The sequence below is a fragment of the Pan troglodytes genome, chromosome 15 (genome assembly GCF_028858775.2).
Source record: "Pan troglodytes isolate AG18354 chromosome 15, NHGRI_mPanTro3-v2.0_pri, whole genome shotgun sequence".
Taxonomy (NCBI): domain Eukaryota; kingdom Metazoa; phylum Chordata; class Mammalia; order Primates; family Hominidae; genus Pan; species Pan troglodytes.
In genome coordinates this window covers 19411732-19526597 of record NC_072413.2, presented here as the reverse complement: position 1 = coordinate 19526597, position 114866 = coordinate 19411732, and the positions used below count along the sequence as shown (strand labels likewise).

At 46.9% G+C, this 114866-nt stretch overlaps 7 protein-coding genes, 1 non-coding gene and 1 pseudogene across 22 annotated transcripts; 4 read left to right on the top strand and 5 right to left on the bottom strand.

Moving 5' to 3' along the window:
* The first annotated feature begins 20261 nt into the window (after positions 1–20261).
* Positions 20262–37528, top strand: LOC104001964 (cytoskeleton-associated protein 2-like; annotated as a pseudogene).
* On the top strand, positions 27685–27791 carry LOC112205536 (U6 spliceosomal RNA). Its single transcript, XR_002939474.1, has one exon. It is a non-coding gene; the product is annotated as a U6 spliceosomal RNA (small nuclear RNA).
* Positions 36720–51413, top strand: ZNF219 (zinc finger protein 219). 9 transcript variants are annotated; one of them, XM_063792784.1, is made up of 6 exons: positions 36745–36931; positions 38032–38339; positions 47815–47903; positions 48199–49618; positions 49948–50079; positions 50350–51413. In XM_063792784.1, the coding sequence occupies exons 3-6, from the start codon at positions 47898–47900 to the stop codon at positions 50952–50954; spliced, it is 2163 nt and encodes a 720-aa protein (XP_063648854.1). In that variant the 5' UTR covers positions 36745–36931; positions 38032–38339; positions 47815–47897; the 3' UTR covers positions 50955–51413. The 9 variants fall into 9 exon arrangements, with proteins under 9 accessions (XP_063648855.1, XP_063648854.1, XP_009425698.2 ...); XM_063792785.1 differs by lacking the exon at positions 38032–38339 and having other exon boundaries at positions 36720–36931; XM_009427423.5 differs by lacking the exon at positions 36745–36931 and having other exon boundaries at positions 37591–38339.
* On the bottom strand, positions 37718–42642 carry TMEM253 (transmembrane protein 253). Its single transcript, NM_001246441.1, is given in 8 exon segments — positions 37718–38303; positions 38663–38809; positions 38927–39037; positions 39321–39377; positions 39466–39576; positions 39986–40129; positions 40253–40360; positions 42281–42642. Coding segments are annotated over 6 exon segments (654 nt in total). The 5' UTR covers positions 40094–40129; positions 40253–40360; positions 42281–42642; the 3' UTR covers positions 37718–38183.
* A 531-nt stretch (positions 51414–51944) lies between the features above and the next one.
* Positions 51945–71243, bottom strand: ARHGEF40 (Rho guanine nucleotide exchange factor 40). Of its 5 annotated transcripts, none has more exons than XM_016925834.4 (24): positions 71070–71243; positions 68227–68424; positions 66291–67539; positions 65972–66139; positions 65706–65826; positions 65015–65111; positions 64828–64908; positions 64581–64697; positions 63191–63286; positions 62975–63090; positions 62453–62579; positions 60699–60821; positions 60465–60608; positions 59363–59973; positions 59004–59238; positions 58565–58651; positions 57436–57651; positions 56563–56733; positions 55620–55797; positions 54383–54487; positions 54025–54168; positions 53390–53532; positions 52615–52661; positions 51945–52477 (listed from the first exon to the last, which is right to left on the bottom strand). In XM_016925834.4, the coding sequence occupies exons 1-23, from the start codon at positions 71070–71072 to the stop codon at positions 52620–52622; spliced, it is 4572 nt and encodes a 1523-aa protein (XP_016781323.4). In that variant the 5' UTR covers positions 71073–71243; the 3' UTR covers positions 51945–52477; positions 52615–52619. The 5 variants fall into 5 exon arrangements, with proteins under 5 accessions (XP_016781323.4, XP_016781324.4, XP_016781325.4 ...); XM_016925835.4 differs by having other exon boundaries at positions 53390–53520; XM_016925836.4 differs by lacking the exon at positions 54025–54168.
* Positions 71244–82821: 11578 nt separating this feature from the next.
* RNASE8 (ribonuclease A family member 8) lies at positions 82822–83295 on the bottom strand. The gene is given in 1 exon segment (NM_001009156.1): positions 82822–83295. A coding segment is annotated over 1 exon segment (474 nt).
* Positions 83296–96243: 12948 nt separating this feature from the next.
* RNASE7 (ribonuclease A family member 7) lies at positions 96244–99967 on the bottom strand. Its single transcript, XM_016925833.3, has one exon. It carries the CDS (start codon positions 98103–98105, stop codon positions 97635–97637), a length of 471 nt encoding a protein of 156 aa, XP_016781322.1. The 5' UTR covers positions 98106–99967; the 3' UTR covers positions 96244–97634.
* A 4858-nt stretch (positions 99968–104825) lies between these two features.
* Positions 104826–107353, top strand: RNASE13 (ribonuclease A family member 13 (inactive)). The gene has a single exon (XM_016925832.3). The coding sequence runs from the start codon at positions 106740–106742 to the stop codon at positions 107274–107276; it is 537 nt and encodes a 178-aa protein (XP_016781321.1). The 5' UTR covers positions 104826–106739; the 3' UTR covers positions 107277–107353.
* A 925-nt stretch (positions 107354–108278) lies between these two features.
* TPPP2 (tubulin polymerization promoting protein family member 2) lies at positions 108279–110921 on the bottom strand. 3 transcript variants are annotated; one of them, XR_008538968.2, is made up of 5 exons: positions 110785–110896; positions 110340–110581; positions 109929–110082; positions 108714–109202; positions 108279–108489 (listed from the first exon to the last, which is right to left on the bottom strand). XR_008538968.2 is itself a non-coding variant. In XM_528697.7 (4 exons), exons 2-4 carry the CDS (start codon positions 110510–110512, stop codon positions 109017–109019), a joined length of 513 nt encoding a protein of 170 aa, XP_528697.2. In that variant the 5' UTR covers positions 110513–110581; positions 110785–110921; the 3' UTR covers positions 108279–109016. The 3 variants fall into 3 exon arrangements, 2 of the variants coding, with proteins under 2 accessions (XP_528697.2, XP_054521873.1); XM_528697.7 differs by having other exon boundaries at positions 108279–109202; positions 110785–110921; XM_054665898.2 differs by having other exon boundaries at positions 108279–109202; positions 110744–110803.
* Positions 110922–114866: the final 3945 nt, after the last annotated feature.

Here is a 114866-nt window from a genome sequence, read left to right as displayed (position 1 = left end):
AATGGGCCAATTGAAAACATACAGAGTTTTTTTTGTCGTATTTTACTTTATTTTTTTGAGACAGGGTGTGGTTCTGTTGCCCAGGCTGGAGTGCAGTGGCACAACCTTAGCTCACTACAATCTCTGCCTCCCAGGCTCAAGCAATCCTCCCACCTTAGCCTCTCGTGTAGCTGGGACTACAGGCTGGGGCTACAGGCTAATTTTTTTTTAAAATTTTTTGTAGAGACAGGGTCTTGCTATGTTGCCCAGGCTGGTCTCAAATTCCTGGCTCAAGTGATCCACATTCCTCGGTCTCCCAAAGTGCTGGTATTATAGCCATGAGCCATTGTGCCTGGCTTAGATTTAGACTAAATAAATTTAAGAGTTAAGCAGGGTTTCTGGACCCATGGTCAATATGCAAAAATCAGTTGTACCTCTATATAGCAGCAATAAACAGTTACAAAATATCTAAAAAAGATATTACAATAGAATACATGTATCAAATACTGATAAATTATAAAATAGGGGTGAGACCTCTTATTTTTAAAATATAAAATATTATTGAGAGAAAGTAAAGAAGATCTTTTTTTTTTTTTTTTTTTTTTTTGAGACGGAGTCTAGCTCCGTCGCCCGGGCTGCGGTGCAGTGGCGCGATTTCGGCTCACTGCAAGCTCTGCCTCCCGGGTTCACACCATTCTCCCGCCTCAGCCTCCCGAGTAGCTGGGACCACAGGCGCCCGCAACCGCCCCCTGCTAATTTTTTGTGTTTTTAATAGAGAGGGGATTTCACCGTGTTAGCCAGAATGGTCTCGATCTCCTGACCTCGTGATCCCCCCGCCTCAGCCTCCCAGAGTGCTGGGATTACAGGCGTGAGCCACCGCGCCTGGCAAGAAGATATAGAGAAATATACAATGTTCAAGAATTGGAAAAATAAATTCTTATAAAAAGATATCAATTCTTTCTAAACTGATAAAGTATATACAGATTTAGTGCAATCCCAATTAAAATCACAATCGTTTTTTGTGGAACCTTACAATCTGAGTTTACAATTCATATAGAAATGCAAATGGCAAACAATAACCTAAATGCTTTGAAAAATAAGGTGGGAGAACATAGCCTACTAGCTTGGATTTATGATAAAGCTGCAGTAATTAAAACAATGTGGTTTTGGTGCAAGGATGGATAAGGAGACCAATAAAACCGGAAATTCACACAACACACCCAACACAAAAATCTCGTCAAAACGTATACAAAATTTAAATATAGGTTCACAGTAGATCTCAGTGACAAAGGCAAACAATACAACTATCAGAAAATAATCTACAAAAATAACTTCATGTCTCTGAGACAGGAAAACATTTCTAAAACAGTTCATAAATATTACAAATCATAAGGCAGAGACTAAATTTGACTGTATCAACATTTAAATCTCAGTTTATTAAAAGACATTTTAAAAGCAAAGAAAGACAAGCCAAAGGGTGGAAGAGAACATTTGCACACATATAACCAACAAATGATAAGCATCCAGAGTATATGAACCAAACAGAAAAAGATAAATAAATAATCTAGTAAAAAAATAGACTAGAGGAACAGGCACTTCACAGAAGAATTCAAATTGTCATTAAATCCAAAAAAAGATGTCTCATTTATTAGTAATCAAGAAAACACTCATAACTCACACACCAACCAATAGGATCCAACTATATATTCAGACTCAGACTGAATCATACTACCCACTCACCAATAGGATCCATCTATATATTCAACCGAGTAGCAATAGCAAGGATTTGAATCAACTGGAAGTTTCAAACCTGTATCATGTAAGTTTGTATAAGCACTTTGGAGCAGCTTGGCATTAGCTGTTTTAGTTGAAAATAGGCATATATTGGCCAGGCGCGGTGGCTCACGCCTGTAATCCCAGCACTTCGGGAGGCCGAGGCAGGCAGATCACAAGGTTAGGAGATCGAGACCATCCTGGCTAACACAGTGAAACCCCATCTCTACTAAAAATACAAAAAAATTAGCCGGGCATGGTGGCGGGCGCCTGTAGTCCCAGCTACTCGGGAGGCTGAGGCAGGTGAATGGCGTGAACCCGTGAGGCAGAGCTTGCAGTGAGCCAAGATAGTGCCACTGCACTCCAGCCTGGGCGACACAGCGAGACTCTGTCTCAAAAAAAAAAAAAAAAAAAAAAAAGAAGGAAAATAGGCATATATTATGATCTAACAGCTTTGCTTGTGATATTCACCCAACAGCTATATGTGACCATGTACATAAGGGGACATGTAGAAGAATGTTCAGATAAGCCATTTTATTTTATTTCATTTTATTTTTTATTTTTTGAGACAGAGTTTTGCTCTTGTTGCCCAGGCTGGAGTGCAGTGGCACGATCTCAGCTCACTGCAACCTCTGCCTCCCAGATTCAAGTGGTTCTCCTGCCTCAGCCTCCCGAGTAGCTGGGACTACAGGCACGTGCCACCATGCCCAGCTAAGTTTTGTATTTTTTTTTACTAGAGACGGGGGTTTCACCATGTTGGCCAAGATGGTCTCGATCTCTTGACCTCGAGATCCGCCCGCCTCGGCCTCCCAAAGTCCTGGGATTACAGGTGTGAGCCACCGCGCCCAGCCAAGCCTATTTATTATAACCAAACAATGGAAACAGACTAAATGTCTATTTACAACAGGATGGATAATTAATTATGATACATTCGTACATTAGAATACCACACAGCAATGAAAGTGAACAAACTATAGCTAACCACAACTTTGTGTCTTATGTGAACAAAGCCAGATGCTAAAAGATATATATATTTCCATTTATACAAAGTTCTCAGATTAGGTGGAAAAAGGATTCAAATAGTAAAGAATTGATTACCATAAAACTCAAGAAAATGACTACTTTTGGGGAGAGGCAGGTGACTCCAACTGGTAAAGGGCACAAGGGGAGCTACTGGGTTGCTGAGAATGTTCCATTTCTGGAACTGGGTACTCATTGCATGCAAGGGTGTTCACTAAGGTAAACATTTATGTTTTATGCATTTTTTTTCTAAATGGGTGCTTTATTTGGCAATGAAAAAATTTAAAAATACTTCTTGCAAACTTTATGAACTGAGATTCCTGTGAAATGCTAAGTATCTGATAAAGCATAAATTCTGGGTCTATTTCTTACTAATATCTAGAACTCTTTGAGAGAAAAAACATACAAATGTTACCTAGAGTAAGAAATGAATGTGGCTCTCTATATGTCACTGAGCTGTATAAAGACACTCTTGTGTATTAGAGTTCTCCAGAGAAACAGAACCAGTATACACATACATATATAACCATTTATATCTATATATCAATATATATACACACACACACACATATATATACACATATATAGTCACGCATTGCTTAACAACAGAGATACATTCTAATAAAAACATCATTGGGTGATATCTTTCTTTCTTTTTTTTTTTTTTTGAGATGGAGTCTCATTCTGTCTCCCAGGCTCCCAGGCTGGAGTGGCGTGATCTCTGCTTACTGCAATCTCTGCTTCCTGGGTTCAAGCGATTCTCCTGCCTCAGCCTCCTGAGTAGCTGGGATTACAGGCATGCACCACCATGCCTGGCTAATTTTTGTATTTTTAGTAGAGACAGGGTTTTGCCATGTTGTTCAGGCTGGTCTCGAACTCCTGACCTCAGGTGATCTGCCTACTTCAGCCTCCCAAAGTGCTATTACAGGCGTAAGCCACCGTGCCTGGCCCTGTTAGGTGATGTCATCCTTGTGTGAACACCACACAGTGTACTTACACAAACCTACATGATATAGCCTGCTACATACCTAGGCTATACGGTATAGCCTGTTGCTCCTAGGCTACAAACCTGTACAGCATGTCACTGTGCCAAATACTGTAGACAACTGTAACACAATGATAAATATTTGTGTATCTAAACACGTCTAAACATAGAAAAGGAAACGGGTTGTGCTATGATGTTATGATGGCTATGACTTCGCTAGGCGATAGAATTTTTCAGCTTCATTATAATTTTATGGATCAAGCATCGTATATGAGGTCTGTCATTGAGCAAAACACCATTGTTTGGGTTATGACTATATATATACAGAGAGAGAGCGGGGAACTGAGTGGGGGCAGAAGAGAGAGAGAGATTTATTATTAGGAATTGAATCACGATTATGAAATCTCACAATCTGCTATCTGGAAGCTAGAGACTCAGTAAAGCTGGCAGTATAATTCAGTCTGAATCTGAAGGCTTGAAAACCAGGAAGGCTAGATGTGTAAATCCCAGTCAGAGAGCAGAAGATGAGATGAGATGTCCCAACTAACTCAGGCAAACAGGCAGCAAAAGGGGTGAATTCCTCCTTCCTTTGCCTTTTGTTCTATTTAGGCCCTCAACAAATTGGATGGTGCCCACTCACATTGAGGAGAGCAATCTACTTTACTGGTTGCTGATTCAAAGGATAATCTTGAAACACTCTCACAGACACACCCACAAATAATGTTTAATCTGGGCACCCCCAGGCCCAGTCAAGTTGACACATATAATTAATCATTATACCCTAGTAATAGGTACAAACAATATTAGCCCTTCCACAGATATGAAAGGAATGTGTTTTAGCATTTATTTATTTATTTCTTGAGATGGAGTCTCACTCTGTTGCCCAGGCTGGAGTGCAGTGGTGCGATCTCGGCTCACTGCAAGCTCCGCCTCCTGGGTTCACGCCATTCTCCTGCCTCAGTCTCCCGAGTAGCTGGGACTACAGGCGCCCGCCACCATGCCCGGCTAATTTTTCTGCATTTTTAGTAGAGATGGGGTTTCACCGTGTTAGCCAGGATGGTCTCCATCTCCTGACCTCGTGGTCCACCCGCCTTGGCCTCCCAAAGTGCTGGGATCACAGGGAGCTTTTATTTTTAATTGTGGCTTACCCTTATTATTAATTTTTAAAATTAAAATTAATCTGTTCTTAAAATTTTCTCTAAAGTTGATAACATTGACTTATACGATAAAGCCTAAATTCCTTAGGGCTGCCTTCTCATTCATCTCATCTCTTGGTACCTTTCTCAGAGTTTATGCTCCAGAAACACTCATCTATTTGTTTTTCCCAAAATACACTGCATTTCCTCAAGCCTTTTTCCTTTGGATCATATTGTACTCTTTGCCTGTAACATTTTCCTTTGAAAATTTCTACACATTCTTCAAGTTTTCTGCTGAAACGCTACCTTCCTGTGAAGACATCCTTTTGCTAAGCATCCATACTCCTAATAACTTTGTGCATACTTCTATTAAAGGAATTATCTAAGTTTCCAATATTATAAGTATAAGATAATTCCTCTCCTTCTCCACTAGAGGGCAGAGACAGCTTTTCCCCCATTTTTATTTCTAGCGGCATGGGGGACTTACAATAACTAGCCAAGTTACTGTATTTGTTGAGTTAATTAAGATGACTCTTAATCCATGATGCATTCTAGATCCCTTCCCAGGGTTGTAATTATTGCACTGGTGGCAGTAAATCAGCTTTCTATAAGTTGTGCAATTTGGGGTTTAAAAATATCTCTAGGCCGACCCCTCCTTTCAGTAACAACGTATCCTCCAATAACTGCAGGAACTTGTGAAGAATCAGAACACACCTGCGACTGCTAAGATGGCAAGTGAACTCAGGTTGCTGGCTGCTTCTTCTGAAATCAGTCCTGCAGAAAATACAAAGTAAGAGGTAAGCACAGACTGCAGGAATTAACCATCATTACCACTACCTCTGTAAGAAACCCCAGGGAAAACTAGAGACTGTCTTGCACTGAAGTGTGTGAGAAGGAGTGGGAGAAGATGGGAGTGGGAAGAGCAGGGGAAGGTAGGGGAGACTGTGGTCTGGGCAGAGGGTAGCAGTGAGAGTGAAGAAAGGCTTCTTAAAATTCTGCTTCCCCCTTTCTGCAGGTTTGCTTTGGAACAGTTGTTGCCTTTGGCTTCACAGTAAAACTCGTGGCAACATCCTAGACCGCTGTGGATGGTATCTACGGAGGCTGTGTTAAGGAGCTCCAATCTGTTGCTTCTAACAACTGCATAATAATTATTTTATCTGCTGCATCCTACTATATACTTTACCAAAGCTGTACACAGTTTGTCTCCAAATTCCTTGGCAGTATTCCTCCAAACTTTTTCTTTTCTGTTTTTTTTTTTTTTTTTTTTTTTTTTTTGTGACAGGGTCTCGCTCTGTTGCCCAGGCTGGAGTGCAGTGGTACGATTATGACTCACCTGTAGCTTCACCCCCCTGGGCTCAAAAGATCCTCCCACCTCAGCCTTCCAAGTAGCTGGGACTACAGGCACACATCACCATGCCTAAGTTTTTAAAAATTTTTTGTAGAGATGGGGGTCTCACTATATTGCCTAGGCTGGTCTTGAACTACTCCTAGACTCAAGTGATCCTCCTGTGTTGGCCTCCCTAAGTGTTGGGATTACAGGTGTGAGCCACCACACCCAGCCTTATTTCTTTTTCTGCTTAAATTAGTCAGTTAATGTCTGTTTTTTGTAACTATTAACCCTGACCTTTAGTGGAAACAAAACTGGAAGAAAGAAAAATATTAGGAGGTTATTAAAATAAACCAGACAAGACACAGTGATGATGCGGGCAAGAACATTTGAGGTATAAGAGTTGTTGGGCTAGGGATATATTTTGGACATAAAGAGGACAGGAAAGGAAGGAAAATAAAGTAACCAAGCATGAGTCCTAGGTTTTGGCCACAGCAACTGTAATGAATGGCGGTGTCATTTATTGAGATGGGAAATAATAAAGTAGAATTTTTATTTTTATTTTATTTATTTATTTATTTTAGGATGGGAATGTAAATTTCTGTTTTGGAGGCGGGTGTGGTGGCTCATGCTTGTAATCCTAGCACTTTGGGAGGTCAAGGTGGGTGGATCACCTGAGGTCAGGAGATCGAGACCAGCCTGGCCAACATGGTGAAACCCCATCTCTGCTAAAAATACAAAAATTAGCTGGGTGTGGTGGTGCACGCCTGTAATGCCAGCTACTTGGGAAGCTGAGGCCGGAGAATCACTTGAATTCGGGAGGCAGAGGTTGCAGTGAGCCGAGATCACACCACTGCATTCCAGCCTGGGCGACAGAGTGAGACTCCGTCTCAAAAAAAAAAAAAAAAGTTCTCTTTTGGTCATGCTATGTTTCTGGAGACCCCTATAAGACACCCAAGTGGAGATGACATATGTGTCTGGGGTTCAGTACAGAAGTCTGGACCTGCAAACTTATAAAATCAGCAGCATAAGGGAGTATTTAACATCATGGGCCTGGATGAGATCATTAGGGAAATAGTGTATGTAAAAAAGAGGACCAAGAAATGAAGCCAGAGGCAATTGATATTTAAATTGGGAAGACAAGGAGTATCCAACAAAGAAGACTAAGAAGCAGCAGCCAATGAAGTAAGAAGAAACCAGAAGAATGTGGAGTCTCTGATAACAGATGAAAGCATTCTTTCAAAAAGTATGGTGAGGTCAAGTATATCACATGTCACTGAAAGTTCTATCAGATGAGAACAGAAAATTTAATAGGAAATATAGGGAAATGGAGGTAATTAATAAAAATATTTTTAGGACAGTGGTGTGGAAAAAAGCCAGGGATTTATTTCCTTTGTCACTCCCTGCCCCCAACTTTCTCCTTTTTCCTGCCTGGAACTAAGATAAAATGAAGACTGAAGTTAGAATTGCCATACTGGGTCATGAGGTGACCTTGAGGATGGAAGTTTTGCACTAAAGATGACACAGCAGGAAGACAGAAGGAGCCTGGGTCCCTAGTGACTATATGGAACTATAATATCTACTTCTGGACTTCTTTCATATAGAGGAAAACAAACCCTATCTTATATATGCTACTTTAATTTGGGTTTTCTGTTATATGTGACTAGACCTAATTCCCACTGACATAGATGGAGAGCAAAGAAAAGAGGCAGTGTCGTGATAGAAAAAGAAAAGCTTCTTTTTTTAAAATGACAGATAACATTGTATATATACAACATGATGTTTTAAAACCTATATATATAGTGGAATGGCTAAATCAAGCTAATTAAGATGGAATTCCTCACAGTTGTCATTTTGTGGTGAGAACACTTGAAATCAGCTCTCTTAGAATGTTTCAAAGATACAATGTATTGTTATTAACTATAGTCACCATGTTGTACAACAGATATCTTTAACTTATTCCTCCTGTCTAACTGAAATTTTGTATCCTTTGACCAACATCTCCCCAACTCCCTCCCTACCACAACAGTAGCCCTTGGTATCCCACATTCTACTTTCTACTTCTACGAGTTTAACGTTTTTAGATTCCACACATGAGTGAGATCATGTGGGATTTGTCTTTCTGTGCCTGGCTTATTTCACTTAACATCATATCCTCCTGGTTCATCCATGTTTTCTCAAATGACAGGATTTCCTTCTTTTTAATGGCTCAGTAGTATTCAATTGCATATATATGCCACATTTTGTTTATCCATTAATCCATGGATAGCACGTGGTTTGCTTCCATGTGAGTGGTACTACTATGAACACAGGTGCACACAAATATCTCTTTGATATCCTGAATTCAATTCTTTTGGATTTATACCGAGAAGTGGAATTGTTGGATCATACAGTAATTATATATTTTTTTTGAGGGACCTTGATATGGTTTGGGTCTGTGTCCCCACCTAAATCTCATATGGAATTGTAGACCCCAGTGTTGGAGGAGGGGCCTGGTGGGAAGTGATTGATCATGGGGGTGGATTTCCCCCTAGAAGTTCTTGTGATAGTTAGTGAGTTATCATGAGATCTGGTTGTTTAAAAGTGTGTAGCACCTCCTCCTTCACTCTTCCTTCTTCTCCAGCGTGCCTGCTTCCCCTTCGCCTTCCACCATGATTGTAAGTTTCCTGAGGCCTCCCCAGCCATGCTTCCTGTATAGCCTGCAGAACTGTGAGTCAACTAAACCTGTTTTCTTTATAAATTACCCAGTCTCAGGTAGTTCTTTATAGCAGCGCGAGAAAGGACTAATACAGACTTCCATACTGTTCTCCATAATGGCTGTACTAATTTACATTTCTACCAACAGTGTGCAATGGTTCTCTTCTCTCCACATTCTCACCAACACTTATCTTTTGTCTTTTTGATAACAGCCACTTTAACAGTTGTGAGGTGATAGCTATCTGTAGTTTTAATTTGCATTTCCCCACTGATTAATGATGTTGAGCATTTTTTCATATACCTGCTGACCATTTGTATGTCTTCTTTTGAGAAATGTCAGGTCCTCTGCCTATATTTTTCCTGTTGCCCAGGCTGGAGTGCAATGGTGCAATCTCAGCTCACTGCAACTTCTGCCTCCTGGGTTCAAACGATTCTCTTGCCTCAGCCTCCTGAGTAGCTGGGACCATAGGCGTGTGCTATCACGCCTGGCTAATTTTTGCATTTTTAGTAGATACGGAGTTTTGTCGCGTTGGCCAGGCTGGTCTTGAACTCCTGACCTCAAGTGATCCACCCACCTCGGCCTCCCAAAATGTTGGGATTACTGGCGTGAGCCATTGCACCTGGCCCTATTTTTAAATTGGGTCATTTGTTTTCTTGCTGTTGATTTGAGTTCCCTAAATATTTTAAATATTAATCCCTTATCAGATACGTGATTTGCAAATACTTTCTCCCATTCTGTAGGTTGTCTCTTCACTCTGTTTACTGTTTTCTTTGCTATGCAGAAGCTTTTTAGTTTGATGTAATCCCATTTATCTATTTTTGCTTTTGTTGCCTGTGCTTTTTGGGTCATATTGAAAAAATCATTGCCCAGAGCAATGTCATAGAGCTTTTCCTGTATGTTTTCTTCCAGTAGTTTCACAGTTTTAGGTCTTATATTTAAGGTGTTTTGTTTTGTTTTGTTTTGACAGAGTCTCACTCTGTCACGCAGGCTGGAGTGCAGTGGCGCGATCTCGGCTCACTGCAAGCTCTGCCTCCTGGATTCACGCCATTCTCCTGCCTCAGCCTCCTGAGTAGCTGGGACTACAGGCGCCCGCCACCATGCCTGGCTAATTTTGTTTTTGTATTTTTAGTAGAGACAGGGTTTTGCCGTGTTAGCCAGGATTGTCTTGATCTCCTGACCTCGTCATCTGCCCGCCTCGGCCTTCCAAAGTGCTGGGATTACAGGCATGAGCCACCACACCCAGCCTGTCTTTATTTTGAGTTGATTTTTGTATATAGTGTGAGGTAAGGGTCTACTTTTATTTTTCTCCATGTGGACATCTAGTTATCCCATTACTGTTTATTGAAGAGAGTGTCCTCCTCCCATGTGTGTTCTTGACATCTTTTGTGAAAATTGGTTGGCTGTAAATATGTGGATTTATTTCTGGGCTGTCTATTCTATTCCATTGGTCAATGTATCTGTTTTTATGCCACTATCATGCTGTTTTGATTACTATAACTTTGTAGTATATTTTGAAGTCAGGCAGTGTGATGCCACCAGCTTTGTTCTTTTGGCTCAAGATTGCTTTGGCTATTAGGGATTTTTCTGTGGCTCCCTATAAATTTCAAGATTTTTTTTCTGCTTCTGTGAAGAATGTTATTGGTATTTGGTAGAGATTTCATTGAGTCTGTAGCTCTCTTTGGGTAGTATGGACATTTTGACAGTATTAATTCTTCTACTCCATGAACATGAATATCTTCCCATTTATTTGTCTTCTTCAATTTCTTTCTTTCTTTCTTTCTTCTTTCTTTCTTTCTTTCTCTTTCCTTCCTTCCTTCCTTCCTTCCTTTTCCTTCCTTCTCTTTCTTTCTTTCTCTTTCTTTCTTCCTTCCTTCCTTCCCTTCTCTCTCTCTCTCTCTTTCTCTCTTTCTTTCTTTCCTTTTTTTGAGATGGAGTTTCACTCTTGTTGCCCAGGCTGGACTGCAATGGTGAGATCTCAGCTCACTGCAACCTCCGCCTTCTGGGTTCAAGCGGTTCTCCTGCCTCAGCCTCCCAAGCAGTTGGGATTACAGGCATCCACCACCATGCCTGGCTAATTTTTTGTATTTTTGGTAGAGACAGGGTTTCTCCATGTTGGCCAGGCTGGTCTTGAACTCCTGACCTCAGGTGATCCACTTGCCTCGACCTCCCAAAGTGCTGGGATTACAGGTGTGAACCACCTCAAGGTTTTATAGCTTTCAACATCTATATCTTTCACCTCCTTTGTTAAATTTATTCCTAAGTATTTTATTGTATTGTATTTATTTTTGACACAGAGCTTTGCTCTTGTCACCCAGGCTGGAGCGCAATGGCACGATCTCAGCTCACTGCAACCTCTGCCTCCCAGGTTTAAGCGATTCTCCTGCCTCAACCTCCTGAGTAGCTGGGACTGCAGGTGTGCACTACCACACCTGGCTAATTTTTGTATTTTTAGTAGAGATGGGGTTTCACCATGTTGGCCAGGCTGGTCTCGAACTTCTGACCTTGCCCGCCTCAGCCTCCCAAAGTGCTGGGATTACAGGTGAGAGCCACTGTGCCCAGCATGTTTTATTTTATTTTATGAGACAGGGTCTCCTCTGTCACCCAGGCTGGAATGCAGTAGAATGAACATGGCTCACTGCAGCTGCAGCCTCCTGGATTGAAGCAATCCTCTTGCCTCAGCCTCCTGAGCAGCTGGAACCACAGCCGTGTGCCACTATGCCCAGCTAATGTTTTGATTTTTTTTTTTGTAGAGGCGGGGTTTCGCCATATTACCCAGGCTGATTTTGAACTCCTGGGCTCAAGTGATCCTCCTTCTTTAGCCTCCCAAAGTGCTGTAATTACACACATGAGCCACTGCACCTGGCCTATTTTTTTGTAGCTATTGCAGATGGGATTGTTTTCTTGATTTCTTTTTCAGATAGTTCACTGTTAGTGTATAGAAACACTATTGATTTTTGTAATTGATTTTGTATACTTCAACTTTACTGAATTAATCCATTAGTGCCAGCAGTTTTTCTGTGAAATCTTTAGAATTTTCTGTATATAAGATCATGCTATCTGCAAACAGAGACAATTTGACCTCTTTCTTTCCAATCTGGATGCATTTTATTGTTTTTTTCCTCTTGGCTTATTGCTCTAGCTAGGACATCTAGTACTATGTTGAATAGAACTGGCCAGAGGGGGACTCCTTGTCTTGTTCCTGATCTTAGAAGAAAAACTTTCAACTTCTCCTTATTGAGTATGATGTTATTGAGTATGATGTTAGTCGTGGGTTAGTTGTATATGGTCTTTATTGTGTTGAGGTACGTTCCTTGTATACCTAATTTGTTGAGTTTTTATTATGAAAGGATGTTGATTTTGTAAAATACTTTTTCTGGATCTATTGCAATAATTATATGGTTTTTCTCCTTCAGTCTGTTAATGCGTTGTATCACATTTATTAATTTGCGTATTTTGAACCTTTCTTGCATCTCAGGGATAAGTCCCACTAGATCATGGTGAATCATCTTTTCTTCTGGGCTGTTGAATTTTGTTTGCTAGTATTTTGTGGAGGGTTTTTTTAATTTAAATTTTTTGTGGGTACATAGTAGGTATATATATTTATGGGTTACAGGAGATATTTTGATATAGGCATGTAATGCATAATAACCACATCAAGGTAAATAGGGTATCCATCACCTCAAGCATTTATCCTTTGTGTTTCAAACAATCCAATTACATTCTTTTAGTTATTTTTAAATGTACAATTAGATTATCTTTTACTCTGTTTTTACCTAGCAAATACTAGGTCTTATTTACCTAGCAAATACTAGGTCTTATTTATTCTTTCTAACTATTTTTTGTACCCATTAACCATCCCCCTCCCCTCACCCTGACTACCCTTCTCAGCCTCTGGTAACCATTCTTCTACTCTCTATCTCCATGTCCATGAGTTCAATTGTTTTAATTCTTAGCTTCCACAGATAAGTGAGTACCTTTACTGAGGATTTTTGCACCTATGTTTATCAGGAATATCAGCCTGTAGTTTTCTTTTTTTGTAATGTCCTTATCTGACTTTGGTATCAGGGTAATGCTGGCCTCATAAAATGAGTTTGAAAGTATTCCTTCCTCTTCAATTTTTTTGAAAGAGTTTGAGGAAGATTGGTATTAGTTCTTTAGATTATTGGTAGAATTCAGCAGTGAACCATCAGGTCCTGGGCTTTTCGATGGAAGATTTATTATTATTATTATTATTAATCTCCTTACTTGTTATTTGTCTCTTCAGATTTTCTGTTTCTTCAAGCTTCAATCTTGGTAGACTATATGTGTCTATGAATTATCCATTTCTTCTAGGTTATCCAATTGTTTTACATATAATTGCTTATAATAGTCTCCTATGATCCTTTTTATTTCTACTGTATCAGTTGTAATATCTCCTTTTTCATTTCTGATTTTATTTATTTATTTGAGACAGGGTCTCACTCCATCACCCTGGCTGGAGTGCAATGGTGTGATCATAGTTCACTGCAGCCTTGAACTCCTGGGCTCAAGGAATTCTCCTGCCTCAGCTTTCCAAGTAGCTGGGACTACAGGCACAAGCCACCATGCCCAGCTAAGTTTTATTTATTTTCTGTAGAAACAGGGTCTTGCTTTGTTCCCCAGGCTGGTCTTGAACTCCTGGCCTCAAGTGATCCTCCCACCTCAGCTTCCCAAAGTGATGGGATTACAGATGTGAACCACTGTGACAGGCCTGATTTTATTTATTTGAATCTTCTCTTTTTTTCTTAATCTAGCTGAAGGTTTATTGATTTTGAAATCTTTTTAAAAAACAAACTCTTCATTTTGTGATATGGTTTGGCTGTGGCCCCACCCAAATCTCATCTTGAATTCCTACCTGTTGTAGGAGGGACCTGGTGGGAAGTAATTGAATCATGGGGGCAGGTCTTTCCTGTGCTGTTCTTGTAATAAGTGAATAAGCCTCACAAGATCTGATGGCTCTATAAGGCAGAGTTTCCCTGCACAAGCTCTCTGTTTGCCTGCTTTCATCTATGTAAGACGTGACTTGCTCCTCCTTGCCTTCCACCGTGATTGTGAGACTTCCCCAGCCATGTGGAACTGTAAGTCCATTAAACCTCTTTCTTTTGTAAATTGCCCATTTTTGGGTATCTTATCAGCAGTGTGAAAATGGACTAATATATTTTGTTAATATTTTTTGTTTGTATAGTCTCTGTTTCATTTATTTCCACTCATATTTTTATTATTTTCTTTCTTCTACTAAATTTGAGCTTAGTTTGTTCTTGTTCTTCTAGTCTCTTGAAATGCAATGAGATATTAGATTGTTTATTTGAGATCTTTCTTCTTTTTAGCCATTTATTGCTATTGACCTCTGCTGCTCATCTTGTAAATTTTTGTTTTTGTTTTTTAGAGAGACAGGATCGCACTCTTTCACCTAGGATGGAGTCCAGTGGTGTGAGCATAGCTCACTGCAGGCTCCAACTCCTGGGTTCAAGTTATCCTCCTGTCTCAGCCTCCTGTGTAGCTGAGACTACAGGTGTGCACCACCACAAACAGCTAATGCATCTCATAAATTTTGATATGTTATGTTTCCATTTTCATTTGTCTCAAGATGTTTTTAATCCACCCCGCCCCTGGCTTTTTAGAGATTGGGGTCTTGCTGTGTTGCCCAAGCTGGTCTCAAACTCTTATGCTCAAGCAATCCTCCTGCCTTGGCTTTCCAAGGTGCTGGGATTACCAGTGTGAGCCACTGTGCCTGGCCTCTGAAATTCCCTTTTAATTTCCTCATTGACCCATTAGTTTTCTAGGAACATAATATTTAATTTCCATGTATTTATGAATTTTCTGAAGTTTCTCTTGTTACTGATTTCTAGTTTTATACCATTGTAGGCAGAAAAGACACTTGAGATAATTTCAATCTTCATAAATTTGTTAAGACTTAGTGTTTGTGGTTTAACATTTGATTTATCCTAAAGAATGTTCTACGTGCACTTGAGAAGAATGTGTATTCTGCCATTGTTGAATGTATGTCAAATCTGTATATATCTGTTAAGTTTATTTGGTCCAGAGTGTAGTTTAAGTCCAATGTTTCCTTATTGATTTTCTGTCTGAATGATCTCTCCATTGCTTCAAGTGGGATATTGAAGTCTTCTATTACTATTGTATCATAGTCTGTTTTTCCCTTCAGATCTATCCATGTTTGCTTTATATATTTAGGAGCAGCAGTCTCAACCTTCTTGGCACCAGGGACTGATTTCGTGGAGGACAATTTTTCCATGGGTGGGTAGCGGGAGGACAGATGGTTTTGGGATAAAAGTGTTCCATCTCAGATCATCATCAGGCATTCGACTCTCATAAGGAGTGCGCAACCTAGATGCCTCACGTGCACGGTTCACAATAGGGTTCGCACTCCTATGAGAACCTAATGCCACTGCTGATCTGACAGGGGGTGGAGCTCAGGCAGTAATGCTTGCTTACCTGCTGCTTATCTCCTGTTGTGTGGCCCAGTTCCTAACAGGCCACTGACTGGTACTGGTCTGTGGCCCAGGGGTTGAGGACCCCTGTTTAGGAGCTTTGATATTGGGTGAATATACATTTACAATTGTTGTACCCTCTTACTGAATATTGAATTGACTTGTTTCACTACAGAATGACCTTCTTTGTCTCTTTTTATAGTTTTTTTTTTTTTTTTTTTTAGATGGAGTTTCCCTCTTGCCACCCAGGCTGGAGTGCAGTGGCATGATCTCAGCTCACTGCACGCTCCACCTCCTGAGTTCAAATGATTCTTATGCCTCAGCCTCCTGAGTAGCTGGGATTACAGGTGCCCATCACTATGCCCAGCTAATTTTTGTATTTTTAGTAGGGATGGGGTTTCACCGTGTTGTCCAGGCTGGTCTTGAATCCCTGACCTCAGGTGATCCACCTGGCTTGGTCTCCCAAAATGCTGGTATTACAGGGGTTGCCACTGTGCCTGGTCTTCTTTTTATAGTTTTGATTTAAAGTCTGTTTTATCTGATATAATCACAGCTACTCCTGCTCTCTTTTTTTTCCACTTGCATAAAATGTCTTTTTCCATCCCTTCACTTTCAGTTTATATGTCTTCTTACAGGTGAAATGAGTCTCTTGTAGGCAGCATATAATTGGGTCTTTTTTTAAAAAAAAATCCATTCAGCCACTGTCTGTCTTTTGATTGGATAATTTACTAAATTTACATTCAGGGTAATAATTGATAGACTAGGACTTAACTGCCATTTTGCTAATTGTTTTCTGGTTGTTTGTAGATTGTTTGTTCCTTTCTTCCACTTTTGCTATTTTCCTTTGTGTTTAAGAGATTTCTGTAGTGGTATGTTTTGATTTTTTACTCTTTATTTTTTGTGTGTATCTACTATAGGTTTTTGCCTTGTGGTTACCATGAGGCTTATAAAAATATCTAATAGTTATAACAGGCTATTTTAAGCTGATAATAACTTAACTTTGATTACAAAAACACCTCTACACTTTTACTCCACTTTCTCATTTTGAATTTTTGATGACACAATTTACATCTTTTTTTCTTTTTTTTTTTTTTGAGACGGAGTCTCCCTCTGTCACCCAGGCTGGAGTGCAGTGGCACGATCTCTGCTCACTGCAAGCTCTGCCTCCTGGGTTCACACCATTCTCCTGCCTCAGCTTCCCAAGTAGCTGGGACCACAGGCGCCTGCCACCATACCTGGCTAATTTTTTGTATTTTTAGTAGAGACGGGGTTTCACCATGTTAGCCAGGATGGTCTCGATCTCCTGACCTCGTGATCCACCCTCCTTGGCCTCCCAAAGTGCTGGGATTACAGGCGTGAGCCACCACGCCCGGCCACAATTTACATCTTTTTATATTGAATATCCCTTAATGAATTAATCAGCTATTATTGTTTTAATAGTTTTGTCTTTTAGCCTTCATACTAAAGATATAAGTGACTTATATACCAAAATTACAGTATTAGAGTATTATGAATTTGACTCTGTACTTACTTTTATCAGTGAGTTTTATACTTTAATATGATTTTGTGTTACTAATTTGCATCCTTTTCTTTCCGCTTAAATAACTCTTTTTAGCATTTGTTGTAAGACACATCTGGTGGTGATGAAATCCTTCAGCTAAAACAACCTTTTTATAAAGATGGGAGATACTATAACATATTTTCAGAATAATAGGAATAATCTTACAGAGGGAGAGCTTGATGATGCAGAACAGAGAGGGTATAATCAGAGGAGCAAAATCTGTGAGTAAAGAAGAGAGATTGGAGTTTAGTATACAAATGGGGGGATTGGTCTTTGATAGTAGTGAGAAAAATTTATCTACTGTAATAGGTGAGAAGGTAGGCAGGCTACAGATCCAAGTAGTTTGATAGCTTTGGTAAGGGAAGACGAATCAGTTTTCAGTTGGATTCTTCTATTTTCCCAGTGAAATATAAAGTCACTTATAAAATTAATCATAGTCATTCCTAAAATGGAGATAATAGTGTTTGCTTCCAAGGGTTAACGTTCATGCGTGTAGAACTCCTAAAGTATGCAGGCCATGGCTAAATTTGCTGTACTGAAACCTTGACTAGGCCGAATAGCTCAGCAAGAAACAAAACTGAGAACTAGCCAAGTTATATAAGATGCTTCGTATGTGTTTCATAACTACGTTGAATTTCTATGGCACAGAAACAATATATGAACCTAGAATGCAGGTGTTGTTAGTTGTAGTGACTAAATCTGATAAACACTCTCTCCCGAGGTCCCCAAAAGAAGAAAGATCTGCTGTTCTCTGCCCTTACTAATGAAGTCACTGAACTTTAGGTGCCATTCCATGAGTAACATGGGAAAGTCTGGGAAGCCGTTCCGCTTTTTTCTCATTTTCAAAGTCCTCATTCTCTCACCCTTAAAGTCCTTGAACTTTGGCCAGCTCTTATGGCCTGTTCTAGCCTATGTGTTCACTTTAGAATTTGTGTTATCATTTGATTTGACACAGTTTGTTGGGGAAAATGAATGGTTAAAACAGTGCATTAAATCAGTTACATCTTTTGTGTAATAGGAAAAAGACAAATTGTTTTTTCCTACTATGCTGTCAACATAACACTTGTGGAACAAGACATGTGAGCTTCTCTCTCATACCAACCAATTTTTTGACATCAACTGGGTGTCTTACAATTTAATTCCGTCCTGACACTATCTACCTGGGGTTAGGGTCAGATCTCACAAATTAAGGGCTCAGTCCCACAGACTACAGATGCCAGTGGCAAGTCTGGATCTTTGGAATTTCTGATCAACTAGCTATAAATTGGAGGTTCCCTTGACCCCATCTCCGGTTTGATAATTTGTTAGAGCAGCTCCCAGAATCGGGGAAACACTTACTTAATGTTTACTGATTTATTGGCAAGAGTATTACAAAGTATACAGATGAACAGCCAGATGAAGAAGTACATAGGGCAAGGTATGGGGAAAGAGGCATGGAAGCTCCTTGTCCCCTGGGGGCACCCCACCCTTCGGTGTTCAGCAACTGTGAAGCACTCCAAACACCATTCTTTTGGGATTTTATGAAGGCTTTATTATATAGGCATGATTGATTCATTGGCCATTGGTGATCAACACAAACTTCAGCTCTTCTCTCCTCATGGTAGTGGCAGAAGCACTGGCTGAAAGTTCCAACCCTCTAATTACATGGTTTGTTCCCCGGTATCCAGCCCCTATCCTAAGGCTGTCCAGCCCCCAGCCATCAGTTATCTCCTTAGAACACAAAAGACACTTATCACTTTGGAGATTCTGAGGGTTTATTTCTTAAGTCACAGTATTCATCAATCCCTCTTGATTCTTATTATAATTCCCTTATGCTTAGAGGTCATATGGAAAAATGTCACTTCCAATGTGGGAATCCTTATGACAATGTCTTTGGGATGGCTCTCTAGTGGACTCAAAATTTGCAGTTGGTTGGGAGCCCGCTGCCTCAGCTGAGTGACCATTCCTAATATTGGATAGAAACCTGTCTTCAGGTTAGGTTCTACCTATTGGTAGCTATTCTGCTCTCTGGAGTCACATAGGTCTTTATATATGGTGATCATTTTCATTTCACCAGGTTTTCTCTTCAGGCTAAACAACCACTAGAACAATGTTTTTCAGTGTAGGTTCTTTTGCTTCAGGATCAACTAAAGTTCTCAACATCTCTGGGCTGGAGCTCCAGAATTTGCATTTCTAATTAACTTACCAAGTGATTCCTCTGCACTCTAATGTTTTAGGACCATTGCACTAAACTATATAAGTCTAGGGACCATACCACTCTTTCTCACCACTGTAATCCGCACACTTAGCACAGTGCCTAGAATGTAGTGCTTGATAGTTATATATTGACTGACTGACTGAATGAATGGATGAATTCTGGCAATTGGTATAGATTATCTCTTGAGAAACCATATTGCCTTTACCTTAGGGCAACGGTTCTCAAACTTTGTGGTTTCAGGACCCCAAAGAGTTTACCATAGAAACTTCTAGAAAATACAAGACTATACAAGCACATTTTCTGTTAGCCATTAGAGTGATGATGTTATCACATGTCTTGTAGCCTCTGGAAAACTCTGCATACTCAGAATGAAAGTAAAATAGGCAAAACAAAATGAAACAAAACAAACAAAAAAATGTGGTATTAGGTAGGGCACCATGGCTCACACTTGTAATCCCAGCACTTCGGGAGACCGAGGCAGGCAGATCACTTGAGGCCAGGAGCTCGAGACCAACCTGGCCAACATGGCAAAATCCCATCTTTACCAAAAAAATACAAAAATTAGCTGGGCGTGGTGGTGCATGCCTGTAGTCCCAGCTGCTCAGGAGGCTGAGCCATGAGAATCGCTTGAATCCAGGAGGTGGAGATGGCACTGAGCCGAGATCGCACCACTGCACTCCAGCCTGAGCAACAGAGCGAGATTGTGTCAAAAAAAAAAAAAAAAAAAAAAAAGAAAGAAAGAAAAAAGAAAAAAAGAAAAAAAAAATCTTGGCATTATTATGAAAATAGTTTTGACCTCCTAGACTTCTTGAAAGGACTATACTACACTTTGTGAACTACTGCCTGAGGGGATATTTTGGCTGCAGAGGCAGTATAAAATATAGTAGTTAAGAGCATGAATTCCAGAGTAAAATCACCTGGTTACAAATTGGCTCTGTCGCTTACTAGTTATGTGACATTAGTAATCTGAGACATTACTCAGCCTTCCTGTGCTTCATTTTTCTTATGTGTAAAACAGAGATCATAACAGTGCTTGCTTCTTAGGGGTACTGTGAGGACTAAATGAATTAAAACACTAAAATGCTTAGGACAGTGCCAAATATATGTTAATACTAAGCATGACAAAGGTCTATGTAAGTATTGTTATTAACAATATGAGTATCTTTATTATTATCATTATAGATACTGCATGATTGTGCATAACTATTATTACCCCAGGCCCTTTCCGAAGGCGTTTTCGTGAACACAAACCACACTTGCAGCCCATTAGTCCTGCAACCCAGTGGCCAGCCAGAATCAGAGGCCACAAATTTGGACAACAGTTCTCTTACTCCTTTTCTGAGTTATTTTTAAACTCCCTGGCTCTGTGTGTTGCAAAAGCAACTTTATTGCAAAAGCAACTTTTAGTCTGTATCTTCTAATATAATTTTGTGGTGTCCTCATTCTCTTCCCTTTTTGAAAGATACTCCTCAGCTAGGCATGGTGGCTGGTACCTGTAGAATCAGCTACTTGGGAGGTTTAAGTGGGAGGATCGAGGCAAGAGGAACTCTTGAGGCCAGGAGTTCAAGGCTGCAGTGAACTACGATTGGACCACTGGACTCCAGCCTGGGTGACAAAGGGTGATCCTGTCTTTAAAGCAAAAGGAACTTCTCTCCTACAATAATCACATATTTGACTCTGCTAGACAACTATGCAAGAGGTTTTTTAGAAATTTCTTTTTTCCCCTGCCCTTTCAACCACCATGCCTGGCCTATTTTTATTTTTAATTAATTAATTAATTAATTTTTTGAGATGGAATTTTGCTCTTATTGCCCAGGCTGGAGTGCAATGGCACAATCTCGGCTCACCGCAACCTCCACCTCCCAGGTTCAAGCGATTCTCCTGCTTCAGCCTCCCGAGTAGCTGGGATTACAGGCATGTGCCATCATGCCTGGCTAATTTTGTATTTTTAGTAGAGACGGGGTTTCTCCATGTTGGTCAGGCTGGTCTCGAACTCCCAACCTCAGGTGATCTGCCTGCCTCGGCCTCACAAAGTGCTGGGATTACAGCCGTGAGCCACCGCGCCCGGCCCTATTTTTATTTTTTAGAGGCAGAGTCTCACCATGTTGCCCAGGCTGGCCTCAAACTCCTGGGCTCAAGTGATCCTCTCTCCTCAGACTCCTGTGTAGCTGGGACTAAATATGGATGACACCGCACCTGGTCAGCATTTGTTTTCTTTATTTTTTAGAGATGTTGGCAGGGGGAGGAGTTCTTACTATGTTGCCCAGGCTGGTCTTGAACTGCTCGCCTCAAGGGATCCTCCTGCCTCAGCCTCCCAAGTAGCTGAGATTACAGGTGTGAGCCATATTCCCAGCTCAGATTTTTAAAAAATGTCTAAGCACATGTTTACTGGTCTCTCTGAACATCCTCCTCCTCACTCTTCCTCCTTCATTTTGATAGTTTCTAAATTGTTTGATGTTATTTATCTTTAAAACTCTTTCAATTTTCCCCCAACTAAAGGTTTCATTTAACCAGTAAGAAGAATTTTGGGGGCTAGGCACCATGGCTCATGCCTGTAATCCCAACACTTTGGGAGGCAGAGAGAGATGGATCACTTGAGGTCAGGAGTTCAATACCAGCCTGGTCAACATGTTGAAAACCCGTCTCTACTAAAAATACAAAAATTAGCCAGGTGCAGTGGTGCACACCTGTAATCCCAGTTACTTGGGAGGCTGAGGCAGGAGGTTTGCATGAACCTGGGAGGTGGAGGTTGCAGTGAGCCGAGATCATGCCACTGTACTCCAGCCTGGGTGACAGAGTGAGACTCCGTCTCAAAAAAACAAAAGGAAAAAAGAGAGAATTTTTGACTCAATATATGGATAATATTGAGCTCAATATATGTAAGAGAATCTTTTAAAAAATATTTAAAACTCAGATTATGAAAGCAATATATGGCCGGGTGCAGTGGCTCATGCCTATAATCCCAGCACTTAGGGAGGCCAAGGTGGGTGGCTTGCTTGAGTCCAGGAGTTCGAGACCAGACTGAGCAACATGGTGAAATCCCATCTCTACTAAAAATACAAAAAATTACTGGGCATGGTGGGTTGCGCATATTGTCCCAGCTACCCAAGAGACTGAGGTGGGAGAATCACCTGAGCCCAGAGGTCAAGGCTGCAGTGAGCTGTGATTGCGCCACTGTACTCCAGAGCCTGGGTGACAGAGTGATCCCTTGTTACATACACACAAATAAAAGAAAATATAAAAATTAAAATGAAACAAAAAAAGAAAGTAACATATACTCACTAGAGACATTTTGAAAATATATTTTTTAAAAAGTAAATAAAATTCACTTATGATCACTCCATTGAAACATAACCACTAATAACATATTGGCATATATTCTTTCAGTAGTTTTTTTTTCTATGCAATATGTGTATTTTTGCAATACAATTGAGATCACTCAAATATAGTGTTTTGGTTTAATAATATACAAATATATGATGGCCACTTCCCCTGTTTCATTAGATATTATTCTACAGCATGTTTTAGAAGGACTCGAGTAATCTAGGATTGCTGTAGAAAAATTAGAACATTAGTCCTAAATGACCACCCATGGACAACTAGAGGAATTTGATATTTATCTTTCCACACCTTTTTTTTCCGTGCATATACTTCTAGAAGAACAAGACCAACCATTTCTACTGTGGGTTTTTTGTTTTGTTTTGTTTTGTTTTTGTTTTGAGACAGGGTCTCACTCTGTTGCCCAGGCTGGAGTGCAGTGGCACAATCTCGGCTCACTCCAATCTCTGCCTCCCAGGTTCAAACGAGTCTCCTGCCTTAGCCTCCCAAGTATCTGGGATTACAGGTACACGCCACCATGCCCGGCTAATTTTTGTATTTTGGGTAGAGACGGGGTTTCACCAGGTTGGCCAGGCTGGTTTCGAACTCCTGGCCTCAAGTGATCTGCCCACGTTGGCCTCCAAAAGCACTGGGATTGCAGGCGTGAGCCACCGTGCCTGGCCCTCTACTGTTTTGTAAGATGCTTTTTTTTCCCTATGATAAAATTCACATAATATAAAATTCACCATTTTATCATTTTAAAGTGCACTATTCAGTGTGGCATTTAGTACATTCACGGTGTTGTGCAACATCACCATTATCTACAGTAGTTCAATAAAATCTTCATCATTTTAAAATTCCATAACCATTACAAGCACTCATTCCCCACTCTCTCCTTTCCCCAGCTCCTGCTAACCCTAATAGGCTCTTCCATTTCCATGGATTTGTCTGTTTTGGATATTTCATATAAATGAAATCATACAATATGCGGCTTTTTGTGTCTGCTTTTTGCACTGAGCATAATATTATATAGGTTCATATGTGCTGTAGCATGGTTAAATAATAAACATGTCATTTCATCATATAGATATATATCACATTTTGCTGATCCATTCATCAGTTGATGGATATTTGAGTCGTTTCCACTCTTTGCTATTGTGAATAGTGCTGCTATGAACATTCATATGCAATTGAGCACCCATTTGATATATACCCATGAATGGAATTGCTGGTCATATGGTAATTCTGTGCTTAACCTATTGAAGAACCACCAAACTATTTTCCACAGTGATTGCAGCATTCTACATTTCTACCAGCAATATATGAGAGTGCCAATTTCTCCACATCCTTGTCAACACTTGTTATTTTCCCTTTTTATTGAGACGGGATCTCTGTTGCCCAGGCTGGAGTGCAGTGGTGTGATCATGGTTCATTGCAGCCTTGACCTCCCAGGCTCAAGGGCTCCTCCAACCTCAGCCTCCTGAGTAGCTGGGACTACAGGCACATGCCACCATGCCCAGCTAATTTTAAATACATTTTTATAGAGATGGAGGTCTCACCATGTTACCCAGGCTGGTTTTGAACTCCTAGGCTCAAGCAGTCCTCTCACCTTGGCCTCCCAAAGTGTTGGTATTAAATGCGTGAGCCACCATGCTGGCCTATTTTCCATTTTTTAATAGCTCTTCTAGTGGATGTGAAGTGGTAAAGTGGTATCTCTTTGTAGTTTTGAATTCCATTCCCTACTCAACATCATTATCATGTCCTTGTTGGCAATTTGTATATCTTCTTTGGAGAAATGTCTATTCAAGTCATTTGCCAATTTAAAAATTGAATGCAGTATGCTTTTCCCTTAAAAATATACTACAGGCTGGGTGTGGTGGCTCATGCCTGTAATCCCAGCACTTTGGGAGGCCAAGGCAGGTGGATTGCTTGAGGTCAGTGAGCCAGGATGGTGCCACTGCACTCCAGCCTGAGTGACAGAGTGAGACCCTTTCTCAAAAAAACAAAACAAAACAAACAAAAAAAAAGTCAGTTACTTTACTGTTGGATATCTAGACTGTTTGCCTTTTAAGCTTTTAAAATTAATCCTGTAATGTACATTTCAGTAAGTAGCTCTTTGCACATGTCCAAGGTTATTCCTGGGAAAAGTTTTTTTTTTTCTCCCAAGTTTCAGATATAATCAGTGTCATCCCCAACACAATACATCAAAGTGATGTATATAGATTATTATAATGCAATATAATTTTGTCTTTATTGATAAAATACAAATAAAATAAACTATAAATATATTTTGTCTTTATTGATTATTATAATATTGGGACCCAGTTTCTTCCAGCGTTCTGACTTATGTCTTTTGTCCCAGCTAACATCTTGATTGAACAATGCCAGATGCTGGACATACAGCACTGCTCCAGTACCTCCGGATTTCATAAATACGAAGGGGGATGAAGCTTGAATGCTTCTTGAGCCCAACAAGGATCTGGTGGAACATGTCAGTGGTGGCAGCCTCCAGTCCTAAAGGAGGAAACAAACCTGCCTGTCAGGCGCCAGATTAAGTACTCCCTGCACTCTATTCCTGAGAAAAATTCTTAGAAGCAGAATGGCTGGGCCAAAGTAGGCAACTCTTAATTTGTAGATACAAGTCATTAAATTGCTTTCCATTAAAGTTATACCAATTTATAGTCCTACCAGAAATATAAGAAAGTGCCTATTTCCTTGCATAATCATCAACAATGGGTTTTATGCATTTGAAAATGTTAATTATCTGATTGGCATAAAATGGCACCTTACTGATTGAATTCTTTTTCTTTTTATTTTTTTGGAGATGGAGTTTCACTGTATCCCCCAAGCCATGGAGTATACTGGCAAGATCATGGCTCACTGCAGCTCAAGGACTCAGGGAATCCTCTGCCTCCTGAGTAGCTGGGACTACAGGTGTGTGCCACTATCTCATCTAATTTCTTATCTGTAGAGATGGGGTCTCACTGTGTTGCCTAGATTGGTCTAGAACTCCTGGCCTCGAGCAGTCCTCCCGCCTTGGCCTCCCAAATTACTGGGATTATAGGCATGAATCTCCTTGCCAGCCTATTTTTATTTTTTAGAGACAGAGTCTCACCATGTTGCCCAGGCTGGCCTCAAACTCCTGAGCTCAAGCCATTCTGCCTTCTCAGAATCCTGAGTAGCTGGGACTATATGTGCATGACACCTGCACCTGGTCAGCATCTTATTGCTTTAAATTGCATTTATTTAACTACTATGAATACAAATAATCCTTCATAGATTTATTGGCCATTTAAATTTCTTTCTTTTTGGTAAATTGGCTATTTTGTCTTTATCAATGTTTTATTTTTTTCAATATTAATACTAACAATCTTTTAGCTATATGTTATTCTCTGTCATCCCTCCTTCCTCAACTTTTCATTTGAACTTTACCATTATTGTGATTTCTTTTTTTTTGCATACAAAGTTTAAAATTTTTGCTGGGCGTGGTGGCTCCCACCTGTAATCCCAGCACTTTGGGAGGCCGAGGATCACCTGAGGTCAGGAGTTCGAGGCCAGCCTGGCCAACATGGTGAAACCCTGTCTCTACTAAAAATACAAAAATTAGCCAAGCGTGGTGGCATGCACCCATAATCCCAGCTACTTGGAAGGCTGAGGCAAGAGAATTGCTTGAACCTGGGAGGCAGAGGTCGCAGTGAGCTGAGATCATGCCACTGCACTCCAGCCTGGGCAACAGAAAAATAATTTTTTTTTTAAGTATAGCCTGTGTATAGAGTACTAAGAGAGCATTGAAGACCATAATCATGATGATGGCCGCAGAGGCCAAGGGAAGCTTCCCAAAGTGGGTGAATACTGAGCAGAGGGAGTCCTGAAGGACAGGTGTGGGGCTAGGACTGGATACAACAGCCTAAATAAGGCATGGAAGTAAGAAATATATATGCTAAAGTAAGAGTTTTTGACTCAGTTATTTTGACATCATATGACTTTGACTTCCCGCTAGTGGTTTTGTTTGTGGCAGGCCAGGTCTCACTAATGCAGGCCTCCATCACAACTGTTTCAGTACTGACTGATTGGTTTAGTTAAATATTATAAACTAAAAAAAGCCAGTGCCCTTATACAAAGGCTGGAATGTAACAAAAGCCCATCAGGAGTTTTGCCTAGGCCTTTCCTGGGCCTTAAAGCATGACAAAATAATGAAGGAATTCTTAACAGGACCCATTTAGGATTAAAGAAGTTTCACTGGGGGTCTGAAGAAACTCCCCAGGCCTCTACAAACAAGTTTTTTGGAGGTCTGAAAGAACTCCCAAACCTCCGCGATTTAGCAGGAGACAAGATAAGGGTAATCACCCCAAGACCTGGACCCATTTAGATTAAGTAATCTAATTTACTGAGGTTTCAGAGAAAAAGTCTTCAGGACTCAGACTTTAGTTATAGATTAAAAGAAGTAAATCACTTGTGTCTTTAGACAAATGCACACTTACACATAGACATATAGCTTAGAAGGTATATAAGCTCTGGAAAACTCTATAATTTTGAGTTGGTCTGGCAATAATTTCCAGGCCTTCTCCCTGTAACTGGTTACAGAAATAAAACTCTCTTCCACTGGCCAGGCAGGGTGGCTCACGCCTGTAATCCCAGCACTTCGGGAGGCCTAAGTGGGTGGATCACCTGAGGTCAGGAGTTCAAGACCAGCCTGGCCAACATGGTGAAACCCTGTCTCTATTAAAAATACAAAAAAAAATTGGCTGGGTGTGGTGGGCACCTGTAATCCTAGCTACTCGGGAGGCTGAGGCGGGAGAATTGCTTGAACCTGGGAGGCGGAGGTTGCAGTGAGCCAAGATCATGCCAGTGCACTCCAGCCTGGGTGACAGACTGAGACTCTGTCTCAAAAAACAAACAAACAAACAAACAAACAAACAAACAAACAAACAACTCTCTTCCTCCTCAGTTCTTCTGCATCTCATTATCAGTCCCGGAGAAATAGCAGCCCAACCCTCAGTTTGTTCCGGGAACAGTTTTTTTATTGACATCTCACTAATGTGTGCAACAAACAGCCCTGACCCTCACCCAGCCCATCACTGAGTCAGTGTTGTCATCATCATCATCCTTGGGATAATCAAAACGAACCAAAAAAAAAAAAAAAAAAAAAAAGGAGGGAGAGGGAGATAATGAATTGCACGGATGAGATGGAGGAGTCTGTCATACATATTAATTAATAATTTAGTGCTTGCTTCAGTAGCACATATACTAACATTGAAACAATACAGAGAAGATTAGCAGGGCCTGTGAGCAAGGATGACATGCAAATTCTTGAAGCATTTCATATTTTGTGCAGTACCAGAGACCATTTCACTAATTGCTGAGTAGCACTAAGGAAACAGTGTGAGTCAAAGCAAAATGGGTGGAACCCAATATTGAATTGTGATTTTCACTACACAAGAAAAAAAATTAGGCGGTGTTCACTGGTTGTGGCCTGAAGGAGTCCTACATCTGCAGTCAAAGCTGGAGATGCATCCCCTCACCTTAGGCTGTGACAAATACCCAAGCCACGTCCCAAGACCTGCAGTGGCCTCCAAGGCCCAATTCATGTTCAAAGAGCGAATAAGACAAAGACTCAAGAAACATCTGTTAAGAAGAAAAACATTTTTTGATACAAACAGGAAAATCAGATAGTGTCCAGGCTTTTTGCATCTGAGAATGATAAGGACCTGGGCTGGAATCTGTAAGTTGGCTACCATAGCTATGTAACCTCAATAGAGGCCAGAGAGTGGTGACATTTGAGGACCAGTTCCAAGAAGAGAGAAATATTTTGAAACTTCAGTGAGAAATGGCTGGTAAAGAAAATGTCAACAGACTCATGAGAAGCAAAAATAATACAATGGTGGTAAAAATTGTATTCCTTTAAAACCTTCTAATGAACTGACCAATTCAACTATAGTAATTGTCACACATAAATTTGAGGATAATAATCAAACCCTGAAGTTGTTACCAACTGAAGACGACCCCCAATGTCAACATATGACATTAATGTAAGACATTTCACCCTAACAATAATAGTACACAGAAACAAATGGTTGCAGAAAAACAAAATCAAGAGGCTGACACACCCAAGAAGTCTGTGATAGAATCTTATTGAGGCCAAATTGTTCAGTCTAAGTTTAATTCATTTAGAAAACCTCTACAAGTCAAAGATGAGAGTTCTGCAGCAACAAAGAAATTTTCAATTACTATTCCTAAAGCAACAGAGCCTCAGCTTATAAACACCAGCAGCGTAACAGTGAAGAGTAATAGAGTCTCAAATATAACTGCTACTGTTACCACACAATGGGTGAGCTGGTCGCTTGGCCAGTGACAGTCCAATGACCACAACCAAGGAAAATTGAACAAGGGGATTTCATTACTTGCAACAAAGAAGGAGAATACTGGGGATAATTCCCAAAGCAGTTCCTCTCGGAACAAAGCTAAAAACAGGGCTTGTATTGGGCTGCTTAGCTGAGTCATCGTATGTAGAGGTGGAGTACAGTCATCAATCATGCTTCTTCATGTATCACATGTATAGAAAGTGGCAAAAATACTCCTCCTTGGGTGGGACTTTTTGTATGGTAATGTGGGGAGTTTGCCAAATTCATCTCCAATTCAGAGGGCATCTCTGGATCGAATGGGTTTTGTTTTGCTTCTTCCTGGAATTTTTGAAACAACAAAAACTCAAGGTGCAACAGTGTGTACTTGTTCACAGTGTGTGCAAGGACCCTGGGTTACACTAAATGTAACTTGGGGTACACCAAATGTAGTGCTAAGTTTGTGTGATCTCTTATTAGAAGTCATCCAATAATACCCAGGACACTGTGAAAGAAGGCATCGGTAGAATCTCAGCCTTGTTTACAGTCAGGAAAAGGTCTCATAGAAAAGAATTATTACAATCAAAAACAGTGTTATCTAGGGTCAAAACCAGTTCCTCTCAGGACATAGAAAAGAGATAAGGCACAATCAAGAAGATTGTGCATCTGATCTTTTGGACAAGTGGTTGCTAAAATAAAGAAAGTTTTAAAAAGGAAAAAAGAAAAAGGAAAATAGCATGTGAAATCGTAGCCAGGCCTGCTTCATCTTACTGTTTTAAAAAATTATTTTTTAAGCCAGGCACGGTGGCTCACACCTATAATCCGAGCACTTTGGGAGGCCGAGGTGGGCGGATCATCTGAGGTCAGGAGTTCGGGACCAGCTTGGCCAACATGACGAAACCCCATCTCTACTAAAAATACAAAAATTAGCCGGGCATGGTGTCAGGAGCCTGAAATCCCAGCTACTTGGGAAGCTGAGGCAGGAGAATTGCTTAAACCTGGGAGGTGGAAGTTGCCGTGAGCTGAGATTGCGCCATTGCACTCCAGACTGGGCAACAAGAGTGAAACTCCATCTCAAAAAAAAAAAAAAAAACAACTATTTTTTTACAGACAGGGTCTCATTATATTGGCCGGGCTGGTCTTGAACTCCTGGTCTCAAGGGATCCTCCTACCTCAGCCTCCCAAAGTCCTGGGATTACAGGTGTGAGCCACTGCTCCCACTTGTGCTTCATCTTCTAATGCCAAACTGATAGAAAAATCAAAACCTATTGACCAGTGAAGATATACTATAGCAAAACCAACTGCTGATAGTAGATCAACTCAATCCAAAGAAACTCAGAAGAGAGAAAAGCTCATCTGAATGAGTGGAAAGCTGGCAAAGAAAGAGTGCTGAAAAGGCCTCCTAACTGAATAGTTACCTAGTATGAACCTTAAGAACAAAATGAAAAACCAGTTGGGTCCTTTTGGACTACCATGGCAGAAGATGAACAAAAATTATTTACTGAAAAGGTAAGCAACACATTTTCTGAATGCCTAAACCTAATTAATGAAGGATGCCCAGAAGAAGAAATACCGGTCACACTGAACGATCTGATTAAAAATATTCCAGATGCCAAAAATCTTGTAAAATATTGAATATGTCTTGCACATACTGAACCAACCCCAAGTCCTATTGAAAGTATTCTCGCAATCTATGAGAAGGCCATTCTGGCAGGGGCTCAACCTATTGAAGAGATGCGACACACAATTGTAGATATTCTACCAATAAAGAGTTAAGAAAATGTCAGTTTTGGAGAAAATATTGAGGAGGCTTGTGCAACCAAGGAACAAGTCCAAGAAGTCAACACTGAAGATACAACTGTTAATTCAGAGTCAGGAAAACCAGAAATGGGGAATAGACATCATATTTTTTGTATGCTTCCACAGGCACTGAAGAGAACAGACATCATGGAAACGTGCTATTTCAAGATTCTGAAAAATAGCAAGATGACAAAACAAAAGATCCAACCAATGATGTTAAAATCCCCAATACAGAAACTAGGGCAAGTTGCTTAATTAAATATAATGTATTTACTATGACATACTTGCAAAGTGTAAAAAAGAAGGTACAATTTGATTAAACAAATTATACATTTAAAGAGCTCAAGTTTTAAATACCAGTGAGATGTTCTCAATGTCAACGTAAAACTTTAAAATTGCCAGGTATGTTAAAAGACCATTATCCCTGCGTGTCTTCATTGGAAGAGTTAACAGAGTTGGGAAGTGACACTGATCCCTTTGTATGCTGTCCTAATGCAGCACTATGCTGAATGTACTCTGAGACTGAAATAACAGATATAGAAAGCTCTGGTAAGGAAAAAAAAAATATCAGTGCTACCTCCCTCAAACTGCTATCACCAAATCATGAAGTGCAAGAGAGGGGACATGGGAGATGACGCCGAAGAGTGGGCAGGAGCCAAATCACAGAGGTCCATGCACCATTTTAAAATGCTTGGACTTAAGCTTGTGGGCAATGGGGAGGACCGAAAAGCATTTAAGCAGAGAAGCAACATGATTTAACTGCCAAGGAGATAGGAAGAAATGCTCAAACCTGTCTCTCTGAGCTGGGGGTTGGGTTGGATTTTATAAGCATAGGGTAATGAGGTGTGATCTGATTGCATTTTGCAATGACATGATGCCAGGAGGCATGATATGACTGGATCCTGCCATGGGGTGATGCCAGAGCTCATCTGATTGGATTCTAGATCCTGCTATGCGGTGTCTGCTTCTCAATTCAGTCCTCCCCACCCTTCTTGGTCTGAGTACTCAGGTTTCCCCTGTGGTAGAACATGTGTTCATCTGGGCATGCTCAGGTTACATGACTTTCAACCTGGGGTCCATGGCAACCGAGAAATAACTTACAACTTTGCTACATAAAAGTTGAACCAGATTGGCCTGATGTGGTTACAATAATACAACACAGAAAATTCAGAAAAATGGGGTAGGGAGCAAAAGCTAGGGCAGGAATTCAGATTTTGGATGTGCTGTTTGGTTATGGTAGATCTTCGCAGGTCTTTTTAAATACAAAGATCTTGAGAAATTAGACATTAAGTTCTTAAAACCTTTCTTATCATATCCTTCTAAGGCATTGTTTTTCAGAGAAAGAAGTAATTTTGCTTCCCAGGAGACATCTGGCAATGTGTAGAGATATTTTTGGTTGTCACAACTGGAGGGAGGGGTGCTACCGACATCAAGTAGGTAGGGCCCAAGGTTGCTGCTTAGCATTCTACAATGCACCAGTCTTCCATAAAAAAGAATTACCTGGCCCAAATATCAATGGTGCCAAGATGGATACATTCAGTTCTAGGGACTAGAGGAATACCAGCATCTTATTTTACAATTTTGTCCAGGGCCAGACATTGGAGAGTATGGATGGGTCAATTAAAAAACATCATCACGGCTGAAAAGCCAATGTAATCTGAGTGTTGGCAGAGAAATTAAAAGTCATCTAATTCAACCACTCAGCTGATATTTGAATATTTGCTTCAATAACCTGTCATTGCATGAGAAAGCTTATTGCACAAAACAGCTCTAACATATCCACAGGCTGAGAACCCAACTTGAAAGCATTTCATCTTTTGAAAGGTGTTCAGTTTCTATTTTTCAGTCTAAAATTGGCCTCTCTACAAGTAACCACTGGACCCAGTTTCACTTCTTAGTTACGCAAAGAACAATTTCTTTTCATCATAATTATCTTTGAGGCTTATAAAAGCATAAATTCTCTTTCTCCTGTGCTATGACTTTAGCTTTACATAAAGAATAAGAGTGGGCCGGGCGCGGTGGTTCATGCCTATAATTCCAGCACTTTGGGAGGCTTGGTTGGGTGGATTGCTTGAGCTCAGGAGTTGGAGACCAGCCTGGGCAACATGGTGAAACCTCTTCTCTACAAAAAATACAAAAATTAACCAGATGTAGTGGCATACATCTGTAGTCCCAGCTACTTGGGAGGCTGAAGTGGGAAGATGGCTTGAGCCCAGGACGCGGAGGTTGTGAGCCAAGGTCGCGCTACTGCACTCCAGCCTGGGGCAACAGAGCCAGACCCTCTCTCCAAAAAGGAATAAGAGCGAGCACATAGCATTTTCTTTATATATAAAGAGAGCATATAACGAGGCAAAGCAAATAAAATTATATTTTAGTAGTTTGGACTTGGGTAAAAGCAAGAAAACTTTATGGATGGCAAGGGAAAACTGTCAAGAATCCACAAAGAAAATTCATTAACTCTGGACAGAAATTAGGAAAAGATACTGATAAGAAAAATAAACCAAAGATTCAGATGCTAAGTGGAACCAAGAAAAATAGGCAACACAAAATATAAATGAAATAAGTCAGAAAAAAAAATAGGCAAACAAGGAAAAACATAAAAGAAACAGAAGATGATAGTAAATGGCATCTGAATTTTAAGGACAAGCCAGCCTAGTAGCAATTTACCTGTAAGTATGGCTGTCTCTGGCCTGAGGCCCTAGGAAATTATATGAGCAGGCCTTTCCTTCTGAATTATTATAATGGGGACATCAGGTTAAAGCAAACACCAAAAGCAGTCTCCTTCTTCTTCCACCTCCTCCTCCTTTCCTTTCTCCTTCCCCTCCTTCTCTCTTCCTCCTTTTTTTTTGAGAAGGCTGGGATTAGGGGTTATGGGAGCTGGGTGGAGTCAGGAGAGGGGGCTAACAACTAGGGGAAAGTTGTATGAATTTGTTAGCAATGGGAAGATTTTAACTATATAGGTATATATATAGTTTATATATATACATATGTGTGTGTGTGTGTGTGTGTGTATATACATACATGTTATCACAATGAAAAAAATAGCAACTAAAAACATTTTCCTGCCTTCCCTCCTGTGCTCACTGCTTAGTCACCAACAGCAGCAGCCCAGGTCAGGGCAGTATCTCACATTCCCAGTTCCCTGGAGATGGACCTCTGATCACTGTAGTACATAGATCCTGTCATATTTATAGGAAACACAGTGACTCAGCGAGAACACCACTGCCACTGTCCCGCCAGTCCATTAATCAAATGTCAAATTTGAGGCAGCACTGGCTGGGCCCGCCAGGATGAAGGGTGTGGACGCAGAGCAACACACCCTTCTGTTTTCTTGTCTAGACCCATTTTGTGTGGGCCTAGAATCCAGAAACCTGATGGGAGACTCTTCATTTCTTACTGAAATTAAGAGCATCCCAGTCCCAGGTGGCAAGGGGCAAGAGACTGCATTCTTCAGGCCGAGCAGGCGCGGTCAGCTTCAATTACCCCTGGGTAGTTGGGTTCACTGAATTTGGTGGCTCCTGGCCAGGACTGCATAACAGACACAGAGGCCCAAGGGCTTGCAGAAGACCAGGAGGGGCCCTCCGCCTCCTGCCTCATTGTGAGGCCCAGGTTTCCAGCCAGGCCGAGTGTGCTGCTGCCCTCAGGGGCCCATTGCAGAGGAGGAACTTGGGGAGCGCCCCACACCATGGAGAGGAGAGTGTTTCCCCAACTAAGCCACTGCCAAATGCCATTACCTTAGGAAAGGCACTTTGTGAGACCTCAACCTGGGCAGCCAAGAGGCCACGAGATGGCAGCAGAGGACACATCCCTGGACACAAAACCTGAGCCATCTTGCCAAAAGGCAGATTCAGAAACGGAAAAGAGTTCATTTGTGAAATACTGTCAGTTGTCTATAATCACGTATTAAAAGCCAGAATAAATGACAGAATTTCAAAGAAATGAGGGTAAAATGTATTCACATGGAGAATTTCCCGACCACCAATGTGCCACAGCTGCATATGAAGCCACATATCATGAACTGGATTTCTTTAATGTTTAAAAGAATAGATAGGGGTCACGGTCTTTAAAAACTGACGTCAGCAGAAACCTTGTCAGTTTCTTCTTTCAGTGAAGTTCCCATTCAAGTAAAATGAGTGACCTCCACAGAGGCTGCCAAACTGATGAAGAAAGAGGCAGATACAGTGGTTGCTGGGAATCACTGCAGCAAAGCAGAACGCTGTCGTGGAGCAGCCCGGGACTGTGGCAATAGGCAGTGTGGAGGGGGAATAATGAGGAACACAGGACAAGTCTCAAATAGTCTTTGCTTGCAGCTGGCAGAGGATAATGCACAGGAAAGCGGCATTAGCAGCACTGGAACTAAATCCCAAATCTGACTTCTCATCTACTGCGCCTTCCATTGTTACATATTCCCTCCTCCCCCACTCCTCAGTTGTGACTAACAAATATGTCTCCAGACCTTGCAAAATATCCTCTGGGGAACAAAATGACCTTTCTCTGAGAACCAATGCCCTAGAGGGATATGATGAAAAAGGTTTTATCAGAAAGGTTTTAAGAATTTAATATTTAATCTAAGACTCTTGGACTTTGCAAGGTCTACATGAACTGTAACATATATCCAAAACCTGAATTCCTACTATGTTTATCTAATGCAGACTGATGATTGAAGAACTATAGCTGAACTGGCTCTTGAGTTTCAAGAAATTATCATTTAAACTACTTCTTACCTCTGCAGGCAATTTATTTTCAACCCCTGAAGTGGTTTATAGTTTTAAAGTACTTTTCCTTGTGTGATTTTATTTTAGCCTTGATACTCCAGTAAGGTAGACAGAATAAATATTATTACCATAACCTCCAAGTGCACAAAATGTAGTTCAGAGAGGTTTGACTTGCCCAAGCAACAAAATTAGAATCTAGGTTTCCTGAGTCCCAGTCCTATTATTTTTTTGAGGAAAAATTTCTAGTAAGAACTTAGGGGTTCATGAAACCAAACCAAAGAAGTAGGTATGGGCATAACTGCTGGAACAGATAAATTTCAACTGCTAAGCTGTTCAAAAATCACCACAAATTATTAATTCCATTTCTTTTTTTCTTTTTGAGACAGAGTCTCGCTTTGTCTCCCAGGCTGGAGTGCAGTGGTGCGATCTTGGCTCACTGCAACCTCTGCCTCCTGGGTTCAAGCAATTCTCCTGCCTCAAACTCCCGAGTAGCTGGGATTACAGGCACCCACCACCATGCCGGCCTAATTTTTGTATTTTTAATAGACACGGCCACCATGTTGGTCAAGCTGGTCTCGAACTCCTGACCTCAGGTGATCCACCCGTCTTGGTCTCCCAAAGTGCTGGGATTACAGGCCTGAACCACCGAGCCCGCCCAACTATGTTTCTTTTAATGAAGTATTTCTGCTTCCCCTCTCCTTGCAGGCATTGCCCTTCTGGCCTTCCTTAAGTTGGGTGTGGCTATATGACTTGCTTTGGCCATTGCATGGGTGGAAGTGACATGAATGTATCACTTCAGGGCAGCATTTAAGAGTCCATGAACAATTCTTCATGCTTACTTCACATTCTGAGGCGGGGGGGGGGGGGGGGGGGGGCGGCGGGGCGGGTAACCTTAACCTTCATAGGGACAGGGTAGGATCTCAAAATGGTGGCGCTCCATGAGCTTGGGAGGAAACATTTGCAATGAACAGAACCCCTTGCCAGCCTACTCTGGACACGTAGTATGAGAAATAAACCTTTGTGGTTTTAAGCCACTGTGGTTTTGGCATTTACCACAGCAGAGCCTAGCCTAATCTGACTGATAGAGGTTAATTTCCATGGTCATCAAGCTTCTCTGGAACTAGAATGCAATATCTAATCTGATCACATCACTAAAACCTGGAAAACAGAACAAATTGTTAATTTTCTTCCCTCAGCTTCCTCATCTACCACCACCTTCTGACTTTCAAGAAAATTATTGTTTTCTCGGCCCTGCACACATGAGCTCTCCATTATTCTGGCAATTAGACTGGGGGAGAGGAAGAAATGCAGAAGGCCTAGATCTTTTCTCCATTCCAGAGCCTGATCCCAGAACTGTCCCCACCCACTAGTACTCACACTTAACCTTGTCATAGGAAGATTATTACCACTCTTCCATGGTGTCACAAACAGAAAAGAGCTGCAGCGGACGCCACTGCAATGTCAAGGCAAGGCAGCCAGGCCGCGCTCTATCCTCACTGGTGCCTGGCCCTGGCTAGGCCGGGAGAAGCAGCATTCTCTAGGGAAAGAAGCCTTCTCAAGTGGGAACAAAAATGAGTGTGAGGCGAGCAGCCATCCCGGGCACTATGTGAATTTGGGGTGAGTTCTCTTGGTACTCCAGCTGTGGTCAATTTCTAGTTTCTAGCGGCCAGCAAGCTGCCCAGCTGCTGCTGCTAGTGGGACTCCCAGTTCTCCCGGGCTTTTCCCAAGCCCAAGCGAGCCTGTCATCTTTGCACACTTGCAAAGGTCGTCAACGGTGGGGGTGAACGCAGCCAGAACTTCAGCAACCCGACCGCAGCCGAGATCAAAGGTCGGCGGGTCAGCCCAGAGGCCAAGCCTGCGCAGTCCCGCTCCCGCGTTGGAGATAAAGGGTGGCGGCAGCGCGGGCTCGTTACACCGGCGTGCTCGCAAGAGGCGGGAAAGCGTTAGGGAGAGACGCGGGTCGCAGCGTCCCTCCCTCTGCCTGCCCTATCTACCCGCCTGCCCAGCGAGCCTGTCCATCTTCAGCGCCCAGGCCCTAGGGGAGGGGACGAGAAAGGCCCCGCGCTTCTGACTCATCATCTCCAACCCCTTTCTCGCGCGCGCTCCAAGTCTCAGGACTTCGGACCTGGGCCCTCCTGCGAGGGGGTGCGGCGACAGCATCTGGGAAGCCCCAGCTCTGCCAAGCGTCAGCTCCGAGCCCTCGCCAGTCTCTGAAGCTGCCAGCGCAGGGCTGGGGACCCAGATCCAGCTCTCTATTGCAGTGGCTGGGGGAGCGGCACGCCAGTGCAGGACCGCCCGCCCGGCTCCTCCCCGAACGCGGGGCCAGTGGTCGCGTCCGAGAAAGCGCCAGGCTAGGCCCCGACTTCCCCGCCTCGCGTCACTCAGCACATCCAACAGCGCCCCTACCGCGGAGAGAAGGCTCTTTATTTCCTAGCCGGTCACGGGCTAGCGGGGCATCCTGGGACTTGTAGTCTCCGCTACAGTAGAAAGGAGATGGATCGAAAGGGGAACTGGGGCACTCCTGAATTGGATTCAGGGAGTTGGCGTGTGCAGGGTCCGGGATTTGGAGTGGATGGGATTATGAAAGGTGGACAGAAAAGAAAAGTGCGATGAGGCAAATGTGAAGCTGTATGGGGAGGTGACAGGAAGAGAGGATATGGATGGAAGGGAGAAAGCAGCTTTTCAGGGTGGTGAGGTGAGAATATATTCTCGTCCAGGTGTATCTTCCCCTAACAAGGAAGGAACGAAAAAAGGGCCTGCTCTGAGTGAAAACTGAAGGCACTCCCGGACTTCCTATTGGACTCGAAGGATCCCAGCAAGCTTCTGAGTTTGGTGGGGTGGGATGCAGGAATGTCTGGAGAGCATTCTCTCAGGGTGGAAGGAGAGCAGCACGTGTCTGTTCCCGCTGTCCCGCCCTCTCATTTGCTCCTGTGCTGGCCACCGTGGGACCATTCTCCAAACCAGGAACCTCTTCCAACTCAGAGAAGCCCTGAAAACCAGAGACAGGTGTGAGCAAATTGTAGAGGTGAGAAAGGAGAAACCCCAGACAGAAACAACTGCTTCCTCCTGCCCAATTTTTTATCCTGTTTCCCATAGTCCTGCCAATATTTAGGCAGCTTCCTAATGCTTTCCCACTCTTTTAACCTCAATCATTTGGATTCCCAATTCCCTCTTACCCACCATTAGGGGAGAAATGTTCAAAGCCAGAGAAAGCCAATCAGTTTCATTCTAGGACCTCTTCTTTTCTCTCCTGCCCCATTGTTTTCCCTTAAGTGCCACTGACCAGGATAGCCAGTGGAAAAATTAGTTGGCAGCTAGCTATTCGTGCTTTCTTCCCTTCCCCCATACCTCCTGCAGCTCTTGATAGTGCAGACTCTGGCTCCTGCAGCATCCTGGTTTCCTCTGGCTCAGCAAGAATAGGGCGTGCACTGAGACCAGCACTCCCCCTAGGGTGAAGGCCTCAGCACTGAGTTCCAGCACCAGCAAGCCGGCATGCTGCAGGTAGACAGGGCTGAGAATGCAGGGACCCCGCACCTGTTTGCCCCTGCCCTTTTCCCTTCCCACCTCCTCTTGCCTCCTTATCCTCCCACCTTCTCCTTCATTGACCAGTACCTGGGAGGAGGCAGTTGGGGCAGGCCCCAAGGCTGTCTTCATCACCTCGACCACCACCACGATGAAACCCAAGATCAAGTTGAAGGTGTTGAATATCATCATGGCCCGCACCTGCCAGTGAGCCAGCTCAGCCCTGCCCAGCCTAGGGGAGTCATTCCAATCTCAATCCCCACTTGCAGCCTAGCTGAAGACAAAACTCAGCTTCTGCTTCTCAGCCTCCAAACAGGGCCATAAGCCCTCTAACTTTTTTGCTTTCCTCCTCAGTCATTGAGGCCAGTCAGTGGTGACAGCTGAGAGAATGAGTCAACACTTAGCCACTTACTTCCTAGGCTGAGGGTTGTAGGTGTCTGTTTTAGGGAGTGGGAGGACAGTGCTGCGTTTTCTTCCCTCTCACCTTCCAGAGGCGGGGTGCTCTGCGAAGCTCCAGAGTGACAGTCCCAGTGAGGAGACCCTGAATGGTGAGAAGGGCAAGTGTTGAGCTCTGGTCCCGTTAGGAAGGGGCCCTGGGACCTTCCACCCTCCCTTGTGGTGGGTCTTACTGAGGCTCCAGGCCCAAGAGGCAGCGCTGTGGCCATGTGACAATCAGAGTTCAGGCAGGCGACTGAGACAGCAAGGGGCACCACAACCACTGCCAGCCATAGCTGGCTCACCTGGGGGTAAGGGTAGGGTAATTGGGGAGGAACTGTCAGGGATTCCCTCCTCATAACTCCTACCTCTTTAGAGATCAGGAAATGGGATTGAATGCAGGGTGGAGGAAAGCAGTCAACCCAGAGCAAGGACGTGATCATTAAAAATTAAGTATCATTTAATTTTTTCTGCCTCATATTGTAGTTTAGTTACTTACCTGTATGTTTTCCCCCACAAGATGGAAGCTACTTGGGAGATTAAGGGTCTTGCCTTGTTTATTTCTATGTTTTCCTCTACCCTCCTCCCATTCAGAACCTAGCTCAGTTTCTGGCACATGGTAGGTGCTCACTTAACATGGATGGATGGATGGATGGAATTGAATTGGGTAGAAGTGGACATGCTGAGACCTGGGATGGGGTAGCCTGGCCTCACCGCTAGCACCAAGAGGTGCCCACTCTGCCTGTGCCTTGCCCAGTGTTGTAGCTTTTCCAGACGAAGGCTGTGTCTCTCCTGCTCTTGCTCACCAGCTCTATCTTCCATGGCTCCTTTGCCCACAAGAATTAGGTGCTTCCTAGGCTGGGAAAAATGTGTTATAGGTTCTGTCTATTAGGAGACAGGACATGCAACAACGTATCTTTCAGCTACACCTCTGCCCACTCCCAATATCCAGGGATTTGAGGTCCAGGTCCTCACACCTACCTAGTCTGAAGCAGCTACTCCAAAGGGATGGGACCCAGCTGGGTCCTAGGTCTCCTAAGGGGCTTGATAGCTCAGAGCAGACGACAAACTTGTCCTGGCAGAGAAAGGCTGTCAGGGATGGGGTGTGGTGGGGCAAAGGTTTCTATGAAGGCCTAAGGATCTAGGGAGTGGCCCTGGGTAGATACCGGCCTCAGTTCACTCCACAAGATGTCTAGGCCGACCTCACTCTGTTCCCATTTCTCATTACCCTCATTTCTGCCCATCCTGGGTTCCTTTTCTGGTTTCACTTACCTCATCCCCATGGACACTATCACTCTGGACCTCAATTCCCCCTCATTTCCATATGATCTTACTCCTTTCTTTGGCTTCCTCCTCAAATTATTTGTCCTTCCCTAGAGATCCTACTTTCTGTCTGGATCGGTCCCCTGTCATTACTACTTGCAGCTTTGCCCCCAGACCAGGTAAGGTTGAATTCCAGTGGCTTTCTTGCCTCTCACTTTCTGGACAGTCTCCCTTCCTTCTTTCTTGAAGGTTTTACTCTGAACTGAACACTGACTCAGTGGATGGGGGGGGACCCTGTTTATGGTGGGGATTGTTTTTGATTCAATGATAACCTGCAACTGGACATTATCTATCTATCTATCTATCTATCTATCTATCTATCTATCTATCTCATGGTCCTCAAATAGTGAGTCTTGGGAAGGATGCTATTGCAACAATTAATATTTTTGAGAGAGAAGGTGCCTCATAGCCAGACAGACCTGAGCTGGAATCTTAGCTCTGCTGCTTCTCCATCTGTGTGATCTTGGATACATTATTATTATTATTATTATTATTATTATTATTATTATTATTATTTTATTGAGACAGGGGCTCACTGTCACCCAGGCTGGAGTGCAGTGGCATGATCATGGCTCACTGTAGCCAACACCTTCTGGGCACAAATAATCATCCTGCCTCAGTCTCCCAAGTAGCTGGGATCACAGGCACATGCCACCATGCCTGGCTAATTTTTAAATTTTTTGTAGAGACAGGGTCGTCTCACAATGTTGCCTAAGCTGGTCTCAAACTCCTGGGCTCAAGCCATCCTCCCTGCTTGGCCTCCCAAACTGCTGGGATTACAGGTGTGGGCCACTGTGTGTGTCCTGATAGATATGTTTTTCTACCTATTCGCACCTCAGTTTATTCACTGATAAAAGGGGGCTAACAATATGACTGTGAAGAGTTGTTGATTCAGGGTGGGTGTTTAATAACTATTAGTGGTGCTGATGAGGTCACACTGATAAGTCTGATGCCCGTACACTAAAAGTGTTATTCAGAAGGAAGCTGGGGACACATTTCTACAGTCGGGAGCAGAACCAGCTGGGCCCAAATATACTCTATAGATCAAAACAAATCCCAGATCTACCTAGGTGCCCTTGGCAAGTTGCTTAATCTCTGTGTTCCCTTATCTATAAAAGGAAGTTAATAATACCAGTCTCAAGGGGTTGCTTCCAGCATGGAAGAGAGCTTAGCCCAGTACCTGGTACACAAGTGCTCAATGTTAGTGGCTATGATCATCATCACTATTATTATTTCTTGTTGTTGACGATAAGAGGAGACTGTGCCAGAAGACTCTAGAAGTTAGTACGAGGAGGGAGGCAGGGTCCTAGGAGGCAAGTGATTTTTTGTAAGCCACTCCTGCCCCATCAGTGCTGTGCCAACATCGGCGGGTCATTGTATCTACTCTTTTCTTTCCCGGGGAGTGGGAGTCACGTTTTAAAGAGATCCAGAAAACTGCTGTGTGTCTACTCCTCCTCAATTCCCACGTGCATTGATTTTATTTGGTGGCGATGTGAGATGTTGGGCTTGCACTGAGGATCCCCGAGCCTGCAGGCCACTGGGGAAACAGACTTCCTGAAGCCTCATTTTTCTTACTTGTAAATGGGGGCTAATTTAATTATAGAGGGTTATTGGAAAGATTATATACTATTAGATAGGTGAACAGGCATTCAGTAAATATTGACTAAATCTGAGTATACTACTCACCAGTTTGTAGTCTAGACTACAATCGCCTGGAAGGAAGGTACCACTTCTTTCTCATCCCTCACAGCGCTGAGCCCAGTGCCTGGCACTTAGTAAGCACTCAGTAAATATTTGTTGTATTGAAGAGCCATTAAAGTGACTTGAGGAATGGAAAATAGAATTCGAGAGGAAGGCGCAGGAATTGTTTATCAAGAACGGAAAGGACCGAAGAGTAACTTTAATAATGTTTCTTATACGGCCGACATTAACTATCTCTATAATCGCCCCTCCTCCTCCCCCAAAAGAGAGACAGAAATTGTAAGGGAGAGGCTTTGAGATAAAACCCCAGGAAGAACTTCCCGAGTCTGTGCATGTTGGGGCAGAAAGAGCGGCAGAGCCAACTCCTTCCCTGGTATGTCCGGGTTTAGGGAGGGAGGGGCAGTGCTGCTTGGAGGCTGGGGGAAGGACGAGATGACCTTTCAAAATCTCTTCCAGTCTCCTGTTGGAATCCTCTGTGCGCCCCACCCCCGCTCCCTCCCTTCCTCCCTCCCTCCGACAGCGCCCCCCGTCTCCAAACCGCCCGCACCCCGCCCCTGGCGGCCGCCTCTCGCGGCTCCCGGGGTCCCCAGCTCCCTGTCCCCGGAGCCAGAGCCCGGCTCCCGCGCGGCTCCCAGCCCCGCCGCGCCGCCCCCCGCATGCTAATGGCCGGGCCGCCTCCCGCCGCACACAATGCGGGCCAGGGCCGGGGGCGGGGGACCGGGGAGGGGGCGGGGGCCGGGCCGGGGGCGGGGGGGCCGGGGCCCGGCGCATCTCCCCCGGCCCCACGTAACGCTGACGCCCGCGCCGCCGGCCCGCCGCCCGCCGCCCGCCGCCGCCGCCGCCGCCGCCCGCTCCGCCGCCGCCCGCCCGGGGCTCGTGAGTAGCCGCTCCCCCCACTCCCGGGCCCCCCCGTCCGCCACCCGGCCCCCGCCCCCGGCCCCCTCCCCCCTCCCGGAGGGGGGGCCCGCTCAGCGCGCCCGGCTCGGAGCAGGTGCAGGGGGCGGGGGCGGGGGAGGGGCGCCGGCTCGGCCCCAAGCAAACTTCGCCCAGAGCTCCTGGGGGGGCGGGGTGGGGGTGGCGGCCTCGGAAGCCTGGAGAGCTGGGGGGCCCCAAGGGAGGGGGGGCCAGGTGGAAGAGCTGGGGGAGCAGACACCAAAATGAAGGGCCAACGGGGGGGATGTGGCGGGGGAGGTAGCGGGTGTCTTTGTAGGGGCCCGAAGGCAGGGCGCGAGGGACCTGGGGGTGAGGGGCGGCAGAGCCGCGAGCCTGAGTGGATGTGCACCCCCCAATCCCCGGCCCAGGTAGGGCTGGTGGGGGAGGGGGAAGGAGCCCAAACTCTCTGGGAGCACGGGGTGGCGGGGGAGGGGAAAGGATGGGGGGTGCTTCCCTCTTTGCGTCCCAAACAAAGTGTCACAAAGAGCTCGGCCCGCGGCAGCAGCGGAGGCGGCTGTAACTCAGCTTTTGTTCTCCTGGCCGGGGGTAGCTGAGCCTTGGCCTCCCTATCTCCCAACCCTGCCCCCCATCATCCTTCTGGCTTATCTTCCTGGGGAGGGGTCTGGGGTGCTGCTGGAAAAACCTCTCCGGCAGGATAGCAGGTCCTACCCTACTTAGCAATCTATTTCTGGGAGGGGGATTTTCCCAGAGGCTCCCTCGATCGCCCCTACCTCCCAGTCTGAGGACCGAGGCTCACGTGGGTGCTAAGACTGACTTTTCTAGGGTCAGCTCCACTTAAAGGGACTTAGGGCTGGCTACATGCCCCTCTTTCCCAAACCCAGGTCTTCCAGAACTTTCAAAATCAAAATCGGGGTTGCGTTAGGACATGCCTCTGGGATAAGATTCCCCATGGTGGGATGGCAGCAGGTGAGCAGGTGTGCCTTCCTCTCGCCTCCTGCTGTACCTTTGAAGTCCATGGCTGAGGTTCCATGTCCCTAACTCAGGAGAGTGAGGACAGAGGGAAGGAGGCTTTACCAAGATCTCAGTCTAAAAAGGCTGGTGAGCTGCAGAGTGGAGCGGGTTAGGAGGAGCTATCTGAGCAGTGAGGTTCAGAGGGCCATGGAGAGGAGACCATAAAAGTGAACTACTGGTGTGTCTGTATGATCAAGGTAGTCTTTTGAATGTAGACCGCCCTAGAAGCTCCCTTTCCTTTTAACCCCATCTAGTGCAGTGGTAATCATAATTGTTAGCAGATTTGGGAGGTGTAGGATTCTCAAGAGGGAAAACCATCGTGTTAGAGGTGACCAGAGGCAGTTACAACTGGACCCCAGAAGTCCTGAACCCTTGCTCCTTACACTTTGACCCTAAAAACTTTTGAATCACAAGACTTGAGGGACAGTCTTTGTGGTCCATTTAGCAAATACTTCTATGTACCTGTCCTTGTTGTTTCTAAGTCTTTTCACCAAGCATTCCATCCTTCTCTACTGAGTAAGGTTTAGTGGTCCACACCCACTTCCCTACCAGCTCCCCCGGCATGTAAGGATAATTGGCCTATTGCTTTTGAAAGGTTTCTGATATCTATCCCTGGCCCCGCATCCTTATAGAATCCAAATAAGGGCAAGATAACCCCTGATTCCCAGTGGGGGTGGAAAGTAGGTCAGTGCTGCTGTCTGGCCAAGTCTCGAGGATGGTGTTTAAGGCCTGACTATAGAAAACTCTGTGATTATTGTCCAGGGGCAATATATGCATGACCTCGGTTCCAAGGCAGTTCAAAGTATCCCAGTCCCTGTCAGTTCTTTCCCCTACTGAGAAAAAAATCATGGGATCAGGTGTCTGGAACCTGGTTTGATATGGAGATGATTCAGATCTTCATTGGGCCTAAGAAGGTATCTCAGTGAGTTTTGTTGATTTTAGGCCACCTTCTGGGGAAACTTTCCGTGCTGGGGAATTCAGCTTCAGTTTGGGCCTTCTTGTATATCACTCTATTTCTGTTCTGGAAACTGCTATGTGCAAAGTGGTTTATTGTTGTTTTGTTTTGGGATAGGAAGCTTTGCCCTTTTCTGACTCTTCTTGCCTCAGATATGAGGCCAGCTTCCTAAGAGATTTTGCTTGCTATCCTACAGACAGTTTTAGGGGCCCTAGAATCTTCTCAGAATGAGAGTATGTGCCCATAGGTTAGTCAGCTATGACCATGCAGTATTCCCAGCCCCCCCGCCCCACGCCTCCACCATCTGCTTCCTCTGAATATACCAGATTGGCTGTACACCAGGATGTTCCGGGAATCCCCAGGAGAGCAACAGAATGTGATGGACCCAAATATGATGCCTCAGTAACTCATTCCAGGATGTACAAACTGTAACTGTCAGGATGCTCCTTATAGCTAATTAAAATTCTTCTAGTTACATCTATTTTCTATTAGCTCTTTCTATTTTCAGTGACATCTAAAAGGCCAAAATAATCCCTCTGGTACCACTGGGTTTTTTTCTATGGTTTTCAGATAGGAACGAAAAAAAAAGCTCTAGCTTTTCTGTGTTGTATCTGCGATGCTAAAATGGCAAACAGCCCCTCTAGCACCTCATAGCTCTATCTATGGTACTGAGGTGGCCCAAGTGGCTTCTGTGGTAGCCCACTGCACTCTCCATGGTACTGAAGGGATGACCATTTGTTTTAACATCTCTCTGGGGTCCAAAAGAGTCCTGTGACTTAGAATCACAAACTTTTTTCCAGCAGGAAGGGACTAACACTATAAATTAGTCCAATCCCCTTATTTTACTGATGAGTAAACTGGGAGGTTAAGTGATTTAGTAAAGGTTGTAGGGTTATCAATGTTCAGACTAGGCCTACAATAGCCTTGTACCCTTCAGTCCTATTCTAATTCACCTTTTGTGACACTATTCAGTAAGCCTGGCTAGGCTCTTAGTCCCAGGAAAGGATCCAGAGGATGAGAGTGGGTGCCCTAATTTGAAGCTACAGAAATACACATATTAAGTGGTAGTGGAGGTCGTCTAGTGACCCTTGGACAAGGACACTTTGTTAATTAATCATCTGCTAATAATAATCCTGTAGCCCAGATTCCACATGTAACAGGTACCTGCCCCTTCATGGAGTTTTACCACATCCACTAAATGTCAAAAATTAAAGAAGCCTTGGACCTCCAGAGCCTTTTCTCTCTGCTGACAGGCAGGTTGACTCCTGGCCCAGTTCTTTTCTATTAAAGATCCTTAGGCAAAGTAATGCTTGCATCTTTTTCTTTCTCAGTAACCCATTTCAGTTTTGTGATGCCTATTGTAAGGAAGTTCTTTATATCTCAAATATCCTTTCTTAGGCAAAAAAAAAAAAAAAAAAAAAAAAAAAAGGTTAGACCCACATTCATTTAGCCTTGACCAGATACTATTCTATATGAGGCAGAAAGGTAGACTAGATGACTTCTGGTCATCCTCCCAGGTCTGTTTCCATGAATCTTGATTCTGGGGTTTCTTCTAAGTCCTCATGCTAAACTCCTCTGCAGCTTAGGATCAGCACCCGCCCCCCCCCAACCCCTATCCTCTTCCTCTCAATGATCTTCTCCTTCCCCAGCACTGGAGCTCTGCAAGTCCCAGGCCTAGGGAATTTTAGCCTGGAGAATTTTAACCCTTTCCTGCTCAGAGCATGTGCTGAGTCCCTATCTGTGCAGATGGCCCAGCCCCGCCCCCCGTCCCTCACTCCAGCCTCTTGAGCTCAGAGCCAGTGTAATCCTCCTCTTGTGTGAGGGAGCCTCTCCCCTGCAGAGAGGAGGAAAGCCTGCCACGGAACAGCCCTGGACAAAGGGGCTCAGATGCCCCATCATACTGCAGGCTCCAAGGTTTGAAACAAGGGGATGAATCCTATACGGTATTTGCAGTTTTTAGCCCCTTCCCCAGGCTAGCTGTGCCCCTTAACTTCCACTCCTCCCCCAACTCTCTCTTCATTCCCTCTCCCTCTGGCTCCCTCCCCCTTCATGCCCCTCCCCCTCTGTCTGTCTTCAGACTCTGCTGCTGGGAGGTGTTTCTCTCCCATGCATGAATGAGTCTCTGTAATGAATGGAAATGAATGGATCAGGAATCCAGGCGGAGGGAGGGAGAATGAGGGGGGAAAGACAGAAAGACAGGGTAAGGGCAGAAGGAAGCACTGTGGAACCTGGAAGGATGTTTGGCTGGCTGCTCAGTTAGGGATCTCAGAGCAACTGGTCCCACTTGGATAAATGGGGAGCATGGCAAGCCCACCTCATTTGCTCACCACACTGCATAGCCCAACCTACATGGGAGAGGGGCATATTGTGATGGTCTTCCCCACCGCCAGGGGGTGGGGTGGTAGCTGTGGTTGTTCTGGACCATGCATTTAAAATATAGAATTTGGGGAAGAAATCTGGATTATCTGGGAGGCTTGTAGGCTTGGCAAATCAAGAGGTACAGTTTTTGAGTATAGCAGCCCCTTCGTGCCTCAAGAAGCAAGTAGGGAGAATGGATTGGTTTTGGGAATACAGAATGCTGAGAGTCTGGGGGTAGGGAGTGACTTTACTGCTGAAAACTAGGGCTCATCTTTTCCTCCAAATCTGTCTCTTGCTTTAGCTCCACAGCACCTGTTGCCTTCATTAGCAGCTTTTCCTCCTCTTCCCTGCACTTCCCAGAACCAAAGAATGTGAAGGGGGTCCATGGAGGTGAGTGAAGCTCTGGCTTCAACCTACAAGTACCTACAACTGTATACTCCCTCTCCTGCCTACCTCTCTCTCTCTTTGACCTCCCATTATTAGAAGTTAACTCCTTGGCCCTGACATCTCGATTCCCATACACCTGCCCCCACCCCATCTTCCCGAGGTGAGTAGCACCCTGTGTTCCTAGTTCAGGCCCCAGCCCACCTTCCCTCGTGTTGTCCTTCTGGTCCTCGAGGCGACGCCCTTGCTTCCTTTACAGCTCTACCTTCACCCTTTGCTCTACGCAGATCTTTCTCCACAGGGCTCACGTCCCCGCGCCCCGAGCGGCCACTCAGCGCCGTCGCCGCCGGCTTTCGACGGCGAGCTGGATCTGCAGCGATACTCCAACGGGCCAGCCGTGAGCGCAGGGTCGCTCGGGATGGGAGCGGTGAGCTGGTCTGAGAGTCGTGCAGGCGAACGGCGCTTCCCCTGCCCTGTATGCGGGAAGCGCTTCCGCTTCAACTCTATCCTTGCTTTGCACCTGCGGGCGCACCCAGGCGCCCAGGCCTTCCAGTGCCCTCACTGCGGCCACCGCGCGGCGCAGCGGGCTCTGCTGCGCTCGCACCTGCGCACACACCAGCCCGAGCGCCCACGTAGTCCTGCTGCACGCCTGTTGCTGGAGTTGGAAGAGCGCGCGCTACTACGCGAGGCCCGACTGGGGAGAGCCCGAAGCTCAGGGGGCATGCAGGCCACCCCTGCCACTGAGGGTCTGGCGCGGCCCCAGGCTCCTTCATCTTCCGCCTTCCGTTGCCCCTACTGCAAAGGCAAGTTTCGCACCTCGGCGGAGCGCGAACGCCACCTGCACATCCTGCATAGGCCCTGGAAGTGCGGCCTGTGCAGTTTCGGCTCCAGCCAGGAGGAGGAGCTGCTGCACCACAGCCTGACGGCCCACGGGGCTCCCGAGCGTCCCCTGGCGGCCACCTCCGCTGCGCCTCCGCCTCAGCCTCAGCCTCCACCCCAGCCCGAACCCAGATCAGTCCCCCAGCCGGAGCCGGAGCCGGAGCCCGAACGTGAGGCAACCCCGACCCCAGCTCCTGCCGCTCCCGAGGAGCCCCCAGCGCCTCCGGAGTTCCGCTGCCAAGTGTGCGGCCAGAGCTTTACACAGTCTTGGTTTCTCAAGGGCCACATGCGTAAGCACAAGGCCTCCTTCGATCATGCGTGTCCGGTGTGCGGCCGCTGCTTCAAGGAGCCCTGGTTCCTTAAGAACCACATGAAGGTGCACGCCAGCAAGCTGGGCCCACTGCGTGCCCCGGGGCCTGCCTCCGGGCCTGCCCGCGCCCCCCAGCCTCCTGACCTCGGCCTGCTGGCCTATGAGCCGTTGGGCCCAGCGCTCCTCTTGGCCCCGGCTCCCACCCCGGCCGAGCGCCGTGAGCCCCCGAGCCTCTTGGGCTACCTGAGCCTGCGAGCTGGCGAGGGCCGGCCCAACGGCGAGGGTGCTGAGCCCGGGCCCGGCCGCAGCTTCGGAGGCTTCCGCCCGCTGTCCTCTGCTCTCCCGGCCCGGGCTCGCCGGCACCGTGCGGAGGAGCCTGAGGAAGAAGAGGAGGTGGTGGAGGCCGAGGAGGAAACCTGGGCCCGGGGCAGGTCGCTGGGCTCTCTGGCTTCCCTGCACCCGCGCCCGGGTGAGGGACCGGGGCACTCTGCCTCTGCTGCTGGGGCCCAGGCAAGATCGACCGCCACGCAGGGTATGTAGGTACCCTCCGCTCTCCGGGTACGCCGCGTCCTCCTCTGACTCTTACGCCGCCACTCCCTCGTAGCTTCCTTGTTAAAAGAACTTACGTTTAATTTCTCCTGAGTTTTTTTGTTTTGTTTTGTTTTGTTTTGTTTTCCTGGAGGCTTTGCCATCATTTGAGAACACTTAACTCTTTAGTCACAACAAATCTAACCCCTCAGACTTTCTGTTTCCTCCTGGACCCCGAGGGGAAGCAGCCCTATGGGGTGGGTGTGGGGTGGGTGCGCGGCACCTGGACAGGGTGTGGGCCCCCCTGACTTCCTCTTAATGTATGTGTTGCAGAAGAGAATGGGCTGTTGGTTGGAGGGACCCGGCCTGAAGGGGGCCGGGGCGCCACCGGCAAGGATTGTCCTTTCTGCGGAAAATCTTTCCGCTCAGCACATCACCTCAAAGTGCATCTGCGAGTGCACACAGGTGAGGGAGGCAGCCTCCGGCGTGGAGAGGGGACTGGGGGCGGGCAGAAAGGTGAGGGCTACCGAAACACTAGGAGGTGAAGTTTGTTCCGAAGCCTTCAGTTTGGCTGGATGAGATCACTTGGGAAACGCTCCTTTATTAAGTCAAAGTGGGTGGGAGACGCAGTGCCCTTTCTTGGTTCTGAGAATGAGGTCTGTAAATTGGGCGAAATTCGGGTGGGTGCGTGCAGTCATCGTGACCCTGTGACCCTATCGCACCCACTCTCCCCAGGCGAGCGGCCCTACAAGTGTCCGCACTGCGACTACGCGGGCACCCAGTCCGGCTCGCTCAAGTATCACCTACAGCGCCACCACCGGGAGCAGAGGAGCGGGGCCGGCCCCGGGCCACCCCCGGAGCCACCACCTCCTTCCCAGCGGGGTTCGGCCCCGCAATCTGGAGCCAAGCCGTCTCCGCAGCCTGCGACCTGGGTGGAGGGCGCCTCAAGTCCCCGGCCTCCTTCTAGCGGTGCTGGGCCGGGGTCCCGTCGGAAGCCCGCCAGCCCTGGGAGGACCCTGCGCAACGGGCGAGGCGGTGAGGCCGAACCCCTGGACCTGTCCTTGCGGGCAGGGCCGGGAGGCGAGGCCGGGCCTGGGGGTGCCCTCCACCGCTGCCTCTTCTGCCCGTTCGCCACTGGAGCCCCAGAGCTCATGGCCTTGCACCTTCAAGTGCACCACAGCCGCCGGGCTAGGGGCCGCCGGCCACACCAGGCTGATGCGTCCCCGCCCTATGCCCGAGTACCATCAGGAGAGACCCCTCCCAGTCCTTCGCAGGAAGGGGAGGAGGGCTCCGGGCTGTCCAGACCCGGAGAGGCAGGGCTGGGGGGGCAAGAACGGTAGTGGGCCCTCAGGGGCAATTAGCTTAGTGAGCTTACCCCGCCGGAGCGGGGGAGCGCTAGAGGTAGTTGGGTAGAGAAGCCAGCAGGGGGCAGCGTGGGACCCATATCCCAGCCCCAGGCGGACCAGAGGTGGAAGGGGCGGCGGGCGTAGGAGGGTGGGCTGGCGGTACCCACCCAGCCCAAGGGAGTCACAGTGCCTTAGAAGTGGCAGAGGTGAGGGTCAAAGAACGGGGTCCCTGGGCTGGCAGAGAAGGTTTGTGTCCCTGTTGAGGAGCCACTCTGCCAGTCTTTGCTGGTCCATAGGCGTGAGAGTTTATTTTTGTACAAGGGGTGAGGGTGGGGGGCACTGTACCCTTCTAGCCCCATCAGGGGCCCTGTAGACGTCGCTATTTTTGGTACGATTCCTGTCATCCCTATTGCAGAGTCGTGTCCCCAATAAACAGGTGTCTTGAGGCACAGGGCCCTGTGTCTGTCTGCCTACCTATGTCCTGCTTCCCTCTTTGGGTCCTTCTGTCAGGAAATAGTCACCTCTTCAGACACTTAGTTATCACCCAAAGAGTTTGATAAGAAATGCAGAATATTGGGTTTTACCCCCAGGTTTCGATGCAGCAGCTCTGATGGGGCCCAAGAATTAGCATTTAACAAACAGCCAAGCAAGTTCTCACGCACTGTGGCCTGAGGACCTCATTTTGAGAACTGCTGGACTGTGCTGGATCCCAGTTTGTCTGTGACCAGTTCAGCCTCAAGGAGTAGGTGCAGTGTGGGAGAAGGAGCTTCAGAGAGTGTGTGGAACCTCTGGGAGCCACTGTGGAGGAGACACATTCTCCCAGGCTCATACACAGTCAGCTAGCTCTGGGCCTGGGAGGGGTAGAGGGGACCTTCCAGTCTTGGTTTTATTTTCTGTGTTCTAGTTAAGGGCTGGTTGAGGGAAAGTGCTCAAGTTATTTATCACCTTAATCCAGAGGACTACTCTAGCTCCTTAGAGGCAAAGTGTGAGTAAATACATTTAATATAACAATAGTATTATAATAACAGTAATTACATATATAAAGTCTACGGTTCCCCTGTCGCACCCTCCTATTGTTTGCATAGCTTCATTTCTTGTGACACCTCAGAATGGAGTCACCAGGAACTCCAGTTGACCTGGCAGAGATGATTCTTCTCAGGGAAAGTCAGGGGGTGAGAAAAGAGGAGAACATGGGCTGCCAGGGAGGGCTGGCATGGGAGTGATGTCCTGGATACAGTGGCCCAGGATGGGAAAGCACCGGAAGAGGGATAACTTCCCCACCTCCAGGGTATGAAGGCAAGCAATGTGGCTGCTCTGACTCCTGCAGGAGAAGGCACCAAGCTAGGGAGACTAGAGATAGTGGTGGCAGGGCAATACTCTTGGTCGTTAGACCTCCTCTGTGTCCAGGAAGCAGAGGGAAGAAATTCAGTGATCGCCCAGTGCTCCATTATGCCCCACTGCCATCCCAGCCCAAAGTGTGCTGAGAGGAGAAGCTGCACGCAAGTTCTGGATCTTCTCTAGAAGCCAGGAGAGAAGAGGGAGATGAGTTGGGAGAGGGAAGAAGCTGACTCCCAAGTAGCCGGGGACAGGAAGGAAGGTACATGCAAGATGGAAGGAGTGTTGGATGTGGTAGAAATTGGGGATGCTGACTCACCCAGGTCACAGAGGCGTGGTGGGGTCACTCAGGGCTCGAGCATGACTCTGGGGGGAGAGAAGCTACAGTGAATTTAGGGACATATTTCTTGTCTTTCTCTCTCTTTTCCTCCATTCCTCCCCACAAGCCTGTCAATTCGCCTCTCTTTCCTACCCAAAGTCCTTGAATTTTGCTATTTACTTTTATTTTTTTAGAGACAGGTGCTCACTGTTGCCCAGGTTGGAGTGCAGTGGCACAAACATGGCTCACTGAAGTCTCAACCTCCTGGGCTCAAGAGATCCTCCTGCTTCAGCCTCTCGAGTAGCTGGGACTATAGGTGCGCACCCCTCAAAAGTCCGGCTAATTTAATTTTTTTTTTTTGTAGAGATGGAGCCTCACTATGTTGCCCAGGCTGGTCTTGAACTCCTGGGCTCAAGTGATCCTCCCACCTCAGCCTCTGAAAGTCTGGGATTACAGGTATGAGCCACCTTACCTGGCCTGAGTTTTGCCATTTTAACCCAAGTCCAAGCCAGGCCATTGGCATTCTCCCCTTTCCATCCACCCCAGCACTATACTCCTTATTTAAGATTCCTTTTAACCTATGACCTTGATGCCTCTTAGCCAGGTCCCGGGGAGAGGAGAAAGGTAGACAAGATAATAAATCCAGACTGTAGCCTCAGCTGGGAGCACAAGTTCACAGTTTTCCCCCAACCCCCCTGGGGTTGAATGATCAGAAAAGCCCATCCAGAAAGCAGCCAAAGATCACATTGTTCCCAGCCTCGTTGTAGGAACTTACCTGTCGGGATAGCCCTAAGATCCCTCGACTGGCCAGGGTGGGAGTGCTGCTCCCAGGGTGGGGGGGTTGCAGGCTGGGGCTGTTTCTTGGTCCTGGGGACACATCTCCAGAAGAGTCAAGTGTTTCTGGGGCTGAAGGGGAAGCTAGGGTGAGAGCAGAGTATAGAATCCCTCCAGATTACCTTAAGCAACCAAGCTGCTCCATCAGGGAAGAAAAAGCTCCATAGCAACAGGAAGCTGTGAGTCACCATAGCGATCCAGTTGCAAGGGAACCCCCTACCAAGAGGCAGGAAATTGTCAGCAGCATCATTAGAGCAACCAGGGAAGAAGCGACAGGAAACTATAAGGATTGCCGTGGTGAACAAGGAGGGTACAACAGGAAGCTGAGGCAGTTTCCATAGAAACCCAAGAAGAGCTAGAGAGAGAGGTACAGAGGAAGTGCTTCTTAGCAACAGGCTGTTGTAAGCATCACCCTAGCAACCAGATGGAAGGCTCTTTTAGCGGTGGGGAAGCTGTACATAGTTGTCATGGCAACTGGGCTTCTTGGCTAGAAAAAGGAATTGCTCAGCAGCAAGCAGCCTGAACATCACCACCATGACCGAGCTGTTGGGAGCCACCCCTTGAGAGGTGCCTCACCCAGGGAAATTTGCTTGACGTCCAGATCCCAGGCCTCCTCCTCGACGCGGGCAGGCAGGGAGCAGGCTCCCGGCGAAAGGCCGGGAAGGGAGGGGCCGGCATGCTCAAAGGATGACACGGCCACGGAGGCCCGGGTGCGGGCGGCTGCAGAGAGTGGGGAGTGGGAGGTGGGGTGCTGGTGTGGGAAAGCCCTCTTGGCTCCCTGGAATGACCCTCAGTCTCACAGAGGGCCTCCCAGCCAGTCCCACTGATTGGGGGACGAGATGCCTTTCCTGACTTTCCACCACACCTTCCCTTTGTATCCTCATTGTCAAGGTCTTCACTCCTGGGGGCCACCCCCCAGCACCCTGGCCCTCACCTCTTCCAGTGAGCAGGGCACTCAGCGTCCGCTCCCCAAGGGCTTTGATGTCCAGGAAGGGTTTATTCCCAATGCCCATGGACACCATCTGCTGCACTCGGAGCTCTGGGGAATAGGGACACTTGTTACCAACTTCTTCCTGCCCTTCTCTCTAGCCCTAGCATGTCATGGTTGATTTTTTTCTTTTTTTTTTTTGTTCCTTCCCAATCCTCATTCCTCCCTTTGATTCCTCTGATGTCTCTTTTTACTCCTTCTGTTGACTATCACAACATGGATGGCAATGACGGTGTGACTTCCTCCTCAGATATCTGGCTCTTCTCTCCAATATGTTGCATCCTGCCTGTTTGGCATCCCAGCTGCCTAATTTCTACTCTGCATCTTGGGCATTAAGAGCACACACACACACACACACACACACACACCCCTCACATTTTTACATACCTTTACAGTTTACAAGATGCTTCCATATATTTGACCTTACCTAATCATCCCTATTACACTAAGATGAAGACATTAGTATTTCATTTTTCAGATGAGCAGAATGAAGTTCAGAAAATTAAAACCAAGGTAAAGCCCAGCAAAAAAACAAAAATAAAAATAAAACTAACAAACAAAAAACTAGTCCAGGTCACACAGCAAGTAGCAGCAGTTCTTAAATCCAAGCGAGCAGTTTCTCACCTCTTTTCCCAGCCATTTGCTTTATTAAAAAATTTGAAAAAAAATCCTTTAAGACAGAGTCTTGCTCTGTCACTCAGGCTCAAGTGCAGTGGCACCACCATAGCTCACTGTAGCCTTGAACATTTGGGCTCAAGCGATCCTCCTACCTCACCCCTCAAATAGCTAGGACTATAGGTGCGTACTACCATGCCCAGTTAATTTTAAAAGTTTTTGTGGAAATGGGGTCTCACTATGTGCCCAGGCTGGTCTTGAACACCTGGCCTCAAACAATCCTCCCACTTTGGCCTCCCAAAATGCGCTGGGATTACAGGCATGAGCCACTGCACCTGGCCCCTACTTGCTCTTGCTTCCCTGAAATTTGCCAGCTTTCTCTTTCTTTTTGGTATATCTTAGGCTCATTTCTACTTCAGTAATCTCTCAAGCCAAATCTTGAATCTTATTATAAGCTATTCTTTCTTCATCCTATAAGCTGTTTTCCCAAGCAGTTCGCACACTCTCCAGAAAACTTCCTGCTATAACCCTGACTCCAAGCACCCCCTTCCTCAGCTCTGCCCAGTACCCTTGTTGTGGGCTGCCTGTCTCCACAGCAGCTGGGCAATAGAACTTGTCCACTTGAGTTTGATCTCTGGTGAGGTTGCCTGCAGAGTGTATGCCTCTCGTGCACGCCGCCGCCGAAACCACAACTCAAAGCAGAGTCCGCTGTCCCCGATGTTTTCTGTCAGCCCCATGTCAGCAGTCTGAGGAAGAGCAGAGGGCAGCAGGTGAAGACAGAGTGAGTCCTGGCTGGGTGGTGCCACATGGCAAGCACTGGGCTTCGCCTGGCATCTGATAGATGTTCAGTAAACGTTTGCTCAACACCTATCATGTGCCAAGTGCTCTACATTTAGTCTTCATAACAACCATAATTTACAGAAGGGGAAATGAGGCCAGAAACATGAAGCAACTTCCACAAAGGCTTCTCACAGCTTATCAGAGCCGGAATTGGACCCAGGCCTTTTCCTCTATGCTATACTCTATGCTTACCCTCTATGCAGGGGGTACAAAGTCTAGAAACCCTTAGAATCCATTCCACACTGCCTGATCCAGGACCATAGGTTGCTATAAATGCTTATCTGCATATCAAGGCTGTTTCCCTAAAGCAAGGCCTCCCTCTTCTTGGATTCTTTAGTCAAAGTATAGTGTGCTTTCTCCTCATGCCCTAGGAACCACCCCTAATTCCAAAGGCATGTGTGTCCTTAGTGGGAAAGTCCCTCTTCTAGTCTGGTTTGGAATGCCTCCTAAGTGTTCTGCATGAATGATAAGGAAAACCTCATGAGGTAGACCAATGACAGGGCCTTCTAACATCCCCTGACACCCTAACTCGATAGTCGATTACAAGCCAAAGCCTATTCTAGATGATGCAGATTCTGAACCTCTGTTGGGGCTGAATTTCCAGAACATCCTGAGTTCTCAAGAAGAGAATGACTTCCTGTCACCTCCACCACTCACTCCAGGAATCGTACCTTAAAGGCCTGCTTGTAAACAAATGTCTCTGACCCCCCTTCAGGGCCCTTGAGCTTGCTGAACAGGAGGAGATGCTCAAAGAGAAAGACATGGCGAAGGCACTTCTTTCGGCCACAGATGACAGTGAAGGGGTCTCGATGCAAGAGCTGTCCCTGCTCCTTCAGATCTATCTGGAGAAAGGAAAAGGAAAAGTGGTTGGCCCAGGGGCCCTTTGTTTGTATTTTACAGGGAGCAAAAATAGATTTATAGGGCAAGTGGCCTAATGCACTGGTTCTCAGGTAGAGTCAGGAAGTCAGGGAAGCCCTCAGCCTAGGGTCCATCAACTGGTCACCATGCACAGCGCACCCAGCTGAGCAGCACAGCCCTGCCTCTGAAGATGGCAAGGTGCTCTGCATAGTAGGGTTTATAGCCACCTGTGGGGAAGCCTTTGCATGCTGGGGATCCAGGAAGAGAATCAGCAAAGAACTGAAAGGGAAATAGGTCTATTCCAGAGGAGGATACAGGATTCCAACATGTTCTGGAACCTCAGGGCTGGAAAAAGACTAGGTAGACGAGACAAGGTATGTGCTGGGTGTTGAGGTGCAGGAGGAAGTATGGGGTAGATGGGGAAAGATAACAATTAGGAAAGGAACAGGAGAGTACAAGGCGGATGTACGAACATGGGATGTTGGGAGGACATAGCTTCTTTATTTACAAATGAGGAAAGTGAAGTCCAGTGAAGTTCAGTGACTCAATCAAGGCCACCCAGCTGGTTAGAAATTAGAGCCTGGAGCCCTCTGACCTGGAGCCTGGTTCTCCTGTCACCAGCCTACATGGCTTCTGAGGCCAGGGCTGGGCAGTTTGAGCAGCAGTGACTGGAGCTAGGGCCTCACCTCACAGCCACGCACCGCCTCCACGGCCAGCAGGTCTCTGCCACGGGCCTCTTGTTCCCGGAGCAGCTGTACAGCAGCCCCAAGGGCCTGGCGCTCAGAACTGAGCTCAGGCCCAGCTTCCCTCAGGAGCTCCTCCAGGAGCCGCCCATACCGAGTCAGCTGTTCCAGAGGCTGCTGCAGGGCTCGGGGCAGGTAAGGGCCAGCCTCCATGGAGCCCTAGGTTGAGGACACAGACAGGGATGAGGGGAGGGGTGGAGCCTCTGGGGGCCAAGCTCAGGGGTTGGGGGGTAGGTGGGTGATACCCTAGGCTTTTGGGTATAGATGAAGCCCAGATGCTCCCTAAAGTAAGGCAAAACCATTCTCCCTGGAAAGAAAGCAGGTGGGGGCCTGCAGGCCAGCAATCACTGTCTATATCTTGAAGGGAAATGGAAGAAGAATCAAAATAGTAATCCCCTTTACTTTCTGGCTTTGAACTTTTCTTTTCTTTTCTTTTTTTCCCCTGAGATGGAGTCTTGCTCTGTCGCCCAGGCTGGAGTGCAGTGGCACAATCTCGGCTCACTGCAAGCTCCGCCTCCCAGGTTCACGCCATTCTTCTGCCTCAGCCTCCCGAGTAGCTGGGACTACAGGTGCCCGCCACCACGCCTGGCTAATTTTTTTTTTTTGTATTTCTAGTAGAGATGGGGTTTCACTATATTGGCCAGATAGTCTCGATCTCCTGACCTCGTGGTCCACCCGCCTCGGCCTCCCAAAGTGCTGGGATTACAGGTGTGAGTCACCACGCCCGGCCACTGCCTTTGAACTTTTAGTCACTTGTACGTCTTTTGATGTGAGCTCTTCTGATGCTCAGATCCTCCCTGTGAGCTGGCTATAGTGACTATTGCCCCCATTTACCAGATGTGGAAATAGAGGCCCAGAGGAATCAGGAGTCCTGCCCGGTCCCTCAGGTGGACTGGATAAGAACCTGGCCTCACCAGTCCGGTGCTTGTCCCACCCTCGGCAATTCTAGGAGATGATTGGTAGGTGATGTTCCTGGGCACATCCAGTTTTTTTCCCTGAGGGATTTGTTGGGTGGGTTTTTAGGTCTTTCTGGCCTCTCTACTTTTCTCCTGAAGGTTGGAGAAAAAGTTACCTTGCTTGAGGGACTGAGCGCAGCCAGACCATTCTCCAGTTTGTGTCGGTGCTTCACGTACTGTGCATAAAGGCTGAACTGGTCCCCCTGTGCCAGTAAAGAACAGATAAGGAGTCCCCGGTGAGGCCGCTGCAGACAAGCCTCTCTCTTCCCCCTCTCTATCCTCTCTGTAGCCCAAATGAGGGATGGGTCACCAGGGAGCACTCAGCCTACCAGGGAGGGAAGGGCTCCCTGTGGAGAGAGCATAGTCCAGGCAGCTCTTGAGAGCAGGGCGCAGAGGCTGAGTAGAGGCAGAAGTGCCCACAGAACAGGGCTGGGCCCCAAGGTCATGGACCACACATGGGAGGAGAGGGCCGTGGGTACTGAGAAAGAGGGACAGATGGATGAGGCTGGAACAGAGAAGGGAGAGCACTTGGAAGAAGTTGAGGGGATCACTCACGTGGCGAAGGAAGCAGGCCCCAATGCGTAGGGGGTGGGTGGCGCAACCCTGAAGCTCCCGCAGAAAGTGTGTCCGGTGGAAGCTGCGAAGCCTTTCCCGGGCACTCAGGGCAGCAGCCCAGGTGCCCCGAAGTTCAGGAGTCAGCTCAGGCCCAGGGGGTGGCACTGGCTCACTCAAGGCGGCCACGTAATCTTGTTCACAGGCAATCAGCTCAGACACCAGCCGCTGCTGGGCACTGCAGGCACAATAGGAGTGGCAGAGGAGGTGTGGGAGGGAGCCAGTACCCCCAACAATGTCATCTTCTTTTCCTACTGGGCAGTTGGCTCCGCCTCTTAGCACCAGTTGGGCTGGGATCTCACCTGATGCTTCGCTTGCGCTCCATCCGGGGGGTGCCTACTCCCCAGGGTCCGTCTGGCCCCCCAGCCCGGCCCAGCAGCACGTGTTCCCGTGGTGAGCACGTCCTGTCTACCACCTCAGTGCTGGTGACCTCCAGGCCTCGGATCAGCACAGCTCTTGGGGGCCTGCCCTCTGCTTCTGGAGCCAGCTCAGGGCCCTCTTCCTCATAGTCCTCTCCACATGGGGCCAGGGAGCAATGGGATGGGGCTGGCCGTGGCCCAGGGCTGCTGGGGAGCAGCAAGGAGCTGAGGCTGGGCGAGGGGCTGCGGGGCCCCCACTGGGCCCCTCCACTGCTGGCACTGTCTGCCCGCCGTCGTCGGTAGCCCCGTGGGCTCGCCTCCTCTCCCAGGTGTTGCTGAATCCTCCTCTCCAGCTCTTGGCAGCGGGCCCGGCAGCGGCCCCATTCTCGTAGGGCTGCTGGGCTGCCCAGGTCCAGGGCCAGGGCCCGCATCTCCTGGAAGGTGCCGGCACTGGGCTCTGGGGCCCGCCGCAGGGCCAGTGCAGCCAGCACAGCCTCCCGACCTGGCCCAGCTCCTGCCAGCCGAGCAAAGCCCTCATCCACCCATTCATGTGCCTACGAAGTCAAAGGGGTTGGGGATGGGAGAGAAAGGGTAAGGGCCTGTGTTGCTCACGAAGGACGCCCAATGACAGCCCTTGTCCTCTTGCCTGTGGCCTCTCAATGCCCATCACTCTCCCATTTTCTCACTGTTCCAGCATCACTGCCTAACCATGTCACTCGGAGTTGGTATGGAGATGGAAGAGCCTATATAAAAGAATAACCAGTACTCATACGACATTTATGAGTGGCAGGCTCTGTGCTAAGGGCTTTTATGTATTGCCTCGTGTAATCCCCACAGCAGCCCTGTGAGGTAGATCTATGGAGGCACAGTCAGGTTTAGTATCTTGTCCCATGCCATTCAGCAAGGAGGTGACAGAGCTAAGAGGAAAAACCTAGGAGATGGGCTCCTCAGCCTCCACTTTTAACAACTTAATTAGCCTCTCCAGGCAGAAAGGAAGTGAATAAATGGAAATGGGGGGCACAGAAGGAAAAGGCTCTGCATGCACCTGCTGGAAGAAGCGCTGTAGCCGCAGGGCCCGATGGAGGCCACTCTCAACCTGCTCCAGCCGCTGTTCAAAGATATCCAGCACCTTCTGGGAGGTGGCATTCTCCTCCAGAGCCAGGGCCTCCCGTGCCTGGGCCAGGCGCTCCTGGAGAAGGGAGGCTGCGCTCAGACCTGGTCCTCACTCCTAGGTAGTCTCCTCCTGCCTCCTCTCACCTGCCCTCCAGCCCCTTCTCACCTGGACCTCAGCGCTGAAAGCCCGGAATCGCAGCTCTGTCTCCTGCAGGGCAGACAAGGTGTCCCCAGGCAGAGCAAAGCTTGCCAGCTGCTCCTCTCCTGGGCCCGAGAGCCACTGCAACACCTGAGGCAGATGGGGTGGGAGGGCAGGGGGTCATGTAGTGGAAAGGCAAGGAAGGGCTGAGAGCCAGCATCAGCCCCACCACCCCAATCTATAGAACTTTGAGTGAACTATTGCATCTCATCTGCAATGTGGGAATGACAACAGTGAATGGTAATAGTTTCCACAAGGGTCAGATGAGAAACCGAGTAAGAAATCTTTGGTAAGGCAGATGAGAGGGAAGCTGGGCTGATGGGAAGCACTGAGGGAGTGGGTCAAAGTTCCAGGGCTATGCCCGAGGGTGAAGTACATCAAACTGGGGTGAACCAAAAGCAGGATGAGGGTCATAGGGATGACTGAGGGCCTTCACCAAGCCTTGGCAACTGGTGGGAAAGGGTCCCAGGGACCAAGCCTGGAGAAACAGCACAGAAGGGGTGTGTGTGTGTGTGTGTTTGTGTGTGTGTGTCCGGCTTTAATTTCCTAATATGGGGCTATATGAACTCTCATGCTGGTTCTGAGATGTTTGACCAAAAAGGGATGGTAATATTTTCCTCTGAAGAAAGGCTGGAAGCTGGGGGTGGGACAGCCTGAGGATGAGAAGTCTGAGACTGTTCCTAATAGCCAGTGCCAACAATAACCACTTTTATAGTCCTTTGCTGAATTCATTTGATCTTTCTGACCACGTTGTGAGTTAATTGTTACCATCCGCATTCTATAGATGAGGACTTGGGAACTCAGAGAAGCTTCATGACTTGTCCAACATCTTACACATGGCAGAACTAGGACTCAAGCTGAGCACGTTAGACTCCAAATCTTGTTTTTAAACAGTTGGGGAAACAGCTAACAAGCAGGTAAGCAAACAGGAGGAGATGCAACCCATCTCTAGGATATTGGCTTAGAGGAAGCCAATATGAAGAAATCCTAGGAAACAGAAAGTCTTGGCCCCCACTTTAGCACCGGCCCTGAGGTGACCTTTCCCCTGATGCCCACGTACAGGTCCATGAAGTGTCCATTCACCATGCTCGGGGCTAAGGAGGAACAATCAGATTTCAAAGCCCCCTCTACCCCACGTGGTAGGGCGGAGAGCAAATCCCTATGGGACTCTTAACCCCAGGAGAGAAGAATCAAGGTTCAGAGAAGCCAGCCTTATTCCTGAATCTTCCCCACAAAGAAGCCTGTAGTTCCTCTTAGGTGCTTTCAGTGCTCTCTCCTTCCAAGGTGGAGGGAGGTGGGACCTTTCTGGCCTCAGGTCTGAGGGATGACATCGCATAAGGAGTTAAGGGTGTGTGTGTAGCAGTGTAACTAATGAGCTGGTATCAATAGACTTTTATTATTTTTCAGCTAAGGTGGTAGGCACTCCAGAGTTGATCAGCTCTTCAGAATCCCCTAGGGCAGCTGAGCATCTCTCACAATCTCTCAGCATTTTCGATCAAGTATAAACAGTGGGGAGGGGGAGATCTGGCTTTTCTTTACTGGTGCTATGATGCTCCCACCCTCTTGTTGAATCTCATACTGACCAACAAATGTGAGGAGGAGGGAGGGGCGTTCAACCAAGCCAGGCTAGAAGAACACCATCAACTATAAGTACCAACGGGAAAGGTGCTGGAGGCCACACTCCCAGGCTGAGTAAGAGGGACGTGGGGATCCTGGCTCACCTGCTGGAGTCGCCGCAGGCACTGCCGCTGCTCTTGCTGCTGCACGTGCAGGTTGGAGAGGCGCACAAGCTGGTGAATGGCCTCGTCCACTTCCTGATACAGTGTAGCTGGGCCTTGGCCCTCCAGCCTTGGGAAGGAGCAGAGAAGAATGAATCATTTCCCTTGTTGAGCCCCTCAATTCTGTCCTTCCGTGCCTCTGAGGGATGCAAACATGAGAGGTTGCATAGCAGCATGGATCAAAAGCATGGGCTGAACCCTGACTGCTTTGGTTTGAATCCTGACTCTTTACTGACCGATGTCGGCCAAGACAGTTAACATTTCTGATCCTCCAAATCCTCATTTGTAATAGTAAATGGCACATAAGGATGTTGTGAGGGTTATGAGACAGTAAGTGTAAAAGCATAGTATCTTGCCCAGATACATGCACAGTAAGAATGGTCTGGCAGCTAAGGTTTGTTGGCAGCCTTCAGCTGTGTCTCCACCTCCCACTTCCACCTGCCTCCGCACACCCATACTTCGTACTTGCTGCTGGGAGTGGAGCGCAGCCTCATCAGGATGGCCCCCCCATCCCTCTGCAGTGCCGTCAGCCGGGGATCTGCCAGCACCTTCTGCAGTGGCTTGGGCATTCCCACTGCCTCCTGGGGATAGGGAGGAGTTGCCAGTTAGGGTTCCACCAGAGAGTCTCCACCCCAGCCCCATCCCAATCCCATCCCCCCACTGTCCCATCTCATTTCATACCTCTTCCTCTGGCTCTGCTGCTCCCTCCAGCTCCTCAATGGCCTGCCGTACCGAGCCCAGCACACCTTGGCACAGGCGACATAGCCTTACCACTTCCTGAAACCCACATGCAGGGATGGAGTTGAGGATCAGAGTTTAAGAAGGAACTTAAGCCCTAGGGTTGGGGTGCGGTAGCCCCAGAGACTTTTATGGAGGCAATGCTGAATTCAGTTCCTGACTTTGTTGCTAACTAATTGTATGATGTTGGGCAGGTTCAGAAACCTTCCTGAACTTCAGTTCCTCAACTGTAAAGTCAGGATTAGAAAGGCTTCTGTGATTTTTAAGGAGATGATGCCAGTTTAGCAACTAACGTGGGCCTGGCACATTGTACAGCTTGGTAACTGTGACCTTCCTTTCTCTCTGTCTTCAGTGGGGCTTCACCCTGTCACACCCCCTCTCTCTGCCTATTCATGTCAATTTCCCCTTTGACACTAAAGGCGAAGCTTAGAGACCATCTACAGACCCCTCTTTCATACTCAGCTCAGATCATGTTTATTTCTCTCTTCTTGAATACTCACAACACTTATATTCATAGAATTACATGAGATAAGTGCTGGAAGGAACTTTAGCAATTATATTGTGATTGTTATACTTCGCTGATGAGGATCCTGAGGCCTGGATGTTGGTGCAAGGAGCGGATACAGAAAGGGCACTATTTCTGCAAGTGAGGTAAAGTAATTTGGAACAAGAACCAGCCTTTTGACTCTCAGTGCTTTCCAGAAACCCAATGACACTATCTTGCACTCTTCTCTACTTGTTTCATGATTTATCTCCCACCAAAAATCATATACTACTTAATGTCATATTAAGAATTTATTTGGCTGGGCATAGTCACTCATGCCTGTAATCTTAGCACTTCGGGAGGCTGAGACGGGTGGATCACTGGAGTCCAGGAGTTTGAGACCAGCCTGGGCAACATGGCAAAACCCCGTCTCTACAAAACAAAACAAAACAAAAAAAAACACAAAAACTAGCTGGGTGTGGTGGCACATGCCTGTAGCCACAGCTACTCAAGAGGTTGACATGGGAGGATCGCTTGAGTCCAGAGGGTCGAGGCTGCAGTAAGCTGTGATCGAAGCATTGCACTCCAGCCTGGGCGACAGAGTGAGACTGTCTAAAAATAATAATTATAATAATTTATCATACTCCTCCTATCTCCCCAGTAGAACATGGCACAGTGCACATGTTTTCCTCATGATTTGGGAGCCATAAATACTTGTTGAATTGAATGGAATGGAAACCACTTTTTTGCAACCCCATGGTATGTCCTGGACCTGGCCTCTCTCCTAGAATGTCTTCAGCTGGGTTATTCCTGGCTCCCAGCATGCTAGGTGGTAGAGGGGAAGCTTACCTGGTGTATCTCTACCCAGTGACTGGGAGAGGGGTCCCTGTGACCTCCTAACTCCCACTGCAGCTCCTCTGGCTTGGCCACTCTTTTCAGATCATTCTCTGACAGCACCTCAGCACCCTGTAGAGGGTAAGGCAGGGGGTTTCTTCCTGGGCACCCAAGGACTCAGAAACCAGCCTGGGGCTCCAGCCAGCCTCTTCTCCTCTCCCCACTACTGATGGGAAACTAGATGGGAATGAAGGGCTCAAACCTGAAATCCACAGAGTTCAGTTGGAAGGTCATGATGAATGAGAATCAGCAGCCGCTGAACAAGGGGAGGATCTCCTGAGTCCTAAGGGCAGAAAAGAATAACCCTAAACTGGGCAATCGAGTGTCCTGGACTGGCCACTAGTGAAGAGTTAGGATCCAGGGGAACTGCCTGTTCAAGGGGTGGTTACCTGAAGTTGGCTCAAGACAGGAATCAGTGCTGGAGGCAGTGGAGGTGCCTGGCGAAGGTCCAGCAGGACGGACAGCCCCAGTGTCTGTAGATCAGGCCTGCGGGAGCAGGAAGAGCCAAGGAGGCTGCTGTGTGTGTGTTTTGGGGGATAGCAGATAAGGCAAGGCAGACATACGGGGTCTGTTTTTAGTTAATAGTCCTGAGGAGAAATTAGTTGCCGGTACATTTGGGAAGAAATGGGCAAAGGGCCAAATTCTGGGATGTGTGTACAAGAGGAAGTCACCTAGCAGTCAGGGGTCTATATTCATATGGCTACTAGGTCAAGGGATTAAGGTCTGGAAAGTTAAGAATTCTGTTCTGATATGGCATGCATTCAATATCAGCCTGTAGTATGGTGCCTAATAGGTACTCAGTGCTCAATAAATGTTTGTTGAATCAGTGAACCAATGTCCTGATGATCTTGGTAGGGTTGGAAGAGAGTGAAAGTCAACAGTGTTGCTTTTGAAGATCAGTGAAGATATGAAGCTGGAGGTCAGGGTAAGTAAGGCCAAAGGTCAATGACTTGAAATCTGAAGGTTGAAGAAGTAGGTGTCCTTAGAGGTCAGAAGGTCAGTGTCCTGAGAAGAAGGAGGTGAGGGTCCTCATGAATCAGGAGATTAGTGTCCAGGGTGCCAGGACTGGGCCTCGGTTACCTGAGCAGTGAGTGGAGGTAATGAAGAGTTGTGTTCAGCGTGTCTCGGGAGGGTGGGGGCTCCTCAGGAGGGCACGGTGGGGTAATGGTCAGCAGAGCTCGCCCACTCTGGTCCACCCCTCCTGAAGACACAAAATGGCCAGGCTGTCCTGGCTGGGAGCAGTCCATGCCTACCTCCTTTCCACCCTGCCTCCCCCAGTCCCCAAGCCCACCCAATTGCTTCTCTTTCCCAGTCCTTTTTCCCTTCACCCACTGATGCCCACTGACCCGTCAGGATGAGGAATCCAGATGCCATCAAGTCCCAAGCTACATCAGGGTGATCAGAGACGGAGACTGCAAGGGCCTCTTCTGGAATGTTGTCCCCTTTTCCTTCCTGCACAGTCTCTAGCGGAGGTGTTGGAGTGTCAGACAGGAGGCCTTCTGGGCCTGTGTGTCCTGCACAGACACAGACAGAAAAATGGGACTGAAGTTAAGATGGTTCTGGTTGTTCTGCTCCCAGCCTAACCCTGCTCCTCCTCCTGCCCCCTCCCATAGGCCCGACCTGCTTTGGCCCTTGCCCCATGAGCCTCACTCCGTGTCATCTCACCTGCCATACACAGCAGGCCTGGCCCCTCCAGCTCTCTCTCTCCGGCCCCCTCTTCTGTAGGCCCACAGGCTTCAGAGGGCTGAGGCTCTTTCTTGCCTGCTGTTTTGAGCTCTTTTGGCTCAGATTCTGGCTTCCCTGAGCCTTCATATTCCTCCTTAACCAGGTGGCATTCTGGAAGCTTGTGCTCACTTGGTGAGGGCAGATTGCCAAGGGCTTCTTGGTGGCTGGCATCTTCCTTGTCCCCAGGGCTCAGTGGGGCACTGTCCCCTCCTCGGCTAAGAGCCCCTCGACCTGCAGCTCGCTTCTTTCTTCTGTTTCCTTTGCCTGTTCTCCGAGGGGTACCAGGTGGTCCTTCAGCCCCCTGGCCTCCTCCTCCTCCTCCTCTAAGCTCCCCTGGCCTCAGGGGGCAAGATTCGGAGGCTTCTCCCACAGCCTCTGCTGGGGGCTCAGACACCTCGAAGACTGCTGCCTCTGGGACAGCCTCAGCTCCTGGGGGGGACTCAGGGGAGGCTCCGGTGCTGCTCCCCTCGCCGGGTGGGCGTGCTCCATCCTGGTCCCGAGGCCCCAGGCCCTTCTGGTGCATCCACGCCCGGTGTCTCCGGTGGCGGCCCTTCCCTCCAGCGCCCTTGCGGGTGGGTACCGTCCGGACTCTGGAGAGGCCCGGGGAGCCTTCAGCATCTGTTGGGCTCCCCCTCACGGGCAGCGTCACCTCTAACAGCTCCACATACTCGCCCTCAGGTCCTTCCACAGGGGCATTGTGCCCATCCCCAGGACTCCGGGTACCCAGCGCCTCCTCAGGAAGTGGAGGGCTGGGAAGCCCTGGAGGTCCAGAGGGCAGTTCTGGGGGCAGTGTACTTGGCTGATGTCCAACCATGAGGCCCTCTTTGTGCACAAATCGTGGACAGATGAGCTCAGCCCAGGGCAGCCGGTGAATCCCAGAGGGCGCAGACAGTAGGCAGGTACTGAGGCGACCTGTTGGCCGGTCCTTGTTGATGCCTTGTAGCCACTCAGGTGTGAATAGGTAGGCACAAGCCTCATTGGGCACAGGAACCTCCTGCACCCGCCCACCCCCAGGGGCCAGACACTTGAGTGCTAGTCGTGGTGCTTGGGCAGCTGAGGGCACCACCTGCAGATAGAAGTCTCCTGGGCGCAGCAGTTGCCAGGGTAGGGCTGCTAGCTGCACCACCACCTGTTCATGCAGGCAGAGCGGCCACCCCTCATGGAAGAAGAGGAATCCACTGTATTGGGCCTGGGGAGAGAGGTGGGAGGCTGCACTCAGGCCTCTGCTGAAGAAACCAGCAGAAGAGGGCAGTTAGAATGGGCCCACCCTAGGCAGGACCAGCCTTATGCCTGGAAGGTTATACTCTCAGGAGAGCAGGAGGGGAGATTTGGGGTATTCAGGTGGCAGAGAGGAAGGGATTGGGACCGATCGGTCTCCCAGTAGTAGGAAGATTCTTCAGGAAGCTAGTTCCGTGTGTGGGAGGGTAAGAACTGAATCGTTACCAAGACATGGTCAGCAGATGCCATTGTCTTGGAGAAGTTAAAGACTCTTAGGAGTCTTTATATCTGTAGAAATGAAGGATCTCTGTTGACTAATGTACGGGGGAGTTAGTATCTTGAGAAATTCATATGAGGGGGAGAAGATGTCTGGAATTGGGTCTGGAGAGTTAGGGTCTTTGGGGGTCAGTATTGGGGTCAAGATGAATTTGGGGAAGATGAGTGTGTGTGTGTGTGTGTGTTAGCATCTGAATGGTCAGTGCCTGTGAAGGTCAAAGTTTGTGAGAGGTCAGAGAATGAAGCTTAAGTGATTCTGGAGAGATCGCTTTCAAGGGAGGCTGTATCTCTAGGTTAGTGGGGGCATTAGTCAGCCTGGCTAGTCTGTAGAGTGTGGCAGTGGATCTTGGGGAAGGCAGAATAGTGATGCACGGCCACTCACACAGGCTTCCTGCTGGACCTTGGCAAGCAGGTGCTTGGCTGGTACCAGGAAGTCCAGCGTGTACCTCAGTGCGTCCTCCCGATAAGTCCTCTCCACCACCTGGAACACCTGGCCCAACAGGGTGGGGGCTGTTGCCTCAAAGGGTGGATACAGGGCGGCGAGAGTGCTCTGCACACAGTCCTCCACTGGCTCAGGCTCCTGTAGAGATAGGACCAGGTTACAGATCCCTAGAGATCACCCAATCATGGCTCCTTGGGAGCTGCACTGGTCTGGGGTTGGCTGTGTTCTCCAAAGCCCCGATTGTACAATGTGGGCAAAAAGTGAGCACTCAGGAAATGCTGGCTGATGAGCCCAGAACAGGAGTGGGGCTGGGCCAGAGTGCACAAACCTGGCAGGGCGCTCAACACTCACGCTCTGAGACCTTGGCTTTGGAGATCCAGGGAGAATTTGTTGTGAATGCCCCTGATCAGGGCTGTTCCGGGTGCTCGTGAGTTGGGGTGATTGCATAGATCTTTCCCAGGAGAGAAAAGACAGGCTTCTGGGCTATCAGGGGACTGAGCTTATGGCTGAGAACTCGAGGGGATGAGGGAGATTTCCACACAGCCATCCTGCAAATCCCTTCCCATAAGACTCACCATCCAGAGCTCCCCATCTTAGGTGGAGGTGCCATCACCCACAATTATGTCCCAGAGATGATCATTTGGTGAAAGAGAGATGCTCATTTATATGCTAGAGATGGTCATTTGGTGGAAAGAGGAGGATGGAAAGACTGTCTGTGACTGTCTTGGGTCTTTCTAGCATCCCTCTTCCTTCTCCCACAGTGGCTCTGAAGCAATCACCCAATCTTAGAGCATGTGGGATTGGATTACAAAGAATCGGGTGGGGGCAGTTGAAAGAGAAAAAAGTCACAAGAGGAACTTGTGGGAAGGGAGGAGGAGGCCTTGATGGTGCGCATTCGAGCTGATCTTTTCTGATTCCAGTGGGACCTCTCTCTGCCAACCTCCACTAGGAGTCTCAAAAAGACTCAGCCCTGCTTCATCCAGACTCCCCTCCCTAAGTGAGTCAATGAGACATCTTTCTCCAACTCGTAACCTAAACAACCACCCCTTGGGCTATTCCTTTGCAAACTTCTTTTTCAAGACAGTCTCTGAAGTCCCTTTTACTGGAATTTTTTTTTCTTTTTTGCTGTAAATGGGGAAGGGGATACTCAATGCAGCCTTTACCTTGGTCTCTACCTTCCCTACCCCCATACCTTGCCTTTGCCATAAAACAAAATAGCTTATTTTTCTCTGAGCTCCATCCAGAGTTGCCCGTTTGTCTTGACGGTCTGGGAAGTTAGGGCAACCACTCCAGAGACGGGACATTCAGTGAGTCAGCGCGCAGACCCGGCCCCAAGGTGTGTGGGCGAGCAGACAGACCCCCAGTGTTCCCGGGACCAGGCGGACGCAGTGCGCGTGGGTGGGGGGAAGGTGGAGATGGGCGGGGGTGAGGCAGAGTGGGGCCGTCTGCTCCAAGGCAGGGAGTGCGGAGCTAGGGCTTGAGCAGCGAGGCAGCTGCAACCCATTAGGGGCGGTGAGCTCATGGCTGAGCGAGAGTCTCAGCCACAGGAAACGGCCGCGGCAGGAGGGGAGGAGGGGTCTGGGGAGGGAGGCGGCGGGCGGGAGCACGGAGACCCAGCCTCCTGCCGGCGGGGACCAGAGAGGAGACCAGAGAGACTGAGTCAGCTCTCCCTGGCCCAGTTCCTCTTTCTTCTTCCTCCAGCCTCCCTGCCAGAGGGTGCCCTTCCCTCCGTAGAGGGGCGGCCCCAGTAGTGCCCCTGCCCCTCCTCCACTCCCTGCGGTGAGCTCCCCCTGGCAAGGCCTCTCCCCCTCCTCCACTCTGCAGCGAGCGCCCCCTTGGCCATGCCCCCGCCCTCTTTGCAGTGGGCGCTCTCTCGGGCAGTGCCCACTCTCGCAGCGGTGCTTCAGAGTACTCTGCAGTGAAAGTTCCCAGGGCAGTGTTCACTCCTGTTGGTGTGGGCTTCTCCTTAGCGTACCCTCCAGCTTCCAGCGCCCCAAGTTGCTGCTGCCAGGGTCCCCTAGTCCCTGCAGGGAGCTCCGGCTCGTGTTCCCTCCCCTCTGTAGCAGGAGTGCCCTGAGGCAGCCCTTCAGTTCCCTGCAGCAAGAGCTCTGGGGCACTTCCCTCCTCCGCAAACTCTGGTCGGCTCTGGCAGTGTCACGCCCCCTGGTACTGTGAGCTCCCCCCCAAGCACCCCCAACTATCCTGAGGCAGCTCTTTTTCTCTGCGGGAATTTCCCTCTTTGGCCATGCCCCGGGACCCGGCCCAGCCACAGCTGTGGCCAGTTCCCTAGGGCCGGATGGGTGGGCCTGCCTCACCGGGTTGGGGACAGGGATGGAAAATGGTGGTTCCATGCAGGTCAGTTCTCATGACCCGAGGGGCCGGGCCTCTTCCAGGGTCGCTGCAGGACCAACCCGCAGGGGTCTCCCGCGGGTAAGGAGCTCGGACCAGGAGGGGGAGGGAAGCTCCAGGAAAGGAAGGCACAGGTCAGGACAGAGGAGGGCGGGGAGCGGGGAGGTGTGTGGATTAGGGGAGAGACCCAAGGGAGGATGGGGGAGGAGGCGGAGGAGAGGAGGAAGAAAGGGTGAGGGCAATACCCGGTGGGGACAGAGCTAAACAGTCGGGCAGACAGACAAATCGAAGAAGGGGGGATGGGAGGGAGGAGAGTCCCAGAGGGGCCGAACAGTCCGAGGCAGGCTCGGGAGGCACCAGGCTGAGGACTTGGGGGCCCGGAGCGGGCTGCGCGAAGGCCGAGGGGACCCAGGGGGCTGCGACGCTGGACTCACCATGGCTCGGCGCCGGGCCGCGTCCGACGCTTGGTCGGGCGGGCGGGGCCGGGCGCGCCACCGCCTCCCTCCCGCCGCTCGTGTCTCGCCGGGTCTGGCTAAGGGACAGCTCCGGCCGCGGTGGCGGCTCGGCCCGCTCCAGCTTCCAGGCCGCGGGGCCCCGCCAGGGAGGGCCGAGACGGCCGCCCCTCCCCGCCCCGCCCTTCAGCGCCCGCCCCCGCCTCCGCGCGGGACCCCTTGCCGGGACTCTGTCTCCCGCGCCGAGATCTCTGCCGTTCCCCGGGCGTCCCCAGCCTATCCGTCCCGTTCACCGGCAACCTTCTTTCTTCTCCGCCCCGCCCTCCAGCGGGTAACCTCGACCCTGACCCTCGGAGGCCCGCCCAGCCGAGGATGCCCCTCTTTTCCCGCTACGGCCTCGCTCCCCGCGGGATCAGTTTAGCCTCGGCAAGGGATGCTCCAAAGGCTGGGGCGTGCGTGAATTCCCTTGGGCCGCCCCTTCCCAGAACTGGGGTCTTCCTGCGGCTGGAAAGCCTCCCCGCTCTAACTCGCCCGGGATCCTCTTCTCTCATCGGTTTCTAGACTTTGGCAGGACCCAGGGCTCAAATGAGACCTTCAGGCCCCTGCCTGCCTAGCAGAGAGCGGAGGGCCGGGAAATCAGGGGATTCCCCAACCCCCCGGGGGCTTGCCCGCCCTCCTTTCCCTCCATCTCCTCGGGCCTGGAATCTCTGGGCTGACAATGGGCTCCTCTGTGTTGCCTGGGGAAGGCGGGAGTGTGCGGGAGTTAGGGAGCAGCGAAGGCTTGGGATAGGGGGCGGACATCCTGGCCAAGGGGGCAGGGTTCCCGGATCGGGATGCTTATGTAGGGGCGTGCATTTCGCCGGACATTTTCTGAGTTCTCTCCTCCGTGGCCCTTCCCTTCCGCATCCCTATCTCTCTATTCGGCTAGAAGAGGGAAGGCACCAGGCCTCCAGTTCGAGGATTCGGTACTGGATGCCAGCCCCTTCCTTCTGTTGGGGTGGCTATAGAGTCCCGCAGGGCCGCTAGGGCTCGTGGCCATGGGAATGGGTGGGTATCTGGCGCAGGAGACAAAGCAGGGTGGGCTAGTTACGAAAGTTCTAGCCTCACTCCCTCATCAAACCCCCAGCGTCCCCCGATAGTGTCTGAATGGGAAAGGAAGGCCAGATGGGGGGTCTCCCAGGAGCCCGGGGGGAGGCACGGGCACGGCGGGGAGATGCCCTGCCTGGCCTCTGAGCAGGCACCGGGAAGCCCCGCAGCTCCGTGAGCTCTTCTAAAGGGTGGACGGAAGGGAGAGGAGAGGAGATCGGAAAGCCGAATAGTCCCCGGAGGGGCGTGAACGCGTGTGCCCCTGCAGCTGGAGGGCGATGATGAGAAAACGTCTGGCCTCGCCTGCAGTTCCTCGGAGGCCGGAGCCTCTGGGCAGTTGTTGGAACAGCGGGAGGGGAGGCGGGGGCGCCGCCAAGGTGACTTGCTCTTCTCTCACCTCCTCTGGACGCTAACCTCCACCTTTTTCTCCGCTCCGCTGAGCCTGGAAAAGGACAGAGCAAGTGTTCATCCTTCCTAGAGGCAAGAAGAGGCCTCTGCTCCATGCGTCAAAAAAGAACCTATGGCAACAAGCCCCGGTAACCATCTTCCCCGCACAGTTAGAGCCGTGGAGTTGGAGCTCTTTCTAACAGCCGGCTAGGGGACCCTCGAGTCACCGACACTCTCCAGGTTCTCTATTACGAGGGCCCGCGAGCTAGGAGAGTGAGATTTTGCTACCCCCTGGTGTCCATTCCGTAAATACTGCCCAGGGGCGGGTTACAGGGGCCAGTGTTTAAAAAACCTTATTCACCTGTCTCAAACCTAGCTCATCTATTCTCGGTGTCGAGAGTGTCTGAACCTTTCCTCACCAGGCCTTCCATTCCTTATACTGCAGCAAATTGTTTAGGGAACACTTGGTAGGGTCCAAGGTTGTCCATTGGACTCCAAGGCTCACTACTCTTAGGTAGTGGAATATAAATTAATCTGGCTATGGGGGTCCACAAACTCCTGGAAAAAGGGAGTGGATCATTTTTTTTTTCATGGAGAAAAAGGGGAGCCACTGAAAGTTTTTGAGCTGGTGGGGTAAGGGAGTTTGGATAGAGAATCAGGGATGCAGTTACCCCTTCTTTCCAGGAGTTTTAAAATCTGTGCTAAATTACAATGGTTTATTTTAAGTAAGTAAGTGACATGTGGTTGCAGCAGTTAAATACCACTTTCTCCAAAGAATGCAGGCTCTTACCTAAAAGTGTGTGTGTGTGTGTGTGTGTGTGTACGTGTGTACACAACAGAGTATGTGTTGATACGTGTGTTTTTAGTGGGGGAATATGAAAGGGTAAAGTTATAAGGGAGAAATTAGAGGCTGGGAATAGACCAGACTTAGAAGCCTTCTCATTCACAAACAGTTCTTACCATATTTCACCCATTTAAGACTCTTTGGGGCTTCTCAAACTCCTGTTTTACAGAAGAAATTGCAGCTTATTGAAGTTAATAAACTCTCTCTAAGCTACACAGTAAATGAGAAACCAGGATGTGAACCCAGGCTGTCTGACGCCAGAGGCTTCAGTCACAACCAGTAAGTTATAGGGTCTCATCTAAGCTGTCAAAGTTCATAAAAGAAGAGTTTTAAACACCACATCACCATTTCTGCCACCAAACCATCAGGCTAAAAAAGTTAAATTTGTTTTTGTAGAAGCCAGCACTGAGGTTCTAAAAGTGATAGATATGTCCCCGTGGGTCAGAGAGAAAAAAAAACCTACCTTTTTCTAGACTTGTTATAGAGTAATAGTTAAAATAATTCCGAAGACATTTCCAGTATGGTTCTTATGGAAAACTAGTGCTATCCTAATACGGGGGAAGGTGGAAGAAACACCTGTGTCTGTACTGCTTATTGCCTGGTTTATGTGCACCAAGAGCTATGACTGCCATCTTATGGAGGGTTGGGGTTTTAGGCTGCTCACTATTTCTCCCTGGGAGAGTAGCAGTGACTAGGGCTGTGCCTCAGCCCCATGCCTCAAGTTAGGGGGAATTAATGAAGGACCACAAAGGGAATTTTAGGGACGGACTTGAGAGCACGTGTTCTTGTTAGCTCTGCCTTCCAAGGAATCTGGGGATCAATATCCCAGTTATTTTAGGGTAAAAAATCTGTGTGATATGTAAATATATATCAGTTCTATTTATGGTTTAATTTTTCATTGGTTTTGGTTTTATTTGATTGGTAATATTTTTTCAAAAATTAACAACTTGTCTTCTCCGAACTAAGTGTCATCAAGGTCCATACCACCAGCATCTTGCCTGTGCTAGCACATTAGTTTCCCCACTTGTCTGCCTGTTCCACTCTTACCTTCTGATAAGCCATTCTCTGCGCCATAGCCAGAGTAACCTTAAAAATCCAAATAAATCAGGCTGGGCGCGGTGGCTCATGCCTGTAATCCCAGCACTTTGGGAGGCCGAGGCAGGTGGATCACGTGGTCAAGAGATCAACACCATCCTGGCCAACACGGGGAAACCCCAACATGGTGAAACCCTGTCTCTACGAAAAATACAAAAATTAGCTGGGCGTGGTGGCACATGCCTGTAATCCCAGCTACTTGGGAGGCTGAGGCAGGAGAATCGCTTGAACCTGGGAGGCGGAGGTTGCAGTGAGCCAAGATTGTACCACTGCACTGCAGCCTGGCGACAAAGTGAGACTCCGTCTCCAAAAAAAAAAAAAAAACAAAAAAAACACAACCAAAAAAAAAGATCCAAATAAATCTCATCAACCCCGTCTAATGGCTTTCCATTTGCATCATGATTCCTTTTCTGCCTATCTCTCGTTTTCTTTTCTGCCTCATCTTTTACCATAGCCCTGTGGTGACATTATGCTAAGCCACTAGTGACCCTGCAGCCACAGTGGACTTCTTTCAGCTTTTCAGGTTTTTGTTGTTGTTGTTGTTGTTATTGTTGAAAAAAAGTCTTGCTCTGTCGCCCAGGCTGGAGTGCAGTGTTGCAATCTGGACTCACTGCAACCTGTACTTCCCAGGTGCAAGTGATTCTGGTGCCTCAGCTTCCCAAGTAGTTGGGTTTACAGGCTTGCACCACCACACCCAGCTAATTTTTGTATTTTTAGTAAAGACAGGGTTTCACCATGTTGGCCAGGCTGGTCTCAAACTCCTGACCTCAGGTGATCCGCCCACCTTGGCCTCCCTAAGTGTTGGAATTACAGGCATGAGCCACTGCATTCGGCCCCTTCTTTCAGTTCTTTAAACATGCCTTACTTATTCCTAAAGATGCTTAATTTGGCACCTTTTTGCTCTTCTTTCCTTCTGTCTGGAGCTTTCTTTTCATTCACGATTCTAGTGGCTGGCTGTCATCCTTCAGGTCTTAACTAAAGTGTTACAGTCTCAAAGGTCTTCTTCCCTGGCCACCTGGTCTAAAGTGGTCTCTCACCCATTGTCTTTCTGAATAATGTTATTCTGTTGTATTTTCTTCATAGCATTTTTCTCTATTGATTATGTATTTATTTTCTGTCTATCATAATAGACTCACCTTTCTACCACATATAATTTAAAAATAAACTTTATGAAATGAGGGACCTTGTCTATTTTGTCACTGCTTTTTCAGCTAGTGTCTGACCAGTTCCCAAAAGAGATCATAAATCCAAGTGAAGACTGAAAGGAGGGCAGAAAGCTCCAGAGAACAGGAATGGTTTTGGGAACAAGTGAGAGGTGGGAATGGCAAGGCAGAGGCTTGGGGTCAGCTGCTTTCCTGTCTTCCTGGAATCAGTCCTCATGAGGATTTTTTTGTTTGTTTGTTTGTCTGTTGGAGGATATTTGCAAGTGGAAGGCATGCAGGACAGAATTTTGTTGTTGTTGTTGTTTGTTTTTTTTTTTGAGATGGAGTTTTGCTCATCGCCCAGGCTGGAGTGCAGTGGTGCCATCTCGACTCACTGCAACCTCTGCCTCCTGGGTTCAAGCAATTCTCCTGCCTCAGCCTCCCAAGTAGCTGGGATTACAGGCACCCGCCACCAGGCCTGGCTAATTTTTGTATTTTTAGTAGAAATGTGGTTTCAGCATGTTGCTCAGGCTGGTCTCGAACTCCTGATCTCAGGTGATCTGCCTGCCTCTGCCTCCCAAAGTGCTGGGATTACAGGCATGAGCCACCATGCCCGGCCACGGGACAGAATTTAAGACAGATGTGGACCATCATCTGGCTCACATGTAGGCTTATTGTAGTAGAAGAGTCTGGAGGAAGCATGGTTTGGAGGGGGACTTCTGGAAAGGTTCCAAAGTCGCTTACGGACTTTGTTGATGTACAAACCCAGAAACTCTTTCATGTAGTTGTAACCCATTTGAAAATAACAGTTTTGTGTTCTGCTTTCTTCATGTAGCATTGTCCGTATATATTTCCATGCATAAGTATAATTTTTGCCTACATTGTCTTTAGTTAAAGCATCAAGTAGGCTGGGTGCGGTGGCTCACACCTGTAATCCCAGGACTTTGGGAGGCCGAGGTGGGCGGATCACCTGAGGTCAGGAGTTCAAGACGAGCCTGGCCAACATGGCGAAACCCAGTCTCTACTAAAAATACAAAAATTAGCTGGGTGTGGCAGCGTGCACCTGTAATCCCAGCTACTTGGGAGGCTGAGACAGGAGAATCGCTTGAACCCAAGGGGCAGAGGTTGCAGTGAGCCAAGATCACGCCACTACACTGCAGCCTGGGCAACAGAGAGAGACTCTGTCTCAAAAATAAAAAAAAAAAAAAAGGCATCAAGTGGTTGTTCACTATTCATTTAGTCACTCTCAATTTTAGGGAATTTATATTATGTTTAACTTTTCTCCATTGTATGAAGAAAAGGTATAAAAAGATTTGTAGAAATGTACTCCTCCCCACTTTGAATTATTCCCATTCGACATATTTTACAAAATGGAATTATTGGGTCAAATGGTAGGAGCCATTTTATAACATTTGTTACTGCCAGATGTGGCAATATGTGGAGGGCAGGGGTCATGAAACACTCTTAAAATATTAAAAAGGTTGATTGTGAAGAGGAATTGGGCTTACTCTGAATGGCTCAAAGCGGTAGGGCATCAGTGAATTGTTGCAGTTATAAAGAAGCAGATTCGGTTCTATGTAAGGGAGTTTTGAATACTTAGAGTTGCCTGAAAATGGGACAAGCTGTCTCCATAGGTAAATTCCCTCTCACTGAAAAAATTTAAGCATAATGAGAGAGCTTTTAAAGAAATTGTTTATAAGCTTTCCAGATTTGTGATCTGTACATTTTCCTACCCCCAGCCCTTTGCTCCAAAACCACATTTTGTTAAATGAACATTTATTAAGACATAACCTGTGCCTGTTATAGCTACCAGTGGCCTCAGTTCTCATTGGCAGACCCCCAGCAGAGTCAGTGTTCTGGAGCAGACAATCTAGGAATTCCAACAGCGTGAAGTCATTCCCATCCTCCAGACTTCAGAACTGCCAAGCAGCGGATAAAACTTTGTCTCTAGTTCCTTGACATTTCCTTTTTTTGTACTTAGTGTCTACCTCCAGGTCTCTGCCCATGTTGAACATACTCATAAGACCCCCCAATTACAAAACCTATATCCTTGCCTTGCCTCCAAATAACCCCAAGCCAAATCCAACACCTAAGTGATTGATTCCAAGTAATTGTTACATTATCTTGTTTTATTTGTGCCAATAGATATTTGCACTTCAGATGAGGAGTTTGGAATCCCAAAAGATCTGTAATTGGCGGAATATAGCACTCCTAATTCCATTAACAGAACTTTACTTCCTCACCCTGAACACGTGTGTGTTTATATACACACACACATATACACACACACATACACACCACTTTTAGGCAGGCACTCTAATTTACTGAAGAAACTGGTTGCTTAAAATGCGTTTTTTGTTTTTGCTTTTGTTTCCTTTTTGAGACAGGGTCTCGCTCCGTTGCCCAGCCTGGAGTACAGTGGTGAAATCTCAGCTGACTGCAACCACCACCTCCTGGGCTCAAGCAATCCTCCCACTTCAGCATCCCCAGTAGCTGGAACTACAGGCAGGTGTGCACCCCTACACCTGGCTAATTAAAACAATTTTTTTTCTTTTTTTTAGAGACAAGGTCTCACTATACTGCCCAGGCTGGTCTTGAACACCCGGGCTCTATTGATCCTCCTGCCTCAGCCTCCCAAAGTGTTGGAATTATAGGCATGAGCCACTGGAACCTGGGAGGTGGAGGTTGCAGTGAGCTGAGATCGCACCACTGCACTACTCCAGCCTGGACAACAGAGTGAGGCTCCATCTCAAATAACAACACACACACACACACACACACACACACACACACACACACAGTGCCCAACCTGTTTTGTTTACATTTTAAAAGCTACTTTACTTAGTAAAAGTAGTCTCAAACTCCAAGTTTGGCCAAGGAGGAAAAGTCCCTATAAAGGGTGGAGACCTGACCACAGCCTTTGAGTTTTACTTTTTCTGGGAGTATATTTTGCTGAAATCCTCTGCCACCCCTACGCTGGCCTCAGGCAAACCCTGCTCACCTTTCTCAGTTTTTCTAGGATATAATACTCCCATTCCCAAGTCAGAAAAATAACCCAACTGAAGGCAGCACAGTGTAGAGGGAGGAGAATGCTGAGGAGAGACAGAGGTCCAGGTTCCACTCTGAGGGCTCCACTGCCAGTCGCATGCCCTTGAGCCTGAGCCTTGAGCTTCCCTCCCTGCTAAACGCCCCAGCAAAATCAACAAACATATTAACACCGGAAAATATAATCACCAAAGCCCACTGTGCAGTATAGATGAAAATATCATAGAACATGAATCGGTCTTGTAGTGTCAATGTGAGTTTTTAAAATGTTTCTTTTGTGTCCAACAAAGAGTATTTAGAGGCCACTTGGCTTTTTAACACTTATGTTTCCTATGTTAAAGTTATAAATCAGCTTCCTTAAGCTTTTATGTTTAACTTACATAGAAATAAATTCTAATAATCACTTTAAAGAATTGTATTCACCGACTATTTGATCTTATTTGTAAGTAGTTAATGAAACTCTTTAAACATTAAAAGAGATTTTTATAAATTCAATATATATTCCATGTCCTTATAAAGTAATTTGGCCATTTGAGCTAACCAGCAAAACATTCCTGAATACCTAAAAACCTTTATAAATCTAACAATTTATAAATAGGATGATTCAATTTCTATGTTTTCTTAAATGATCCAAAACTAATTTTAAAGCAAAGTTTCATTTCAAATCATGTGCATTTTAAATTAGAATGACAAGCCTAATACAAATTCCTTAATACATACATGTTAACGCTATGTGTTGATTCTTTTAAACATTTCTATACTTAATTCCAAATTTTCTGGATGTTAGAACATACTTACCCACTGGAAAATACTTATGTCCTCCCAAATGGCTGAGGAGCCCCTTCTCAAGTGATTTTTTGGAAACACGTTCTCAGGGGCCCAGAGAACATACCCAGTAGAGATTCTGTCCCAAGGCTATTGGGCAGCTCTTCTGTGGCCCCAGCTTCACCACTGAACCCTGTTTTATGGGTGCTGTGTCATTACCCTCAGAGTGGGCCAGTTTTACAGCCCATGACCCCTAGATTCCAGTTACACGCCATCTAATTCTTCAGCCTACACAAGGAAGTCAGAAACTCCTACCCAGGTTGCTACCCCCACTTGTTTGGATATAATTAGTCTACTTAACGATTCATTCTACTCTGAATGCTTTTCACACTCTTCCCAGCTTCCGGGGCCACAACTCTTACAGATACTGAATGGTTGAACTTCTCCTGGTGTTGCCTAACCCTGGCTACAGACCTAATGCTATGCCAGAAATATGCAACGGGAAAATTAACATTCAACAGAGAATGAACTTTAGGTTAGGATAAATGAACTTCAGGATGAAAGAAACCCTAGGGGAGATGGGAGAAAAATGTTACAGAATCCATTTGGTTTCTTCTTCTTTTCTATCTTATTACTTGATAGTTTCTTATGTACTCTTTAATCTTGCCCTCTCAACAAGATAGTGAATCTGCGGTTGTACCAACCTAGGTATATTTGCCTAGCTCCAAATCACGGCCCCCTCCAAGGCCGTAATGTGTATTGAGCACACGTTAGGAACCCAGTGCTATTTGGACAAAAGAAAATAAAACTCAATAACTTTTATGTCCTCTTGAGGTAGTTCCTGGGATAAGGTGGGCAATTACTGGAGAAACAGACAAACAAGCACGAGTTGACACAGATGTGTCTTAGATTAGGACTTTGAATGATCGAGTATGATGTTTCCACTAACGAACACTGAGAGGCTGCAGGAGAAGGGAGGGGCAGGTTTGGAAGCCAGGCAGATTATGAACTTAGTTCTGAGTGTTTTGGGTTGAGATGCCTGTGGGACACTGACTGGGCTAGTAACAGTATGAAGATGGACATGTATGACTGGACTTTGGGAGCTCTGGGCTGGAGATATACCTGTCTTTGGGAGTAGGTTAATGGTGGTTGGAGCCATGGAAGTAAATCAAGTCACTCAAGTAGTGTACAGTGTGGGAAGAAAAGAGAGCTCAGAACAGGACCCTGGGAAACACCTCATTTAAGGCGCAGCCGCAGGAAGTGGAGCCTGCCCGCAACACTGGGAAGAAGCCAGGGGATGGAAGAATGCTGCTTCTCTCTCACTTCCAGATGTCTTCCCTGGTTATAAGCACGAGGGTGGGCAGCAGAGTGGTAGTGATGGGCAGGGCAGTGTGGAGGGGGCTGGAGGCTGTGGGGGAAACTACGCTTGGGGTGAGATGGTGTTGGTGTGAGAGGCTGCATTGAGTTCTAGTTCTAGAAAGCATAGAAGGGGGCTGAGATTTTGAATTTCTGGATTCTATGCTTTCTCTGCCACTTCACGTTTCACCAAACATCCTTTCCTTACTCTGAATCATAGCCTGTGTAGGAAACTCTCTTTCCAAATATGGGAAGGGAGGTGTAATAAGGAAGCAGAGATAGCATGGGGAAGAAGAGGGGGTGTCTTGTTGAGTGTGAGTATATGAGTATGTGTGGGTGTTGTGCACACAGGTGCACGTTGTGACTATGTGTTCCTCTGTATGTATACGCATATGGGGGTGTGTATGTGTGTGCCTTATGTTGGTATGTAGGTATGTATGTGTGTATATGTGTATAATATGTGTATGTTTTTCTCTCTGTGAATATCTATCAATACAAGTACAGAAATTGAGGGGAAACATTAAGAAACTTTTATGGGCTGAGCGCCATGGCTGACGCCTATAATCCCAGCACTTTGGGAGGTCCAGGTGGGTGGATCACTTGAGCCCAGGAGTTGAGGGATCACTTGAGCCCAGGAGTTTGAGACCAGCCCGGGTAACATGGTGAAACCCTGTCTCTACAAAATAATGCAAAAATTAGCCAGGTGCGGTGCCATGCTTGCACGTGTAGTCCCAGATACTCAGGAGGCTGAGACGGGAGGATCACGTGAGCCCAGGATGTCGAGGCTGCAATGAGCAGAGACTGGGCCACTGCACTGCAGCATGGATAACAGAGTGAGACCCTGTCTCAAAACAAAAAGCAAAAGCAAAAAAAAAAAAAAAAAAAAAAAAAAAAAACCCAGTAACTTTTATGGCAATTTGACAGAGTATTTTATATAAATTGAATCTAGTAATAAAACAATTGAGCTTGTATTTTCTATAGTTATATGTTCTATTTCATTTTCTAGTAATTCATTGTATTGCATTTTACAAAAGTATTGGTCTATGGCCGATTGCATATAAAACTGCTCCTTTACCACAGTTAGTCTTCAGCAATGATTAAGACCAGATCAGGATTCCTAGTAGGTCCTGATTCTGAAATTCCCCAAGGAGGGAAGTTCACTCCAGAACGCTGAGGGTCCTGCTCTGGGTCACGTCGATGAAGCATGAACTCTGGTCTTGCGCACACACAAGGGGGTCAGGCCTCAGACCTGACTGGCATCCCAGGGCTCAGCCTGTCCTTCCTGTCACTCTACCCCTTCACATGAGAGGGGGCCACCAGAGAGCCCTCAAGGGGCTGGAGGACAGAATCAAGCCAGCTTCCCAGACTGTGCCTGCTCAGGGTGCTGCTCTCCCTCCGGCCTGCAAGGCAGGTGGAGCTGATGCCTCACAGAAGTAAGTGTTTCAGGGCCTTTTCAGGGCCTCGGAATTGGAGCTCCAAACCTCTCCACTTACCCCAAGACAGTAACACACACTTCATCAGCAACAGCAGAATCTTTATTACAGCAAGATCAGATGCATTTCTTTGCCCAACACAGGGAACACAGCAGAGATTCCCCTTCCTTCCTTCCTTAGATAATTACCCCTGTCTGGGATCTCCCTGAACTGTCCAGCCACAGCCCTTCCAAGGATCTGACTTATTTACATTTGTAATTTTATATTCTTTTTCTTTAAGAGGGTCTTTGGTGAGCCACAGGCCTCACCAAACCCAGATCCATCCTTGTGGGGATCCTGAGTGCTTGACTCTGGAAGGGCTGCAAAGTAAGCTACAATGAAAGGCTGAAGAGAATCTGCCCTCTTCTCTCATCATTTGGAGCGTCTGTAAAGCTCCCTAAGAAACCAAGAGTATGTGAGGTTGGGTGTGTGGGAGGGAAATGGCATTTGCAGTGGGGGGCAAAGATTAATAACGAACTGGAGGGAGGAAAAGCAGCAGCATACAGTCTGCAGAGTGTGAGGTGGCACGTGGGCACCAGGCCTTAGACAACTTTATCCAAGTGCACAGGAACAAGTGGGTACCCTGGGTCACCCTGTTGTGGAGGGTCACAGGCCACTATGTAAGGTGTGTTCAGGTGCTTCTCTTTGTACCTGCAGTTTGGGTACTTCCCTGAGGTGAGCTCACCCATGGTCAGGGACATGGGCCCGTGGCTCTGATGGCAGTTTTTACAGCTATTCTTGCAGGCTATGTTGGGGGTCTGGCAGGTGATGGCCACACTGGAGAAGGGCTCGTGCAGGAAGGTGTTGAGGTCTTTGCACCGTTCTGTGTACTTATTGATGTTGCTTATGGCTGAGTTGCATGCTTGAGGGCTGGGCTGCACATGCTGAGTTTTAAACCACTGAGATGATGTCATGTCCTTGGGCTTGGCACTGACTAGGACCTCTGCCACCCACAGCCCCAGAAGCAGCAGCAGCAGCAGCAGCAGGGGGCAGCATCCTGCTCTGGCCAGTGCCATCTCTCTTAAGGGAGACAGTGGAACAGAGTGGGGAGGTAGGTGGATGAATAGGTCATCATGGGGGAGTCTTGTTAGTCCTTCTAAGAATTTCATACCCTAAGCCAGTTATTGCAGGGCAATGTGCAGCCTAAGATATTGAACACCCCTGGCATTCTATTGTTTAGTACCAGCAGTTAATGTGCCTTTTTGTGCCTCTAATAAACACTTACCTTCTTTACCTCTCACAACAGTTTTATGGGTATGATTACCTTCTCATATATATATATATGTGTGTATATACACGTATATACACACATATATATGTGTGTGTGTATATATATATATTATATATATATGAATAAAATGAGGCTCAGAAAAGTTAAGAAAATTCCTATTATCCCACAGCTAGAGCGTGTCAAATACAAGATTTTAACCAGGACCTCTCAGGTTCCCTAACTCCTATTCTTCCCACACTCCCAGGTATCTTTTCTGAGACTGTGAGAAATCACAAAGAGAAACTAAATCTTTTTTTTTTTTTTGAGATGGAGTTTCGCTCTTGTCGCCCATGCTGGAGTGCAATGGCGCGATCTCAGCTCACTGCAACCTCTGCCTCCCAGGTTCAAGCAATTCTCCTGCCTCAGCCTCCCAAGTAGCTGGGATTACAGGCATGCACCACCACGCCTAGCTAATTTTTTCTATTTTTAGTAGAGACTGGGTTTCTCCATGTTGGTCAGGCTGGTCTCGAACTCCTGACCTCAGGTGATCCACCCGCCTCAGCCTCCCAAAGTGCTGGGATTATAGGCGTGAGCCACCGCGCCCAGTTAAGAGAAACTAAATCTTGAAGAAAAACATGTGAAAGGTCAATACCCCACTCTGCTGGGCTAGCTTAGGTGTCCCTGAAAGAGTTGTTATTAAGGTCGTGGAGTCAAATGCATTCCTCCCCATTCTGTGGCCCAGTTTCTCACTGAAGTTAGAAAAAATGGTCACTCCTAGTGAAGGGATCGCAGCTCCAGCTGGCAAAGCAGCATGGCGAGTTGGGTTCTTTCCATGCCTGACATTTTGCCCTGCTGGAGAATGTCTTGGAAGGATAGAGGGTCAGGGCTGGAAGGGACCCTAGAGTTCATCTCAGTTGACTTCCTCATTTTAAAGATGAGGGAGCTTGAGTTCCTGAAAGGGCAAGTACTCTTTCCAAGGCCGCCGAGTGAGTGGCAGAGCTGGGGCTAAGAGCTTCCTGATGTTCAACCCATCCCTTTGGGCTGGCGCCAAGCTAAAAAGGAAAGAGGAAAGAGTTTCCCATAGGAGCAGAGCAGAGTGAGTGTGTCTCTGTTTGTGGTTTTAGGTGGTGTGTGCTCATTGCCTTAATTTCTTCAGACCCTTCTAAAAACATTTAAGAGAAAGTCTCCTCTTAGAGCAAGAAGGTGAATTCTTTTACACTTTCCCGTGTTTGTTTCTCCTCCTTTTCAATAACGACAACAGGCCTCAGGCTGAGTTTTCAGCTGAAAACAATATCTGGATAGAATTTTTAAAAGTTAGATGATATTCATTATATTTATTTTTACTTCTGTTTACAAAGTAACACTAGTATTCTTTGAAAGATGGCATTACTCAGTTTCATTGTAAAAGAATTATTTAAAATAAATGAGTAAATATATATTTAGCGTATTATTAAAATAATAGGGGTGGTAAGCAGATATTGTGAAAATTGTCAAGGGTTAAAGCAAATGACTGCAGTTGGGGAACTGGCTCTGCACTGCAGTTTCTCAGGTCAGCGATAGTGTGTTGGACTCCACCAGTCTCTCAACCTCTGGGATTTGTGTAACTTCACTGCCTTTGGGATAAAGTGCTCTCCAAAATGGCAAAATTCGCCAAGGCTCCTAGTATCTGCATTTCTGAATGTAAAAATTCTGAGATGTTTGTCGTCTCAGGCAAACATGGTGGAGGAGCCTTGTTTGCCAGTAGAACTCACCTTTTCCACAGCAGGGATCCCTTCGTGCACTCCTCCCCACAAAGCAAACAAAACATTGATTTTTGAACCCAGGAAAACATTACCCAGAAAGCAGTTGACTTGGGCAGCAGGGAACAAATCTTTCCCTCCCTCTGCACTACTCCCTCCCACCACCCTGTCCCAGGAAGTCATTTGTCTCTTGCAGGCCCTCAGCTGAGCCTCTCCCATTGGGATGGAAGGGTTACCGAGTGATTATTCATTAACGGTTACAGACCCAAGCTGCCAAGCTTTGAAGTGAGAGGGTGGGGATGGTAGCAGGAGCCCAGGGCTGGCCTAAACGTTTACTGCCAACCAAGATGACTGACCAGAGACTTTGCAAGCTCTGATTCCAAATAAGTTGCAAACATGCTTTCCCTGAAGTAGGGGCTGGCCCATGAAGCTGGCCAGCCTCACTCAGGGAGGCCTGGGAATGGGGTTCCTTTGATTGTGTATTTTGATCCTAGTCATTCATCATGAGTTTTCCCCACTGCCACAGCCTCAGGGCTGTTTTATCCATTAAGCACTAGAGGCTCAGTGCTCAGAATCTGGGAGGTTTCTAAGGGCCTACAACGTTTGAGACTGGGAAAAATATATTGGCTCCAATACAGGAAAAGTCAAATATAGAATCAAATAAAAAATATTTACTTACCTGCTACTAAAGTAGCATGAAGTTGATTTCACTTATTTTGAAATTTGGGACACATAAAAAGCTCACTACATTGGAAAACAATCTTTGGTTAGTTTTCTCATTTTGTAGGAATTCCCAAGTACCTGGAAACCTTGAATGCAGAAGGAACAGTGCCAATCACAACTTACTTGCAGTCAAATAATTTCAAAAGTAAAACTTTAAAAATCTTTTCAGATACATTTCTGCAGAAACAATATTGAATGAAGAATATATATCTTACATATTCAATGTAGTGTGGCGAGTGGTAAAATGCTTAGGAGTATGGTAGGATAGAGTATACTATTTACTACCTACTAAAGGCAGCCAGGATAACATACACCACGTTGCTTATGGTTCAGGTCAGCACAGGGCTGTACAGCAGCAGCAGGAGGAAAGAGATGCTACCAACCATCATTTAATTAGCATCTAAAATGTGCTCGGTACAGTTCTAGGTTCTTGGTGGAAAGTAAAGAACCTCATTTTAAAAGGTGCTTCACGAGCCAAGGCATTGTGCTTTGTGTACAACTTTTTATATAAACTGTATTGTGTGTTCCACAATATTATCCCAATTTTACAGAAAAGGAAACTAAGGTTCTGGCAGGTTAAGATCCACAGATTTAGTAAGTGGCAGGGCCAGGATTTGAAATTCGGTTCTGTTTGGCTCCAAAGTTCATGTTATCTTTCCTTGCCACACTGCTTTCCTGTTTATTGATAATTCATTAACAGTTACAGACCCAAGCTGCCAGCCTTTGAAGTGACAGAGTGGGGATGGCAGCAGGAGCCCAGGGCTGGCCTAAACATTTCCTCCTCTTGTGGGCTAAGAGTCACCTTGTGTGCACTGGTATGGAGATGAGCCAGTCTTGGCTCTGATTGGTCAATGCCTGTTCCCACCAGATCACAAGAGAAGAAGACTGAATGCCATCTCTAATGTCTACTATGTTCTTGACACTGAACTCAGCAGTGTGTGTGTGTGTGTGTGTGTGTGTGTGTATTATCTCTTTTGTGATCAATCTATCTAAAAACATCTCCTTACTTATCTTGCAGCATCCCCATGAGATAGAAATATTTATGCTTATTTTGTAGGTAAGGAAACAATGTCTGTGTGTGTGGGAGTTGAGTAACTTGCCCACAGCCATACAGGAGTGAGTGACAGAGCCACTTGGATCTGATCCTCAAATTTACACTCTGTACACTGTGTCAGGCCGTGCTGCAGCTTTGTTTCATTTCAGAGCCAATTTTTACTGATCTTGTTTTTATATGGGGTTTCTGGTCACCCCTGAGAGTACAACTCAGAGTACAATCAAAGTTAAAATAGTCTAGTGGTAAGAATACTGAACCAGACATGAATAGCCCTGAATTCTGGTCCCACCTCTTTCACTAATTAGCTGCATGACCTTGGGCAAGGCTCTTCACTAGCTTACATGGACCCAGTTTCATAGAATATCAAAGCAGGAAGACACTTCCGAGTTCACTGAATCTTAGCTCTTGCTCTGATCAGAAGTGTATTTTTTTTTTCTTTTTTAAGGCAGGGTCTTGCTCTGTCACCCAGGCTGGAGTGCAGTGGCACGATCATGGCTCCCTGTAGTTTCTACATCCTGGGATCAGGTGATCCTCCTACGTCAGCCTCCTGAGTAGCTGGGACTACAGGCCTGCACCACCACGTGTGGCTAATTTTTCTTTTTCTTTTCTTTTCTTTTTTTTTCTGAGACGGAGTCTTGCTCTGCCGCCCAGGCTAGACTGCAGTGGCAAGATCTCGGCTCACTGCAAACTCCGCCTCCTGGGTTCAAGCGATTCTCCTGCCTCAGCCTCTTGAGTAGCTGGGATTACAGACGCCCACTGCCGCGCCTGGCTAATTTTTGTATTTTTTAGTAGAGATGGGGTTTCACCATCTTGGCCAGGCTGGTCTCGAACTCCTGACCTCATGAGCCACCTGCCTCGGCCTCCCCAAGTGCTGGGATGACAGGTGTGAGCCACTGCGCCCGGCCAAAGTGCGGCTAATTTTTCTATTTTTTGTAGAGATGGGTTTTGCCACGTTGCCAGCACTGGTCTCAAACTCCTGGACTCAAGTGATCCACTCGCCTCAGCCTCCCAAAGTGCTGATATTACAGGTGTGAGCCAATGCACCTGGCAATAACGTTACCAACAGATGGTTTTTGGGCTTGAATACCTTCAGTGACATGAATCTTCACTACCTACCAGTTATATCAGGCACCCAGTTCTGTTGTCTGAGAATTCAACTTTTCTCAAAACCTGATTATCCCCTTGTAAGGCCCCTGTTTCTGTTTTTGGTGCTTCCAGTTGAAAATACTGGTCTCCTTTGACTTTTTCTAATCTTTCATCCCCATATCGATTAGCAGGCTAACAGACTGAATACTTAGCATGATCAAAGCATGGGGGGGGGGCACTTGAGTCACTTAGTCTTATTGGTTCTCTTGTACATATTTCTCTCCCTTTCCACTGCCTGTCTGGATGACTCTCACCACCTTCTAACTGCCTCCTTGCCTACCCTTTCTCCTGAGTTTAATTGAGCATGTATAATAATGTTGGATGGATCTTGTTAAAATATTCCTTTTCCTGCATCATTTCTCTAAAGATCATCTGTTTATCTCCAGTGGTTCTCTTGCGTGCAAGGTAACATCCAGCCTTCCCAGCCTGGGATCAAAGCCTTCTCCTACTCACCTTGCGTCCAGTCTACCCATTCCGTATGAGTGGCCTCCCTACCTTCCCTCTGAACACAAACTATTCTAACCAAATTCTATCCTAATAGCCTGATTTTCCTTTTGTCTCCAGCACATGTTTTGCTCTCTTCAACTTTGCTTCTGTTTCCCTCTTCCCTGTGAGTCCTCCCTCAAATATTATCCATCCTTTAGAACTCATCTTGACCATATGAGTTTGCTCAGGATCACATTTACGAACCTTGCCGTACAACTCCTAACCTCCTTTAGCATTAACTGTTTCATAGTATCACTCATTTGGGTTCTAAGTCATGTACTACCTTGTTTTGCTATTTAACTCTTTCATCCAGTAAGAGCATCCAGTCTTCCCAACTAGACGGTAAACTCGTGGGACAGGAATCAGGTCCTTCCGTGCTTCTCTGTCTTCATAGTGCCAGGCACATGGCTAGCTCACAGGAGCACTCAGTAACTGTGTGTTGAACTCAGTCATCACTCTGATCCTCTCAGTCTCCTTACTATTTATAACACAAGGAGTTTCAGTTGAATAATTTCTAAAATGCCCCCTGGTTCTGACACTTGTGTGACACAAGAAAAAACATCGAAGTGCTAGTAAGTAGCCAGCACCTTACTAGTATGTAAGGAGAGGCCTAATAGTAGACTCTGAAGGTGCCTTGAAAGAAGGGGAGCAGAAAATAAGCAACTATCTCCCAAAGACCCATTCTTTCAGGATACTCCAGGAGGGTTGAGCGAGGGTGCCAGAGAAGTTTGCCTGGTTTGCTGGCCTGAAGGACAGCAGTACCACGAGGGTCGTCTTTGAACTACAAGTGCCACCCCCATAGGGTTTTTCAAGCTCCAACCTTCAAACAGCTTCCTGGTGGTGGGAGACCTATGGTCTGGGCCCTGGTTTATGGCTCTGAGAAGCAGAGCTCCATCACATGGAATCCAGTGGCCACGCTCCTTTTGGGAAGCCCTCCTCTGTTTCCAGTGGCTAACCCTGTCTCCTGCCAGGTCCATTTTTCTTTTCTATGTAGTTCTTTGAGGCCTTCCTAGGGTGCCCATTTGCACTATGAGCTTGTCTCTGTGGGAGGACTGTCTCCCTTTGTTCCTCACTCCTGGATTCATCTTCATGAGGGAGAGGATGTAGTCTTCAACCCAACCAGAGCTGAGGCATATGGCTCCCTGGATACGCCAGTTCCCCTCATAGGCCAGCTGCCGTCCTAAGACCTCTGACTTACCACAACAAGGCTGCGTGCAGCCTTCAGCCCTGCTAGGAATGATAAGGGTCATAACGATAAAAACAATCATAGTTAACATTTACTGAGGCTTTTCTATGTTCCAGTCACTGTTCCAAGTGCTCTATGTCTATTTTCTCATTTTTCAGCATGAAAAGGACCTTTCCAATGCCCTAGCCCCATGACTACCCTATCTTCCTCAACCAGTTCTTGAAAAGAAACACTGGTCAGAGACAGAAATCCACAAAGAGCAAGTTAAGGAAAACATTAGAGCCAGTGTACTGCTACCCCAGGTGGAACACAGATGTGTGCAGAGGGTACACAAAGTCACAAGATAAATGTCTTCTTTACAATTTTACTAAAACCATCTTTTTAGGGGATGGGGAGTAATTTAAGGCATTATTTTTACAGAAAATAACTTTGTATGATAGAAAAATTCAAATGAGTTACATTAAATTTTTTTAGCATTTTCACTTTGAAATAATTTAAAACGTATATAAAAGTTTCAGAAAGCGTACACAGAGCTCCCCTATATGCTTCACCCAGTTCCCCAATTATTAACATTTCTGAACTATTTGAGAACAAGTTACAGACATGATGCTCATTACCCCTTAATACTTCAGTGACTATTTCCTAATTACAAGTACTCTCGTGTGCATAACCACAGTACAGCCACCAAAAAGGGGAAATTGACATTGATCCATTATTATTATTACCACAAATGAAATTTAAAGATAGCATATAAAATACTCATATGCACGGCTATTTTATAAATATTAGTTAAGTGAAAGAAGCTTCAGAGAAAGCCCAAGCTCATTGGGCACTACTTTAGGTGTTTTAGTTCATCTTCCTCTGTGGTTACTAGCACTTCAGGGGAAATTCTGGGAAGCATTGCTCTGCAGGTTCTAGTTGACCATGAAGATCCTGTTCTGGATATGCCAACTTCAAGGGTAAAAAGTGGTAACCCTTACCAAAGATAAATGCTTGGGATATCTCAGGCCCACCCGGAGCTCCACCAAACAGGATCTCTGTAATGTTTTCACCCTGGTCCCGAGTAGCAGATGGGAGGTCCAGGCCCTTTTTCTTGTTGCATATGCTTATTTATGTTTCCAGCAGCCAATGGCACGGCCAGGGACATGCTTGACTAGTTTGCCATCAATTCCTCATGTACTGTTTTTTTCCCATCTCAATGATACAATATGAGCATTCAGGTGAAGGTCAGAAATGCAACGTGTCAGGATTACGGGCACTTAATACTCTTTTGGACGAACATGCTTTTGTCTCAAATCCGGGGGTCTGCCCATTTGCAGATTGATTTGCCAGTCCATGTATGATTTGATCTTGAAAGATATCTGGGCTGGGCGCGGTGGCTCACCTGTAATCCCAACACTTTGGGAGGCCAAGGCAGGCAGATCATGAGGTCAGGAGTTCAAGAGCAGCCTGACCAACATGGTGAAACCCAGTCTTTACTAAAAATACAAAAATTAGCCGGGCATGGTGGTGCATACCTGTAATCTCAGCTACTCAGGAGGCTGAGGTAGGTGAATCGCTTGAACCTGGGAGGCCAAAAAGCTCAACAAGGTTGCATTGAGTCGAGGTCGTGCCACTGCACTCTAGCCTGGGTGACAGAGCAAGACTCTATCTCAAAAAAAAAAAAAAAAAAAAAAAGAAGAAGAAAGATGTCTGAGATCCATTTGATATTGAATGCCACTTTGTAAATATCACAGGGCTTGTTCAAAAAAGCCCGAGTTCTTGCCTAAATTATTCATGTAACCTTGGGCAAGGTGTTTAAGTCCTCAGGGTTATTTTGCTCATTTGCAACATGAGGAAGGCATGACTAGATGATCTCCGAGAACACTGGACAAGATGTCTTGCAGCATTATAATGTTATGGTTATCTACTGGGAGAGCCCTAAAGCCATGGAGATAGGAAATTTCATCTTGTGCTAAATGCCACGACCCAAGCAGGAATTTGTACTAATTCACACCACAGTTAGTTTATGTTTTAAATGTGTAAGTTCAACTAAGTTTCTATGAAAAAACCATAGAAAGTAATGACCACAATGTTTTTCTGCTATAACCAATCCACTGGACATGAGTCACAGGCATTGGTGGAGGTTTTGAGTGATGAAAAATGAACCAGAAAATGGAGCTGAATCAGAGGGTGGGAAAAATATAAGAGGTTTCCACGATGGAAGTGAGGGGATAGTAAGCCTTCCTAAGGACTAATTTAAATATCTCAGGAGGGGAAGTTGGAAATGTCACTAGAGCCCTGTGCTTCTCCAAAGCCCCCTTTTACTTCTCCTTCAACTCAAAGTACCCATCCATTCCTCCCAAATAACCTTATCTACAGAAACTAATATATATTGTCCTTTTTGTCTGACCTTGAACCTTACCTTATCTACTCTTGGCTAGGAGCTTTTTGGCAAGAGGCAGATGAGAAGGAGTTTGGCCTCCCTTGTTTAAATCCTTTGTTCTTCTGTCACGGAAGTCAGGCCTGCTCCATTCATCACAGGTTTGGCCACTCAACATTTGACACCACAATGATAAATAGAAATGCTAACACCATTCAAACTTTCCCTACATGCTAGTCACTGTACTAAGCGCTTTATATGTATTGTTACTTTTAATCCACATTATACTCTTGTGAAGTGGTTGTGAAGATCCATGTCCCTGAAGGTATTCAAGCCCAAAAACCATCTGTTGGTAACATTATTGCCAGGCGCATTGGCTCACACCTGTAATCTCAGCATTTTGGGAGGCTGAGGAGAGTAGATCACCTGAGCTCAGGAGTTTGAGATCAGCTTATATAGATGGGGAAACTCCCACCTCCCTAAGCTAAGAGGCGTTCTATCACAGTGTGTATTTTCATCACGAGCACACATTTTTATTTACCTTTCCTCTTATGAACTGTGGACTTCTTACAAGATCTCATTAGCAATGTGGGCTTTCTCATGTCCCTGTGGCTCCATGGATGTTCCCAAGCTTACTGGTTTTGGAGTCTTGCACAGGTAAGCATCCTGATAAGAGTGATAACTGCTCTTCTTTTTGCCCATTCATGGTGGGGTGGGGGTAGGGGGAGGACATTAGAATGAAGCTCTGAAGTCTTCGAAGCACTTTTGGAAGCCCAGTTGTGCAGGTGCATGGAAGAAATGTGATGAAATGAGTTGAAGCTCTCCCAAGGAGAAGAGAAGGCCCCCTGGATGTTGTTGCTACTGGTATGTTTTTTGGTGCCATAGCTCAAGGGTTATCCCCCAGAGCCCCAGACACTATGAAGAGGGCCAAAGGGTCCTGATCTTAAGGGCAGGGTGTAGGCAGAGGAAATCCCTGGAGCTGAGGATCCTTCTCTTCACAGTGATTCTGTTGGCCCTCTTCATGGTGTCTAGGGCTCATTTACTTCAGTGTGTGGAGACTTCTGGGAACCAGAGTCATGTAGAAAAGTCTCCTCCCCAGTCTACCTCAGATAGTCTCCCTTCTAGGAGAGCCAGCTCATCTAGCTCCAGTTCTTGGGTTACTTTCTTTACTGAACTCCATTTCCGCTCCTTTACTCCATGTTGAAACAATTTAAGTCCATCTGCACAAGACTGGGAAAAGCTCCCCTGGACACCATCCTCCTCTCTCCAAGCTCCCAGCCCTAGAAACATAAATATCTCATAATTAAGCATTCTCCTTTTCCCATTCTTCAGCTTTCAAGTGGGAATGCATCACAGTTCAGCCAGCCTTGGTATTTGGCCCAAATTATTATCTTCTTGTATCTCAGCTTTGGCTTTTGGAAGGCTGAATAGTCAAATTCCTATTTCATCACTATTCCTGGCATCCTTTAACTTGGCTGTGATCAAGGTCACACGAAGGATTGAGTGACTGTCAAATCTATTCAGGTAGGGCACCACTAATGAGAATAGGCCAGGCCATTTGGATTTATTGTTAATATCTGAATAGTTACTTCCAAATATTGGTGAGTATTCTAGATGTAACCTGGAGTGAAATTTTCCTTGTGAACTTAAAAAAAATTCTTATATTGAAATTCTACCAGCCAGTGGAAGTATAAATGGGTATTTATTATTATTTATTATTTTAAAGAAAGATGCTATTATTAATTGTTGTGAAAGCTTATATATGAAACAATTATTTAAAATTTCCACATGGTTAAAAAATAGGAAATTAGTTGACAGATAATATAAATAATAGGAGAGAGTGTGTTAGCTAGATAACTTTAGGAAGAACCTTATGTCCCTTGATCAACAATGATTTGAACTGTGCAAGTCCACTTACATTCAAATTTTCATCTCCTTCTGCCATCCCTGAGACAGCAAGACCAACCCCTCCTCTTCCTTCTCCTCCTCAGCCTCCTTAACGTGAAGACAATGAGGATGAAGACTTTTATGATGAGCCACTTCCACTAAACGAATAGTAAATATTTTTTTCTTCCTTATGATTTTCTTAATGACACCTTTTTTTTCTCTAGCTTACTTTATTGTAGGATTATGGTACATAATACATATAGCATACAAAATATATGTTAACTGAATGTTTATGTTATTGGTAAGGCTTCAGGTGATCAATAGGCTATTAGTAGTTAAGTTTTGGGGGAGTACTGTACAGTAGGCACCCTTACCCTCCATGTTGTTCAAAAGCCAACTGTACCTTCTGAGACCAAGGTATGTATGTATGTATGTATGTATGTATGTATGTATGTATGTATGTATTTGTTTTGAGACAGGCTCTCATTCTGTTACCCAGGCTGGAGTGCAGTGGTGCCCAGGCTGGAGTGTTACCCAGGCTGGAGTGCAGATCATGGCTCACTGCAGCCTCAACCTTCTGGGCTCAAGAGATCCACCACCTCAGCCTCTGGAGTAGCAGGGACTACAGGCATGTGTCATCATACCTAGCTAATTGTATTTTTTGTAGATATGGGGTTTCACTATGTTGCCCAGACTGGTCTCAAACTCCTGGGCTCAAGTAAGCTGCTCTGGTTAGGCCTCCCAAAGTGCTGGGATTACAGGTGAGAGCCACTGTGCCCGGCTGAGCCCAATGTATTTACAACAATTTAATAAACACCACAAGTAGTATTTAATTTAACAAATAGTACAGAACAGAACAATAGAAATTAGATTATATCATAATTCTATCTATGATTTAATTACTCTTTTTAGAATTGATTGGTGTATTATGATTTATTATGTAAATAAAATAATCCCTTAAGAAGTATACATATTTGAAAGACTTTTTTGAAAATGAGATATAACTTACATAAAATACACAAATCTTTTTTTCTTATTTATTTTTATGACCACCTGCTGCCTTTTGAAACAAATCTTAAGTGTACAGTTCAATGAGCTTTCACATAGGAAACATATCCAGACCAAGACTAGAATATTTCCAGGTCCTCAGAAGGCTCCCCCATGCCCCTTCACAGTTAGTACTTCCCCAAGGCTACAACTATTCTGACCTCTATCACCACAGGTTACTTCAGAACTTTCTAGTTATTTAATGCTATTTAGGTCAACTTTTAATGCTATATTAGGTCAAGTTTCAAGAAAAAGTTTTAGTTGGAAATTCTTCTTATTTTGGGAGGATGCATTGAAGGCATAATTTTAGCCACTTTAAATTTTGTGAGGAGAATGTCTCTAAAACCATATTATCCATAAGAAAGATCATCAATAAAGAAGATAGAGTTGTGAAAAAAGAATAAAATGAAGAGAAAAATCGGCTGCCCCAAGTATCTTGCTTTTCTGTGCACCACAAGTGAAAATCATCTCTTTAGGATGGTAAATGTAGTATACTGACCACAAGAGTTCAAAACAAATTCAGATTTTGGATAAACTTCAGATTTATTCAAGAATCCCAGAAGTCCATTCGATGATGGCAATGTTCTGTTTTCAGGTAACAGTTGTTTTTACACTCAGTCGTTTGGCTGTGGTGACCAACTCATCCACTTATTGGCCCTCATTCTGTTAGAACTGTTTAATGATCTGCTCTCCTTTCCTTTAATCATCCTTTCCTTACTTTCTCTCCTCATCATCTCAGACAACCTGGCTGCCCTCCCAGGACTCTGCCTGCGGGCTTGTCCTCTAACCCACTCATGATCATCACTCTGGCAGAAGGAAGTCTCTCGGGAGACCTTAGTGGGGGTATTTGCCTTGGTCTGCGTGTTTTCCAAAGATGGATATTGCTACTACTAGTTATGATCTAACACCTGTCAGTACTTGGGGCTGACAAGCGTTTCATAGATAGCATTTCCACATCTTTACCTGGAATCCTATTTGGCAGGTAGGATTCCTCACATTTTGCTGTAGAGAAACAGACAAGCCAATTGTTCGAGGTCATGTAGACGGGAGTCAGGATTTACACCTGATTCTGTCTGGCTCCAAAGCTTACTCTGACTCTGGTCAGTAGTAAAAAAGCACAGGAGTTGATGGGGAGGGATAGGTAGAGTGGAATCCTCAGCAGGGTTGGGAATGTCTTATAATGAATTTGGGTTTGAAATAGAACAGGCATGGGACACAATGCAGCTTGTTTGGGACTGAGATAAAGGAAGACAGAAGGGGATGGTGCTGGTCAGGCAATGCTGGAGAGACCATCAGGACTGGCCAATACCAAGCCATACCTTCTCCAGCTCCACTCCCCAGAACGAGAGAAATGGTATCTGTAGCCCAGGGGGACAGGGAAATGGCATTTTCGCATCTCAACCCCTCAGGCCTGGGCAGACTGCCAGAGTGGAGAGCCAGGGTAGCAATGAGGCAGGGGAGATCATTATCAGGAGGAAGGAAGCTCTGGCAGCTCCCACCAGCCTGTTTGTGACAAGCAGGCTCAGGGCCACGGAAGTCCCTTAAGGTCAAAGGAAATGTGATCCTGGATCTGGGGGATGAAGCTCAGACACTCCCTTTACCTTATGTCTTCAGGCCAAGGGGATCTGGCCAGAGCCAGGTCCAGGGCCTAGGTTGGAAGAGCAGTGGTCTAGAGAAACGGGAGGGGCAGTTAGAGAGGAAGAGAGAGAAGGAATAAAATGCCAGAGCACCTCATAAACAATCTCTTGGCTAGAGAGGTAATGACCTTTATTGCAGCCAACACAGGGTAACTGGCTCTTCAGAGCACTCGTTTCTTCATGGGTGAACTCTTACCTAGTTCACCGCTTGCCTCTGTAACAGTGACTTCTTTCTTGCGCAACTGGTAGAGTAGAAGGTACACTGTATTTAGAGTAAGGAGACCTAGGTTCAAGTCCAGGTTCTGCTACTAACTAATTAGACAAGCTCTTTAATTCATTAAGCTTTCTAAAACCTTAATTTCCTCATCCATAAAGAAGGCATACAATCCCTGTCAAGTGTATGTCACAAGGGATTAGAGGATTCTATACAAATATGAAGTGGTATTTATTTATATTTTTCTTTCCTTCAGGTCACCTCACTGCCACGTCAGAGCGGGGGAAGACTTCTAGTTCAGGAACAGAAACAGCTGTGTCCACAAATCCCATATGCCCCCTTTCCATTTATTTCCTCTCCTTGTCATGCTGCCCTAATGCCAGGGGGCAGGGGAGACATGTGCAATGGCATAGACCAGGGAACCCACAGACCTGAGCTTGCTGTTTCTTGGGGATAAGCATCTGGGAAAACAGCAACAAAAAGATGAAAAGCCATCCCTCTAGAGCGCAGCTCACCAGAGTGTCAGCTTCAGCCTCCCAGCAGAGGCTGAACCAGGAACAGCCCCAAGAGATGAGGGGAAGAGAATGCTCTGGGTGTAGGGGAGAGGTGCGGAGGCCTGAAGAGGGAATTGAAGCTCAGCCAAAGAGCAAGCCAGTCTGGAAACCTAAAGGACTCTGTCCAAGTGTACAGGAACCAGGTGGAATTGCTGAGAGTCCTTTTTCTGGGGAGGCTTACAGGCCACTACGTAAGACTTGTTCTGTCGCTTCTCTTTGTACCTGCAGTTCGGATACTTCCCTGAGGTTAGCTTACACATGGTCAGGGACACGGGCCCGTGGCTCTGGTGGCAGTTTTTATCGCCATTCTTGCAGGCTATTTTGGGGGTCTGGCAGGTGGCAGCCACACTGGAGAAAGGCTCGTGCAGGAAGGTGTTGAGGTCTTTGCACCGTTTTGTGTGCTTGTTAATGTTTTTCATGGCTGAGTTGCATGCTTGAGGGCTGGGCTGCACGTGCTGAATTTTAAACCACTGTGATGAGGTCATGCCCTTGGGCTTGGCACTGACTGGGATCTCTGCCACCCACAGCCCCAGCAAGAGAAGCAGCAGAAGGGGGCAGAATCCTGCTCTGGCCGGTGCCATCTCTCTTAGGAGGAGCAGTCAGAATGGAGGGCAGGGGTCGCTGGGACAGAGGTGTTCAGTTGAGAAATTAGTCCTCTTATACCTGCTCATATGAGCTAGTCACCCATCTCCCTACTCGGTTGTCTCCTTTCCTCACTTTGTGTCTCATCTCTGCCTCTTCTTCTGTGTGTCCACATCCACGGCAGCCCCAACAACAACCCTGTGGCCCCATCTCTCATCTTGTATTTCTGTTCCCTTCATTCTGTCCCTGTTGCCTGTCACTCTTTGTCCTCTCCCCTTTCCCTTAAGTCTCATCCCTTTTGTGTCTCCACGTTCCTGTGTCTGTGCCTCATCCTCTCCCGATTCCCATCTCGTCTGTGTTCCCATTCTTTTTCATTTTTCGCCTCCATGCCCAACATCACTCTCCCCTTTCCCCAATGCGTGTCCTCATCTCCCCTAAATCCAGTCCCTCCTTTATCCATTTTATCGCTCACCTGAGTGTACTCTCAGGATCAGAACCCATCCCTCCTTCTCTGTCCTCACTCCTCCCCAGATCCTGCCACAGCCTCACCTTTGTGCTTGGTCTTCGTGCTGTGACTCCTGCTCAGTGGGCTGAGGTGGTGTCCACGCACTCCTAGGCTGTCAGATCTCTGAGGGCCTCTTCTCACTCCTGAACTCCTTAAGAGCTGGCCCGGGCTACGCTGTGTCTGTTTGGGGGTGGGCTGGGAGCATCACTGGATCAGGAAATGAATCAGGTTCATGCCTCTCCACTTACATGTCCCAAATACGTGGACACCTAAGGATGCCTGTACCTGCCTAAACATGTTCAGCAATGAGGAAGCTTGAATCGTCACATTCGAAGACTGTATTTGTTCCCTGGCCACATGGTTTTAATGAGTCTTTAATAGAGCACCTGACCCAGGTGTCAACTGAAATCAATTTCAGGAAGAGTTGTCATTCATATCCTCTCATATACACTTCTGGCCCATGATCCTGGGAAGAGTCAATCACTGTGGTGTTAAGGGTTGCTTCTTCTCTGACCTGAGGCACAGATAGGACAGCCTAGAAAGATGCTTTGTCTGGTTCCTTGTCATCTGGAGATACTGGTTATCTTTCGGAGGAGATGGAAGAGACACGAGGGAAGTGGGCGAATGAATCATCACTGTCACGAGGCCTGGCACCATCCCCAATAGCGAAGCCATTCCACAATGATTCACGGGCCTCTCCAGTTCCAGGTACCAACCAAGGCCACATGGCTTTAGCTGGAGAAGGCAGCCAACACCTCTCAGTTTCACTTGTTCCCTCCCTTTTTTATTGAAAATTGCAGAACTTTAATACTGCCCAAATGTTTGTGTTTAAAATGCTGTTGGTGTTGCTGCTCTCGACATCCTGCCTTAGTGCTTCCTTCACCTTGTATGTCCTGTTCCTTGTGGTGGTTACAGCTGTGTGGAGCATCTGGGTCAGTGCTACTCCAAGCTCTTGTGAGCTTGGAATATGACACTCAGGAGAACCGAGACGCCAAGACAGAGAAGCATCACCCTCTGTGGGTGAGAAGGCCTGTAAAACTGAGATGAGGAATATTTTTGTTTTCAGAATTTACCTGTAAGTAGTAGGTAATCTCAGAATCTTGGGCATGCTTCATTCATGTGGTCAACATTTATCGAGCATCTACTAAGTGTCAAGGTACTTGGGATATATCACTGAACAAAAAAGGCAAAAATGGCCAGGTATGGTGGCCCACACCTGTAATCCTAGCACTTTGGGAGGCCACGGCAGGAGGATTGCCTAAGGCCACGAATTCAAGACCAGCTTGGGCAATGTGGCGAAACCCTGTCTCTACAAAAAATTTGAAAAATTAGCCAGGCATGGTGGTGCATGCCTGTGGTCCCAGCTACTCCAGAGGCTGAGGAGGGAGGATTGCTTGAGCTTGAGAGATAAAATCTGCAGTGAAAATCATGATTGCACCACTGCACTCCAGCCTGGGTCACAGAGTGAGACCCTGTCTCAACAAACAAACAAACAAACAACAACAAAAAACAAAGACAAAAGTCCCTGCCTTTGTGGAGCTTACATTCCATTGGAGAAAGACAGTAAAAAAAAATACGTATACTTTGCTCAAAGTGATAATTGCTAGGGAAAAAAGTAGAACAGTATAGGGGTTGGTGGTCAGTAATTTTAAGTAACATCGTTGAAATCGCTGACTCTGGGGCAGAGACTTGAAGATAAGAGTGAACTTGTGATTATCTGGAGGAAGAATGTTCCAAGTGAAGAGACTAGCACTGCAAAAGCCCCAGAGCAGACAGATGCCTGAGGTGTTGGAGGAACAGCAGTGTGTCCAGCGTGGCTGGAGCAGGTAACTGAGAGTTCAGAGAGGGACCAGAGACCAGGTCATTGGGAAGACTTACAGAGCATTTGAAGGCTGTGACTTTTACTCCAAGCACAGTAGGGAACCCTGGAAGGGTTCTAAGTAGATGAATAAAGAACGTGTCTGCTTAAAGGATTACCTGGCTGTTGTGTGGATTATAACTGTGGAGAAGTCGCACAACCCATCCTGATCATAAAGTTTGTGTTCTGGTCCAGAATTTATGATTCTAAGTCAGGAGGATGGGGAGTTTGTTTTGAGGCCAGGAGGACATTATTTTAGTAGCTGGACAGCACAGCTGTGGGTTGGGGGTCAGGATGAAGGATCTTTAGAAGCAAAAGTGGTGCTGGAGATGAGAAATGCCACTAGATGGCAAAAGAGAATCAAGAACAAGTTCACACAGGCCTCTGGCTCTTCTGGTTTGTCCTCAGCGAGGCCTTGGTTGGGGGAGCAGCTGTTCACTTCTTTGTTAAGGTATCCCAAACTTTGCAGGCTGAACTTCTGGATAGAAGTTCTGGATAGAGAATTATGCCCCTGCTGCCGTAGAAACATGAATGTTAGGAGATAAAATCCACGGTTTAAACCAGGCTGTGTATCAAATGTGTATCAGCACAGGCCAGTCTAGCCCTTGGAGTGGAGGCTGGGTGGAAGGCTGCAAGCTCATTTGAATGCCTAGCTTGGTCTCCTTTCTACTTCTCATTATCCTAGAGTGGGATGTTTTCAAGCCATGATTTAAATTTCCCTCTGCACTTGTGTTTTCCTGACATTATAATTATCCTAGTTTGCTCTTCAACTCGAGTATGCTGGGCTGCGTAGAAGGCTGCCTTAGGACTGTGTGAAAGTGAAATAAACATGGCTCTACTGCCTCAGTCCAAAGGGAAAAGAGAGTAAAGTTTTAAGTTTGCACATGAAAATCGAAATTGAGTCGAACCTACCATATGTACAATTCAACTGAAATCTTTGTTTTGCCTCAATTATTTGGATAAGGGAGGTGATTTTGTTTGTGTGCCCAAATTATCCAGCTTCCAAGATCTGCTTCACCTTGTACTTGGTAGGCTGATTTTGCTATTTTGGCTTCACTGCATTCATGGGGCAACAGAAAAAGATGGAGGAAGGGGGACAAGTTTAGGAAGAACAAAAAGATTCAGGCATCAGGCCAGGGACTGGTTCAGGAGTTTCACAGGAGGAGAAGAAAGACTTTGAGAGAGAGAGCAAGAGCAGAAGACAAAACAGTGGGAGAGAAGACAGAAGGGAAGAAAAAGTCCCTTACACCAGCAATCTCTACCCCTGCTTCCTTCTCATTCTATCGTCGAAGTCACTGCTGTTGGCCCAGCTTCTCCTTAGGCTGTTGCTGTGTGTGTGTTTAAGTTGGGGCGGGTGTTGTGAAAATCCCAACAGTGCCAGGTGGACCTCTGCCTGTCTTCCCCACAGGACAACAGCTGCTGCTTCCTCTCGCCTGTGCTGGGAGGGAGTGAAGGGGGAAGGGAGAGAGGAGGGCCGGGCCTGGATTGGTGCCTACCCTTCAGAGCCAAGCCTCTCTGCCTTCCGGAGTTCCACACAGCCTCTGGATACCAATGGAAAGCCCGTGAGAGTTTCCTTCCAAGCAAAAGCAGATCCAAGTTCTGTTATCCTAATTTTGTTGGTCCTTTGATAAATAAAGGTAATGGGCTCATTTTTGTAGACTGAGAAAGTGAAACATACAGCAAGTTGAGGTCAGATATGGGACTTTCTTCAGGTCCTTGAATTCCCATGACCTTTCCTGGAACAGCTGTGGGTCAGGAGGAGGCAGCAGTGACAGAAGTTTGGAATCCTTGGCTCCCAGACCAATGCGTTTAGACAAGCCAGGAGGGAGGAAAGAGGAAACTGATTTGGGGGTTCACTGGGGCCTTGTCTCACAAGCCCTCCCAGCTCCCCATTTATCTACAGAGCAAAGTATCATTTCCTTAGCCTGGTAATCAGGGTCTGCCACAATCGGGCAAACCTGTCTTTCTAACTTTGTCTCTGACTTTTCTCCCACTGAGTGCCTCAACCCCAGCCAGACTGGTTTCCCCCCATTTTTCAAGCATGTCTTTCCTAATCCTCTTTATCTCCACTGAACTTCTAACTTCACCATGAGATCCATTTCCAAGCCAGGGTGACCCTTCAGGAAAACTTTCTCTGACCCTCCCAATTCAGAGACATCTTTCTCACCTCTAAATTCCTACAGCATTTACTGTCTTCAGAATGTATAATTTTCTGCCTTGAATCACTGGTTATTTCTTCATGTGTATGTATTATTTTTCTCTTAGACTGTCAATTCCCACAAGATGAGGACCACCTGTTACATTTCTTTTGCACATTTCACAGTATATAGCATAATGCCTTGCATATAAGTGACCCTAACTGATTCAACTTTTAGAAGGCATTCCGTCTGCTCCTGAATGATCCCAGTCTGAGGTGGGATTGCCTCCAGCCCACAGAGATGGGTAGCAGATGAGGAAGTGACAATACGGCTTCTAGACTTCAGCCCTGGGTTTGAGGTGATGCTATGAGAAGAAGGTTGAGATGGCTGAGGCAATCCTTCAGGTTCAAGGACAGCCCAGGAACTGTCCGTGACACAGTATATTGTTTGAGCAACTTGAATTGGACAGGGCAAAAGATAATGCCAATGAGATCATGGTGAGCCCACTCAGAGCAAAATTTTGGGGTTCTCCTCAGTTATAGGGAGTCACCCTTGCACCTGCCACCCTAGCCAGTTGTTCTATAAATGCTTACCATTGGGGAGGGAAGGGAGAGAATGTGTAAATGATTACATGCAGAGGGTCATCTTTACAGGAAAAACAACTCAGTTATTGTTTCAATGGTGAACTATCAATACACATTTTTCTGGTAGAATCAGCACCATTATAATCAACATTTGTTTAACAAAAATATTTTGAAGTCCCAGATGTTTATCGTTTTTTTAATACATAAGATACTAGTAAGTCTGCTTTGGTTAAGAAATTTGATTAGCTAATTATTTAAACCAGGGCTTCACAACCTCAGTGTTATTTACATCTTGGTCTGGATAATTCTTTGTTATGGGAGCTGTCCTGTGAAATGTGGGATGTTCAGCAATATCCCTGGCCACAGGCCAGTAGCAACTCATGGTTGTGACAACCAAAAATGTCTCCAGACATTATCCAATTGTCCCTGGAACTACTGAATTAGACATATGACCTTGAGCAAGCCACTGTCACTCTAGAACTTAGTTTTTCATCTCTAGGGTAATACTTGTGTATGTAAAACCCGGTGTAATGCGGTAACAATCCCACTAATCTCAGGCTTACGGAGCACATGACACCATGATGAGGTTGTCAGAATGGATGAAGTAATCTTATGCATCAGCACCTCTAGGACAGGATTTTAGGGAACAGATCACCAGGATTGCAGTTGGGAAGCCGAAGGCTCATCATCATTGAATCATTTAAGTCCTGAATGCTTTCCTCTATAATGTGCTGTTCAGTTTCTGTAATTGTGCGGCAGAAGTGAGTGGTGTTGGGTGGGGGGAGCGAAGAGCGGTGATGGGTGGGTGGGGAATGAAGGAAGAGGAAGAACAAAAGGTATAAAAAGTCCCTTTCTATTCTCAGGGAAGCTGCAGCCTTGAGGGACCAGGGAAGAGGGGCATGATTCAAGGCAGGGACCACAATGTGGTTGGCTTCCTCAAAGCAAAGGCTTGAGTCAGCCAGGCTCAGGCAACACCCTGCATTGGCACCCACTCAGTGTTGTCTTGTTGAGCAGCCTGAAGAATACAGATGAGCCACCTGCCCATGTGGGCTCTATCCTCACTTGCTTGACGGTGCCCACTTCCTTGGCGAGGTCTTCCCAGCAGAGGCTTTCTAAGTGGGACCTCTGGGTTGAGTCTTTCTATGAGCTAGCACCATGGAATAGATGGGGGCGAGGAACGGTGCAGCAGCAGGGTTCCAGGTAGAGGAGACAGCAGCAGATAGGGCATAGAGGAGGTGGGGGACAAGGTGGGAAGCAGGCAGGGAGGCAGATGCAGTTGTACACATGGGCAGGTGCAAGATCATGGGAAGTCTTATGTCCTATGAGATGTAGTTTGGACTATACCCTACGACAAGCTTGTCCAACCCATGGCCCGCGGGTCACATGTGGCCCAGGATGGCTTTGAATGCAGCCCAACACAAATTCGTAAACTTTCTTAAAACATTATGAATTTTTTTGCATGTTTTAAGCTCATCAGCTATCGTTAGTGATAGTGTATTTTATGTGTGGCCCAAGACAATTCTTCTTCCAATGTGGCCCAGGGAAGCCAAAAGACTGGGCACCCCTACCCTATGAGAAACAAGCTATTGCAGAGTTTTAGACAAAAGAAGGGACCACACTTTTTCTCTTGAAGTTGTATAAGAGATATATTTGAGTTGAGTCTTACTGGAGTTGGAGTGTGTGTGCTGTCCAGGCGAGACGAGAGTGTCCACTGAGGAAGAAATAAGAATGGAAGAGATGGGCTTGGGAAAAGTTTACGATTGTCAGGGCTGTGTGACTGATGGACTCAGGCTCATATTGAGGACTCACCATGTGCCGGGCACTGGTCTAAAAACTCTTGATATACATCTTAATGGATCCTCATACTGCCATGAGGTTAAAAATACTATCCTCATGAACAGATGAAACAAGGAAGCTTTCAGTGGTTTCATAAACAGATAGATGGTGTGCAGTTTGTAAGCTGCAGAGGCAGGATTCAATTCCTGGTCTGTTTCACTCAAAAGCCTTGATCTTAACCACCATGCAGGACTGCCTCCCCGTAGCTGGGATTGGGGAGGTGGAGGGGTCTAGGATCACTTTCAGGTTTCTTGCATAGGTAACCGGGGAAACTGAGGTAGACAACACAGGAAGAGAAACAAGTTGTGGGGAGGATGGATTCCATTTTGGACTGTAGTTTGTGCTGTCAGAAAGTGCCAGTTTAGGGGGCTCTACATGAGGAACACCAATCTGTCTCTCTGCGGCCTTACTCCCTCCTCCTGAGCTATACTGAGGGCGTTGGAGCACTCAGCTTTCTGTGTTCTGACTCCCCTTTTCTGCTGTCCAGCAAAGGTAAAAAGGCTCTCCTAAGAGGAGGCCCCAAATCTGGAAGACACCTTGCAGACTAACAAGGCTGAGTGACCTGTGGAAGTCAAGGGCGAGGGCTAGCAGTTTCCAGGGAGCTAGTTCTTTGATTCTGATGAAAGGGAAGATGTTGATGAAAAAGATAAGAGTGTGGCCCTTTCCCCAGCATGGCAAACCACTCAGAGATCAACCAACAGTACGAAACGGATCATGCCAGGCTCTGGCATCCACAGCTTTTCATGTTCAGGTTATGCTTTCAAATCCAAACTGCCAAGTTTGAGGCTTCAGAGTCAGCATGCAGAGATTTCCAGTAGTGCTCAAACTCTGACAGGGCCTGAGGTCACAGGTGAGGGCCGTGGGTGTGACAGGAGTAAGGCTGATAGGGACTGTGGGGAGTCCACATGGAGGTCTTTGATTCTCAGCCCAGCACTTTGGTGGGAGGCCCCTGAGTACATGCCCTCCTGGGCTCCCGTGAGTGGGATGACAAAGTGGCGAACGCTCTGTTCTCTGAGGGTCAGGAATAAGAAGCACTTTGTTCCTCAGAAACATAACAGTGCTTTCCTACTCACCTTGCCACGAGAGCACAGGCTATGGAACAGAGAAAACATCAAAGAAAGCCCAGGCACTTAGGAACTTTTGGCAAGGAGATTGGAAGTAAGTGTTCCAATGACACTGTAGAGGAGGAAACCAGATAGTAATGCCTCTTTCCTCCCACCCATCCAACCCTCTTAGCACAGGGGCTCATCAAACTCGGGGACATTCCCTCCTCCCAGACTGATTTTTACCTAGAAACCTTTCTAGCCTCTCCTCATCTCTTGACTGTCTTGGCCTTGGCAAGAAGAATACACGTCCCTATCCAGCTATCTTCAGCTCCTGTCCTTCCTCCCAGCTGCCAGAGAATTGTCAGGTCAGCCTGCTCCTTCTTTCTTCTCTGCATTTTTTACTAGCAGGAGTGCCAGGGGCCCAAGGACAATTGGGAAGAGTCTCTCACCCAAGGACCAGTTAGAGCTCTTATTCTGCAAATGTAGCTCACAGACTCTGCAGAGGCTGAGATTCTGTGGTGGACCAGGGGAGGAGGGGTGGCTGAAGGTGGCTGGTTGTCTGGGTGGCCTTGGGCAAGCATCTTCTCTTTCTGGGTCATGAGAACTTGGTTATGGGTGAGATGATCTCTAAAGTACTGTTGGGTTGGGAATGCTGGAGGCTCTGGGATGTGGCAGACAGCCACTTCAGGCCCACTGCTGCCCCCAACCACCTTAACTCTACCAGCAGGAAGAATGGCACCAGCTGTGACCCGGCTCCTTTTCCTCCAGCTTGTTCTAGGGCCAACTCTGGTCATGGACATCAAGATGCAGATTGGCAGCAGGAACTTCTATACCTTAAGCATTGACTATCCCAGGGTTAACTACCCAAAGGGTTTCCGGGGCTATTGTAATGGTCTGATGTCCTATATGCGGGGCAAGATGCAAAATTCAGATTGCCCAAAGATCCATTATGTGATACATGCCCCTTGGAAGGCCATCCAGAAGTTCTGCAAGTATAGTGACAGCTTCTGTGAGAATTACAATGAATACTGCACACTCACCCAGGATTCCCTCCCCATCACGGTCTGCTCCCTGAGCCACCAACAGCCACCCACTAGCTGCTACTATAATAGCACCCTAACCAACCAGAAGCTCTACCTACTCTGCTCCCGCAAGTATGAAGCTGATCCAATAGGTATCGCTGGTCTCTATTCGGGAATTTAATTCCTGAGCCACTCCCCAACCTCTACCACCACAGGCCAGCTGTCTCCATTTCCAACACTCTGATCCCTGTAACAAGACTTCCTTCCTGACTTATGAGGCAGGCAGGGTCCCCTCCCAAGAGACCAGGTGGGTGCGAAAATGTCCAGGGCTTTGATCACCATGCAAAGTGGTGCTATCTTCTAGGTTCTTTCCAGCTTGTTTACCCCCTCTTCACCCCCACCTCCTCATCATCCTCCCTCTCCCAGAGACAGTAAAACCCACCCAAGAAGTTGACTGTGTCCAGTTGGCAGTGACTGTCCACCCACTGGGCCAGATCCTAAGTCCTGGATGGAGGCCCAGGGCCTCAGCTCACACCATGGCAACAGGCACCAGCTCCGAGTCTCACCTCCCCATCCCCACCACCCTTCTCATCTCAGCCTCCCCCAGTTCCCTTATAATTCCCTCCACTCACCCACCTACTCAGGGGATATGGCTAGCTATAGGAACCTCCCTGAGGCCCTCAGACTCATGTTAGCCTCACTTCCCCACAACCCCCAGTTTCCAGCCTGCTTCTCTCTGTGAAATCATGGTTTCTCCCTTCATATAACTGTCCTCTCCTGCTTCCTCTTACCATGGAGCCTAGGACTGTCTCCCCCACACTCCCAACAACCGTAGTCACCCTGCCTTCCTTTTTCCAACCTCTTTTTCTTCTAGTCTTCTTACCTTGGCTCACTGGCATTTCAAGGTATCTTCTCTCACCCATTCCCCAGAGGTTCCTGCTTCCCTTCTCTTCCAGAAGCTCCTCCCAAATCCCCCAGACTCCAGAGTCTGCCCCTGACCAGGCAGAGAATGAGGCAGGCCCGGCTCTAATCGAACATAAATTTCTAAAACCACATCTGAGTATGTAAGATGTAACCATTGGGGGAAACTGGGTGAAGGGCACACGAGACCCCTCTGTACTATTTTTTGTAACTTCCTGTCAACCCATGATCAATTCAAAATAAAAAGTTAATAACACACATCTGACTCTGTTGTGATTTAATTGCTTTTTCTTCAGTGCACCAGAACTCTTGCTCTTGGAATCCTGGCAGCCTGCCTCATCTGGCCATCTTCCTGAGCTACCCTTAGCAGTCAGTAAGCTCTTCTGTCCCATGTGCCCCATGATGGAGGTGATGTGGGGTAAAACTTAGTTCTGGGCTGGGTGTTGAAAATAGACTCTCCCCTTACCCCAGCTCTGGAACAAATTTGTAATAGAAGTCAGGCAACCTTAGCTGGCTTCTACTCCTCCACCCAAAAAACCTGAATTGCAACAGATGAGGAAGGTGGAGGGACAGGGAAGGATCTAATATGTGATATAGTCATAGTCCATCACATGAGGAATTGCTACACCCTTTTGAGGGGTGGGGGTGGAGAGGTGGATATCAGTAATGTGTGAACACAAGTAGTAGATACTTTTACCTCCACATCTGGTTCATCTCTTTACTCCAAATATATTCTTCCATCCTGTTCTTGGAAGCAGCTGTTGAGGAGGAATGCTAACTGATGGCTGGTAGGCATAAGGCTAAGCAGAGTGAAGGGTGTGTGGTTGAGAACCCACCCTCCCGTGCTGCCTCTTCTCCCTCTCTCTACACTAGTAGGCTCATCTGTCCCTCACAGTCAGAGATTTTGGCTGCTGCACACACAGATGTTTATTGTTTTCCAAGCTCCCTGGTGTTAAACATGCAGGGTCAGGGGGCTAGCAGGCTAAGATGAAGCTCCTCTCTACTTGGTCTTCTTATCATAGGTGCCAGAACCCTTGTAACCACTCACATAGCCTGTGTTGTCAGTCATCTCTTCCCGTCCCGCAATGCCCTTGCCCTTGCCACTCTCATCAAAGCGCTCCTTGTGGGTGCCGGTGTACTTGCTGGTGTCTGTCAAACGGTCCACTGCACCCACTGTTGTTGCTTTCTGCAAGCCAGGGATGGATTTGAGCTCTCTTCCTTTCCTTACACTGTCATATCCCTTCCCCAAAGATGGCCCGAGATACTTAGAACAAGTGCTCGGAGCTCTTGCTCTGCCACTGGCATGGGGTGCTGCTTTCTTAGGGCCCAGATACAGCTGTGGGCAGGTACTCTGGTAAGAGCCATTCACTCATGGGGGAGGAGGAGTGTGGTGTGGGAATGAGTGTGGCGTGTGCAGAGGGAGGGTAGGTTTTTTGTTTCCAGAGGAGTTATTCTGACTAGGCTGCTGCCAGAGGACTTCACTCCCACTCCCCGACTCAATATCCACTGTAGAAAGAGCTTTTAGTTCAGACAGGACAATTAAAAAAGGGAGTAAGTGAGAGGCAGGAGGCCTGAGATTGAACCCTAAATAAGAATTGGAAGAGGAGTGGGCATCAGGTACCAAATTCTCTACACTAATGTCCTCCAAAAGCTACCAAGCCCTAATTGCCTGGCTCAGATATTAGACACTTGGAAATTAGTCTAAATCTACTATTAAAATAGCCATGGACCTTGGGCAAGTCACTTCCCTTCTCTGGGCCACATTTTCCTGACTTCAGGAATGTCTAGATGATCTCTAAAGTCTGTTTCTGCCCTGTCTCTACAGTCACACAGGTGGCAGGGTTAGGGAGGGTAGACTGGAACAATGGGGATTTAGGGAAGTAGGGTCAAGGGGATGAAGGCTGTCACTCACAGTAGCGCCAGTGGTGGCTGGGTCTTTGCCCTCCATGAGTCCATAAATGTTCTCCAGGACTTCATCTGGACTCTTCCCTTTGAAGCGCTTCTGGCCCAGTTCCTTCACTGCCTCTTTGAACTGTTGAAACGTGATGGTTCGGGCGTTCTTGGCCCTGGTCAGTTAGACAGAAATCCAGAAACTTTGGAGCATGAATGCACTACCTTCCAAGGTCCAACTCTTGCATCACTCAGATTTGGCCTCTTTTGTCCTATCAATCAGTGAGTGTCTTGAAGACAAAGAATAGCACAGCGCCAGGTACCCTGTGGTGCTTGGTAGGCCCACTGCAAATGTTCCACCACGTGAACCCTTCCGTGGCCAACTACCTCGCAGGTTCTTCTCACCCCCACCTCCATATTTTTGGCTCCTCACTTGACTTTGCTGAACACGATGTCCACGTCCGTGGAGGTGACTGTCTTGCCATCCATGATGCCACAGTCTTTGCACAGCTTGGAGAAGTTCTTGTTGTTCATTTCAGTGCCACTGCTTGATGATTCTCCAAACGCAGCAAACCGATGGAATGTTTTCTCTGCCTCTGATGCCATGGTCAGCTAGAGGTGGGGGAGGGCAGTTGTGGGAAACACTTGGGGGTGAAGGAGGAGGGGGAGGGAGGACTGTGGAGTAATGAGGATGAGTGTTATGGTAAAATCAGTCAGCAACAGGAACAGCTCCCCTCTTCCCTGTTGCTCTCTCTCCCTCCCAGCTCCCATTGCACCTACGCAACTACAGCATGAGTCTCCCATTCCCAGCATTGGAGATACCAGTGTGGATCCTACCTACTGAATGATCCTCTCTTTCCCCCACCTCTTTTATGTACCTTAGAGTACCCGGATGGTGGTCTGACCCTTCCCGGCCTTTGTATTTAAGTGTGTGCAGATATGTGGGAGCCGGTTGGCTGTGGCAATGAGGAGACAGAGGGAGGAGAGGGAAGATTCTATGACCTCAGCAGTGGTTATGTGACATCACTTCTGGCCCCAGCTACAGCCCTTGCCTTCAAAGGAGGGGGCTTTTGGTCTCCCTACCTTGCATGCCGAATTGAGCAAACTGCCAACTTTCTGACCTTTTCAGATGATCACATTTCCATCATTTCAGCCAAGCTTACCCATCCTCTGGGTCCTAGTCAAATTGCCTTATGCTCTGCCCCACAACAGAAGCTGAGGCGAGGCCAGGGAAGGTGTTTTAGTCTGTTTGGGCTGCTAGAACAAAATATCAAACTGGGTGGCTTATAAACAACAGATATTTATTTCTCAGAGTTCTGAAGGCTGAGAAGTCTAAGATCAAGGTGCTGGCAGATTCAGTGTTTGGTGAGGGCTGCTTTCTGGTCTATAGATGGCACCTTCTTGCTGTGTCCTCACATGGTAGAAGGGGTGAATGAGTTCCCTTGGGCCTATTTATAAGGGTATGAATCCCATTCAGAAAGGCTCTGCCCTCATAAAACTTAATCACCCCCCAAAATGCCCCATCTCCTAATACCATGACTTTGGGAGTTAGGATTTTATTTCATTTATTTGTGTATTTATTTTGAGACGGAGTCTTGCTGTCTGTTGCCCAGGCTGGAATGCAGTGGCATGATCCTGGGGCACTGCAACCTCCAGTCCCAGGATTCAAGCGACTCTCATGCCTCAGCCTCCCCAGTAGCTGGGATTAGCCCAGCCACTATGCCCGGCTAATTTTTGCATTTTTAGTAGAGACAGGGTTTTGCCATGTTGGCCAGGCTGGTTTCAAACACCTGACCTCAAGTGATCCACCTGCCTCAGCCTCCCAAAGTGTTGGGATTACAGGTGTGACCCACTGCGTCCAGCCGGGAGTTAGGATTTTAATATATGAATCTGTGGACAACATAAACATTCAGACCACAGCAGTTAATGAAAACGGATTAATGAAAACAGGCTGTCATGTTTTCTAGTCTCCAGGCTCAAGTGTAGCATGGAGAATCCCACTGGCTTTAAAAGGCCAGTCGCAATAGAAACATTAAATAGCTTCCAGTGTTGGGCCCAGCAAGCCTTGGAGTATAACAGATGTGGACAGGTCAGGATAAAACTGGGATAGACTGAGGGTGAGGCTCAGATTCTGAAAATCTTCAGATAAGTTTCTATGCAGGTCAAAGATGTTCCTCAGGGTTTTCTCTCTTCGGCCTGTTCTCTGGCCAGAAGCACTACAGATAGATGAACCTCACGGATCCTAAAACAGAGCAACGAGACTGGTGACTTTCCTCCTTTTCCCATCTAATAATGCCACCACTTTCTGTTTTTTTTCTTTGTCTTACAAATCTATGCCTTTCTTTCCATTCCTATTGCTTCCACCCTTATTCAAGTTCTTATCGTCTCATAGTTGGATGACTACTCTGGTTTCTAAATGATCTCTTTCCTAAATCTAATTCTTCACCCCCACCCACCCATAATCCATCTCTATCACCTCCTCCCCATCAGATTAATTTTCACAAAACAGTATTTTTTATTACTCCTGCTCAAGAATATTCTATGGCTCAAGATATACTATAGCTTCTCATTGCTAAATCTTTTTGCTTAGCATTCAAGGACCTATACAACTAACTAGGCCCCAATCTACCCTACCAAACATCACCCACCTCTCATCAACATTATTCTTGGGCAGGGCACAGTGGCTCATGCCTATAATTCCAGCACTTTGGGAGGCCAACAAAGTGAGACCTTGTCTCTAGATAAATAAATAATAATAAAAAAATTAGTTGGGAGTGGTGGCATGCACCTGTAGTCCCAGCTACTCAGGAGGCTGAAGTGGGAGGATTGCTTGAGCCCGGGAGTTTGGGGCTGCAGTGAACTAGGATTGTGTCAGCGCACTCCCACCTGGCTGATAGAGTGAGACCCCATCTCAAAAACAAAACAAAACAAAACAAAAAATCCCCAAGAAACAAAAAACCTAAGAACCAGATTATTCTTTAGCTGGGGTCATATGGCCTAATTGCTATACACTTGACAGGCTACTTGGTGTGGAAGGAGCATAGTCCCTGGAGAGGAATGGACCTGGGTGGGGAAATGAATCCTAGATATGTCGTTTACTAGCTGAGTGGACTTGGGCAACTCACTAACATTTCTGAGTTTCAATTTTCTCATCTGTACAGTGAGGACGATAACACTAACCTTACGGTATTAGGGGATAATATATGGGAAGCTACTATTCAGTTCTCCAAAGTAACCTGAATGTTTCTGCCTCCAAACTGTCCTTCATGCTCTCTGCCTGGATAGAATGTCCCTCACTCCCACTCAAGTATTCCATGGTTGCACTTCTCATTTTGGTGGTTCATCCTAGGAACAAAGCCCTTTTCCTTCTCTGAATTATAGTAAGATAATGATTTCTAGACTGTGGGCCACAGCCTCCTGGCGTGAGGATTTCTGAAATCTTGCAAAGGGCCCTAGAATCTGTATGTATAAAGAGTGAGTGTGAACTGAGTAAATAATATGCCTTGCATGTGTAGGTATTACTGCATTTACAGATGTTGTGACAGAAACTTACTTCAAAGTATTGATGAATTCATAGTTTGTATTTTCTCCATCAGGGGATACTAAAACTATTATGTGGGGTTGGAAATCTCTAATCTCCCACTTGAGAAGGGTGGGAAACTACTGCTACAGGACTTACTGTCCAAATGATTGATCTTATATATAACTTGTCCTGTGTTTGTACCTTCTCTTGACAAATGTCAAAATGTCATTTCTCATCACAAATGTCTAGAGAGGGTGTGACCAGATGCACACTTTGAATTTCATCTACACAGTGGCTTGCACATAACAGATACTTAAAACTTTTGCTTACTTGAAGGTATAGTGTGAAGCTGCTCTGGCCAAAGGGAAAGAGTTTAGAGAGAGATTGTCCTTGCAACACTTACACCCTGGTTGGGCTGGGAGCTGCCCTGACATGGAAGAACCGTATCTTAGGGTAGAACCAGCCTTACTTCTGCCTGCAGCAGGCTGGGTGGGACCCCAAGGTCTAGGAAGCCAATGGATGTCAGTGGAAATTTCCCATCTCCTGCCTGCCCTGCGCCCCTGCGTAGGCCCCTTATCAGGTTCCCCCTGAGTCATCCTGACCCAGAGACGAATTTAGATGCTGGAACCTTCAGGTCCTTCCCTCCCCCACTCCAAGTAAGACGACTTTTGTCAAAGAAAAGCCTGCAGGCAAAAGTTCTCACTCGAGGCTCTCCCTCTCCCCAGGTTCCTCTGGTGCTGATGAGATCTCTCCTGTCTTGCGCACCTTTGGCTGTGACCCTTATTCCAGCAGGCTTTTCCTTGTCCAGGAGAGTGTTAAACTGGCATCCAGAGGGAAGAGGGGACTAGGAGAGGAGCCAGGGTGCCCAGCTTCTGTGCCAGTTTCTGGGGAAAAAGTTATAAAGGGAGTGGGAGAAAGGAACAGAAGAAAAGTTGGGTGCTCCAAATTGGGGGATGTAGGGGGAGCTCCTTAGATTTGGGGTTGTTGAAGGCTGGGTTTTAGCCCGACCAGTTTTCCTACTGTGGGTCACCTCCTCCCTCTTGGCCTCTCCTTCTTTCCAGTAGACCCTGCCAAGTGGGGATGAAAGGGGCATTGATGTTCCTTGGATGGGAGGGGTATTGCGGGTGGTGAGGGTGGTGGTGGGAGGGTGGTTCCCAGGCAGGAGGGGGCAGGGAAACTTGGGGGTCTTGGGGGGGCAGTCGGTGCTGGTGTTGCAGTTGGCAGCTCAAGTTCCATTGGCCATTGTTCCTGACTGGCCTGGCGCCCAGCCCCCGAAATGGCAACTCAGGAACCAGTCTGAAGGGGGTTGGGGTGGATATGATCCTGGGATTGGGGGAGCTACAAGGGGGGTAGGTGGGGAGAAATTCAGTCAGGCTTCCTTTTGCCTAAACGACTTCGAATTCCCTTAAGCCACATTATCTAATCAACTAACTCATT

What these genes read in the sequence shown, in the direction of transcription:
- ARHGEF40 (XM_016925834.4), bottom strand. An exon ending in TGGATTCCTCATCCTGACGG is followed by an intron (nt 65,827 to 65,971) that starts GTCAGTGGGCAT and finishes TTGTGTCTTCAG; the next exon opens with GAGGGGTGGACCAGAGTGGG. An exon ending in CGCTCAGTCCCTCAAGCAAG is followed by an intron (nt 57,652 to 58,564) that starts GTAACTTTTTCT and finishes TCCTCAACCTAG; the next exon opens with GGCTCCATGGAGGCTGGCCC.
- ZNF219 (XM_009427419.5), top strand. Translation starts at nt 38,157, where the DNA reads ATGCAGGAATGTCTGGAGAGCATTCTCTCAGGGTGGAAGGAGAGCAGC. An exon ending in GCCCTGAAAACCAGAGACAG is followed by an intron (nt 38,321 to 47,814) that starts GTGTGAGCAAAT and finishes CTCTTGCTTTAG; the next exon opens with CTCCACAGCACCTGTTGCCT. An exon ending in AAGATCGACCGCCACGCAGG is followed by an intron (nt 49,619 to 49,947) that starts GTATGTAGGTAC and finishes TATGTGTTGCAG; the next exon opens with AAGAGAATGGGCTGTTGGTT.
- RNASE13 (XM_016925832.3), top strand. Translation starts at nt 106,740, where the DNA reads ATGTGGCAGACAGCCACTTCAGGCCCACTGCTGCCCCCAACCACCTTA.
- RNASE7 (XM_016925833.3), bottom strand. Translation starts at nt 98,105, where the DNA reads ATGGCACCGGCCAGAGCAGGATTCTGCCCCCTTCTGCTGCTTCTCTTG.
- TPPP2 (XM_528697.7), bottom strand. Translation starts at nt 110,512, where the DNA reads ATGGCATCAGAGGCAGAGAAAACATTCCATCGGTTTGCTGCGTTTGGA. An exon ending in ATCGTGTTCAGCAAAGTCAA is followed by an intron (nt 110,083 to 110,339) that starts GTGAGGAGCCAA and finishes CTAACTGACCAG; the next exon opens with GGCCAAGAACGCCCGAACCA. An exon ending in CAGCCACCACTGGCGCTACT is followed by an intron (nt 109,203 to 109,928) that starts GTGAGTGACAGC and finishes CCTGGCTTGCAG; the next exon opens with AAAGCAACAACAGTGGGTGC.